The following is a 141,975-nucleotide window of genomic DNA, read 5'->3' on the forward strand; positions in this document are numbered from 1 at the left end:
CACCACAGACACCATCACCCTGAGTGGATTCACAGGCTACAGCTGCCGTACCCATTCAGATAGGGAACATTAGCATCAAACCCCCCCGTTGTTTTAGTTGACTTACCCCAAACCGCAGAGCACATTTTAGGCATTGACTTTATGAGCTCCCATAACCTCTCGTTCGACCCAGTGAACAGATGTGCCTGGCGAATGGCCAAAACAGCTCGGGCTCCCGCTACGCTCACAGTCGGGGATTATGAAAACAGGATTTGCTCAGTAGGGGACTATTGGTTTTAATCCGCAAACAATTAGTCAGACCAGACGATTAGAGAGGTCCTCATAAAACAAAACTTTGTTTGCACAACACAAACACGACGGGGGAAGGTCCAGGTATGGTAAAGGTTTCAGGTCCGTTCCAAAGCCGCAAATGTAATACGGTTTCCCACAGCAAGCGAGGGCGAGATTTTGAAGGTATAATAGTTTATTAGACCAAGGAGTATTGGACCCATAGCATCCACAAATAAATGCCCAGTAAAAAGGCCGATGGTTCATGACAACCAACAATCGACTATCGTGAACTAATAAGGTAAACCCCTTTAGCCAGCCCCCACTGTGCCACGAGTCCCACGACCAGGCTTCATCAGGGAGTACAGGCAAAGATTTCACCAGTGTGGACAGCACAATGGCTTTTGGTCCATCCCTTTAGACAGGTCTGCCAGTATAAATTTGCATTACGTTTCAAGGGCCAGCAGTACACGTGGACGGTGTCCCACAAGGATTCCATAACTCCCCCTCCATTTTCCACCCACAATTGGCCAACGGACTTTCTAAATTTTCCCGACCCGAATGCCTAATAAATATGTAGACGATCTGCTCTTGCAAACGGACACAAAAGAGGAACACATAGAGCTCTTATCTGAATTACTAGGCCTACTGCAATCAATCGGATGTAAGGTAAACACCAAAAAGGTCCAGATTTTAAAAGGAAAAGGTTCTTTATTTAGGCACCATAATCACCCACGGGAAGAGAGAAATTGAGCAAACACAGATCGAGTCGATTGTTAAATTGCCCCTGCCCCAAAATGTCACTGCACTCCAGTCATTCCTAGGTTTGGTCAGATATTGCAGAAATTATAGAGATGTACCAGCCCGTACCAGCCTCCCCGGACAGGCGCCGGAATGTGGCGACTAGGGGCTTTTCACAGTAACTTCATTGAAGCCTACTCGTGACAATAAGTGATTTTCATTTTCATTTTCAGATGGTTTTGCCACCAAAGCAGCCCCACTCTCACCGAGCTCCTTAAAAAGAACGCCCCATGGGAATGGCTTCCGCAGCACACAGACGCCATTGACGATTTAAAACGTACCCTAGGCAGAGGGCCCGCTTTACAAGTTCCAGACCCAGACTTGCCCTATGCCATAGAAGCAGCAACCACCAACCGAACCCTATCAGCGGTGCTGCAAGAACGACACCATCACTTAGGGCCCATAGCCTCGCGAGTATTAGACCCCGTAGAGCAAGGATTCTCAGCCAGCGAACAGCACTTGCTGGCAGTCTTTTGGGCAGTACAGGACTTTGCGGACAGCAACGGTCTTACCCCAGTCACGATCTTGACCGAGCAAATCCCCACGCAAACTAATTAACAGACGGTAGATTTAAAGGACAGTTCAGTCAGCCAAATCAGAGCAGCTCACTGGACACTACTGTTTCAAGGCAGGGACAGTACGGTTAAACGCACCAAAGCCACACATTGTCTGGGCCGATAATCTCCAATATGCAGGGATCCCACGAGTGCCAGATTATAGCAGCTCAACACCACACAGGACCCTTTATCCCAAAGTCACCACACCCACAAGCGGGCAGCAAGACACAGGGAACCCAAACCACAGGGGATACTTTAAAATTTTATGTAGACGGTTCTTCCACAATCGAAAATGGAGTTAGAATTACTGGTTGTGGAATGTCCGTGGAGGACGTGCAGGGACGCACACTAGAACAATAATAGAATAGAACATTACAGCGCAGTACAGGCCCTTCGGCCCTCGATGTTGTGCTGACCTGTGAAACCCCTCTAAAGCCCATCTACACTATTCCCTTATCGTCCATATGTTTATTCAATGACCATTTAAATGCCCTTAATGTTGGCGAGTCCACTACTGTTGCAGGCAGGGCATTCCACATCCTTACTACTCTGAGTAAAGGGCCTACCTCTGACATCTGTCCTGTATCTATCTCCCCTCAATTTAAAGCTATGTCCCCTCATGCTAGACATCACCATCCACGGGAGAAGGCTCTCGCTGTCCACCCTATCTAATCCTCAGATCATCTTGTATGCCTCAATTAAGTCACCTCTTAACCTTCTTCTCTCCAACGAAAACAGCCTCAAGTCCCTCAGCCTTTCCTCATAAAATCTTCCCTCCATACCAGGCAACATCCTGGTAAATCTCCTCTGCACCTTTTCCAATGCTTCCATATCCTTCCTATAATGCGGCGACCAGAATTGCACGCAATACTCCAAATGCGGCCGCACCAGTTTTGTACAGCTTGCAACATGGCCTCATGGCTCCGAAATTCAATCCCTCTACCAATAAAAGCTAACACACCGTACCCCTTCTTAACAACCTTGTCAACCTGGGTGGCAATGTTCAGGGATCTATGGACATGGACACCGAGATCTCTTTCAAATTGCCCGGACACCTAGGTTCACAAGCAGCAGAACCCGCAGCCATAGCCGATGTAATTCAGCACCCCGACTCTTTTCCAACTCCCGCAGACATACACACGTAACAGTTTAACAGAATTCCTGCCCCTGTGGGAATCTCGAGGTTTTGTTTCAGCCGATGGAAAACCCCTCCCCTCTGCCTCGTTGTTAAAGCACATTCTCAAGACAGCCTCAGATTGCACATACGGTACTATTAAAGTAAGAAGCTATCATCGCTCCTCCCCACTCGGTAATGTAAAGGCAGATGCCTTAGCCAAAGGCAGGATCACGCCATGGTCACTTCTGGCAGCCCCCTGAAAGCGAACTGATACACACTCAGTCCAGGTTTCCCAGACCAATATTGAGGAACTATCTCAAGCCCAAAAAGCGGACGACACCCTCGAACAGCTTTTAGATAGCACCTTCCCAGCCCCCTATGATAAATGGAAGGATGCACTGACTGTACAGGACGGCATAGTTTTAAATAAACGGTATTGGTCCCCACCCAGGACAGAAACCAGCTCATTTACCAATTCCATGACGAACACGGACATCAGGGGATAGACAATATCATTGCCCATTTAGGACCTTTGAGTTGGTGGCCTGATTTAAAAGGCGATGTATGTCGAGAATTGCCTTATCTGTGCTCAGAACAATCCTGAACGTTACTCAAAGAAAGGACAATTACGTCACACCCGACCTGTGAATGGCCCTCGGACAAATTTGCAATTCGATTACACTGCCCCCCCTTCCCCCTTTGCAGAAATTGTTTCAAGTCCGTGCTGGTTGTAATTGACACCTTTACTAAATGGGTAGAAGCATTTCCCTCACGGACAAACACAGCAAAGGCCACCGCTGAGATTTTGATCCAACCCAGATATTCACACGCTGGGGTCTCCCCCACAGCATTGAGTCAGACCAAGGCTCCCACTTCACCGGCAGTCATACAAAATGTTTAACAATTTTTGGGATCAGGCAGAAATTCCATAGAGCATATCACCCCCAATCCAGCGGCATTGTCGAGAGAATGGATCGAACTTTAAAAGCGACCATTAGGAAGATGGTACAACAGAATACAGTAGTCCCCCTTTATAACGCGGGTGTTGGGATCCAAGACAGCCACCCGCGTTGCATCCGAGCCGCGGATATCCACGATGGGGGTTTTAAATTTATTTAAAAATCTATTGCTAGCGCTTCCCATTGAGAGTCTACGGGGGGCGGGGGGGGGAGGTCAGACCCCCGTAGACTCTCAATGGGAAGCGCTAGCATAGATTTTTAAATAAATTTAAAACCCCCATCGTGGATCTAATTAAAACAGTGTCAATTTCAGCGGCCGGCTCACTTTGATCCGGAGAGGGAAGCTGCTCTCTCACTGAAACAATCAGCCGGCTGCTGAAATTGACACTGCCCGCTGCTCTCTCCCTCCAATCAGAAACATTAAACTTAAAGTTGGATTGGAGGGAGAGAGCAGCGGGCAGTGTCAATTTCAGCGGCCGGCTCCGGAGAAGGAAGCTGCTCTCACTGAAACAATCAGCCGGCCGCTGAAATTGACACTGCCCGCTGCTCTCTCCCTCCAATCCAACTTTTAAGTTTTAATGTTTCTGATTGGAGGGAGAGAGCAGCCGGCAGTGTCAATTTCAGCGGCCAGCTGATTGTTTCAGTGAGAGCAGCTTCCTTCTCCGGAGCCGGCCGCCGAAATTGACACTGCCGGCTGATTGGAGGGAGAGAGCAGAGAACACAGGAGGAGGTCATACGGGCCTCTGCAAGACCAGCATGGTCTCACATTGCCCCTCCCCTCTGTAGCTGGGATTCAGGCTGTGGCTGCTGGGGTACAGGCTGTGGCTGCTGGGGTACAGGCCGTGGCTGCTGGGGTACAGGCCGTGGCTGCTGGGGTACAGGCCGTGGCTGCTGGGGTACAGGCCGTGGCTGCTGGGGTACAGGCCGTGGCTGCTGGGGTACAGGCCGTGGCTGCTGGGTACAGGCCGTGGCTGCTGGGGTCCAGGCCGTGGCTGCTGGGGTACAGGCCGTGGCTGCTGGGGTACAGGCCGTGGCTGCTGGGGTACAGGCCGTGGCTGCTGGGGTACAGGCCGTGGCTGCTGGGGTACAGGCCGTGGCTGCTGGGGTACAGGCCGTGGCTGCTGGGGTACAGGCCGTGGCTGCTGGGGTACAGGCCGTGGCTCCTGGGGTACAGGCCGTGGCTCCTGGGGTACAGGCCGTGGCTCCTGGGGTACAGGCCGTGGCTCCTGGGGTACAGGCCGTGGCTCCTGGGGTACAGGCCGTGGCTCCTGGGGTACAGGCCGTGGCTCCTGGGGTACAGGCCGTGGCTCCTGGGGTACAGGCCGTGGCTCCTGGGGTACAGGCCGTGGCTGCTGGGCTACTGTGGCTGCTGGGGTTCAGGCTGTGGCTGCTGGGGTACAGGCCGTGGCTGCTGGGGTACTGATTGGAGGGAGAGAGCAGCGGGCAGTGTCAATTTCAGCGGCCGGCTGATTGCTTCAGTGAGAGAGCAGCTTCCCTCTCCGGATCAAAGTGAGCCGGCCGCTGAAATTGACACAACTGACAGTTGGGGTCCATAAGCCCCCCCGCGGTATATCGCGAACCGCGGTATTGCGGAGCGCGGTATAACGGGGGACTACTGTAATACCACGTGGGACACAGTCCACCCATTTGCTCTCATGATTATTCGGAACACCGTTTCCAGTTCCACAGGTTTCACACCCCCCCCCCCCCCCCCCCCCCATGACCAGGCAGCCCATGAAGGTATTGAATATTTATTAGGCCTCAATCTAGCAAGCCCCACAGTAACCGCCTTCACCCACAATAAAGCAGTCCAACAGGTATAGGCAGTTGTGGTATAAAGAATGTATTTTGCCACGTTCCATACACTTGCTCCTTCTTTCCTTTACCTCCCGCGACCCCCCCCCCCCCCCCCCCCCCCCCCCCCCCCCCCGTCGTTCCCCACCTGCTATTTACACGTCCGACACAATTGGTTGCTGATCACTGCTGCTATACACGCTGCTACACGCGAACTACCTCGGAGCCCATGGTAGTGGGCTGCCCTGAAATCCGGCTGGTTAAGGTAAGCCTCAACCACCACTGGTGGCAAGTAAAGAAAAGACTGGTCGAAGAAATCGTCCGACCCCTCCTCGCATCGACCACAAGCTGCGGGAGTCTCCGTAGTTTAAAATTTTGCATTTCTCGTCTCTCCAAAATGGTATTTAAAAAAAAAACAATGAGGGAGTCACACATGGTGACAATCATAACGGCTAATTGAAGTAAGGTGAGAAAGACTAATAAAACGAGATATTAGCCAAAGATAACAGATACTATGCTTGCACCCCCAGGATTACCCGGAAAACAGACAACACAGGATGAAGCAAGGACGGTTGACATGCGTTTGGAGCATCGCTGGACTTCTGCAACTGCGCGGGCAACGGACTCTTGTTACAAACCCCACACCAGCCCCGAACACTACTACACAACAGGCCACCCCCAGCCCGGACACTACACCACACATAAAGACAGACATCAAAACCCGGTGCGAAAACATTGCCAAATGGAACCCCCCTTTCATGCATAGTGGAGGCCCTTCTTGCAATTGCAAAAATCTAGTGTCATTCAGACACTCCGACTCTGTAAATAGCGAGCAAAAGCCTCCCCGCTCCCTGATATATACAGTCCGATCCCCCTCCTTTGTAATTCAACAAAATTAAACTCATGTACCAATCGCTGCTAAAAAATAAACCATCTACCTCTTTAACTTTATTAGGATTAAGTAGAAATGTGATGCTGTTGTTTTAAATTTCTATTGTATACAAGTAATTTGATATCCGCCAGCAGCATGAGAGTAGCTTAGATAGCGTTAGCTAGAGATCATCTGTGCGGATATATTAAATGTTATAGTGACCTAAATTATAGTAACTGTTAGAGATGAATTAATTTATGAATGTATTAATGGAATATTAGATAAATGTCCCAAAGTATAAGATAGAGTAGAGTAGAACCTTGCCTTGACCAAGGGTGACTGATCCACCAAGGATCGATAGTGTAATCCACCAGGCTTCGCGTTCATGATCACAAGGACGGAATGTAGCCATCTATGATGGCCACCTGCAAAGGACCATGGGAATTACGGCCAACCCAGGACTCAGACACACAGCCTGTGTGTATCTAAAACACAGGTAACCAGACCTGATCTAAACCCCCGCTCGTTTACATTTCAATGGCCCATTTTCCCAGGACAATAGAACTCCAATCAAGCAGCCACAGACTGATCGGCTCCACTCTCCTTACTCAGAAAGCACAACTGCCAAGGTCCATGACCACTAAGGACCCGCCCAGCGACCAAGGCACCCGCCCCTTTATTGGCCGAAATCGAAGAGAGTGATCAGAGCCCTGTCAAACTATTGGGTCCAAGGTTAAGGACCACCCCAAGGAGCGTGAAATTCCAGGGGGATAAAAGAGAGCACAGCCATGTGTTCTGTCTCTCTTGGATCCGGCCTGTGCCAACCCAATCGTAGCAGGAACAGCCAGCCAAGTTCAAGACCGACGATCGCTACCTGACGGATGAGCCCAGCAGAGACAGAGCCACTTTCTTCAAACCAGTCAAGTGAAATCCAGATAAAGGCCTTATCCATTTGCACAGTGCCGGTCACCCTGAAGTTAAGTCTAGGTTATTGTAGCTGATAGGTGTAGTTTAACACGTAGTAGATATTGTGTTTGCATGTTGAGATAACTTGTGTAAATAAACTATCTTTTGAACTAACTGGTTATGTGGTCATTTGATCGATAAGGGAAATGCTTGTGGTTCACCGAGATAAATAAATAGAGCAACAAGGTCACCCAAACATTTCAGTTGGATAAGATCGAATATCCACCCGTTGCTAGGTTGAGCACAGCCTTAACCTCCTCCACCCAGGTTCCCTCCTACTCCATTAGCGCTTTGTAACTATCCCAGACCCTCCTCCGACAGAAGATTATCTTGCAGCACTTTCCGTCCTCTGATCGATGCAGCAGGCTCACCAGAGGAGTATTACCTTCCCTGGGCACTGGCACACCGTCCACCCTCAAAAAAGACACCCCCCCCCCCAATACGGGTGGAGAAGGACCAACAAAATCCACCTCAAATCCTCCCAATGTGCAAACACCACTCGGGCAGTGACCTGGGGCCAGGCTTCAAACCCCACGTCCTCAGCGCCATTGGCAGCAGTGCTAACCACTGTGCCACAGTTATAACAAGGTAAGCCGCAGACAGTAATATTAGTTGGAGTCAGAAATATGCCGTTTTGCAACAACTAACTAGTTGGTAGACAGCAGTAGTTCAATTCCAGCTATCATTCAGTTAGAACTAGCTAATCACCAGTCTGCAATACTTTGGTAATAGTGATAATTACTGTTCTAACTAGCATACAGTAATATTTAATATGGTAGCATGGTGGTTAGCATAAATGCTTCACAGCTCCAGGGTCCCAGGTTCGATTCCCGGCTGGGTCACTGTCTGTGCGGAGTCTGCACGTCCTCCCCGTGTCTGCGTGGGTTTCCTCCGGGTGCTCCGGTTTCCTCCCACAGTCCAAAGATGTGCGGGTTAGGTGGATTGGCCGTGATAAATTGCCCGTAGTGTCCTAATAGTAAGGTTAAGGGGGGGGAGTTGTTGGGTTACGGGTATAGGGTGGATACGTGGGTTTAAGTCGGGTGATCATTGCTCGGCACAACATCGAGGGCCGAAGGGCCTGTTCTGTGCTGTACTGTTCTATGTTCTATTAGTCAGAACTAGCCAGTAATGTTTCCACCATCAGTATTAACTAGCCGGTAAAATTTCAGTGACAGCCTTAATTTTTTTTAAACTGGCTAGTTAGTAGACACTAATATTTCACTCACAGCTGTGATTGTCTGGTTATAACTAGTTAGCAGACAGTAGTATTAGTTAGTCATGGATATTGAGTTTTAACTGGCCATTTAGTCAGTAATGTTCCAGATGTTGCCATAATTATTAATTTATAACTAGCTAGTTAGCAGGTAGTAATACTTTAGTTATAGCTGTAGGGTGGCACAGTGGTTAGCACTGCTACCTCACAGCTCCAGGGTCCCAGGTTCGATTCCCCGCTGGGTCACTGTCTGTGCGGAGTCTGCACGTTCTCCCAGTGTCTGCGTGGGTTTCCTCCGGGTGCTCCGGTTTAGTCCCACAGTCCAAAGACGTGTGGTTTAGGCGGATTGGCCATGCTAAATTTTTAGTGGGGAGTAAGATTAGTTACAGTTCAAACCACTATAACCAGCAAGTTACTAGGGAGTAAGAATAGTTAGCTATAACCAGCTAGTTTGTGGAGTGTAAGGTTACAGTTATAACCAGCTAGTTAGTGGGGAATAAGATTAGTTATAACCAGATAGTTAGTCGGGAGAAAGAACACAGTTATAACCAACTAGAAGTGGGGAGTAAGATTACAGTTATAACCAGCTAGTTAGTGGGGAGTAAGATTACAGTTATAACCAGCTGGTTCGTGGGGAGTAAGAATACAGTTATAACCAGCTAGTTAGTGGGGAGTAAGATTACAGTTATAACCAGCTCGTAAGTGAGGAGTAAGATTAGTTATAATCAGCTAGTTAGTGGGAAGTAAGATTACAGTTCTAACCAGCTAGCTAGAGGGGAGTAACATTAGTTATAACCAGCTGGTTCGTGGGGAGTAAGAATACAGTTATAACCAGCTAGTTAGTGGAGAGTAGGATTACAGTTATAACCAGCTGGTAAATGGGGAGCAAGATTGCAGTTATAACCAGCTAGTTAGTGGGGAGTAAGCTTACAGTTATAACCAGCTGGTTAGTGAGGAGTAAAAACACAGTTATAACCAGCTGGTGAGTAGGGGTCAAGATTACAGTTGTAGGGCAGCACGGTGGCCAAGTGGTTAGCACAACCGCCTCACGGCGCTGAGGTCCCAGGTTCGATCCCGGCTCTGGGTCACTGTCCGTGTGGAGTTTGCACATTCACCCCGTGTCTGCGTGGGTTTCGCCCCCACAACCCAAAGATGTGCAGAGTAGGTGGATTGGCCGCGTTAAATTGCCCCTTAATTGAAAAAATAATTGGGTAATCTAAATTTAAAAAAAAAAGATTACAGTTGTAATCAGCTAGTTAGTGTGGAGCATGATTAAAGTTATAACCAGCTGGTTAGTGGGGAGTAAGGTTACAGTTACAACCAGTTAGTTAGTGGGGAGTAAGGTTACAGTTATAACCAGCTAGTTAGTGGGGAGCAAGATTACAGTTATAACCAGTTAGTTAGTGGGGAGTAAGATTACAGTTATAACCAGCTAGTTAATGGGGAGCAAGATTACAGTTATAACCAGTTAGTTAGTGGGGAGTAAGATTACAGTTATAACCAGCTAGTTAATGGGGAGCAAGGTTACAGTTATAACTGTAGTGATCTCTGTATGTACACAAGGGGTTAATGAGTAACCAGTAGCACCACATGATCACTAGAGGGCCGGACCTACAGGGGTATAAAAAGCAACCACGTTGGGTCTGGGGCAGTCTCTCTCTCTCTCGGGTACACTGTGATCAGGGCAATATCAGAATAGTTCAGATAGCTAGTGGAGTTACATACAGTCACTGTTGTTCGATCTTGTTAACCTTATCACTCGTAACAAAGTTAAAGTAAAGAACTCATGCACTTTTTGTTATAGTTCCTCAATAAACCTTTGTTACTGGACGAGTTTGAGTCTTCATCGAGATTCAGAAGACCCCACCATCAACCAAGAATTGAGTAGCACGAGTTACCGACGACACAGGTAACAAACCATGGTACCAGGTGTACTGGCTTTAAAATAACTAGTTAGATAAGGTTCGACAACAAGAGAAGAAAGATTCGGATAGATATTCGACCACGGAAGTCTTCGCAGCACTGAGAGCTCTCGGGCAAGAAAAGACGGTAGGATGGATTCACTTCCAGCACCACAGCAACTCAGAACCTCTGGTAATCTCCAGTATAACTGGAAAATATTCCTTCAACAATTTAATCTATTTATGGAAATTAAGGACATGATCGCTGTGTCAGATTCTAAAAAAAAACTGCCTGCCTCTTACCTGCGGCTGGGAAACAGGCCATTGATATATATTATTCATTCACTTACGCGGAAGGGGAGGACAAGGATAAGCTGGACATAATTTTTTAAAACTCGACAACCAAGACATTTGAACGCTTTGTGGGCGATTCTGCCAAGTGTTTGCGCCGTCGTGAAGAATCGATCAGCAGTTTTGTCATTGACTTAAAGCTGCAATCCTGCAATTATGAAAACCTCCGTGACTCCCTCATCGGGGACCAAATTGATGGGGGCCTCAGAAAGTCTCTCCTCAAACACAGAAACCTGACCCTTGAAAAGGCCACTCAAAAACGCTCTGCTCATGAAACTCCGCAGCGCAGCATGAACAGTTTACTCCCCGGGAACAAGGCCTCCCCCACGAGGTCGGATCCGTCAAAACGATGGCCCAGGCATCGAGAAGGTGTTCCTCCACCGACAATCCGGCGCGCGCGAACCTGGAACATGCGCAGTTCGCCCGAAGACTGGAACCGGAAGACAAAACTACTGTGCACGCGCAAGCGTGGCGGGGCAGCGTGATGACGCGTCTTCACTGCGGACACACCCATTTAAAAGGGCCTTTGACTACTCATACGGCGTGGACACGGTTGAATCAACTGAGGAACCTTTTCTAACAGTCACCACGCCTCATCTAAAATGGCCGAAAGTAAACAACAAGACTTTGAAAGTTACAAAACACAAAAGTTTTCCTCCAACGACAGAATGAAGCCCAAACCTCCACCCATAGTTAATATTACCCCCGCACCACCCTGGAACAAGCAGTTTGCAACTCACAATGGGGAGAGCCAGAAATCCAGAGCAAAAGATTTGTTCACTGACGATGTCGACGACGACTCAGGAGATGAGTTCCACAGCGTCAGCAGGAAGAGATGATCTGCTTGCTGACGAACGCTACTCAGCCATGGATGGGTTCACCGGATCTGATGATCATTGCAGCAGCAACATGGGCTCCGAGTTCAACACGCGTCTCCTGGTAGAGGAATCCAATACCGTGACGACAATGGACGACAGCCACACGTCACATATCTGAGAGGAAGGCAACGCCACACAGAGAGCACAGATCGACTGCATAGAGGGAGTGATACCAGCCTACACAGCGAGCACGTTGACAGATTCCAGAATGGACGCAATTAAAGACTCCGGAGCAACAGTCGTGCACGAGGAAGGCTATGACGGTCTATCTGTCTGATATGAGCAGCCAGCAGCACACTATGAAAGTCCACCCAGCTCACGTAACCAACAAGTTCTTCAAACTTATTTTCCGGGGACCCATTTTCCAACCGGCCAACCTTCGTGACCCACGCCGGCCGACCTGTGCGACCCACCATTTTCTCTTACCTTGTTTGCTGCTGACAGAAATGGAGGAAATGGGTTTTTTGGGAACGAGGACAGGTGCTCAGGGAGCCCAGCAAACCATGTCCACATGTTCTGGGCATGCCCAGCGCTGGGGGAATTTTGGAAGGGGGTAGCAAGGACGGTATCGAGGGTGGTAGGATCCAGGGTCAATCCAGGCTGGGGACTCGCAATATTTGGGGTTGCAGTGGAGCCGGGAGTGCAGGAGGGGAAAGAGGCCGGTGTTCTGGCCTTTGCGTCCCGAGTAGCCCGGCGGAGGATTCTTCTTCAGTGGAAGGATGCGAGGCCCCCAAGCGTGGAGGCCTGGATCAACGATATGGCGGGGTTTATTAAATTGGAGAGAGTGAAATTTGCCCTAAGGGGGTCAGTGCAGGGATTTTTCAGGAGATGGCAACCATTCCTAGATCTCCTGGCAGAACGGTAAAAACAAACGGTCAGCAGCAGCGGCAACCCGGGGGGGGGGGGTTTGTCTCTTTGTTTTTGTTTTGGGTTGAATATCTGTTTTTTGCCAATGACGGGCGTTAATTTATTGTTTCTCTTTTGTATTTACGGCTGGGGGGGGGGGGGGGGGTTCTGTTTTTTTTGTTCATAGAATTTTCTGTTATTGTTTTCTTTTTTGTGAAAATGTTAAAATGTGAATAAAAATTATTAAAAAAAAAAAAGAAATGGAGGAAATGGTTTTGGGTCCCTTTGGCCCTCGTACACGCCCCTCCAATGGAACCTGTTGGATGAAGGTGAAGCCTTCCGGTGTCGGAGAGTATGGAGTCTCCTTCTGTCCAAAGTTCTGAATTCTTTTCCTGTAAAATTGTTATCAAATAAACCCCCCCCCACCGAACTTGCAGAAAAAAATATAAATGAGTGAAATAAACAAAAAAAAAGAATAAACCCCCCATACCTTGTAAAAAAAATAATAAAATAAATGAAAAAAAATGAAATGAATAAAACAAATGAAATAAATGAATAAAAACCACTACAGAACTTGTAAAGCAAAAAGCTGCAACCATTTAAAAAAAATAGCGGCTGCGCATGCGTTCCGATCATCGTGCACGCACGTGCAATGCGGCTGAATTTTTTATATTTATTTTTTAAACACGTTCGCTGCCCCTTGCAGCCGGCGTTATTTGCGCAATCTGGAGCGCCGCAGACAACGGCTCCACGACCCACCCGCTGGTCGCCCCCCCGACTTTACACGGCACTGAATGTCTACCCACTGTATGTAAAAACAGTGGCAAAGTGCACACTCCACATACAGAGTGCGCAGGATCACAGCGAGACTGACAGATCCCAGCTCGTCTGTACAGAAGCGCAGATTAGGTCTACACTTGGGCCCAGTGAGACCACGTCATTTGAAATCTTGAAAATTTCAACTCCTGAAGAGGAGCATAAAGAGGTCACGGATGATTCCAATGCACTGGAAATGTCTCCAGAACAGGAGCACCAAGGAAGCAAAGGAGGACAAGCAAATCCACCACAAATGACTGATGTCACCAACATCAGATCATTCTCACAACTGTCAAGAAAAAAAATGCTCAACGAACCATCGGCTACCGAAAAGGACACTGACACAAACACCTTTGAGTATGACTCGAATAATACACATGGTACAGTCAGTGAGTAAAACTGCAACAATCAACAAGACCAAACAACGGTATCAACGACAGAAGCCACAAAAACAACAATAAAACAACAACCTGTACATCATGTCACAACTTCACACTGGATAATGTACCAGCACAGCTCAAAACAGTGGCAAGACTACAAACATTACATTCCATGACAACAATTCTCTCGATTTCATATCTGCACCACAGCAAGCAACCAACCCAGCTTTCAAGAACGAGGACGTACGGAGTCAATACCGCAAGCACAAAAACAATTCCAGGGCTGACAACAAACTGCTTTGACCATTCGAACACCTCACGATGACTTGCTGGTCACTTACAGACATGAACACTGACGATGTTCACAATGAAATGACAACATCAACATTTCCACCTCGACGACAGAAGAAAGCAACTCAACTGATCAAATTCATAACGTCTGGGCTCTCAAATTTTCTTGTTAAGATGGGATTCTTTAAACGATAATTGGCTTTGTACAGTCATCGTTACCATCGCAGCCCACAGAGCGGGCTGGTTTAGCGAGTGGGCTGGTTTAGCAAGTGGGCTAAATCGCTGGCTTTGAAAGCAGACCAAGGCAGGCCAGCAGCACGGTTCAATTCCCGTACCAGCCTCCCCGAACAGGCGCCGGAATGTGGCGACTAGGGGCTTTTCACAGTAACTTCGTTTGAAGCCGACTTGTGACAATAAGCGATTTTCATTTTCAGATTGTACACCGTTACTTGTCTTGCCCATCTCCAGTTAACTGCATGATGTTTGTTCAATTTTCTTTATAAAATACAGAAAATATGTATCACAAGAGGGGGGGGGGGGGGGCGGGATGTAGTGATCTCTATATGTGCATGTACACAAGGGGTTAATGAGTAACCAGTAGCACCACATGATCACTAGAGGGCCGGACCTACAGGGGTATAAAAAGCAACCACGTTGGGTCAGGGGCAGTCTCTCTCTCGGGTACACTGTGATCAGGGCAATATCAGAATAGTTCAGATAGCTAGTGGAGTTACATACAGTCACTGTTGTTCGATCTTGTTAACCTTATCACTCGTAACAAAGTTAAAGTAAAGAATTCATGCACTTTTTGTTATAGTTCCTCAATAAACCGTTGTTGTCACTGGACGAGTTCAAGTCTTCTTCATTGAGATTCAGACGACCTGACCATCAACCAAGGATTGAGTAGCACGAGTTACCGACCACACAGGTAACAAGACAATAACCAGCGAGTAATGGGGAGCACAATTACAGTTACAACCAGCTAGTTAGTGGGGAACAAAATTACAGTTACAGCCAGCTAATAAATGGGGAGCACAATCACAGTTATAACCAGCTAGTTAGTGGGGAGTAAGGTTACAGTTATAACCAGTTAATAAATGGGAAGCAAGATTACAATTATAACCAGCTAGTTAGTGGAGTGCAAGATTACAGTTATAACAAGCCAGTAAATGGGGAGTGCAATTATAGTCATAACCATCTAGTTAGTGGGGAGTAAGATTAGTTATAACCAGCTAGTCAGTGGGGAGTAAGATTAGTTATAACCAGCTAGTACATGGGGAGTAAGATTAGTTATAATCAGCTAGTTAGCGGGGAGCAAGATTACAGTTATAACCATCTAGTTAGTGGGGAGTAAGATTAGTTATAGCCAGCTAGTTAGTGGGGAGTAAGATTACAGTTATAACCAGCCAGTTAGTGGGGAGTAAGATTAGTTATAAACAGCTAGTTAGTGGGCAGTAAGGTTACAATTAAAACCAGCTAGTTAGTGGGGAGTAAGGTTACAGTTATAACCAGCTAGATAGTGGGCAGTAAGGTTACAATTAAACCCAGCTAGTTAGTGGGGAGTAAGGTTACAGTTATAACCAGCTAGTTAGTGGGGAGTAAGGTTACAGTTATAACCAGTTAGTAAATGGGGAGCAAGATTACAATTATAACCAGCTAGTCAGTGGAGTGCACGATTACAGTTATAACAAGCCAGTAAATGGGGAGTGCAATTATAGTTATAACCATCTAGTTAGTGGGGAGTAAGATTAGTTATAACCAGCTAGTACATGGGGAGTAAGATTATTTATAACCAGCTAGTTAGTGGGGAGTAAAATTAGTTATAAGCAGCTAGTTTGCGGGGAGCAAGATTAGTTATAACCAGCTAGTTAGTGGGGAGTAAGATTAGTTATAACCAGCTAGTTAGTGGGGAGTAAGATTGGTTATAACCAGCTAGTTAGTGGAGAATAAGGTTACAGTTATAACCAGCTTGTTAGTGGGGAGTTAGGTTACAGTTATAACCAGCTAGTTATTGGGGAGTAAGATTACAGTTATAACCAGCTAGTTAGTGGAGAGTAAGGTTACAGTTATAACCAGCTAGTTAGTGGGGAGTAAGATTACAGTTATAACCAGCTAGTTATTGGGGAGTAAGATTACAGTTATAACCAGCTAGTTAGTGGAGTGTAAGGTTACAGTTATAATCAGCTAGTTAGTGGGGAGTAAGGTTACAGTTATAATCAGCTAGTTAGTGGGGAGTAAGGTTACAGTTATAATGAGCTAGTTATTGGGGAGCAAGGTTACAGTTATAACCAGCTAGTTAGTGGGGAGTAAGGTTACAGTTAGAACCAGCTAGTTAGTGGAGAATAAGGTTACAGTTTATAACCAGCTAGTTAGTGGGGAGTTAGGTTACAGTTATAACCAGCTAGTTATTGGGGAGTAAGATTACAGTTATAACCAGCTAGTTAGTGAAGAGTAAGGTTACAGTTATAACCAGCTAGTTAGTGGGGAGTAAGGTTACAGTTATAATGAGCTAGTTAGTGGGAGTAAGATTACAGTTATAACCAGCTAGTTATTGGGGAGTAAGATTACAGTTATAACCAGCTAGTTAGTGGAGAATAAGGTTACAGTTATAATCAGCTAGTTAGTGGAGAGTAAGATTACAGTTATAACCAGCTAGTTAGTGGAGTAAGGTTACAGTTATAACCAGCTAGTTAGTGGGGAGTAAGGTTACAGTTATAACCAGCTAGTTAGTGGAGAGTAAGGTTACAGTCGTCAGCAGGTTGAGGTAGTTGCTGGTTAGTCATCCCCCTCCCCTCACTCACTGGGCAGCTCCGCCGGTGCGGCCAGTGCCGGCTCTGCAGCCTCTGTCCGCTCTGTCTGTCCGCTCTGTCTGCCCGCTCCCTCCGGCCGCTCTCTGCAGCCTCTATCCGCTCTGGCTGCCCGCTCCGGCCGCTCTCTACCCCCTGACCGCTCCCTCCGACCGCTCCCACCAACTGAGCGCCGGCGGATGTGGGCGACCCCCCCGGAGCCCCGCCCCTAACCCGCCGGCCCCGCCCCATTGGCTGGCCGCCGCTCCGGCACCGCCCCCGCTGCACCCCATTGGTCCGGGCGGCGCTGACCTCAGCGGCCTTGGCCCCGCCCACCACGTCCGGCCCCGCCCCTCGCCACCTGACTGGCGGGCGGGCTGGAGTTCACGGAGCCGCGTCATCCTGTCCTATTCCCCATTGGAGCGGGTGAGTGGACGGTGGGGGAGGGGGGGACGCGGCTGCCAATGCCGGACGACCGTTGGCGGGGCGGGGCGGTGTGACGGATTCAAAAGCAACGGACGCTGCGCGGGCAGCCAGCAGGGGAACGACCAGTAGGAATCATCCACAGGGACCCAATAGGAATCGGACTCGCTTCCCCGGGCAACCAATAGCAATGCGCCTTCTACCCGGCAACCAATAGGAATCCGCTTCTCATCCCCCAGGAACCAATAGGAATGCGCAGCTCATCCGCATAGAAGCAATAGGAATCTGCCTCTCATCCACAGGGAACCAATAGGATTCCGCCTCTTATCCACAGGGAACCAATAGAAATCCGCCTCCCAGCCACAGGGAACCAATAGGAATCCACCTCTCATCCCCGGGGAACCAATAGAAATCCGCCCCCATCCACAGGGAACCAATAGAATTCCACCTCTCATTCCCCCGGGGAACCAATAGGAATTCACCTCTCATCCACAGGGAACCAATAGAATTCCACCTCCCATCCCCGGGCAACCAATAGGAATGCGCAGCTCATCTGCATAGAACCAATAGGAATCTGCCTCTCATCCACAGGGAACCAATAGGAATCTGCCTCTCATCCCCGGGGAACCAATAGGAATCTGCCTCTCATCCCCGGGGAACCAATAGGAATCTGCCTCTCATCCCCGGGGAACCAATAGGAATCTGCCTCTCATCCCCGGGGAACCAATAGGAATCTGCCTCTCATCCACAGGGAACCAATAGAAATTTGCCTCTCATCCACAGGGAACCAATAGGAATCTGCCTCACATCCACAGGGAACCAATAGGAATCCGCCTCTCATCCACAGAAAACCAATAGGAATCTGCCTCTCATCCCAGGGGAACCAATTAGAATTTGCCTCTTATCCCCGGGAAACCAATAGGAATCCGCCTCCCATCCCCGGGGAACCAATGGGAATCCGCCTCCCATCCCCGGGGAACCAATGGGAATGCAAGTCTCCAGTGGCTCAGCAGAGAGATTCTGAGTAAATCTGTAGGGAGAAGGGTATAGATTACATACGTTACACAGGGTAGAGATGGGTGTATAGGTTATATACATTACACAGTGGAGGGAGTGTATAAATTACATACAGCGCACCGGGGAATGATATAGATTGTATACATTTCCACGGTGAGGGGAGAGCGTATTGATTATATACGTCACGCTGGGCGGAAGGGAGCATATAGATTGTGGGTGACAAGCGGCGGGAGTATAGAATTCTGCTGCCAGTGAACGGCGCACACACGAGAACCACCTGGCTGGGCGGAGGATAAACCAGCCCTATATACACAGCAAAGTGGGAGCATATAGATTCTCCACATTACACGGCGAGAGGGAGAATATACATTACATAGGTTACACAGGGGAGGGAGGCATATGGATTATACACCTTACGCCGGGGATATGGGCGACACAACAGCACAGTGGTTAGCACTATGGCTTCACAGCGCCAGGGTCCCAGATTCGATTCCCCGCTGGGTCACTGTCTGTGCGGAGTCTGCACGTTCTGCCCCCGTGTCTGCGTGGGTTTCCTCCGGGTGCTCCGGGTTCCTCCCACAAGCCCCGAAAGACGTGCTGTCAGGTGAATTGGACATTCTGAATTCCCCCTCCGTGTACCCGAACAGGCGCCGGAATGTGGCGACGAGGGGATTCTCACAGTGACTTCATTGCAGTGTTAATGTAAGCCTACTTGCTTCGGTCTCCACACTCACGGACGGACAGACAGACTCGCGTCGGAGGCAGTTCAGAGTCGGGTCCCCGGGCTGATTCATGTGAAGAAAGTGGGAGGTCTGCCTTACGAGGAGAGTTTAAGCAGGTTGAGGTCGATGGGGTGGGTGGGGAAGAGAGGAGAATGGAGTGGCGGTTACAATCAGATCAGGCAGGCTCTTATTGAATGGCGGGCTAGCAGGGCTCAAGGGGCCGAATGGCCCACTCTTGCTCTTAATTCCTCTGTTCTTGCAGCAGTAATGCAGAGGAAGTGACTGAGTGAAGATCCTCATCTGTCCCCTCACGCCACCCCTCCTCCCGACCCTCTCACAGTCACCCAGGGCAGGTGGACATGGCTGAGGAGGAAGCAGACCTTCTCTGCACCGAACGCTACAGCGCCCACCGCAACAGACGCTACTTCCAGCTGCACGATGGGCAGCTCCTCCAAAGGTCGGAGCGAGGGATGGAGGCGACCCAGTCCGTGGCCGACGTCTTCACGGTTAGCCCCCGGGTTTGAGCGTGCGGCAGGGAGGTTTCCGGGGGGTGGGGGGGGGGTGGCAAAGAGGGGTGGGCGGAAGGGACGGTGGAGGGGCAGAGGGTGGGTGTGCGGAACGATAGAACGTGGGATCGGAGAGGGGGACAGAGAGAGAGAGTGAGGGAGAGAGAGATATCGAGAGAGGGAGGAGATTGGGCTGGATGAAGAAGAGAGTGAGAAAGAGAGGGAGAGAGAGAGAGAGACATAGATGAAGGGGAAAGAGAGCAAGAGGCAGAGAGAAAAGGGAAGACAGAGAGAAAGAGAGCAGAGCGAGACAAAGACAGATAGACTGAATGAGCAACAGAGAGTGCGGGACAGAGGGAGAGAGAGAGAGACGGAGAGAGAGAGACAGAGATAGAGAGGGAGGGAGACAGAGCGAGTGACAGAGAGAGAGAAACAGAGGGAGAGAGAGAGACAGATGGAGAGACAGAGGGAGAGAGAGACAGGGAGAGAGAGAGACAGGGACAGAGGGAGAGAGAGAAACAGGGAGAGAGAGAGAGACAGAGGAAGAAAGAGAGACAGGGAGAGAGAGACAGGGAGGGAGACAGAGCGAGTGACAGAGGGAGATACTGAGAGATAGATGGAGAGAGACAGAGGGAGTGAGAGAGAGAGAGAGAGAGAGAGAGACAGATGGAGAGACAGAGGGAGAGAGAGGGAGAGAGAGAGAGACAGATGGAGAGACAGAGGGAGAGAGAGAGAGAGAGACGGGAGAGAGTCAAAGAGAGTGAGAGCGTGAGAGAGTGGGATGGAGAAAAAGAGATAGAGACAGAGAGACAGCGATGCAGAGAGAGAGAGAGAGGAAGAATGATAGATGGAGAGAGACAGAGGCAGAATGAGAGTGAGAGACAGACACACAGAGAGAGTTTGAGAGTGGGACAGAGAAAAGAGACAGAGAGAGACAGGCAGACACAGGGAGAGAGTGGGTCACAGAAAAAAAGACAGAGACAGACAGAGAGAGAGTGTGAGAAAGTGGTACGGAAAAAAAGAGACAGAGAAAGAGAGACAGACAGAGAGTGGGACAGAGAAAAAAGAGATGGGGAGAGAGAGAGAGAGAGGGGCATGAAGAAAAAGAGAGAGATGGCGAGAGAGACAGCGACGGAGCGAGGGGTAGCACCGTGAATAATGGGCCGAGTGGCTTTCTGCTGGAACTGATTGTGGGTATGTTGTGCTTTGTGAATGGTATTGTTGGAGGTCATTGCTCTTCATCGCCTTGGAATCGTCCCAGCTGCAAACCCTACACTGCAGAAGGAGGGCTTTCGAACCCCTCCACCCTCCATCCCTGCCCCAACCCCCTCCTCACCTTCCCATGCCAGGAACACCATCCTCCTCCAGGCTGTGTCCCTCTGGTTAACCCCAGCATTGTGCCGCCCGAAACCCTCCCTCCTCAGAGCCTCGATTCCCAACCCTCTTCCCGATTGCAAGGAAGCCTCGATTAAATCTTCCCCCTGACCCTTCTCCGCTGGCAGGACGATAGTGTCAGCTCCTCGAGTCCCCCCACGTGAAGCCTTCCCCTATCACCCCCTCCCCACGTCGGGGAGGTGTCCTGGATCAATCCTCCCCCCCCGGCTCCGCACCCTCTCCTGCCCTTTCCTAGCAGACTTTACTCACCTCGGCCAATCCCGCTGCCACCACGTTGCGTCGGCAGCGAATTCCCGATCATTGAAACCCGCCAGGGGAAAAAAGGTTATTCCTCGCATTGCCGCCCCTCCCCCAACATTCCCGAGACATCATGTGTCGCACCGGGTCATCGTACCGTCGACCAATGGGAAGAGATTTCCTATGCCCACCTTGCCAATCTTGTCTAAATATGGCACCTCTGCCCCCTTGATCTCCTTCGGTCCCAGGTGAATGACATCCCCCCCCCCCCCCCCCCCCCCCAGCTTTTCCAACGCTAACCTGCTGTGTCTGTCTTACAGTCAGTCTTCCTGCCACAAGGTTACCCGGACAGCGTGAGTGGCGACTATCTGTCCTACCAAACCTGGGACACTGTGCAGGTCAGTGAGCACAACGCGGCTCTAGTTAGAAAGTGTATCTAACACCCTGTCCCAGAGGGGGAAAGGACAGTGTATCTAACACACTGTGACACTGTCCCAGAGGGGGAAAGGACAGTGTATCTAACACACTGTGACACCCGGTCCCAGAGGGGGAAAGGACAGTGTATCTAACACACTGTAACACCCGGTCCCAGAGGGGGAAACGACAGTGTATCTAACACACTGTGACACTGTCCCAGAGGGGGAAAGGGCAGTGTATCTAACACACTGTGACACTGTCCCAGAGGGGGAAAGGACAGTGTATCTAACACACTGTGACACTGTCCCAGAGGGGGAAAGGACAGTGTATCTAACACACTGTAACACCCGGTCCCAGAGGGGGAAACGACAGTGTATCTAACACACTGTGACACTGTCCCAGAGGGGGAAAGGACAGTGTATCTAACACACTGTGACACCCTGTCCCAGAGGGGGAAAGGACAGTGTATCTAACACACTGTGACACCCGGTCCCAGAGGGGGAAAGGACAGTGTATCTAACACACTGTCACACTGACCCAGAGGGGGAAAGGACAGTGTATCTAACACACTGTAACACTGTCCCAGAGGGGGAAAGGACAGTGTATCTAACACACTGTGACACCCGGTCCCAGAGGGGGAAAGGACAGTGTACCTAACACACTGTGACACTGTCCCAGAGGGGGAAAGGACAGTGTATCTAACACACTGTGACACCCGGTCCCAGAGGGGAAAGGACAGTGTATCTAACACACTGTGACACCCGGTCCCAGAGGGGGAAAGGACAGTGTATCTAACACACTGTGACACTGTCCCAGAGAGGGAAAAGTCAGTGTATCTAACACATTGTGACACCCGGTCCCAGAGGGGGAAAGGACAGTGTATCTAACACACTGTGACACTGTCCCAGAGGGGGAAAGGACAGTGTATCTAACACACTGTGACACCCAGTTCCAGAGGGGGAAAGGACAGTGTATCTAACACACTGTGACACTGTCCCAGAGGGGGAAAGGACAGTGTATCTAACACACTGTAACACTGTCCCAGAGGGGGAAAGGACAGTGTATCTAACACACTGTGACACCCGGTCCCAGAGGGGGAAAGGACAGTGTATCTAACACACTGTGACACTGTCCCAGAGGGGGAAAGGACAGTGTATCTAACACACTGTGACACTGTCCCAGAGAGGGAAAGGTCAGTGTATCTAACACATTGTGACATTGTCCCAGAGGGGGAAAGGACAGTGTATCTAACACACTGTGACACTGTCCCAGAGGGGGAAAGGATAGTGTATCTAACACACTGTGACCCTGTCCCAGAGTGGGAAAGGATAGTGTATCTAACACACTGTGACCCTGTCCCAGAGAGGGAAAAGTCAGTGTATCTAACACATTGTGACACTGTCCCAGAGCGGGAAAGGACAGTGTATCTAACACACTGTGACACTGTCCCAGAGGGGGAAAGGACAGTGTATCTAACACACTGTGACACTGTCCCAGAGGGGGAAAGGACAGTGTATCTAACACACTGTGACACTGTCCCAGAGGGGGAAAGGACAGTGTATCTAACACACTGTGACACTGTCCCTGAGGGGAAAGGACAGTGTATCTAACACACTGTGACACCCGGTCCCAGAGGGGGAAAGGACAGTGTATCTAACACACTGTGACACTGTCCCAGAGGGGGAAAGGACAGTGTATCTAACACACTGTGACACCCTGTCCCAGAGGGGGAAAGGACAGTGTATCTAACACACTGTGACACTGTCCCAGAGGGGGAAAGGACAGTGTATCTAACACACTGTGACACTGTCCCAGAGGGGGAAAGGACAGTGTATCTAACACACTGTGACACCCGGTCCCAGAGAGGGAAAGGACAGTGTATCTAACACACTGTGACACTGTCCCAGAGGGGGAAAGGACAGTGTATCTAACACACTGTGACACTGCCCCAGAGGGGGAAAGGACAGTGTATCTAACACACTGTGACACTGTCCCAGAGTGGGAAGGGACAGTGTATCTAACACACTGTGACACTGTCCCAGAGGGGGAAAGGACAGTGTATCTAACACACTGTGACACCCAGTCCCAGAGGGGGAAAGGACAGTGTATCTAACACACTGTGACACCCGGTCCCAGAGGGGGAAAGGACAGTGTATCTAACACACTGTGACACTGTCCCAGAGGGGGAAAGGACAGTGTATCTAACACACTGTGACACTGTCCCAGAGGGGGAAAGGACAGTGTATCTAACACACTGTGACACTGTCCCAGAGGGGGAAAGGACAGTGTATCTAACACACTGTGACACTGTCCCAGAGGGGGAAAGGACAGTGTATCTGACACACTGTGACACCCGGTCCCAGAGGGGAAAGGACAGTGTATCTGACACACTGTGACACCCGGTCCCAGAGGGGGAAAGGACAGTGTATCTGACACACTGTGACTCTGTCCCAGAGGGGAAAGGACAGTGTATCTAACTCACTGTGACACTGTCCCAGAGGGGGAAAGGACAGTGTATCTAACACACTGTGACACCCGGTCCCAGAGGGGGAATGGGCAGTGTATCTGACACACTGTGACACTGTCCCAGAGGGGGAAAGGACAGTGTATCTAACACACTGTGACACTGTCCCAGAGGGGAAAGGACAGTGTATCTAACACACTGTGACACTGTCCCAGAGGGGGAAAGGACAGTGTATCTAACACACTGTGACACTGTCCCAGAGGGGAAAGGACAGTGTATCTGACACACTGTGACACCCGGTCCCAGAGGGGGAAAGGGCAGTGTATCTAACACACTGTGACACTGTCCCAGAGGGGGACAGTGTATCTAACACACTGTGACACCCGGTCCCAGAGGGGGAAAGGACAGTGTATCTAACAAACTGTGACACTGTCCCATAGGGGGAAAGGACAGTGTATCTAACACACTATGACACTGTCCCAGAGGGGGAAAGGACAGTGTATCTAACACACTGTGACACCCGGTCCCAGAGGGGGAAAGGACAGTGTATCTAACACACTGTGACACCCAGTCCCAGAGGGGGAAAGGACAGTGTATCTAACACACTGTGACACCCGGTCCCAGAGGGGGAAAGGACAGTGTATCTAACACACTGTGTCACCTGCATCCTGGTCTTAATTGACTCTGTTTTTGATGACAGGCGTTTGCCAGCAGTATAACCGGGACCCTCGCCACACAAGCCATACTGAAGGGTGTTGGGGTCGGGGACAACACGGCCACTGTCACTGCCGCCTCCATAACCTGGATACTGAAAGGTATGTTGTCAAACTGGGGATTAGCTCCTTCTCTCTCTCAGGGAGATATCTGTACACTGACTGGTGTCTCTCAGTCCCCCCTCTCTCTCTCAGGGAGATATCTGTACACTGACTGGTGTCTCTCAGTCCCCTCTCTCTCTCTCTCAGGGAGATATCTGTACACTGACTGGTGTCTCTCAGTCCCCTCTCTCTCAGGGAGATATCTGTACAGTGACTGGTGTCTCTCAGTCCCATCTCTCTCTCAGGGAGATATCTGTACACTGACTGGTGTCTCTCAGTCCCCTCTCTCTCTCTCAGGGAGAGATCTGTACACTGACTGGTGTCTCTCAGTCCCCCCTCTCTCTCTCAGGGAGATATCTGTACACTGACTGGTGTCTCTCAGTCCCCTCTCTCTCTCTCTCAGGGAGATATCTGTACACTGACTGGTGTCTCTCAGTCCCCTCTCTCTCAGGGAGATATCTGTACAGTGACTGGTGTCTCTCAGTCCCATCTCTCTCTCAGGGAGATATCTGTACACTGACTGGTGTCTCTCAGTCCCCCCTCTCTCTCTCAGGGAGATATCTGTACACTGACTGGTGTCTCTCAGTCCCCTCTCTCAGGGAGATATCTGTACACTGACTGGTGTCTCTCCGTCCCCTCTCTCTCAGGGAGATATCTGTACACTGACTGGTGTCTCTCAGTCCCCTCTCTCTCTCAGGGAGATATCTGTACACTGGCTGGTGTCTCTCAGTCCCCTCTCTCTCTCAGGGAGATATCTGTACACTGACTGGTGTCTCTCAGTCCCCTCTCTCTCTCAGGGAGATATCTGTACACTGACTGGTGTCTCTCAGTCCCCCCTCTCTCAGGGAGATATCTGTACACTGACTGGTGTCTCTCAGTCCCCCCCTCTCTCTCTCTCTCTCAGGGAGATATCTGTACACTGACTGGTGTCTCTCAGTCCCCTCTCTCTCTCTCAGGGAGAGATCTGTACACTGACTGGTGTCTCTCAGTCCCCCCTCTCTCTCTCAGGGAGATATCTGTACACTGACTGGTGTCTCTCAGTCCCCTCTCTCTCTCTCTCAGGGAGATATCTGTACACTGACTGGTGTCCCTCAGTCCCCTCTCTCTCAGGGAGATATCTGTACAGTGACTGGTGTCTCTCAGTCCCATCTCTCTCTCAGGGAGATATCTGTACACTGACTGGTGTCTCTCAGTCCCCCCTCTCTCTCTCAGGGAGATATCTGTACACTGACTGGTGTCTCTCAGTCCCCTCTCTCAGGGAGATATCTGTACACTGACTGGTGTCTCTCAGTCCCCCCTCTCTCAGGGAGATATCTGTACACTGACTGGTGTCTCTCAGTCCCCTCTCTCAGGGAGATATCTGTACACTGACTGGTGTCTCTCAGTCCCCTCTCTCTCAGGGAGATATCTGTACACTGACTGGTGTCTCTCAGTCCCCTCTCTCTCAGGTAGATATCTGTACACTGGCTGGTGTCTCTCAGTCCCCTCTCTCTCTCAAGGAGATATCTGTACACTGACTGGTGTCTCTCAGTCCCCCCTCTCTCTCAGGGAGATATCTGTACACTGACTGGTGTCTCTCAGTCCCACCCCTCTCTCTCTCAGGTAGATATCTGTACACTGACTGGTGTCTCTCAGTCCCCTCTCTCTCTCAGGGAGATATCTGTACACTGACTGGTGTCTCAGTCCCCCCTCTCTCTCAGGGAGATATCTGTACACTGACTGATGTCTCTCAGTCCCCTCTCTATCAGGGAGATATCTGTACACTGACTGGTGTCTCTCAGTCCCCTCTCTCTCTCTCAGGGAGATATCTGCACACTGACCGGTGTCTCTCAGTCCCCTCTCTCTCAGGGAGATATCTGCACACTGACTGGTGTCTCTCTGTCCCCTCTCTCTCTCTGGGAGATATCTGCACACTGACTGGTGTCTCAGTCCCCTCTCTCTCTCTCTCAGGGAGATATCTGTACACTGACTGGTGTCTCAGTCCCCTCTCTCTCTCTCTCAGGGAGATATCTGTACACTGACTCGTGTCTCTCAGTCCCCCCTCTCTCTCAGGGAGATATCTGTACACTGACTGGTGTCTCTCAGTCCCGTCTCTCTCAGGGAGATATCTGTACACTGACTGGTGTGCCTCAGTCCCCTCTCTCTCAGGGAGATATCTGCACACTGACTGGTGTCTCTCAGTCCCACCCCTCTCTCTCTCAGGTAGATATCTGTACACTGACATCAGATAAAAAGCAAATTATGCGGATGCTGGAATCTGAAACTATAACAGAGAATACGGAGCAATCTCAGCAGTATGTGTGGCGGGGGAATGGAGCGAACGTTTCAAGTCTGGATGAGTCTTTGTCAAAGCTTGAGGGAAGTGGGGATGGGGTCAGATTGATACTGTTGTGGGGGTGTGGATTGGTGCGACTTGATCGGGGGCCAGCGATAGGTGGAGATTGACAAATATGTCTTTCACAAACGGAATGTAAATATGGGTGATTTACGCTGAGGAGGGAACTGATAGAGGCTCAGAAGGAGATTAGAACGCGTGAGGGGCAGAATAACGGTGAAAAACGTGTCAAAGGGCAAGGGAGAAAATGGGTAGGTGGGTAGGTGGGGATTGAGGGATACAGGGAGAAGGTGGGTAGGTGGGGGATTGAGGGATACGGGGAGAAGGTGGGTAGGTGGGGGATTGAGGGATACAGGGAGAAGGTGGGTAGGTGGGGGATTGAGGGATATGGGGAGAAGGTGGGTAGGTGGGGGATTGAGGGATACGGGGAGAAGGTGGGTAGGTGGGGATTGAGGGATACGGTGAGAAGCTGGGTAGATGGGGATTGAGGGATATGGGGAGAAGGTGGGTAGGTGGGGGATTGAGGGATACGGGGAGAAGGTGGGTAGGTGGGGGATTGAGGGATACGGGGAGAAGGTGGGTAGGTGGGGGATTGAGGGATACGGGGAGAAGGTGGGTAGGGTGGGGGATTGAGGGATACGGGAGGTGGGTAGGTGGGGAGTGAGGGATACGGGGAGGAGGTGGGGTAGGTGGGGATTGAGGGATACTGGGAGAAGGTGGGTAGGTTGGGGATTGAGGGATACGGGGAGAAGGTGGGTTGGTGGGAGATTGAGGGATACAGGGAGAAGGTGGGTTGGTGGGAGATTGAGGGATACGGGGAGAAGGTGGGTAGGTGGGGGATTGAGGGGGAGAAGGTGGGTAGGTGGGGATTGAGGGATACGGGGAGAAGGTGGGTTGGTGGGAGATTGAGGGATACGGGGAGAAGGTGGGTAGGTGCGGGAATGAGGGATACGGGGAGAAGGTGGGTAGGTGGGGGATTGAGGGATACGGGGAGAAGGTGGGTAGGTGGGGGATTGAGGGATACGGGGAGAAGGTGGGTAGGTGGGGGATTGAGAGATACGGGGAGGTGGGTAGGTGGGGAGTGAGGGATATGGGGAGGAGGTGGGTATGTGGGGATTGAGGGATACTGGGAGAAGGTGGGTAGGTGGGGGATTGAGGGATACGGGGAGAAGGTGGGTAGTTGGGGGATTGAGGGATACGGGGAGAAGGTGGGTAGTGGCGGAGTGAGGGATAGGGGGAGAAGGTGGGTAGGTGGGGATTGAGGGATACGGGGAGAAGGTGGGTAGGTGGGGATTGAGGGATAAGGGGAGAAGGTGGGTAGGTGGGGGATTGAGGGATACGGGGAGAAGGTGGGTAGGTGGGGATTGAGGGATACGGGGAGAAGGTGGGTAGGTGGGGTTTGAGGGATACGGGGAGAAGGTGGGTAGGTGGGGGATTGAGTGATACGGGGAGAAGGTGGGTAGGTGGGGATTGAGGGATATGGGGAGTAGGTGGGGATTGAGGGATACGGGGAGAAGGTTCGTAGGTGGGGATTGAGGGATACGGGGAGAAGGTGGGTAGGTGAGGGATACGGGGAGAAGGTGGGTAGTTGGGGATTGAGGGATACGGGGAGAAGGTGGGTAGGTGGGGGATTGAGGGATACGGGGAGAAGGTGGGTAGGTGGATGATTGAGGGATACGGGGAGAAGGTGGGTAGGTGGGGATTGAGGGATACGGTGAGAAGGTGGGTAGGTGGGGATTGAGGGATACGGGGAGGATGTGGGTAGGTGGGGATTGAGGGGCTTGGGGAGGAGGTGGGTAGGTGGGGATTGAGGGATACGGGGAGGTGATGGGGATTGAGGGATACGGGGAGGAGGTGGGTAGGTGGGGGATTGAGGGATACGGGGAGAAGGTGGGTAGGTGGGGGATTGAGGGATACGGGGAGAAGGTGGGGAGGTGGGGATTGAAGGATCCGGAGAGAATGTGGGTAGGTGGGGATTGAGGGAAACGGGGAGAAGGTGGGTGGGTGGGGGATTGAGGGATACGGGGAGAAGGTGGGTAGGTGGGGGATTGAGGGATACGGGGAGAAGGTGGGTAGGTGGGGGATTGAGGGATACAGGGAGGAGGTGGGTAGGTGGGGTTTGAGGGATACGGGGAGGAGGTGGGTAGGTGGGGGATTGAGGGATACGGGTGGAGGTGGGTAGGTGGGCATTGAGGGATACGGGGAGAAGATGGGTAGGTGGGGGATTGAGGGATATGGGGAGGTGGGTAGGTGGGGGATTGAGGGATAGGGAAGGAGGTGGGGTTGAGGGATACGGGGAGGAGGTGGCTAGGTGGGGGATTGAGGGATACGGGGAGGAGGTGGGTAGGTGGGGGATTGAGGGATACGGGGAGGAGGTGGGTAGGTGGGGGACTGATGGATACGGGGAGGAGGTGGGTAGCTGGTGGATTGAGGGATACGGGGAGGAGATGGGGATTGAGGGATACAGGGAGGAGGTGGGTAGGTGGGGATTGAGGGATACGGGGAGAAGGTGGGTAGGTGGGAATTGAGGGATACGGGGAGAAGGTGGGTAGGTGGGAATTGAGGGATACGGGGAGAAGGTGGGTAGGTGGGGGATTGAGGGAGGTGGTAGGTGGGGATTGAGGGATACGGGGAGAAGGTGGGGGTTTGAGGGATACGGGGAGATGGTGGGTAGGTGGGGTTTGAGGGATAAGGGGAGAAGGTGGGTAGGTGAGGGATTGAGGGATACGGGGAGAAGGTGGGTAGGTGGGGGATTGAGGGATACAGGGAGGAGGTGGGTAGGTGGGGTTGAGGGATACGGGGAGGAGGTGGGTAGGTGGGGGATTGAGGGATACAGGGAGGAGGTGGGTAGGTGGGGGATTGAGGGATACGGGGAGGAGGTGGGTAGGTGGGGGATTGAGGGATACGGGGAGGAGGTGGGTAGGTGGGGATTGAGGGATACAGGGAGGAGATGGGTAGGTGGGGGATTGAGGGATATGGGGAGGTGGGTAGGTGGGGGATTGAGGGATAGGGGAGGAGGTGGGGTTGAGGGATACGGGGAGGAGGTGGGTAGGTGGGGGATTGAGGGATACGGGGAGAAGGTGGGTAGGTGGGGCATTGAGGGATGCGGGGAGAAGGTGGGTAGGTGGGGGATTGCGGGATACGGGGAGGAGGTGGGTAGGTGGGGGATTGCGGGATACGGGGAGGAGGTGGGTAGGTGGGGGATTGAGGGATACGGGGAGAAGGTGGGTAGGTGGGGGATTGAGGGATCTGGGGAGGAGGTGGGTAGGTAGGAGATTGAGGGATCTGGGGAGGAGGTGGGTAGGTGGGGATTGAGGGATCTGGGGAGGAGGTGGGTAGGTAGGAGATTGAGGGATCTGGGGAGGAGGTGGGGAGGTGGTGGTGGGGGGGAGGGGGGTTGAAATAGGTTGTGTGGTAAATTACGTTGACTGGCTGTAAACTTTCCCCAGATGGAACAGGAATGGTGGGCCGTATTCTCTTCGCCTGGTCGAAGGGGTATGTATCTCTCCTTTAACACTGACAATCATCACTGTGTCCAGGGCGAGCAGTCCATGTCCGAATGCAGAGTTAGTGTCCTCGGCCCCAACCATCTTCAGCTGCTTCATCAATCACCTCCCTTCCATCAGAAGGTCAGAAGTGGGGATGTTCGCTGCTGACTGAACAATGTTCAGCCCCATTCGCGACTCCTCAGATAATGAAGCCGTCCATGTCCGAATGCAGCCAGACCTGGACAATATCCAGGACAATATCCAAGGTACATTCACGCCACACAAGCCCCAGGCAATGACCATCTCGTACAAGAGAGGATCGATCCATCGCCCCTTGACATTCATTGGCATTCCCATCACTGAACAATAAACATCCTGGGGATGACCATTGATCAGAGGGCGGTGCGGTGGCGCAGTGGTTAGCACTGCTGCGTCACGGCACCGAGGTCCCAGGTTCTATCCCGGCTCTGGGTTACTGTCCGTGTGGAGTTTGCACATTCTCCCCGTGTCTGCGTGGGTCTCACCCCACAACCCAAAGATGTGCAGAGTAGGTGGATTGGCCATGCTAAATTGACCCTTGGAAAACAAAAATAATTGGTTACACTAAATTAAAAAAAAAACGATTGATCAGAAACTGAACTGGACCCAGCCATATAAACACTGCGGCTCCCAGAGCAGGTCAGAGGCTGGGAATCCTGCGGAGAGTAACTCACCTCCTGATTCCCCCCAAAGCCTGTCCACCATCTACAAGGACACAAGTCAGGAGTGTGATGGGACCCTCTCCACTTGCCTGGATGGGTGCGGCTCCCAACAACACTCGAGAAGCTCGACACCATCCAGGACAAAGCAGCTCCCGCTCGATCGACACGCTAACCCCCCACCTTCCACATCCGCTCCCTCCCCCACCGACGCACAGCGGCAGCCGTGTGTCCCGTCTACAAGATGCACGGCAGCCACTCGCCGAGGCTCCTTCGAGTCTTCCAAACCCACCACCTCTCCCACCGAGAGGGACAAGGGGCAGCAGAGGCACGGGGAACACTCACCGCCTGCAAGGCCCCCCTCCGAGCGCCCCCATCCCGTGCGCCTCAAGTTAAACGTGACTCACTTTCCCCATTATTCCTCTTCCCTGCTTTTTTTCCCACACAGGAGCACATTGGACTGCGACGCAAAGAAATGGAGGTGAGTTTAATGCACGTCCGTCACTCGGTGTTCCTGAGGAGGCCGAGTGACCACAAACTGGGAAAGCTGCTTTTACTCTGTATCTAACTCCGTGCTGTACCTGTCCTGGGAGTGTTTGATGGGGACAGTGTAGAGGTAGCTTTACTCTGTATCTAACCCCGTGCTGTCCCTGTCCTGGGAGTGTTTGATGGGGACAGTGTAGAGGGAGCTTTACTCTGTATCTAACCCTGTGCTGTACCTGTCCTGGGAGTGTTTGATGGGGACAGTGTAGAGGGAGCTTTATTCTGTATCTAACCCCGTGCTATACCTGTCCTGGGAGTGTGTGATAGGGACAGTGTAGAGGGAGCTTTACTCTGTATCTAACCCCGTGCTGTACCTGTCCTGGGAGTGTTTGATGGGGACAGTGTGGAGGGAGCTTTACTCTGTATCTAACCCCGTGCTGTACCTGTCCTGGGAGTGTTTGATGGGGACAGTGTAGAGGGAGCTTTACTCTGTATCTAACCCCGTGCTGTACCGGTCCTGGGAGTGTTTGATGGGGACAGTGTAGAGGGAGCTTTACTCTGTATCTAACCCCGTGCTGCACCTGTCCTGGGAGTGTTTGATGGGGACAGTGTAGAGGGAGCTTTACTCTGTATCTAACCCTGTGCTGTACCTGTCCTGGGAATGTTTGATGGGGATAGTGTAGAGGGAGCTTTACTCTGTATCTAACCCCGTGCTGTACCGGTCCTGGGAGTGTTTGATGGGGACAGTATAGAGGGAGCTTTACTCTGTATCTCACCCCGTGCTGTACCTGTCCTGGGAGTGTTTGATGGGGACAGTGTAGAGGGAGCTTTACTCTGTATCTAACCCCGTGCTATGCCTGTCCTGGGAGTGTTTGATGGGGACAGTGTAGAGGGAGCTTTACTCTGTATCTAACCCCGTGCTGCACCTGTCCTGGGAGTGTTTGATGGGGACAGTGTAGAGGGAGCTTTACTCTGTATCTAACCCCGTACTGTACCTGTCCTGGGAGTGTTTCATGGGGACAGTGTAGAGGGAGCTTTACTCTGTATCTAACCCCGTGCTGTACCTGTCCAGGGAGTGTTTGATGGGGACAGTGTAGAGGGAGCTTTACTCTGTATCTAACCCCGTGCTGTACCTGTCCTGGGAGTGTTTGATGGGGACAGTGTAGAGGGAGCTTTACTCTGTATCTAACCCCGTGCTGTACCTGTCCTGGGAGTGTTTGATGGGGACAGTGTAGAGGGAGCTTTACTCTGTATCTAACCCCGTGCTGTACCTGTCCTGGGAGTGTTTGATGGGGGCAGTGGAGAGGGAGCTTTACTCTGTATCTAACCCCGTGCTGTACCTGTCCTGGGAGTGTATGATGGGGACAGTGTAGAGGGAGCTTTACTCTGTATCTAACCCCGTGCTGTACCTGTCCTGGGAGTGTTTGAATGGGACAGTGTAGATGGAGCTTTACTCTGTATCTAACCCCGTGCTGTACCTGTCCTGGGGGTGTTTGATGGGGACAGTGTAGAGGGAGCTTTACTCTGTATCTAACCCCGTGCTGCACCTGTCCTGGGAGTGTTTGATGGGGACAGTGTAGAGGGAGCTTTACTCTGTATCTAACCCCGTGCTGTACCTGTCCTGGGAGTGTTTGATGGGGGCAGTGGAGAGGGAGCTTTACTCTGTATCTAACCCCATGCTGTACCTGCCCTGGGAGTGTTTGATGGGGACAGTGTAGAGGGAGCTTTACTCTGTATCTAACCCCGTGCTGTACCTGTCCTGGGAGTGTTTGATGGGGACAGTGTAGAGGGAGCTTTACTCTGTATCTAACCCCGTGCTGTCCCTGTCCTGGGAGTGTTTGATGGGGACAGTGTAGAGGGAGCTTTACTCTGTATCTAACCCCGTGCTGTACCTGTCACGGGCAGGGTGATATATCTGTTCCGAGCGGCTTGGTTGAATACTGTGTCTGATTGCAGGATGTTTGCTGATGTGTTGAACGATGTGGCGATCTTCATGGAGATTGTAGCCCCTGCCTTTCCGCCCGCCTTCACCCTTATTGTCTGTGTCTCGGGAGTGTTCAAGGTGGGTCCCTGTCGCCGAATGAGTTGAACGTCGCACACCGATGGGTCGATTTACATTCCCATTCCCTTTTGTTTGGACTGAAAGGACTTGTGGGTAAGGTGGACACTGCACAAATGACCCGACGCCAATCCTCTTGTCTGTCCGAGCAGCCCCACATGGGGCAACGATGGTCTGTAACTGAGTAACTCCACCTGCGGCTGTGGGCGGGCAGCAGCGATCCCCACCGAGAGAGGAAATGACGCGTGTTCAATGGTCCTCCCTATCTGGGTAATGCCACAGGATAATGATCTTCGCCCACTGGAGATCTGGGAGCCTTTGCGGGTGGACAGGGAGCGCCTTAAATCTCACGCTGAGCAATGGCAGGGGCGGTCGATTGGCCCTCCCGCCAGGAGCAATGACAATGGAGGTCTGCCAGGCCTTGCACTGTGAGCAGTGCCACAGCAGGACGCTGTGCCTCGGGGGGGGGGGGGTTGGGGTGGCATTGGCGGTGGGTGCGGTTGGCCACGTCCCGGAGTCCCTGAAGACAGGGAAGTTAAGTCACCGACTCTCCCGGTTCCTCCCAGTCACCCGGAGCCAACTGGGTTACCGTGCAGTGATTCCCTAACACTTCCCTGGTCCCACAGCACACAGCCGACTTTGACAGCCACCGGAGTTCCCGGCCTCCACTCACCGCCCCTCTTTCTCTCTTCCAGTCTATCGTCGGGGTGGCCGGTGGAGCGACGCGTGCCGCCCTCACCATGCACCAGGCCAGGCGCAACAACATGGCCGACGTCTCGGCCAAGGATGGCAGCCAGGTATTGCCCCTTTCCCCCCCCCCCCTCTCCTCTCATTCCCCCCACTCCGCTCCCCCAGCGTGATGGCGAGGTAGGTGCCCTCACACGGTGTGTGTGTGTGTGTGACAGAGTCATAGAGCACAGAAAAGGCCCTTCTGCCCATCGAGTCGGAAGCAGCCACCTAACCATTCTAGCCCCATTTCCCAGCACTTGTCCCATGGCCGTGTCTGCCCCGGGATCGCAAGTGCGCCTCTAAATCCTTCGGAAATGTTCTGAGGGTTCCTGCCTCCACCCCCCCCTTTCAGGCAGCGAGTTCCAGACTCCCACCCCCCTCAGAGTGAAAAGGTTTTCCCTCACATCCCCTCGAAACCTCCTGCACCTCACCTTCAATCTGGTCATTGATCCCTCCACCAAGGGGAAAAGTTTCTTCCTGTCGACTCTATCTATGCCCCTCATAATTTTATACATCTCAATCATATCCCCCCTCAGTCCCCTCTGCTCCAAGGCAAACAACCCCATTCTATCCAATCTCTCCTCATAACTAACACTCTCCAGCCCAGGCAACATCCTGGTAAATCCCCTCTGCACCCTTTCCAGTGGCTATCACATCCCTCCTATAATGTGGATTCCAGAACGGCCCACAATACTCTCGCTGTGGCCTAACCAACGTTTTATACAGTTCCAGCATAACCTCTCTGCTCTTAAACTCTATTCCTCAGCTAATAAAGGCAAGTGTACCATGTGCCTCTTAACCATTGTATCCACCTGTCCAGCTACCTTAAGGGACGGGTGTACATGCACACCAAGATCCCTCTGATCCTCGGTGCTTCCCAGGGTCCTGTCATTTATCCTCTATTCCTTTGCCTTGTTTGACCTTGTGGATGTGCTGTGATGGTGTGGGAATATCAGATATATTATATTATAGGTCTTTGGCGCAGGTTTGTGTGTTTGACTGCTGCAGTCGTGTTTGTAAAGAATCCTGCTTTGAAAGGTTTCAGGACCCAGAGGCGCAATTAAAGCATCGTAAAAGCTTAGGCGGATGCAGTTTTGTTTGGATTAACGGGGTTCCCTGTGGAGTAGTTAATTTGATACATTGTGTTTCAGCTTGGTAAGGTGAGGTAACTAATGGGAGTAGCTGGGGTATCAGGCACGTTAGCAGAGATTGGTCAGTGGGTTCCTGGAAGTCAAATCGTGAAGACAGCTTCTGAAGACTTTAGCTGGAGATCCTGCATTGTTCTGACAGGATTTAGGTCTGTCTCTGAAAACAGTCTCAAAGAACATCTCGGAGGGCAGCACGGTGGCACAGTAGATTAGCGCTGTTGCCTCACGGCACCGAGGTCCCACATTCGATCCCGGCTCTGGGTCACTGTCCGTGTGGAGTTTGCACATTCTCCCCGTGTCTGCGTGGGTTTCGCCCCCACAGCCCAAAGATGTGCAGAGTAGGTGAATTGGCCACACTAAATTGCCCCTCAATTGTAAAAAAAAATGAATTGGGTACTCTAAATTTTTTTTTTTTTAAAAAGAACATCTCTGAAGCAAGTTTGCCTGAGTGCTAACTGTATTTAAAAGTGGATTGAGAGCTGAGGTGATTTTGTTCTTTGATTGGGAATAAAGATAGCAGTTAAGCGTTGTTGTATTCACTGTATTGGGCAGTATTGTTTCAGGGGTAATTGTTAGTTATTTTCAAATGTGATATTAAAGATATTTTAATAATGTGTTAGTAATAAAGTTTGTTTGAATCTACCACATCCCTATTTGTTTGTGAAATCTCTCCTCGGACGAGGAATCCTCTCCTCACAGTCTGACAACATTAAAATAAAATATTGGGAATTCTGTCCAGTATCTTGGCTACTGCTGGGGTCTAGTCCGAGATTGTAATGGGGTGGGTGTGTGTGTGTGTGTATAGGGGCTGGTTTAGCACAGTGGGCTAAACAGCTAGCTTATAATGCAGAACAAGGCCAGCAGCGCGGGTTCAATTCCCGTACCGGCCTCCCCGAACAGGCGCCGGAATGTGGCGACTAGGGGCTTTTCACAGTAACTTCATTCGAAGCCGACTTGTGACAATAAGCCATTATTATTATTATTTGTGCGTGTGTGTCTGAATGTGTGTGTGCGTGTTTGAGTGTGTGTGTGCGCACGCGAGTGTGTGTCTGAGTGTGTGTGTGCATGTGTGTCCAGTGTGTGCGTGTGTGTTTCCGTGTGTGTGGTGGGGGTCTGGGCACGTGTGTGTCCGTACGTGATTGCACACCCATGCACGGAGAGGGGCGGTAATCGTACTCCCACCGCGTGTTGATGTGGTCTCCACACTCTGTGTTTGTGTCTCTCTCTCTCCGTCTCCCTCTCTCTCTCCGCAGGAGACCCTGGTGAATCTGGCCGGACTGCTGGTTAGCCTCATCCTCACCCCCCTGGTTGCTGCGAACATCACGTACGTAAACCCCGGGGGGGGGGGGGGGGGGGGGGGGGGGAATCCGACACTCGGAGCTGTGGAGCGGGATTGGGGGGGGGGGGGGGGGGGGGGGGGGGAGGGGGGGGGGGGAGAACAGGGCAGGAATCCAGTGTGAAGGGGGAAGACAATTTGGACACCTCGGGAAGGTAAATTGGCACCTCGGGTGGTGGGTGGGATTGAGAGGTGGCGATTCCCACGTTAGTCGGCATGTCGGAGTAGAATTCCCTCGGCCAAACTGGGTTGACTGCGAACGGGAAATGGGTCTGGGGGTGTTTGGGGGTGGGTGGGGAGGAGGGCCGTGTGGGGGAGACACACGGGAGATGGGACCTGGAAGGAGGAGATGAAAAGTCGGAACGCATCCAAATTGGGGGAGGGGGGTTTTGGGCGGGAGCTGAGGCTCGGGGTACGTCGGAATTCTCGATGTCTCATTTGAAGTGCTTGAGGGAGGAATGGGAACTTTCAAAGGGAGGCGAGGGAGACCCCCCTGAGGGAGGAGACGTGGGCGTCAAATGGGACTGGGATTTTCCCGGATATTCCCGAGGGGGCAGGAGGGAATTTTGCAGGGGTAACCGGCTGGGAAGGGACGTGCAGAAGGAGTCGACTGGACAGGTGTCCGATGCTACTGACCCCATTCTCACCACTCCTGCTCCCACAGCCTCACCTTCGTGCTGTACACCCTGTTCACTCTGCTTCATCTGTACGCCAACTTCCGAGCAGTGAGAGCTGTCGTCATGGACACTCTGAACCAGTCCCGCCTCAGGCTGATGGTGACCGACTTCTTCCGGAGAGGCCGGGTGCCTCCGCCCAGATCCATCAATCCCCGAGAGCCCATCCTTGCCGGTCAGTACTGAGGGAGCGCAGCACTGGCAGAGGGTCAGTACTGAGGGAGCCGCACTGTCAGAGGGTCAGTACTGAGGGAGTGCTGCACTGTCAGAGGGTCAGTACTGAGGGAGTGCCGCACTGTCAGTGGGTCAGTACTGAGGGAGTGCAGCACTGTCAGTGGGTCAGTACTGAGGGAGCCGCACTGTCAGAGGGTCAGTACTGAGGGAGTGCCGCACTGTCAGAGGGTCAGTACCGAGGGAGCGCAGCACTGTCAGAGGGTCAGTACTGAGGGAGTGCCGCACTGTCAGTGGGTCAGTAATGAGGGAGCTCCGCACTGTCAGAGGGTCAGTACTGAGGGAGTGCCGCACTGTCAGAGGGTCAGTACTGAGGGAGCGCCGCACTGTCAGTGGGTCAGTAATGAGGGAGTGCCGCACTGTCAGAGGGTCAGGACTGAGGGAGTGCTGCACTGTCAGTGGGTCAGTACTGAGGGAGTGCTGCACTGTCAGAGGGTCAGTACTGAGGGAGTGCTGCACTGTCAGAGGGTCAGTACCGAGGGAGCGCAGCACTGTCAGAGGGTCAGTACTGAGGGAGTGCCGCACTGTCAGTGGGTCAGTAATGAGGGAGCTCCGCACTGTCAGAGGGTCAGTACTGAGGGAGTGCCGCACTGTCAGAGGGTCAGTACTGAGGGAGTGCCGCACTGTCAGAGGGTCAGTACTGAGGGAGCTCCGCACTGTCAGAGGGTCAGTACTGAGGGAGTGCCGCACTGTCAGTGGGTCAGTAATGAGGGAGTGCCGCACTGTCAGAGGGTCAGTACTGAGGGAGTGCTGCACTGTCAGTGGGTCAGTACTGAGGGAGTGCTGCACTGTCAGAGGGTCAGTACTGAGGGAGTGCTGCACTGTCAGTGGGTCAGTACTGAGGGAGCGCCGCACTGTCAGAGGGTCAGTACTGAGGGAGCGCTGCACTGTCAGAGGGTCAGTACTGAGGGAGTGCCGCACTGTCAGAGGGTCAGTACTGAGGGAGTGCCGCACTGTCAGTGGGTCAGTACCGAGGGAGCGCCACACTGTCAGTGGGTCAGTACTGAGGGAGTGTCGCACTGTCAGTGGGTCAGTACTGAGGGAGTGCCGCACTGTCAGTGGGTCAGTACTGAGGGAGTGTCGCACTGTCAGTGGGTCAGTAATGAGGGAGTGCTGCACTGTCAGAGGGTCAGTGCTGAGGGAGTGCCGCACTGTCAGAGGGTCAGTACTGAGGGAGTGCCGCACTGTCAGAGGGTCAGTACTGAGGGAGTGCTGCACTGTCAGAGGGTCAGTACTGAGGGAGTGCTGCACTGTCAGTGGGTTAGTACTGAGGGAGTGCCGCACTGTCAGAGGGTCAGTACTGAGGGAGCGCTGCACTGTCAGAGGGTCAGTACTGAGGGAGCGCTGCACTGTTGATGTGCAGTGTTAAATCTGAGGGGCCTGTCTACACTCTCAGGGGGATCTAAATTTGCGTGTGGCTAGGATTGGTGCGGGAGGAACAATCCTGTGTTGTGGGTTAAGCACTGTATCAGACTGTGGATGCACAATTAACCCCTCGTCTCTGTCACAGAGTTCCAGCGGAGGCTGACCATCAGATTGGGAGCATCTCTCAACTCAGTCTTAAGCAGGTGATTACAACACAGTCATGTGCGCACTTTAAGACTGCATTTGTATATAACCCACCACCTCTTAACTCATTCTTTGATTCCAGTCCTTAGCTCACTTCCGAAAATCTGTTATTCTATATATAAACCACCCCGAACCCCTCGATTAGATTCCAGTCTGTAACTCACTCCCGGGTATCTGTTATTCTATATATAAACCACCCTGAACCCCTCGATTAGATTCCAGTCTGTAACTCACTCCCGGGTATCTGTTATTCTACATATAAACCACCCTGAACCCCTCGATTAGATTCCAGTCTGTAACTCCCTCCCAGGTTTCTGTTATTCTATATATAATCCACACCAAACCCCTCGATTAGATTCCAGTCTGTAACTCACTCCCGGGTATCTGTTATTCTATATATAAACCACCCTGAACCCCTCGATTAGATTCCAGTCTGTAACTCACTCCCGGGTATCTGTTATTCTACATATAAACCACCCTGAACCCCTCGATTAGATTCCAGTCTGTAACTCCCTCCCAGGTTTCTGTTATTCTATATATAATCCACCCCGAACCCCTCGATTAGATTCCAGTCTGTAACTCACTCCCGGGTTTCTGTTATTCTATATGCAAACCACCCTGAACCCCTCGATTAGATTCCAGTCTGTAACTCACTCTCGGGTATCTGTTATTCTATATATAAACCACCCTGAACCCCTCGATTAGATTCCAGTCTCAAACTCACTCCCGAGTATCTGTTATTCTACATATAAACCACCCTGAACCCCTCGATTAGATTCCAGTGTGTAACTCACTCCCGGGTATCTGTTATTCTATATATAAACCACCCCGAACCCATCGATTAAATTCCAGTCTGTAACTCACTCCCAGGTGTCTGTTATTCTATATATAAACCACCCCGAACACCTCGATTAGATTCCAGTCTGTAACTCACTCCCGGGTATCTGTTATTCTATATATAAACCACCACGAACCCTTCAATTAGATTCCAGTCTGTAACTCACTTCCGGGTATCTGTTATTCTATATATAATCCACCCCGAAACCCTCGATTAGATTCCAGTCTGTAACTCACTCCCGTGTATCTGTTATTCTATATATAAACCACCCCGAACCCCTCGATTAGATTCCAGTCTGTAACTCACTCCCGGGTATCTGTTATTCTATATATAAACCACCCCAAACCCCTCGATTAGATTCCAGTCTGTAACTCACTCCCTGGTATCTGTTATTCTATATATAAACCACCCCAAACCCCTCGATTAGATTCGAGTCTGTAATTCACTCCCCGGTATCTGTTATTCTATATATAAACCACCCCAAACCCCTTGATTAGATTGCAGTCTGTAACTCAATCCCAGTATCTGTTATTCTATATATAAACCACCCCGAACCCCTCGATTAGATTCCAGTCTGTAACTCACTACCGGGTATCTGTTATTCTATATATAATCCACCCCGAAACCCTCAATTAGATTCCAGTCTGTAACTCACTCCCGGGTATCTGTTATTCTATATATAAACCACCCCAAACCCCTTGATTAGATTGCAGTCTGTAACTCAATCCCGGGTATCTGTTATTCTATATATAAACCACCCCAAACCCCTTGATTAGATTCCAGTCTGTAACTCACTCCCGGGTATCTGTTATTCTATATATAATCCACCCCGAACCCCTTGATTAGATTCCAGTCTGTAACTCACTCCCGGGTATCTGTTATTCTATATATAAACCACCCCGAACCCCTCGATTAGATTCCAGTCTGTAACTCACTCCCGGGTATCTGTTATTCTATATATAAACCATCCCAAACCCCTCGATTAGATTCCAGTCTGTAACTCACTCCCGGGTATCTGTTATTCTATATATAAACCACCCCAAACCCCTCGATTAGATTCCAGTCTGTAACTCACTCCCGGGTATCTGTTATTCTATATATAATCCACCCCGAAACCCTCGATTAGATTCCAGTCTGTAACTCACTCCCGGGTATCTGTTATTCTATATATAATCCACCCCGAACCCCTTGATTAGATTCCAGTCTGTAACTCACTCCCGGGTATCTGTTATTCTATATATAATCCACCCCGAAACCCTCGATTAGATTCCAGTCTGTAACTCACTCCCGGGTATCTGTTATTCTATATATAAACCACCCCGAACCCCTCGATTAGATTCCAGTCTGTAACTCACTCCCGGGTATCTGTTATTCTATATATAAACCATCCCAAACCCCTCGATTAGATTCCAGTCTGTATCTCACTCCCGGGTATCTGTTATTCTATATATAAACCACCCCAAACCCCTCGATTAGATTCCAGTCTGTAACTCACTCCCGGGTATCTGTTATTCTATATATAATCCACCCCGAAACCCTCGATTAGATTCCAGTCTGTAACTCACTCCCGGGTATCTGTTATTCTATATATAATCCATCCTGAATCCCTCGATTAGATTCCAGTCTGTAACTCACTCCCGGGTATCGGTTATTCTATATATAATCCATCCTGAACCCCTCGATTAGATTCCAGTCTGTAACTCACTCCCGGGTATCTGTTATTCTATATATAATCCATCCTGAATCCCTCGATTAGATTCCATAGAGAGACGTAAAAAGATAGAAAACAGCAGCTGGGTGAGGCCATCTGGAACATCCTTCCTGCAGATCCCCTATCCAGTCCTGCTCTAGGTTTCTATGAGATTCTTCCTCATTCTTCGGAGCTCCAGTGAATACAATCCCTATCCGATTCAATCTCTCCTCATACATCAGTCCCGCCATCCCAGGAATCAGCCTGGTAAACCTTCGCTGCTCTCCCTCCAGAGCAAGAACATCCTTCCTCAGATAAGGAGATCAAAACTGCCCACAATACTCCAGGTGTGGCCTCTTGTTATGATGGCCAACACACTATGTGCCTTCTTTACCGCCTGCTGTACCTGCCTGCTTACCTTCAGCGACTGGTGTACGAGCACACCCATGTCTCGTGCATTTTCTTTTTTTAAATAATTTTAGATTTTGCCGATTATTTATCGTGGCCAATCCACGTACCCAGCACATCTTTGGGTTGTGGGGGTGAAACCCACGCAGGCAGGGGGTGAATGTGCAAACTCCACACGGCAGTGACCCAGGGCCGGGATTCGAACCCGGGTCCTCAGCGCCGCAGTCCCAATGCCAGCCATTGCCACATGAGGGTCACTCAAAGAGCTGAATGCCAGAGGGGAGGTGAGAGCGGCTGCCCTTTGACATCAAGGCAGCATTTGACTGAGTGTGGCATCAAGGATTCCTCGCTAAACTGGTCAATGGGAATCAGGGGGGAAACTCTCCGCTGGTTGGAGTCATTCCCGGCACAAAGGGAGATGGTTGTGGTGGTTGGAGATCAATCATCTCAGCTCCAGGACGTCACTGTAGGAGTTCCTCAGGGTCGTGTCCTCGGCCCCAACCATCTTCAGCTGCTTCATCAATGACCTTCCTTCCATCATAAGGTCAGAAGTGGGGATGTTCGCTGCTGACTGAACAATGTTCAGCCCCATTCACAACTCCTCAGATAATGAAGCCGTCCATGTCCAAATGCAGCCAGACCTGGACAATATCCAGGCTTGGGGCTGACAAGCGGCAAGTTACATTCACACCACACAAGTGCCAGGCAATGGCCATCTCCTACAAGAGAGGATCTAACCATTGCCCCTTGACATTCAATGTCATTCCCATCGCTGAATCCCCCACACTCAACATCCTGGGGGTTCCCATTGATCAGAAACTGAACTGGACCCAGCCATATAAACACTGCGGCTCCCAGAGCAGGTCAGAGGCTGGGAATCCTGCGGAGAGTAACTCACCTCCTGACTCCCCCCCAAAGCCTGTCCACCATCTACAAGGACACAAATCAGGAGTGTGATGGGACCCTCTCCACTTGCCTGGATGGGTGCGGCTCCCAACAACACTCGAGAAGCTCGACACCATCCAGGACAAAGCAGTCCGCTTAATTGCTCCCCCTCACAAACATTCAAACCCTCCCCCACCTGACGCACAGTGGCAGCCGTGTGTACCATCTACAAGATGCACTGCAGTAACTCACCAAGGTCCCTTAGACAGCACCTTCCAAACCCATGACCACCACCATCTAGAAGGACAAGAGCAGCAGATACCTGGGAACCCCACCACCTGGAGGTTCCCCTCCAAGTCACTCCCCACCCTGACTGGGAAATATATCGGCCATTGCTTCACTGTCGCTGGGGCAACATCCTGGAACTCCCTCCCTAACAGCACAGTGGGTGTACCTACACCTCAAGGACTGCAGCGGGTTCAAGATGGCAGCTCACCCACCACCTTCTGAAGGGAACTAGGGATGGGCAATAAATGCTGGGCCTGACCGGCGACTCACACATCCCAGAAAATAATTTTAAAAAATTCTCCGCTCCCAATCTATAGCCAGTCAGATACTAATCTGCCTTCCTGTTTTTGCTTCCAAAGTGGATAACCTCGCATTTATCCAGATTATACTGCATCTGCCATTCATTTGCCCACTCACTCAGCCTGTCCAAATCCCACTGCAGGATCTCTGCATCCTCCTCACAGCTCACCCTCCCACCCAACATGGGGCCATCTGCAAATTTCGAGATAATACATTTTGTTCCCTCATCTAAATCATGCATATATATATTGTGACTAGCTGGGGTCCCAGCACCAGTCCCTGTGGTACCTCACTCATCACTTCCATGTCAATTGGAACAAGACGCGTTAATTCCTACTCTGTGTTTGCTGTCTGCCAACCAGTTTTCTATCCATCTCAATACACTGCCCCCAATCCCATGCGCTTTAATTTTACACAATAATCTCTTATGTGGGACTTTGTGAAAATCCTTCTGAAAGTCCAAATATATCACATCGACTGGCTCCCCCTCATCTACTCTACTAGTTACATCCTCGAAGAATTTCAGTGGATTTCTCCAGCGTGATTTCCTCTTCATAAATCCATGTCCGACACTGCCACTGTTTTCGAAGTGCTCGGCTATAAAATCTTTGAGAATGGATTCCAGAACTTTCCCCACTACCGACATCAGGCTGACTGGTCTAGAATTCCCAGTTTTCTCTCACTCCCAGGTATCTGTTATTTGATACATAAAGCAGCTGAATCTCTCAAAGTGACCACGGTACCTTTGCCTGCATCATTCAAAAGATCTCTGTGTCTCGTTTCCTGAATCTGCTCTTCAAAAAGAGGTTAACCACCCCATCCTGTGATATTTTCAAGCGTTAATGAATAATTTGTCTCTCTCTCACTGTCTGTATCTCTCTGTCTGTCTGTCTCTGCGTGTCTCTCTGCCTTTCTCTCTCTCTCTGTATCTCTTTTTCTGTCTGTCTCACTCTTTCTCTCCCCCTTTCTCTATCTGTCTCTCTCTCTCCCTGTTTTCATCGACAGTACTTACGAATATCGGAGAGCAACAGAAAACAATAGGAAGAACTACCTCCTGGGAGTGAATCAAAATACTGGTGAGTGAAAAACTAACACCTGGGAAAGACCATTGTAACTAACACACTGTGACACCCGGTCCCAGAGGGGGAAAGGACAGTGTATCTAACACACTGTGACACTGTCCCAGAGGGGGAAAGGACAGTGTATCTAACACACTGTGACACTGTCCCAGAGGGGGAAAGGACAGTGAATCTAACACACTGTGACACTGTCCCAGAGGGGGAAAGGACAGGGTATCTAACACACTGTGACATTGTCCCAGAGGGGGAAAGGACAGTGTATCTAACACACTGTGACACTGTCCCAGAGGGGGAAAGGACAGTGTATCTAACACACTGTGACACCCGGTCCCAGAGGGGTAAAGGACAGTGTATCTAAAACACTGTGACACTGTCCCAGAGGGGGAAAGGACATTGTATCTAACACACTGTGACACTGTCCCAGAGGGGGAAAGGACAGTGTATCTAACACACTGTGACACCCGGTCCCAGAGGGGGAAAGGACAGTGTATCTAACACACTGTGACACCCGGTCCCAGAGGGGGAAAGGACAGTGTATCTAACACACTGTGACACTGTCCCAGAGGGGGAAAGGACAGTATATCTAACACACTATGACACTGTCCCAGAGGGGGAAAGGACAGTGTATCAAACACTGTGACACTGTCCCAGAGTGGGAAAGGACAGTGTATCTAACACACTGTGACACCCGGTCCCAGAGGGGGAAAGACCATTGTAACTAACACACTGTGACACTGACCCAGAGGGGGAAAGGACAGTGTATCTAACACACTGTGATACTGTCCCAGAGGGGGAAAGGACAGTGTATCTAACACACTGTGACACAGTCCCAGAGGGGGAAAGGACAGTGTATCTAACACACTGTGACACTGTCCCAGAGGGGGAAAGGACAGTGTATCTAACACACTGTGACACTGTCCCAGAGTGGGAAAGGACAGTGTATCTAACACACTGTGACACTGTCCCAGAGGGGGAAAGGACAGTGTATCTAACACACTGTGACACTGTCCCAGAGGGGGAAAGGACAGTGTATCTAACACACTGTGACACTGTCCCAGAGGGGGAAAGGACAGTGTACCTAACACACTGTGACACCCGGTCCCAGAGGGGGAAAGGACAGTGTATCTAACACACTGTGACACCCGGTCCCAGAGGGGGAAAGGACAGTGTATCTAACATACTGTGACACTGTCCCAGAGGGGGAAAGGACAGTGTATCTAACACACTGTGACACTGTCCCAGAGGGGGAAAGGAAAGTGTATCTAACACACTGTGACACTGTCCCAGAGGGGGAAAGGACAGTGTATCTAACACACTGTGACACTGTCCCAGAGGGGGAAAGGACAGTGTATCTAACACACTGTGACACTGTCCCAGAGGGGGAAAGGACAGTGTATTTAACACACTGTGACACTGTCCCAGAGGGGGAAAGGACAGTGTATCTAACACACTGTGACAACCGGTCCCAGAGGGGGAAAGGACAGTGTATCTAACACACTGTGACACCCAGTCCCAGAGGGGGAAAGGACAGTGTATCTAACACACTGTGACACTGACCCAGAGGGGGAAAGGACAGTGTATCTAACACACTGTGACACTGTCCCAGAGGGGGAAAGGACAGTGTATCTAACACACTGTGACACCCGGTCCCAGAGGGGTAAAGGACAGTGTATCTAAAACACTGTGACACTGTCCCAGAGGGGGAAAGGACATTGTATCTAACACACTGTGACACTGTCCCAGAGGGGGAAAGGACAGTGTATCTAACACACTGTGACACCCGGTCCCAGAGGGGGAAAGGACAGTGTATCTAACACACTGTGACACCCGGTCCCAGAGGGGGAAAGGACAGTGTATCTAACACACTGTGACACTGTCCCAGAGGGGGAAAGGACAGTATATCTAACACACTATGACACTGTCCCAGAGGGGGAAAGGACAGTGTATCAAACACTGTGACACTGTCCCAGAGTGGGAAAGGACAGTGTATCTAACACACTGTGACACCCGGTCCCAGAGGGGGAAAGACCATTGTAACTAACACACTGTGACACTGACCCAGAGGGGGAAAGGACAGTGTATCTAACACACTGTGACACTGTCCCAGAGGGCGAAGGGACAGTGTATCTAACACACTGTGACACTGTCCCAGAGGGGGAAAGGACAGTGTATCTAACACACTGTGACACTGTCCCAGAGGGGGAAAGGAAAGTGTATCTAACACACTGTGACACTGTCCCAGAGGGGGAAAGGAAAGTGTATCTAACACACTGTGACACTGTCCCAGAGGGGGAAAGGACAGTGTATCTAACACACTGTGACAACCGGTCCCAGAGGGGGAAAGGACAGTGTATCTAACACACTGTGACACCCAGTCCCAGAGGGGGAAAGGGACAGTGTATCTAACACACTGTGACACTGTCCCAGAGGGGGAAAGGACAGTGTATCTAACACACTGTGACACTGTCCCAGAGGGAGAAAGGACAGTGTATCTAACACACTGTGACACTGTCCCAGAGGGGGAAAGGACAGTGTATCTAACACACTGTGACACTGACCCAGAGGGGGAAAGGATAGTGTATCTAACACACTGTGACACTGTCCCAGAGGGGGAAAGGACAGTGTATCTAACACACTGTGACACTGTCCCAGAGGGGAAAGGACAGTGTATCTAACACACTGTGACACCCGGTCCCAGAGGGGGAAAGGACAGTGTGTTTAAAGTTTTTACAAATATTTAAAATATTTAAAACAAAAACGAGTGGCTAAGGTAAATATTGGTCCTTTAGAGGATGAGAAGGGAGTTTTAATAATGGGAAATGAGGAAATGGCTGAGGAACTGAACAGGTTTTTTGGGTCGGTCTTCACAGTGGAAGACACAAATAACATGCCAGCGACTGATAGAAATGAGGCTATGACAGGTGAGGACCTTGCGAGGATTGTTATCACTAAGGAGGGAGTGATGGGCAAGCTAATGAGGCTAAAGGTAGACAAGTCTCCTGGCCCTGATGGAATGCATCCCAGAGTGCTAAAAGAGATGGCTAGGGAAATTGCAGATGCACTAGTGATAATTTACCGAAATTCACTAGACTCTGGGGTGGTCCCAGTGGATTGGAAATTAGAAAACGTGACGCCACTGTTTAAAAAAGGAGGTAGGCAGAAAGCAGGAAATTATAGGCCAGTGAGTTTAACTTCGGTAATAGGGAAGATGCTGGAATCTATCATAAAGGAAGAAATTGCGAGGCATCTGGATAGAAATTGTCCCATTGGGCAGACGCAGCATGGATTCGTTAAAGGCAGGTCATGCCTAACTAATTTAGTGGAATTTTTTGAGGACATTACCAGTGCAGTAGATAACGGGGAGCCGATGGATGTGGTATATCTGGATTTCCAGAAAGCCTTTGACAAGGTGCCACACAAAAGGTTGCTGCATAAGATAAAGATGCATGGCATTAAGGGTAAAGTAGTAGCATGGATAGAGGATTGGTTAATTAATAGAAAGCAAAGAGTTGGGATAAATGGGTGTTTCTCTGGTTGGCAATCAGTAGCTAGTGGTGTCCCTCAGGGATCCGTGTTGGGCCCACAATTGTTCACAATTTACATTGATGATTTGGAGTTGGGGACCAAGGGCAATGTGTCCAAGTTTGCAGATGACACTAAGATGAGTGGTAAAGCGAAAAGTGCAGAGGATACTGGAAGTCTGCAGAGGGATTTGGATAGGTTAAGTGAATGGGCTCGGGTCTGGCAGATGGAATACAATGTTGACAAATGTGAGGTTATCCATTTTGGTAGGAATAACAGCAAACGGGATTATTATTTAAACAATAAAATATTAAAGCATGCCGCTGTTCAGAGAGACTTGGGTGTGCTAGTGCATGAGTCACAGAAGGTTGGTTTACAAGTGCAACAGGTGATTAAGAAGGCAAATGGAATTTTGTCCTTCATTGCTAGAGGGATGGAGTTTAAGACTAGGGAGGTTATGTTGCAATTGTATAAGGTGTTAGTGCGGCCACACCTGGAGTATTGTGTTCAGTTTTGGTCTCCTTACTTGAGAAAGGACGTACTGGCGCTGGAGGGTGTGCAGAGGAGATTCACTAGGTTAATCCCAGAGCTGAAGGGGTTGGATTATGAGGAGAGGTTGAGTAGACTGGGACTGTACTCGTTGGAATTTAGAAGGATGAGGGGGGATCTTATAGAAACATTTAAAATTATGAAGGGAATAGATAGGATAGATGCGGGCAGGTTGTTTCCACTGGCGGGTGACAGCAGAACTAGGGGGCATAGCCTCAAAATAAGGGGAAGTAGATTTAGGACTGAGTTTAGGAGGAACTTCTTCACCCAAAGGGTTGTGAATCTATGGAATTCCTTGCCCAGTGAAGCAGTTGAGGCTCCTTCATTACATGTTTTTAAGGTAAAGATAGATAGTTTTTTGAAGAATAAAGGGATTATGGGTTATGGTGTTCGGGCCGGAAAGTGGAGCTGAGTCCACAAAAGATCAGCCATGATCTAATTGAATGGCGGAGCAGGCTCGAGGGGCCAGATGGCCTACTCCTGCTCCTAGTTCTTATGTTCTTATGTATCTAACACACTGTGACACCCGGTCCCAGAGGGGGAATGGACAGTGTATCTAACACACTGTGACACTCGGTCCCAGAGGGGGAAAGGACAGTGTATCTAACACACTGTGACACTGTCCCAGAGGGGGAAAGGACAGCGTATCTAACACACTGTGACACTGTCCCAGAGGGGGAAAGGACAGTGTATCTAACACACTGTGACACTGTCCCAGAGGGGGAACGGACAGTGTATCTAACACACTGTGACACTGTCCCAGATGGGGAAAGGACAGTGTATCTAACACTGTGATGCCTGGGTCAGCAGTGTTATGGAAGAGTGTCTGCATGTGAATGCCGTTTGTTCAAAATTCTCCATTTTGTTTGTAGACGTGGTGTCCATTTCTTTGAGGGAAGGCGCTGAGAGCATTGATCTGATTGAAGCCTGCATTCACGCCGAGATCTTCCATCACCTCCTTCACCAGGATGTCAGCTCCTTCATGGTGGAGAGGGCCACCTTCATTGATCTACAGGAGAAAGTGAAGTCTGGTAAGATTATTCTCCTGCTGTCCCACCCTCCCCTCCCCCATTTCTCCCCTCTGCGCATTCACTTCTTCCTCTTCCAGAATCTCTCCTCTCCAACGGTGAGACCAGCAACGCATTTGGGAAGAACCCCTTTTCCATCCCGTATTGTCGGCTGAGAAAGGCGAATCTCTTGCTTTGTACGAAAGTAGCAGAATTCAAGAACCAATGGTGGACCGCGGAAGCTGAGGGGCTACAACTGCTCGCTGAAAATCCCAACAGCCGGGGTTTCTACCATGCCAGCAAGGTGACACGTGGACCCTTTGCCTGGGTCTCAGATAGGTGCAGAGTAAGGACGGAACTCTCTCTGAGAGACAGAGGTGATGAGTGTGGAAATGTCAGAGAGCTTGTATTCCATTAGTATTCTATTTAGTATTGACAATCAGAGAGATCTTAGTGTACAGAGCCACAGGTCACTGAAAGGGGCAACACAGGTGGAGAAGGAAGTGCAAGAAGGCATACGGCATGCTTGCCTTCATTGGCCAGGGCATTGAGCATAAGAATTGGCGAGTCATGTTGCAGCTGTGTAGAACCTTAGTTCGGCCACACTTGGAGTACAGTGTTCAGTTCTGGTCACCACACTACCAGAAGGATGTGGAGGCTTTAGAGAGGGTGCAGAAGAGATTTACCAGGATGTTGCCTGGTATGGAGGGCATTAGCTATGAGGAGAGGTTGAATAAACTCTTGTTCTCACTGGAACGACGGAGGTTGAGGGGTGACCTGATAGAGGTCTACAAAATTATGAGGGGCCTAGACAGAGTGGATAGTCAGAGGCTTTTTCCCAGGGTAGAGGGGTCAATTACTAGGGGGCATAGGTTTAAGGTGCGAGGGGCAAGGTTTAGAGGAGATGTACGAGGCAAGTTTTCTGACACAGAGGGTAGTGGATGCCTGGAACTCGCTGCCGGAGGAGGCGGTGGAAGAAGGGACGATAGTGACGTTTAAGGGGCATCTTGACAAATCCATGAATAGGATGGGAATAGAGGGATACGGACCCAGGAAGTGGAGAAGATTGTAGTTTAGACGGGCAGCATGGTCGGCACAGGCTTGGAGGGCCGAAGGGCCTGTTCCTGTGCTGTTCTTTTCTTTGTTCTATGTAGTTGGTGCAGCAAGCGTGTTCGAGCACGACCTGTTGTGGCCCAGGGTTTAGAAACTCCAAAGTATATGATGCAGTCCACCTGACCTACAACCTTTATGTTGAATTTGGCTGGGATGTGCACACAAGAGGCTTCACTTCAGGTGCGATTCATCGATCTTCCCACTTTAATCAAAACAAGGTTTATTCTAAGAACTGAGTTAACATTTATATAAACACACAGCAAGAATTTTTATTAAGAATTAAGATTTTTAAATTAATTACAAACATAAAGACACCCCACAGCCACAATAATCTATGTATAACACTTCATGAATTCCCCCTTAACTGTTCCAATTCAAAAACAAAATCCCAGAAACCAAAACCCCTTTTCAAGGAGAGGGCAGCAGAGCAGAGCTACTGATCAGCTGTTCTGGGGAAATTTGCATACGTGCAGTGCGGTCAGCCTAAGTTGAAGGTGAACCTGCGAAGAAGACCCAAGGAGTTTGAGTAAAGGCAAGCAACCAGCAGAGGGCAGCAGAGCAGAGCTACTGATCAGCTGTTCTGGGGAAATTTGCATACGTGCAGTGCGGTCAGCCTAAGTTGAAGGTGAACCTGCGAAGAAGACCCAAGGAGTTTGAGTAAAGGCAAGCAACCAGCAGAGGGCAGCAGAGCAGAGCTACTGATCAGCTGTTCTGGGGAAATTTGCATACGTGCAGTGCGGTCAGCCTAAGTTGAAGGTGAACCTGCGAAGAAGACCCAAGGAGTTTGAGTAAAGGCAAGCAACCAGCAGAGGGCAGCAGAGCAGAGCTACTGATCAGCTGTTCTGGGGAAATTTGCATACGTGCAGTGCGGTCAGCCTAAGTTGAAGGTGAACCTGCGAAGAAGACCCAAGGAGTTTGAGTAAAGGCAAGCAACCAGCAGAGGGCAGCAGAGCAGAGCTACTGATCAGCTGTTCTGGGGAAATTTGCATACGTGCAGTGCGGTCAGCCTAAGTTGAAGGTGGTTTGTGGAGGGGCTGTTGGCAAGTGACAGTTAAACCCAAAACACTTTGTGAGTGTTTCCCACCCTACCTCCTCCTCTAACCAACCCCCCCACCCCACGGTGGTTGGGAAGCGGGAGCAGGGGCCTGTCGTGAAGGTGAGTGAGTGCCTTTAAATTTGCTTACCTTTCAGCGGGATCAGGGTTTGAGGTAATATCAGGTAAGCTCTTCCTTTCTTTTTCTTTTTCTTGTTTTTTTTTGTAATCTAGAGGGGATGTCAGGGAAGGCAGTACAATGCTCCTCCTGCAGAATGTTTGAGGTGAGGGACGCCGTCAGTGTCCCTGCTGATTTCATCTGTGGGAAGTGCACCCAACTCCAGCTCCTCAAAAACCGTGTTAGGGACCTGGAGCTTGAGCTGGATGAACTTCGGATCATTCGGGAGGCAGAGGGGGTCATAGATAGGAGCTTCAGGGAAGTAGTTACACCAAAGACTGGAGATAGATGGGTAACTGTAAGAGGGACTGGGAAGAAGCAGTCAGTGCAGGGACCCCCTGCGGTCGTTCCCCTGAGTAACAAGTATACCGTTTTGGATACTTGTGGGGGGGACGACTTACCAGGGGTAAGCCATGGGGTACGGGCCTCTGGCACGGAGTCTGTCCCTGTTGCTCAGAAGGGAAGGGGGGAAAGGAGTAGAACATTAGTAATTGGGGACTCAATAGTCAGGGGCACAGATAGGAGATTTTGTGGGAGCGAGAGAGACTCACGTTTGGTATGTTGCCTCCCAGGTGCAAGGGTACGTGATGTCTCGGATCGTGTTTTCCGGGTCCTTAAGGGGGAGGGGGAGCAGCCCCAAGTCGTAGTCCACATTGGCACTAACGACATAGGTAGGAAAGGGGACAAGGATGTCAGGCAGGCCTTTAGGGAGCTAGGATGGAAGCTCAGAGCGAGAACAAACAGAGTTGTTATCTCTGGGTTGTTGCCCGTGCCACGTGATAGTGAGATGAGGAATAGGGAGAGAGAGCAATTAAACACGTGGCTACAGGGATGGTGCAGGCGGGAGGGATTCAGATTTCTGGATAACTGGGGCTCTTTCTGGGGAAGGTGGGACCTCTATAGACAGGATGGTCTACATCTGAACCTGAGGGGCACCAATATCCTGGGGGGGAGATTTGTTAGTACTCTTTGGGGGGGTTTAAACTAATTCAGCAGGGGCATGGGAACCTGGATTGTAGTTTTGGGGTGCGAGAGATTGAGAGTAGAGAGGTCAGGAGCACAGTTTTGACTTCGCAGGAGGGCGGCAGTGTTCAGGACTGTGGTTTGAAGTGTGTCTATTTCAATGCCAGGAGTATACGAAATAAGGTAGGGGAACTGGCAGCATGGGTTGGTACCTGGGACTTCGATGTTGTGGCCATTTCAGAGACATGGATAGAGCAGGGACAGGAATGGTTGTTGCAGGTTCCGGGGTTTAGGTGCTTTAGTAAGGTCAGAGAAGGGGGCAAAAGAGGGGGAGGTGTGGCGCTGCTAGTCAAGGACAGTATTACGGTGGTAGAAAGGATGCAAGATGGGGACTCTTCTTCCGAGGTAGTATGGGCTGAGGTTAAAAACAGGAAAGGAGAGGTCACCCTGTTGGGTGTTTTCTATAGGCCACCTAATAGTTCTAGAGATGTAGAGGAAAGGATGGCGAAGATGATTCTGGAAAAGAGCGAAAGTAACAGGGTAGTTGTTATGGGAGACTTTAACTTTCCTAATATTGACTGGAAAAGATATAGTTCGAGTACATTGGATGGGTCGTTCTTTGTACAATGTGTGCAGGAGGGTTTTCTGACACAATACGTTGACAGGCCAACAAGAGGTGAGGCCACTTTGGATTTGGTTTTGGGTAATGAACCAGGCCAGGTGTTAGATCTGGAGGTAGGTGAACACTTTGGAGACAGTGACCACAATTCGGTGACCTTTACGTTAGTGATGGAAAGGGATAAGTATACCCCGCAGAGCAAGAGTTATAGCTGGGGGAAGGGCAATTATGATGCCATTAGACATGACTTAGGATGTGTTGGTTGGAGAAGTAGGCTGCAAGGGTTGGGCACACTGGATATGTGGAGCTTGTTCAAGGAACAGCTATTGCATGTTCTTGATAAGTACGTACCAGTCAGGCAGGGAGGAAGGGGTCGAGCGAGGGAACCGTGGTTTACCAAAGAAGTGGAATCTCTTGTTAAGAGGAAGAAGGAGGCCTATGTGAAGATGAGGCGTGAAGTTTCAGTTGGGGCGCTTGATAGTTACAAGGAAGCGAGGAAGGATCTAAAGAGAGAGCTGAGACGAGCAAGGAGGGGACATGAGAAGTCTTTGGCAGGTAGGATCAAGGAAAACCCAAAAGCTTTCTATAGGTATGTCAGGAATAAAAGAATGACTAGGGTAAGAGTAGGGCCAGTCAAGGACAGTGGTGGGAAGTTGTGTGTGGAGGCTGAGGAGATAAGCGAGATACTAAATGAATACTTTTCGTCAGTATTCACTCAAGAAAAAGATAATATTGTGGAGGAGAATGCTGAGACCCAGGCTATTAGAATAGATGGCATTGAGGTGCGTAGGGAAGAAGTGTTGGCAATTCTGGACAAGGTGAAAATAGATAAGTCCCCGGGGCCGGATGGGATTTATCCTAGGATTCTCTGGGAAGCCAGGGAAGAGATTGCTGAGCCTTTGGCTTTGATTTTTAGGTCATCATTGGCTACAGGAATAGTGCCAGAGGACTGGAGGATAGCAAATGTGGTCCCTTTGTTCAAGAAGGGGAGTAGAGATAACCCCGGTAACTATAGGCCGGTGAGCCTAACGTCTGTGGTGGGTAAAGTCTTGGAGAGGATTATAAAAGATACGATTTATAATCATCTAGATAGGAATAATATGATTAGGGATAGTCAGCATGGTTTTGTGAAGGGTAGGTCATGCCTCACAAACCTTGTCGAGTTCTTTGAGAAGGTGACTGAACAGGTAGACGAGGGTAGAGCAGTTGATGTGGTGTATATGGATTTCAGTAAAGCGTTTGATAAGGTTCCCCACGGTCGGCTATTGCAGAAAATACGGAGGCTGGGGATTGAGGGTGATTTAGAGATGTGGATCAGAAATTGGCTAGTTGAAAGAAGACAGAGAGTGGTAGTTGATGGGAAATGTTCAGAATGGAGTTCAGTTACGAGTGGCGTACCACAAGGATCTGTTCTGGGGCCGTTGCTGTTTGTCATTTTTATAAATGACCTAGAGGAGGGCGCAGAAGGATGGGTGAGTAAATTTGCAGACGACACTAAAGTCGGTGGAGTTGTAGACAGTGCGGAAGGATGTTGCAGGTTACAGAGGGACATAGATAAGCTGCAGAGCTGGGCTGAGAGGTGGCAAATGGAGTTTAATGTGGAGAAGTGTGAGGTGATTCACTTTGGAAAGAATAACAGGAATGCGGAATATTTGGCTAATGGTAAAATTCTTGGTAGTGTGGATGAGCAGAGGGATCTCGGTGTCCATGTACATAGATCCCTGAAAGTTGCCACCCAGGTTGATAGGGTTGTGAAGAAGGCCTATGGTGTGTTGGCCTTTATTGGTAGAGGGATTGAGTTCCGGAGCCATGAGGTCATGATGCAGCTGTACCAAACTCTGGTACGGCCGCATTTGGAGTATTGCGTACAGTTCTGGTCGCCTCATTATAGGAAGGACGTGGAAGCTTTGGAACGGGTGCAGAGGAGATTTACCAGGATGTTGCCTGGTATGGAGGGAAAATCTTATGAGGAAAGGCTGATGGACTTGAGGTTGTTTTCGTTAGAGAGAAGAAGGTTAAGAGGTGACTTAATAGAGGCATACAAAATGATCAGAGGGTTAGATAGGGTGGACAGCGAGAGCCTTCTCCCGCGGATGGAGGTGGCTAGCACGAGGGGACATAGCCTGAAATTGAGGGGTAATAGATATAGGACAGATGTCAGAGGTGGGTTTTTTACGCAAAGAGTGGTGAGGCCGTGGAATGCCCTACCTGCAACAGTAGTGAACTCGCCAACATTGAGGGCATTTAAAAATTTATTGGATAAGCATATGGATGATAAGGGCATAGTGTAGGTTAGATGGCCTTTAGTTTTTTTTTCCATGTCGGTGCAACATCGAGGGCCGAAGGGCCTGTACTGCGCTGTATCGTTCTATGTTCTATGTTCTAAGGGCGTGGTCCATCACTCTACATTCTCACTTGAGCAAGACTGGCGGTCCCTGAGATTCTGACCCCGTCTCATTTTAAACCCTTTCGGCAAGCAAACTATATCTTTTAAGTAACAAAAACAGCAGGTAGCTATCATCAATGGTTTTTCTTTTCTTGGAAGACATATTTAAAATGAATATAGAGAGACAGGCCAAACAGTTCTGTTCTCTGCCTGAGTCCACTGCAGCCAGATGTTGAAAGCGAAACCAAAAACAGCTCACGGAGCCACAGCCCAGCTCCTCCCACACAATGACATCACTGAAGCCATGTGATAAGACAGAAACTTTTCTTAGAGGGACATTCCCAGGACAGGATTGATTACAAAATCCGGGAGGTTGTGCTTCAGCTGTACGGGGCGTTGGTGAGACCACATCTGGAGTATGGTGCACAGTCTCCTTATTGAAGGAAGGGTGTAAACGTGTTGGGAATGGATCCGTGAAGGTTCCCCAGACACAGACCAGGAATGGGCGGGTTTGTCCGATGAGGGAAGGTCGGAGAGGATCAGTTTGTATCCCCCGGAGTTTCGGAAAGTGAGAGGCGACTTGATCTAAATCTTTCAGATCCTGAGGGGGCTGTGGACAGGGGGGGCTGTGGACAGGGGGGGGCTGTGGACGGGGGGGGGGGGGCTGTGGACAGGGGGGCGCTGTGGACAGGGGGGGGCTGTGGACAGGGGGGGTTGTGGACAGGGGGGGGCTGTGGACAGGGGGGGAGGGGGGGCTGTGGACGGGGGGGCTGTGGACAGGGGGGGAGGGGGGGCTGTGGACAGGGGGGGCTGTGGACAGGGGGGGGGGGGCTGTGGACAGGGAGGGGGGCTGTGGACAGGGGGGCTGTGGACAGGGGGGGCTGTGGACAGGGGGGGCTGTGGACAGGGGGGGCTGTGGACAGGGGGGCTGTGGACAGGGGGGGCTGTGGACAGGGGGGGCTGTGGACAGGGGGGGCCGTGGACAGGGGGGGCTGTGGACAGGGGGGCTGTGGACAGGGGGGCTGTGGACAGGGGGGGGCTGTGGACAGGGGGGGGGGGCTGTGGAGAGGATGTTCCCTCCTGTGGGAGAATCTCCAAGGGGGTCGCTCGGGGATGTGGGGAATGGTTTCTCTCCGAGGACGTCGAGTCTGTGGAACCCTCGATCGCTGCCCGGCGGCGGAAGCAGATTGAACATGTTTAAGGCAGAGCTGGATAGATTCTAGATTAATGAGGGGGGGGGGGGGGGGGGGTTAGTGAGGAATGTGGTGTTGAAGCCACAATCAAATCAGCCATGGTCATATTGAGAGGGGGAGCAGAGCGGGATGGGCCGAATGGCGTCCGCCTTCTCCTAATTTGTACGTTTGTACAAACATCGAGGGCCGAAGGGCCTGTACTGCGCTGTAATGTTCTATGTTGGTGGTTGAAGACACAAAAAATAAATCAGTCGCAAAGACTGGGGAACCCATCGCAAGTTCAGAAACAATAGAAGAGAAAGTAGAGGGGCTAAAATCTGACCACTCCACTTGACCTGATGGCCTTATACCCTAGGGCTTCAACAGAGGCTAAACCTGCGCGATATTTTTGCGTATGTGACTAGTGGAAAGGATAAAGGGGAATGCGGGATGTGGCATGCTTGGATTTTCATGAAGCATTCGTCGAAGAGCCACGCGAGAGGTTCCTCATAATAAGGTTAAGCAGTGTCAGCTGGGGTTCATGAATGGGTAGCCGTGCTTCGTTTTGATTAGAATTTGTAACTGGGAGGGCCGATCTGGGTGAACCAGTGAATGCAATATATTTAGACTTTTGTGATGGGCCAGGGGTTTAGAGAACCCCAAAGTGTATCATGGAGTTCACCTGACCCACAACCTTTAATAGTTTGTGGTATGGGGAGCACACGGCCCACTCTACAGGTGTGGTACAGCAGAAATGGAAAAGTATTTTAAAAAGCAAAACAATGTTTATTCTATGAACTCAAGTTAACCTTTTTAAAAACATACAGTGAACATCTTAGCAACCAGCAATTCAAATACAACCCCCAAAGACTACAACACTAAGTAATCCTTTAAGCTTTCCTTTTAACATCCATAAGACTTAAAACACCTTTTACCAGAAGCACATCAGGTTAAAGTCACTACTGTTATTCGTTTTAAATCACCAGGATCGATTTACAGTCTGTAGATTACAGAGAGAGATTCATACACCTTCTGGCTGTGACTGCAGCTATCCAGGTCTGAAAACGAAACTAAAACACACCCTGCAGCAAACAGCCTAAAACGAAAGTAAAAAGCTGAGACAGCCCAGCTCCACCCACTCTCTGACATCACTGCATTTCTTAAAAGGTACTCTCACTACAGATATTTATATGCACACCCATTTATAAACACCCATTTCTTAAAGGTACTCTCACATGACACTCTCAAGAAGCAATGAGTCGGTGTGCTGCACAATTGGAGGTAATAGGTTAGCACGGATCGAGGATTGGTTAACAAATGGGAAAACAGAGTAGAAATGAATGGGGCTTTCTCGAGTTGGCAAGCTGTGAGGTGTGGGCTGGCACAGGAATCAGTGCTCAGCTGTTTGCAATCTATATTAGTTATTTAAATAAATTTAGAGTACCCAATTTGTTTTCCAATTAAGGGGCAATTTAGCGTGGCCGATCCACCTACATCTTTGGGTTGTGGGGGTGAAAGCCACGAAGACACGGGGCAATCGAGATTAGAGAGGGGACTGAGCGTAACGTGTCCAAACTTGCTGACGATACGAGGTGAGGCGGGAAAGGAAGCTGCGAGGAGGGGACAGCGAGGCTCCGGTGGGATATAGATGTGTTGAGTGAGTTCCCATGCAGGCGACAAGAAGTGAATGAGGCAGGCAAGTGCCCTGCTGGCTTGTATTACAGAGGAATTGGAGTACAAGAGTGAAGAAAGCGGACTGCAATTATGCAGGGCGTCGGTGAGGCTCCTCCTGGAAGATTGTGTCCAGTTTCTGGTCTCCTTACCCAAGGAAGGACCATCCTTACCCGAGAGGGGAAGTAACCGAACGGAGGTTCGCCAGGACAGGCTACTGGGATGTGAGGGATTGTTCTTTCCCCCGAGAGATTGAGGAGAACGGGTCTATATCCCCTGGGAAGGGCGAGAGACAATCACGTTGAAACAAACAGAATTCTGAAAGGGCTTTGACAGGGTCAATGCTGAGAGGCTATTTCCCCCACCCAGGGCAGATTTGAGGGGCTGAATGGCCAAGTCCTGCTCCTATTCGTGATTTCCTACTGACACACCCACCCCACCGTGTCAATACAGTCCCATCGATACAGCAATCCCCTAAATATCTGCCACGCGACCCCTCCCCTCCCTCAGTGCGCAGCCCCCACCAGTTTACTGTAGCTAAATTGTGTTTCCTCTCTCTCCCTTCCTTTCTCCCTCCCTCTCTCCAGCCCGGGACGAGCGTTTGTGGGATGCGGTGGCGGCGACGCACCTCCTGGTCGATCAGCTGTTCCCCCGGCTGCTGACCGAGGCCCGTGCGGCTGGCTGGGTGACAGAGCGGAACCACCTGGGGGCGGACGAGTGGAGAGCCCAGTGGTCCCCGCAGGGCAAGAAGAGTCAGTGACGGAGTGGCGGGGGAGGGCTGGTGTGGGGGTTGGGGTTCGACAGGCCCTTGTGTATGAAAGCGTGCCGACTTTGGGCTTCAAGGCAGCGTTGCGTTGCTCTCTTCGAGGGGCACGTGCGCAGGAGTGCGAGCCCCCGCAACACCGGCATGGGTTCTCAAGGTTTGAAAAGGAGGAGAGTAGCTAAAGTCCCTGTCGGTCCCTCAGAGAGGCAGAAGCGGGAGAAATTATGGTACGAGAATGAGGGAGAGGAGCACACACACATACACAATGGGTGTGAGGGCAAGGCTGTATGTGTGGGGGGGGTTGGGCTATGTCACTGGGATTTCTGCGATGGTCGTAAATCCAGTGTTCATGCATTCGGCGTGATGAGTCTGAGAGGAAAAACTTTGGCAGCATGTCTCTCTCTCTCTCGGCCGCCAGATGGGACTTGGGAAGCTCCCTTTCCTCTTTTGAAGTGTAGTCACTGTTGTAATGTAGGAAATGCCACGACCCATGGTGTTGGGAAGTGGGAGGCAGCGGTCTGGATTCGCCAGTGGGAGGGGGGAGGGAGGGAAGATGAAGGGATGGGTAGACCGACTCCTCTCCTCCCCGCCCCGAGCCTCATGGGAGGGGGGGGGGGAGAGGGCTCGGACTCCGGACTCCCCAACACCCGGGGGAGGGGTCAGCTGGGTGGTGGGGCAGCGTTGCGGAACGAACGGGGAACGGGAGCCAGGGTCGGAGGAGAGATCCAGGCGCTGGCACCCCAGCTTTGCCCGGGGGGGGGGGGGGGTCGCACCACTTTCCCCGCCACCCCCAAACGCTGTGACCCACCCCTCACCGCTACACCAATAAAAGCCACCAGGACTGGATCAGAATGGCCTGCCTGAGACTCTGTGATTACACAGCCCCTTGTGCGGAGGGAGAGGGAGTGCAGGGCGAGGAGGGGGAGGGGAGTGACGAGGGGGAGGGGAGGGGGAGGGGGTGAGGAGGGGAGGGGGTGAGGAGGGGGAGGGGGTGAGGAGGGGGAGGGGGTGAGGAGGGGGAGGGGGAGGGGGTGAGGAGGGGGTGGGGAGGGAGTGAGGAGGGGGAGGGGTGTGAGGAGGGGGAGGGGTGAGGAGGGGGAGGGGTGAGGAGGGGGAGGGGGTGAGGAGGGGGAGGGGAGTGAGGAGGGGGAGGGGAGGGGGAGGGGAGGGGAGGGGGAGGGGAGGGGAGGGGGAGGGGAGGGGAGGGGGAGGGGAGGGGAGGGGGAGGGAGGGGGAGGGGTGAGGAGGGGGAGGGGGTGAGGAGGGGGAAGGGGTGAGGAGGGGGAGGGGGTGGGGAGGGAGTGAGGGGGAGGGTGTGAGGAGGGGAGGGGTGAGGAGGGGGAGGGGAGGAGAGGGGAGGGGGTGAGGGGGAAGGGGTGAGGAGAGGGGGTGAGGAGGGGAGGGGGTGAGGAGGGGAGGGGATGAGGATGGGAGGGGGTAAGGAGGGGAGGGGTGAGGAGAGGGGGTGAGGAGGGGAGGGGGGTGAGGAGGGGAGGGGGGTGAGGAGGGGAGGGGGGAGGAGGGGAGGGGGTGAGGAGGGGAGGAGGGGAGGGGGTGAGGAGGGTGAGGGGAGGGGGTGAGGAGGGAGGGGATGAGGAGGGAGAGGGGGTGAGGAGGGAGGGGATGAGGAGGGGAGGGGATGAGGAGGGGAGGGGGTGAGGAGGGAGGGGTGAGGAGGGGAGGGGTGAGGATTGGGTGAGGAGGGGGAGGGGTGAGGAGGGGGAGGGGGTGAGGAGGGGGAGGAGAGGGGGTGAGGATGAGGAGGGAAGGGGGTGAGGAGGGGAGGGGGTGAGGGGGAGGGGGTGAGGGCAGGGGTGAGAGGGGAGGGGTGAGGAGGTGAGGAGGGGGAAGGGGTGAGGAGGGGGAGGGAGTGAGGAGGGGAGGGAGTGAGGGGAGGGGGGTGAGAAGGGGAGGGGGGTGAGGAGTGGAGGGGGTGTACAGAGGAGGGGGTGAGGAGGGGAGGGGGGTGAGGAGGCGGAGGGGGTGAGGAGGCAAAGGTGGTGAGGAGGGGGGTGAGGAGGGGAGGGGTGGTGAGGAGGGGGGTGAGGAGGGGAGGGGGTGAGGAGGGAGGGGGGTGAGGAGGGGGGGGTGAGCAGGGGAGGGGGTGAGGAGGGGGGTGAGGGGGGTGAGGAGGCGGAGGGTGTGAGGAGGGGAGGGGGTGAGAAGGGGAGGAGGTGAAGAGGGGAGGGGGTGAGAAGGGGAGGGGGTGAGGAGGGGGTTGGGGAGGCGGAGGGGGTGAGGAGGGGAGGGATGAGGAGGGGAGGGGGTGAGGAGGGGAGGGGTTGAGGGGGGGAGGGGGTGAGAGGGGAGGGGGTGAGGAGGGGAGGATGAGGGGGTGAGGAGGGTGAGGGGGTGAGGAGGGTGAGGGGGTGAGGAGGGGTTGAGGGGAGGGGGTGAGGAGGGGGAGGGGGTGAGGAGGGGGAGGGGGAAGGGGTGAGGAGGGGGAGGGGGTGGGGAGGGAGTGAGGAGGGGGAGGGTGTTAGGAGGGGAGGGGGTGAGGAGGGGAGGGGTGAGGAGGGGGAGGGGAGGAGAGGGGGTGAGGAGGGGAGGGGGTGAGGGGGAAGAGGAGGGGAGGGGGTGAGGGGGTAGAGGAGGGGAGGGGTGAGGGGGAAGAGGAGGGGAGGGGGTGAGGGGGAAGGGAGTTGGGAGGGAGTGAGGAGGGAAGGGGGTGAGGATGGGAGGGGGTGAGGATGGGAGGAGGGAGGGGTGAGGAGAGGGGATGAGGAGAGGGGGTGAGGAGGGGGAGGGGATGCGGATGGGACGGGGGTGAGGAGGGGAGGGGATGAGGATGGGCGGGGAGGAGGGGAGGGGTGAGGAGAGGGGGTGAGGAGGAGAGGGGTGAGGAGGGGAGGGGAGGGGAGGGGGGGAGGAGGGGAGGGGGGAGGAGGGGAGGGGGTGAGGAGGGTGAGGGGAGGGGTGAGGAGGGGAGGGGGATGAGGGGAGGGGATGAGGAGGGGAGGGGGTGAGGAGGGAAGGGTGTGAGGAGGGGAGGGGGTGGGAGAGGGAGGGGGTGATGAGGGGGAGGGGGTGAGGAGGGGGAGGAGAGGGTTGAGGATGAGGAGGGAAGGGGGGTGAGGAGGGGAGGGGGTGAGGAGGGGGCAGGGGTTGAGGAGGGGCAGGGGAGGGGGTGAGGAGGGAGGGTTGGGAGGTGGGAAGGAGTGAGGAGGGGAGGGGGGCAGTGAGGAGGGGAGGGGGGCAGTGAGGAGGGGAGGGGTGAGAAGGGAGGGGGGTGAGAAGGGGAGGGGGGTGAGAAGGGGAGGGGGTGTACAGAGGATGGGGTGAGGAGGGGAGGGGGTGAGGAGTCGAGGGGGTGAGGAGGGGAGGGGTGAGAAGGGGAGGGGGTTGGGGAGGCGGGAGGGGGTGAGGAGGTGGAGGGGGTGAGGAGGGGAGGGGGAGGAGGGAGGCTGAGGGGAGTGGGTGAGGAGGGGAGGGGGAGGGGAGGGGGGGAGGAGGGGAGGGGGGGAGGAGGGGAGGGGGTGAGGAGGGGAGGGGGTGAGGAGGGTGAGGGGAGGGGGTGAGGAGGGTGAGGGGAGGGGGTGAGGAGGGGAGGGGATGAGGAGGGGAGGGGATGAGGAGGGGAGGGGGTGAGGAGGGGAGGGGGTGAGGAGGGGAGGGGGTGAGGAGGGGGAGGGGGGTGATGAGGGGGAGGGGGGTGAGGAGGGGGAGGAGAGGGGTTGAGGATGAGGAGGGAAGGGGGTGAGGAGGGGAGGGGGTGAGGAGGAGGGGGAGGGGGGTGAGGAGGGGCAGGGGAGGGGGTGAGGAGGGGAGGGGTGAGGAGGGGGAGGGGAGGAGAGGGGGTGAGGAGGGGAGGGGGTGAGGGGGAAGAGGAGGGGGGGGGTGAGGGGGTAGAGGAGGGGAGGGTGTGAGGGGGAAGAGGAGGGGAGGGGGTGAGGGGGAAGGGGTGGGGAGGGAGTGAGGAGGGAAGGGGGTGAGGATGGGAGGGTGGTGAGGAGGGGAGGAGGGGAGGGGTGAGGAGAGGGGGTGAGGAGAGGGGGTGAGGAGGGGAGGGGATGCGGATGGGAGGGGGTGAGGAGGGGAGGGGATGAGGATGGGAGGGGAGGAGGGGAGGGGTGAGGAGAGGGGGTGAGGAGGGGAGGGGGTGAGGAGGGGAGGGGGAGGGGAGGAGGGGAGGGGGTGAGGAGGGGAGGGGGTGAGGAGGGTGAGGGGAGGGGGTGAGGAGGGGAGGGGATGAGGGGAGGGGATGAGGAGGGGAGGGGGTGAGGAGGGAAGGGGGTGAGGAGGGGAGGGGGTGAGGAGGGGGAGGGGTGGTGATGAGGGGGAGGGGGTGAGGAGGGGGAGGAGAGGGGTTGAGGATGAGGAGGGAAGGGGGTGAGGAGGGGAGGGGGTGAGGAGGAGGGGGAGGGGGTGAGGAGGGGCAGGGGAGGGGGTGAGGAGGGGAGGGGTGAGGAGGTGGAAGGAGTGAGGAGGGGAGGGAGTGAGGAGGGGAGGGGGGTGAGGAGGGGAGGGGGGTGAGAAGGGGAGGGGGGTGAGAAGGGGAGGGGGGTGAGAAGGGGAGGGGGTGAGAAGGGGAGGGGGTGTACAGAGGATGGGGTGAGGAGGGGAGGGGGTGAGGAGTCGAGGGGGTGAGGAGGGGAGGGGGTGAGAAGGGGAGGGGTTGGGGAGGCGGAGGGGGTGAGGAGGTGGAGGGGGTGAGGAGGGGAGGGGGAGGAGGGGAGGGGTGAGGGGAGTGGGTGAGGAGGGGAGGGGGAGGGGAGGGGGGGAGGAGGGGAGGGGGTGAGGAGGGGAGGGGGTGAGGAGGGTGAGGGGAGGGGGTGAGGAGGGTGAGGGGAGGGGGTGAGGAGGGGAGGGGATGAGGAGGGGAGGGGATGAGGAGGGGAGGGGGTGAGGAGGGAAGGGGGTGAGGAGGGGAGGGGGTGAGGAGGGGGAGGGGGTGATGAGGGGGAGGGGGTGAGGAGGGGGAGGAGAGGGGTTGAGGATGAGGAGGGAAGGGGGTGAGGAGGGGAGGGGGTGAGGAGGAGGGGGAGGGGGTGAGGAGGGGGTGAGGAGGGGCAGGGGAGGGGGTGAGGAGGGGAGGGGTGAGGAGGTGGAAGGAGTGAGGAGGGGAGGGAGTGAGGAGGGGAGGGGGGTGAGAAGGGGAGGGGGGTGAGAAGGGGAGGGGGGTGAGAAGGGGAGGGGGGTGAGAAGGGGAGGGGGGTGAGAAGGGGAGGGGGTGAGAAGGGGAGGGGGTGAGGAGGGGGTTGGGGAGGCGGAGGGGGTGAGGAGGTGGAGGGGGTGAGGAGGGGAGGGGGTGAGAAGGGGAGGGGGTGAGGAGGGGGTTGGGGAGGCGGAGGGGGGGAGGAGGTGGAGGGGGTGAGGGGGGGAGGGGGTGAGAAGGGGAGGGGGTGAGGAGGGGGTTGGGGAGGCGGAGGGGGTGAGGAGGTGGAGGGGGTGAGGAGGGGAGGGGGTGAGGGGAGGGGGAGGGGAGGGGGTGAGGGGGGGAGGAGGGGCAGGGGCTGGAGGGGGTGAGGGGGAGGGGCTGAGGAGGGGGAGGGGACGGGATGGGGGGGCGGGGCCGTGATGGGGGGCGTGGCCGGGATGTGGGTGGGGCGGGGCCGGGTTGGGGGCAGGGCGGGGCCGGGATGGGGGGCGGGGCCTGGATGTGGGTGGTTCGGGGCCGGGTTGGGGGTGGGGGCGGGGCCGGGAGTGGGGGCGGGACCGGGAAGGGGGTGGGGCGGGGCTGCTGACGTGAACAGAAGGGGCGGGGCGGGGCGGATGTTTTCGGCATTTCGATGTTCCGGAAGCGATCGTGAGACCGGAAGTTTATGCTGGGACCGGAAGGGTCTCTGTGGCGGAACCGGATGCCTAGTCAACCGTCGGAAGTGTGGTGCGGACAGACCGGAAACAGTACGAAATGGCACCGGAAGTTGCCTGGTGGACTCCTCAGTGAGGGCGGGAGGCGGGTTTTAAATTAAATATTTCAATAATGGAAGGAAATGAAATGGGGGCATCCCAGTCTCTACCTGGCGGAGCGGCTCAGTGTCCCCCTGGCGGAGCGGCTCAGTGTCCCCCTGGCGGAGCGGCTCAGTGTCCCCCTGGCGGAGCGGCTCAGTGTCCCCCTGGCGGAGCGGCTCAGTGTCCCCCTGGCGGAGCGGCTCAGTGTCCCCCTGGCGGAGCGGCTCAATGTCCCCCTGGCGGAGCGGCTCAGTGTCCCCCTGGCGGAGGGGCTCAGTGTCCCCCTGGCAGAGGTTCCCCTGATGGAGCGGCTCAGTGTCCCCCTAGCGGAGCAGCACCGTGTCCCCCTGGCGGAGATGCCACTGGATCGGCTGGCGGAGCGGCTCAGTGTCCCCCTGGTGGAGGTGCCACGACATGTGACCCTGGAGCTCCCCGGCCCGCCCCTCCTGGTTCCGCCGCCCCCCTGGGGCGACGTCGGCAGCGGCAGCAGCGACCCTTCGACTTCACCCTCCACGGTCGTCGCCACGTGGCGCTGAGGCTCGCCTACCTGGGCTGGGGCTACCAGGGCTTTGCCAGCCAGGAGAACACTGGCAACACGGTGGAGGAGAAGCTGTTTGAGGCCCTGGTCAAGACCCGGCTGGTAGAGAGCCGGCAGACGGCCAACTACCACCGCAGCGGCCGCACCGACAAGGGGGTCAGTGCTTTTGGACAGGTGAGAGTTAGCGGGGAGGGCGGTTGGAGGTTGGGCCTGCGGGCCTCTCCAAGCCTGGGGTCCTCCCATACTCAGTGTGCACAGGAACAGTTGACTCGGAAAGCGGCAGGACAGATTGTACGAGGCGTTTAGCACAGCCTCTGTGATCTGGGGCTCCGGGAACAGGGGGCATTGAGTTTTTGGGTTTACAGCGAACCCTTACGGAGTTCTGGGCAGGCTCCAACGAGATTATTGTGTCCTGCAGTGTTGCCCAACAGTGTGGGGGGCAGGGTTTCATTTATTAATCTTTATTGTCACAAGTAGGCTTACATTAACACTACAATGAAGTTACTGTGAAAATCCTCTCGTCGCCACATTCCGGCGCCTGTTTGGGTACACGGAGGGAGAAGTCAGAATGTCCAATTCACCTACAAAGCACGCCTTTCGGGACTTGTGGGAGGAAATTGGAGCACCCGGAGGAAACCCACGCAGACACGGGGAGAATGTGCAAACTCCGCACAGACAGTGACCCAAGCCGGGATTCGAACCTTGGACCCTGGATCTGTGAAGCAACAGTGCTTGCCACTGTGTTGCCCATAGCTACAAGACTTTGGAGAATCAGGAGTTGTTCAGCTCGGGGAGAAGGCGGGGGGGAGTGGGGGGTGGATTTGATAGAGGTGTACAACATGGTGACAGGTTTGGATGAGGTCGACAAAGAAAAGCTGTTCCCATTGGCTGACGGTCCAAGGGCACGGTGGAGGGGCGGTCTGGTGAAAATAGACCAAAGATTCAGGGTACGTGGTGGGTGAGGGGGGAATATGTGGAAATTTGTTTAACGCAGTGACTGGTAAGGATCCGGAATTCGCTGCCGATACAACGTGGTGGCAGTGGTGATGATGAAGGATTGGACGGGCCCATGGGGGAAATTGACTTAACAGTGCTACGAGAAGGGGAGGGGGACTGACGAGATTGCTTGGGCTCTGACCTTCCTGGTATTCTTCTCCACACCCCCCCCCCCCCCAAATCCAGGTGATCTCTTTGGACCTTCGATCGAAGCTGACAGGGGAGGCGGTGGACGAGGGGTGCCCAGCGGACGAGGGGTGCCCGGTGGACGAGGAGCTGCGCTACACCCACATCCTCAATCGGGTGCTGCCCCCAGACATCCGGGCGCTGGGCTGGGCCCCGGTGGGACGGGACTTCAGCGCCCGCTTCAACTGCCTGCACCGGACCTACCGTTACTACTTCCCGGGCGCGGGGCTGGACCTGGCGCGGATGGACGAGGCTGCCCGCCGCTTCGAGGGCGCGCACGACTTCCGCAACCTCTGCAAGATGGATGTGGCCAATGGCGTGCTGAACTTTCGCCGCACGGTGCTGCACGCCAGGGTGTGCCCAGTCCCTCCGCCAAGCCAGGAGGAGGGGGCGTGCCCGCAGATCCACCCCTCGCCTTATGGCATGTGCCAGTTCGAGGTGCGAGGCCAGGCCTTCCTCTACCACCAGGTGCGCTGCATGACTGCCGTCCTCCTCCTTATCGGCCAACACCTCGAGGAGCCCGACGTGGTGGATGAGCTGCTGGATGTTCAGAGGAATCCCCGGAAGCCGCAGTACAGGTTGGTGTACGCCCACTCTGCCCCATTACCCCCACCCTCTTCCTTCGCACCCCCCCCACCCCCTTCCAGGTCTGCCTGGAGTAGGCCATTCAGCCCCTTGAGCCTCGCTTTCTTTCCCCCCCATTCAATAAGACCCTGTCTGATCTGATTGTAACGTCAACTTCCCCCTCCTCCCGCCCCCCCCCCCCCACCCCCCCCCCCCCCCCCCCCCCCATTACCCTCGACTCCCCTCGTCAATCGGAAATCTGACTCACTCGGTCTCATATAGTCGACCAGCCATCTCCCCGCTGCTCCCCCGGGGTGGAGGGGGGAGAGTATTCCATGGACTGTACCCCCCCCCCCCTCCCTCCTGAATCGGGAGGTTTCAATAAGATCATCTCTTGTTCTTCTGAATTCCAATGGGTGCGGGGCCCCAACCTCATGAAACCTTTCCTCGTGACACAAACCCCCCCCCCCAGCAATCAGCCTCTGAACCGCCTCCGACTCGAGTCTCTCCCTCCGTGGGTAAAGTGACCAAAACTTTAGTTCTCCGGCTGTGGAAACGCCAATGACCCACAAGAGTTGCAGCAAGACTCCCGACTTTTGTACCCTAACCCCCCCCCCCCCCCCCCCCCCCCCGGGGGGGGGGGGGGGGGGGGGCTTCTGGATCTCTGAGCTGCTGCACCTATCACCCGGTTTCACTGCAACTTGCAAAAGTTTTGGAATTTCTCCAGCCACATTCACTATCTTGCGGCGACCCTCAGCGGCAGGCTTTGGCCACTTTGTACAGGAACACCCACCGCAGGTTCCTGCCCAATCCAGGGCTGCAGGGGCATTTGAGGGGCCAGGTTTACTGGCTCTTACTGACCCTCTGACAGTGCGGCACTCCCTCAGTACTGACCCTCCGACAGCGCGGCGCTCCCTCAGTACTGACCCTCTGACAGTGCGGCACTCCCTCAGTACTGACACTCTGACAGTGCGACACTCCCTCAGTACTGACCCTCTGACAGTGCGGCACTCCCTCAGTACTGACCCTCTGACAGTGCGGCACTCCCTCAGTACTGACCCTCTGACAGTGCGGCACTCCCTCAGTACTGACCCTCTGACAGTGCAGCACTCCCTCAGTACTGACCCTCTGACAGTGCGACACTCCCTCAGTACTGACCCTCTGACAGTGCGGCACTCCCTCAGTACTGACCCTCTGACAGTGCGGCACTCCCTCAGTACTGACCCTCTGACAGTGCAGCACTCCCTCAGTACTGACTCTCTGACAGTGCGGCACTCCCTCAGTACTGACCCTCTGACAGTGCGGCACTCCCTCAGTACTGACCCTTCTCTCGTTGCTATGTTGTTCAGACCTTGTCTCTCTCTCTCTCTCACACTCCCGTTCCTCCTGCCCACAGTATGGCTGTGGACTACCCCCTGGTGTTGTACGATTGTGCCTACGAGAACCTGGAGTGGGTGTTTGACGGGGACGACTACGCCTTCACCGTGGCTCACCTGCAGGCTCTGTGGACACAGCAGGCAGTGAGGAGCCGCATCCTGTACAGCATGTTGCAGGGCCTCGGGCAGGGCCCCAGCGAACAGAGAACAGGTACTGTCACCCCCAGGGAGAGTGGCTCCGGGGGGGGGGGGGGGGGGGGGGGACGGCGGTCTGGGGGCAGGGACCCGGGAAGCTGGGGTTATTTCCAGCGAGTGAGCAATGTTAAAGGGGAGATTTAATCGAGGCGTCCTCCGGAAGGGCATTCTGAATCGAGGCGGTGAGGAGAGTGGGGAACCTGGAGGGACACAGATTGGAGGTGATCTGTAAATGAAGGAGAGTTTGGGGGGGGGGGGGAGGAGACGAGCGGAATGGTTTGTTGAGTTCCGATTGGGAAGGAGCTTCCCTGAAAGCGATTGAATAGGGGCGCTCGGAATGGAAAATCCGATAAATATCGTGAAGGGGGGGAGGGAGGATGGAGAGGGGGGGGGGGAAGGTGGGGAGGTGGGGAGGTGGGGAGGGGGGAGGGGGGGATGGGGAGATGAGATGTTAATTGGATGTAGCCAGGGCAGTTCTGGATGGTCTCTATTTGTAGCTGTGCCTGAGCGGAGGGAGTGTTTGAGGGAGTTTTGGTTTGAGGAGAATTTGTGCTCACAAGTCTCTCGATGGAGGGGGAGGTGGGGCAGGGGCTGGTGGAGGTGGGGCGGGGAGGGGGTGGTGGAGGTGGGGCGAGGAGGGGGTGGTGGAGGGGGGGCGGGGAGGGGGTGGGGGGCTGGAGGTGGGGCAGGGGGTGGGTGGAGGTGGGGCAGGGGTGGTGGAGGTGGGGGAGGGGGTGGTGGAGGGGGTGCTGGAAGGGGAAGGGGGGTGGAGGTGGGGCAGAGGGGGGGTGGAGGTGGGGCAGGGGGTGGGTGGAGGGGGTGGTGGAGATGGGGCAGGGGGAGGGGGTGGGGGAGGGGGTGGTGGAGGGGAGGAGGTGGAGGTGGGGGAGGGTGGGGGTGGAGGAGGTGGAGGTGGGGGAGGGTGGAGGTGGGGCAGGGGGTGGAGGTGGGGGAGGGTGGAGGTGGGACAGGGGGTGGTGGAGGTGGGGCAGGGGGTGGGTGGAGGTGGGGCGGGGGGGTGGAGGTGGGGCGGGGGGGTGGAGGTGGGGCAGGGGGTGGGTGGAAGGGAAGGGGGTGGGTGGAGTGGGGGGGGGTGGGTGGAGTGGGGGGGGGTGGGTGGAGTGGGGGGGGTGGGTGGAGTGGGAGGGGGGGTGGGTGGAGGGGGAGGGGGGTGGGTGGAGGGGGAGGGGGGTGGGTGGAGGGGGAGGGGGAAGGGGGAGGGGGGTGGGTGGAGGGGGAGGGGGTGGTGGAGGGGTGTGGGTGGAGGGGAAGGGGTGGTGGAGGGGGTGGGTGGAGGGGGTGGAGCGGGAGGGGGGTGGAGGTGGGGCAGGGATTGGGGGGAGGCGAGTGGATAGAGAATGGCCCCTAACGCTGTTGCTCCCAATGCCTCCTGCAGAGGGTGACGCGGACCCCCTGACGGCCTGGAGCAGCACCCAGCCCACCGTGACGCGCCTGGCGGACTCTCTGCTGGAGGGGGTGGGGCCTCGCAAGTACAAGCGGCTGATGGAGCGCGAGCGGTGTGAGGGGCTGGAGTCCCGTATCCGGCACTACGCCAAGCGGGGGCGCATTGAGCTGCCTGAGTCTCTGCGGGAGGAGGAGGAGCTGGTGGATAGTGAGGAGTCCGCCCCGCCGGGGCGGCGTGGGACTGAGTTGGGCAGTGGTGGAGCGCCGGAGTCTGTGTGAACACCACGGAGAGACACAGCTGAGAGACGGCGTGAGCGAGCCCCCGGCAGCCAGGCACCCGACCCTCCTGCGGGGGACTGCGGCTGGAGCGGGGTGGGCTGCGAGCTCAGAGACAGGCTGTCAGAGGAGGAATTCTGTGTGATCCGGCCGCAGAACACTTTCCCGAAGACAGTCATCATTTTAATAAAGAACCATTTTTCTCATGAGGGCCTGATTGGTCTCTGGCTATGATTCTGGCTTTGCGTCTTTCCGTCTCGAAATTGGTGAGAGGTCCCGGGCCGGGTTCATATTCTGAACCAGCTTTTGATAGAGCTGGCATGGTAGCACAGTGGTTACCACTGTGGCTTCACAGCTCCAGGGCTCGGGGAGAGGGGGTGGGGTTAATGGCTGGGGCGGGGTTAGGAGAGAGGGGGTGGGGCTAGGATTGAGGGGTGGGGTTAATGGGTGGGGTGGGGCTAGGGGAGAGGGGGTGGGGTTAATGGCCGGGTGCAGTTAGGAGAGAGGAGGCAGGTTGAGGGGCGAGGGGTCGGGGTTAATGGCTGCAGGTGGGGTTTCTGGAGGGGAGGTGGGGAAAGGGGGCAGGGTTAATGACCGGGGGCGGGGTTAGGGGAAAGGGGGCAGGTTAATGGCCGGGGGCGGGATTCGGGAAAGGGGGCAGTGTTAATGGCCGGGGGCGGGATTCGGGAAAGGGGGCAGTGTTAATGGCTGGGGGAGGGGTTGGGGAAAGGGGGCAAGGTTAATGGCTGGGGGAGGTGTTGGGGAAAGGGGGCAGTGTTAATGGCTGGGGGGGTGGAGTTAATGGCTGGGGGCGGGGTTAATGGCTGGGGATGGGGTTAGGGAAAAGTGGGCAGGGTTAATGGCTGGGGGGTGGGGTTAATGGCTGGGGGTGGGGAAAGGGGGCAGGTTAATCGCTGGGGGGTGGGGTTAACGGCTGGGGGCGGGGTTAGGGGAAAGGGGGCAGGGTTAATGGCTGGGGGGGTGGAGTTAATGGCTGGGGGTGGGGTTAATGGCTGGGGATGGGGTTAGGGAAAAGTGGGCAGGGTTAATGGCTGGGGGTGGGGTTAGGGGAAAGGGGGCAGGGTTAATGGCTGGGGGGGGTGGAGTTAATGGCTGCGGGTGGGGTTAATGGCTGGGGATGGGGTTAGGGAAAAGTGGGCAAGGTTAATGGCTGGGGGTGGGGTTAATGGCTGGGGGCGGGGTTAGGGAAAAGTGGGCAGGGTTAATGGCTGGGGGCGGGGTTAGGGAAAAGGGGGCAGGGTTAATGGCTGGGGGTGGGGTTTTTGGCTGAGGGCGGGGTTAGGGAAAAGCGGGCATGGGCTAATGGCTGCGGGTGGGGTTAATGGCTGGGGGTGGCGTTAGGGAAAAGGGGGGCAGGGTTAATGGCTGGGGGCGGGGTTGGGGAAAAGGGGGCAGGGTTAATGGCTGGGGGCGGGGTTGGGGAAAAGGGGGCAGGGTTAATGGCTGGGGGCGGGGTTGGGGAAAAGGGGGCAGGGTTAATGGCTGGGGGCGGGGTTGGAGAAAGGGGGCAGTGTTAATGGCTGGGGGCGGGGTTAACGGCTGGGGATGGGGTTAGGGAAAAGCGGGCAGGGTTAATGGCTGCGGGTGGGGTTAATGGCTGGGGGTGGCATTAGGGAAAAGGGGGCAGGGTTAATGGCTGGGGGCGGGGTTGGGGAAAAGGGGGCAGGGTTAATGGCTGGGGGCGGGGTTGGGGAAAAGGGGGCAGGGTTAATGGCTGGGGGCAGGGTTGGGGAAAAGGGGGCAGGGTTAATGGCTGGGGGCAGGGTTGGGGAAAAGGGGGCAGGGTTAATGGCTGGGGGCGGGGTTGGGGAAAGGGGGCAGTGTTAATGGCTGGGGGAGGGGTTAGGGAAAAGCGGGAGGGGTTAGGGAAAAGGGGGCAGGGTTAATGGCTGGGGGGTGGGGTTAGGGGGCAGTGTTAATGGCTGGGGGTGGGGTTAGGGGAAAGGGGGCAGTGTTAATGGCTGAGGGCGGGGTTAGGGGAGGGGGTGGGTTTGGGGAAAGGGGGCAGGGTTAATGGCCGGGGCTGGGGTTAGGGGAAAGGGTTAATGGCTGGGGGGTGGGGATAGGGGAAAGGGTTAATGGCTGGGGGTGGGGTTAGGGGAAAGGCTTAATGGCTGGGGGGCAGGGTCAGGGGAAAGGGTTAATGGCTGGGGGGCAGGGTCAGGGAAAAGGGTTAATGGCCGGGGGGTGGGGTTAGGGGAAAGGGTTAATGGCTGGGGGAGGGGTTAGGGGGCAGGGTTAATGGCTGGGGGCAGGGTTAGGGGAGGGGGTGGGTTAGGGGCTGGGGGCAGGGTTAGGGGAGGGGGTGGGTTAGGGGGCAGGGTTAGTGGTTGGGGGCAGGGTTAGGGGAGGGGTTAGGGGGCAGGGTTAATGGCTGGGGGGTGGGGTTAATGGCTGGGGGCGGGGTTGGGGAAAGGGGGCAGTGTTAATGGCTGGGGAAGGGGTTAGGGGAAAGGGGGCAGTGTTAATGGCTGGGGAAGGGGTGAGGGAAAAGGGGGCAGGGTTAATGGCTGGGGAAGGGGTGAGGGAAAAGGGGGCAGGGTTAATGGCTGGGGGTGGGATTAGGGGGCAGGGTTAATGGCTGGGGTGGGATTAGGGGGCAGGGTTAATGGCTGGGGTGGGATTAGGGGGCAGGGTTAATGGCTGGGGGCGGGATTAGGGGGCAGGGTTAATGGCTGGGGTGGGATTAGGGGGCAGGGTTAATGGCTGGGGGCGGGATTAGGGGGCAGGGTTAATGGCCGGGGGCGGGTTTAGGGGAAAGGGTTAATGGCCGGGGGCGGGGTTAGGGGCAGGGTTAATGGCTGGGGGCGTGGTTAGGGGAAAGGGTTAATGGCTGGGGGCGTGGTTAGGGGAAAGGGTTAATGGCCGGGGGCGGGGTTAGGGGAAAGGGTTAATGGCCAGGGGCGGGGAAAGGGTTAATGGCTGGGGGCTGGGTTAGGGGAGGGGGTTAATGGCTGGGGGCGTGGTTAGGGGAAAGGGTTAATGGCTGGGGGCGGGGTTAGGGGAAAGGGGGCAGGGTTAATGGCTGGGGGCGGGGTTAGGGGGCAGGGTTAATGGCTGGGGGCGTGGTTAGGGGAAAGGGTTAATGGCTGGGGGCGTGGTTAGGGGAAAGGGGGCAGGGTTAATGGCTGGGGGCGTGGTTAGGGGAAAGGGTTAATGGCCGGGGGCGGGGTTCGGGGAAAGGGTTAATGGCTGGGGGCTGGGTTAGGGGAAAGGGGAAAGGGTTAATGGCTGGGGGTGGGGTTAGGGGAAAGGGTTAATGGCTGGGGGCGGGGTTAGGGGAAAGGGGGCAGGGTTAATGGCTGGGGGCTGGGTTAGGGGAAAGGGTTAATGGCTGGGGGTGGGGTTAGGGGAAAGGGTTAATGGCTGGGGGGCGGGGTTAGGGGAAAGGGTTAATGGCTGGGGGGCGGGGTTAGGGTTAATGGCCGGGGGCGGGGTTAGGGGAGGGGGCGGGGTTAGGAGGGAGAGGGGGCGGGGTTCAGAGGGAGCGGGTCTGGGACAGGACCGGTAGGGGGTGGGGTAAGGAGGGAGAGGGGGCGGGGTTAGGAGGGAGAGGGGGCGGGATTAAGGGAGACGGGGGCGGGGTTCGGAGGGAGCGGATTGGGGAAAGGGGGCAGGACCGGCAAGGGGCGGGGTGGGGAGAGGACCGGTAGCGGGCGGGGTTAGGAGTGAGAGGGGGCGGAGTTAATGGGAGGGGGCGGAGTTAATGGGAGGGGGCGGGGTTTGGAGGAAGCGGTTTGGGGACAGGGGCGGGACATGTGGCGGTTGCTGTTTGAAAAGCGGAAGTGGGCGGCGCGGACCGGAAGTGCGGCATGGCGCTGAATGGCTGCTGTCGGGGTGCGGGATGGCGCTTTCTGGCCGCCGCGGGAAGCCGCCGGCGCCGCTGTCTCTGTCTCGACTTCGGCTCAGACGCAGCCGACGTTCCCCGGGCTGCGGAGCGGCGGCCAGCGTGGGTGCATGGCGGAGCGCCGAAGGTAGGAGGAACCAGCCGATGACGGCGGGGCGTCGTGACCGTGACGTAATAGGGGGCGGGGCTACCCTGGTTGTGACGTCAGACGGGGCTGTGTATGACGTCAGGCGAACGTCACCTTGCGTCGTGACGTCAGAGGAGAGGGGTCATCCTTTTAAGACCATGAGCAGAATTAGGCCACTCGGCCCATTGAGTCTGCTCTGCTATTTAATCATGGCTGATATTTTCTCATCCCCATTCTCCCCATAACCCCTGACCCCCTTATTAATCAAGAACCTATCTATCTCTGTCTTAAAGACACTCAGTGATTTGGCCTCCACAGCCTTCCTGCGGCAAAGAGTTCCACTGATTCACCACCCTCTGGCTGAAGAAATTCCTCCTCCATCTCTGTTTTAAAGGATCGTCCCTTTAGTCTGAGATGGTGCCCTCTCCTTCCAGTTGTTCCGACAAGTGGAACCACGTCCACTCTCTCCAGGTCTCGCAGTATCCTGTAAGTTTCAATAAGGCCCCCCCCCAACCCTCAGCGTCCAACAATCTCGGTCTGGAACTCTCATCCAGGCAGCCAGTCCTGGTGAACCTCCGTTACTCCCTCTCTGGGGCAGTGTTTTTCAAACTTTTTCCTGGGATCCACTTCTGCCAATGGGCCAGACTTCGGGACCCACGCTGGCCGACCTTCGAAATGCACGTCACGTCTGCCTCACCAGTCCTCCCTGAATCTAGCCAATGTTTGAGATGCTTAAGCTTCCTTGCCCCAGACAAGGGAGAGAAAGAAAATCATCTCGTTTTCCTGCTCTTAATCACTATCTAGTAGCTCCTGATGTGTTGAACGTATGTCAACTTTGAGTGAGCACAGGATAATTGAGCTAACGGACCCGCAGAATGCGAAGTACCTGAATTTAATTCGGACAATACTGGAAATAGTCAGCAGCTCAGGCAGCACCTGATGGCTGTGATGAAAGGCCATTGATCTGAAAACTTAAGCCATTTCTTTTTGATCACTGACCTTGGAAATGCTGCTCAAACCTAAAATGAAGGGTAAGAGAAAGTAAAGGCACATCCTTATTCAGTCATCGTGTCTCCCAATTCTCAGCCACATGGTGATTTCCAAATTCAAAGTGTTGAAACTGCTGAGAGTCATGTAAGCTGGCTGAGTTGTGTGATTGAGTACATCCTCCTTCACAGACACGTGAAATCAGCACAAATGGGCCGGCGTGTAATTAAACTAGAGAGAGAGAGAAGGGGCTGAGTTTTCGTGGTCAATGGTGTCGAGGGATTAAAAACACAAATGTGCAGAGAGACAAAACAGCCTGAATCCCATTTGCAGATTCAGGTCCTGGGTTCGATTACTGCCTTGGGCCACTGTCTGTGCGGAGTCTTCGTATTCTCCCCGTGTCTGCGTGGGTTTCCTCCGGGTGCTCCGGTTTCTTCCCACAGACCAAAGATGTGCAGGTTAGGTGGATTGGCCGTGCTAAATTGTTGTTAGTGTCCAAAATTGCCCTTAGTGTTGGGTGGGGTTATGGGGATAGGGTGGGGCTTGTGGGCTTGGGTAGGGTGCACTTTCCAAGAGCCGGTGCAGACTCGATGGGCCGAATGACCTCCTTCTGCACTGTAAATTCTATGATCTTTCTAACCAATTCCAAATTGTACTGAGCAATTAGAACAGAATTTAGATCGGGCCATAGAGATCCGATTCAATGTGCAATTTCACCTCCACCATTTATTGAGAATTGGTGACTCCCTTAATCAATAGACAAAGAAATCGATTAACTACGATATTTATCACCTTGCCAATACTGCTCTTCAATACAGAAGTTGCCTCCCGTCCTTGGTAGGTTAATCAAATGCCACCTTCAACACCCTTCACTCCTCAGCGTCCGGCTTTATCACATTTCCGGAAAGGAATAATGAGCACAAATTAGGGAGGGATTTGTGTAATTTCCCTCTCTAGAAAGGAAATTAGCCCCCGTTCTGTTCTCCCCGACAGTGGTTCAACACAGTTGTCAAGTGAGAGCACCTTTAAGAAATGGGTGTTTATTACTGCAGTGATGTCAGAGAGGGGGGTGGAGCTGGACTGTCTGTCAGCTTTTTACTTTTGTTTTGAGCAGGCTGCAGGTTGTTTTAGTTTTGTTTTCAGTGTTGGAGCTGAAGCCAGACAGAGCAGGTGTCCTGCTGTTCTCTCTGCCATCAAAAGACTATCTCTTGATCATTTGGTGAATTCAGAATTATAAATGTTCTCTGCAGTGAATGTAAACCTGATGTGCTTCTGATATAGGTTTTGTTTTTAAGTCGTATGGGTGTTAAAAGGAAAGCTTAAAGGATTAAGTGTCGTATTCTTTGGGGGTTGTATTTGAATTGATGGTTGCCAAGATGTTCACGGTATATTTTAAAAAGGTTAACTTGAGTTCATGGAATAAACATTGTTTTGCTTTTAAAAATACTTTTCCATTTCTGCTGTACCACACCTGTAGAGTGGGCCGTGTGCTCCCCATACCGCAATCTATTAAACCTTGTGGGTCAGGTGAACTCCATGATACACTTTTTGGGGTTCTCTAAACCTTTTCAGTTGGATTTTCCCTGCTAATGTTGGGGGCCTCTGGGTTAGCGGCTGATGGGCGTAACGAGTAACGACTCGATCCTTCCTCTGCGACCCGTCTGACGCTTCCCCGCGGGTCGCGACCTGCACTTTGAAAACCCGTGTTCTCGGGCAAGGATGGTCCTTCCTTGGGTAAAGAGACCCGAAGCTGGACGCAAGGCTCCAGGAGCGGCCTCACCAACGGCCGGCTTGTTCTCACGCACATTCTCCCTCACTCTCTCCCCTCCCAGGAGGCAGCAGCCGGATCCCCCGTGTCACGTCGGGTTCAGGAGCTCAGGCGTCTGTCGCAGGGCCTGCAGCGGGTCCACCCCAACGTGCTGGCCAAGGTGCTGAAGAATGGCCTCCTCTTTCACAACGAGGACTGGGTGGTCGTCGACAAGCCTTATGGCGTGCCGATGGAAGGTACGGGGGGATGCCGAGGGGGTGGTTGGGGTGGGGGGGGGGGTCCGATTTAACCCTCACCCTTCCCTCTCTCTCTCCCTCTGCAGCTGCTCCTGGGAGGGGTATCGGGATGCAGGACGTGCTGCCGATCCTTCCCAAGATGCTGTACGGGATGACGGCGCAGCCCTTGCACATTTGCCACCGTCTGGACAAGGACAACACGGGCGCCATGATCCTGGCCAGGGACGGTAAATCTGCGCTGGCCCTCAACCATCGCTTCCGAATGCATGAAGTCATCAAGAAATACTGGTACGGGGCAAGCAGGGGAACTAACCGTGTTAGCCCCTGTCTCTCAGTTGCTATCACCTATTGCCCTCGAAGCTGGTGGTGAGCTGCCTTCTTGAACTGCTGCAGGCACTGTGGCTTGTGTGACGCAACTGCATTAATCTCTTATCTCTCGCGTTCTCTCAGGGTGGTTACTGTTGGCATTCCTGTCCCGTCTGAAGGCATCATCGACATTCCCATCATCGAGAGGGAGGTCAGCAACCCCAGGAAGCATTTTAAGGTTAGTGGGTGTGTTACTTTCCGAGAGATTGTTGTCATGGGAGCGTCCCTTTTAAGAAAGGTTTTTGTCTTATCACATGGCTTCAGTGATGTCATTGTGTGGGTGGAGCTGGGCTGTGGCCCTGTGAGTTTTTAAACTTTCGTTTTCACATGTAGCTGCTGTCGACTCAGACAGAGAAGTATTTTTGGCCTGTCTCTATTTTCAATTTTAAAGAGTTATTCCAACAAAAAAACCCAATAATTACAGTCACCTGCTGGTTTGGTAAAAAGGGGTTTCTGCTTTATGGGAACTTGTTATTGAATTGGAACAGTTAAGGGGGAATTCATTAAGGGTTATACATAGATTACTGTAGCTGTGTGGGGTCTTTATGTTCGTAATTGATAATTCTTTTATTGCGAGATTATACAAATGTTAACTAAATTCGTGGAATAAAACTTGTTTTTTGATTAAAAGCGGCGAGAATTCTGTTGAATAACACCTGAAATGCAGGCTCTTCTGCTCTTCATAACCAAAATCAAAAAGCAGTTATAGGTCAGGTGAACTCCATGATATACATTGAACTTTCTAAACCCTGGCACTGGGCCATTACACTGTCCCCATCAAACACTCCCAGGACAGGCACAGCACGGGGTTAGATACAGAGTAAAGCTCCCTCTACACTGTCCCCATCAAACACTCCCAGGACAGACACTGCACGGCGTTAGATACAGAGTAAAGCTCCCTCTACACTGTCCCCATCAAACACTCCCAGGACAGGTACAGCACGGGGTTAGATACAGAGTAAAGCTCCCTCTACACTGTCCCCATCAAACACTCCCAGGACAGGTACAGCACGGGGTTAGATACAGAGTAAAGCTCCCTCTACACTGTCCCCATCAAACACTCCCAGGACAGGTACAGCACGGGGTTAGATACAGAGTAAAGCTCCCTCTACACTGTCCCCATCCAACACTCCCAGGACAGGTACAGCACAGGGTTAGATACAGAGTAAAGCTCCCTCTACACTGTCCCCATCAAACACTCCCAGGACAGGTACAGCACAGGGTTAGATACAGAGTAAAGCTCCCTCTACACTGTCCCCATCAAACACTCCCAGGACAGATACAGCACGGGGTTAGATACAGAGTAAAGGTCTCTCTACACTGTCCCCATCAAACACTCTCGGGACAGGTACAGCACGGGGTTAGATACAGAGTAAAGCTCCCTCTACACTGTCCCCATCCAACACTCCCAGGACAGGTACAGCACGGGGTTAGATACAGAGTAAAGCTCCCTCTACACTGTCCCCATCAAACATTCTCGGGACAGATACAGCACGGGGTTAGATACAGAGTAAAGGTCCCTCTACACTGTCCCCATCAAACACTCCCAGGACAGGTACAGCACGGGGTTAGATACAGAGTAAATTTTCTCTCTCTTTCTTGTGCAGATGGCCCTGGCTCCCGTGTTCCGCGTTGGCGATATGGAAGGCACCATGTTGCGGGCGCGCCAGAATCGTGCCGCCCACAGTGCCGTGACACAGTACCGAGTTCTGGAAAGTTCTGGAGGCACGGCCCTGGTTGAGTTGCAGCCGCTCACAGGTGAGGAGCACCTCAAGGGCCCCAGAGCATGCCTGGGTCCGTATCCGAGGGTTCCCCGCTCCCAGCTGCTGCTTCCCAAGCATGTGGTGGGACGCCCTTCCGGAAAGGTACATCTCTCTGCAGGGTTCACTTGAACATGTTGTCACCTGCCAGATGTTGACCTTGTCCAGGAGCTTTCTAATTGTGAAGCGGAGGGGAATATATTGGTTCGAGCCTGTGGACTCGGTTGCTGTTCCCCGATTCATCTGTATGGATTCCCTCTGCTCTCCCTCCTCACAAGGATCAATCCTGCCCCCCAACTCCCCCCTCCATTTCACACCTACTCATTGACCCTCAGTGATGTGGTCACAAAGCACGGTGTTTTGTGTGTGTGTGCAGGTGAACCCAGCTCTAGCCTCCTCTCACTCTGTGTTGCTGAATGAAGCTGGGCGGTGGGGGCCGGACTGGGGTATCTGCCGTTCCAGCTCAATGACTGCCCCTCTCTCTCTCTCTGTCTCCCAGGCGTGAAGCATCAGGTCCGGGTACACCTCGCACTGGCACTTGGGTGCCCCATTCTTGGAGATCACAAATATTCAAAATGGAGCAGCCTTGAGCCACAGGTACGGACGGAGAGGAGGAGTGGGGGGGGGGGGGGGGGGAGCTGCTGGCTGGGGTGGGGGGAGAAGATGGTGGGGTGAGGGGACTTGGTGGGGAGGGTTATAGGAGGAATAGAGGGGGGGGGGGAGAGGAGACACAGGGAGGGGGGAAAGAGAGGAGGGAGGGGAGACGGAGAGGGGAATAGAGGGGGGGAGGGGGAGGGGAGAGACAGAAGAGGGGGGGAAAGAGGGGAATAGAGGGGGGAGTCAGAGAGGGGGAGGAGGGGGAAAGAGAGGGGGAGGGGAGACGGGAATAGAGGAGGGAGTCAAAGGGGAAATAGAGGGGGAAGGGGGAGACAGAGAGGGGGAGGAGGGGGGAAAGAGAGGGGGAGACAGAGGGGGAGAAAGAGAGAGGGGGAGGGATTGGGGGGGTCAGAGTGGGTGGAGGTGGAACAGAGAGGGGGAGGAGGGGGGGATAGAGGAAGGGAGGGGGAGAAGGATGGTGTGAGGAGGGTCAGTCAGCCTAACATTTCCCTGTCTCCTCTGTCTTGGTCCTTTATAGAAGTTACCGGAAGGTGTGCTGAGGCGTCTAGGCTTGACGCAGCCGAAGTCTCGACATGTCCCGCTGCATCTTCACAGCCGCCAGCTGAGGGTGCCAGCAGCCCGCAGTGAGGGGGAGGAGGGGGAGTCAGAGCGGGAGCCCATGCTCAATGTGATCTGCAGACCCCCTCGGTACTTCCTGCAAACCCTCAAACATCTGCGGATCCAGTGGCCAGAGGTGGCGCCGTGATCACTGTGTCCACCAGGGGAGGGCGACTGAGCCCCTGGGGAGGGCGAGGGTGACTGTGCCCCTGGGGAGGGCGACTGAGCCCCTGGGGAGGGCGAGGGCGACTGAGCCCCTGGGGAGGGCGAGGGCGACTGAGCCCCTGGGGAGGGCGAGGGCGACTGAGCCCCTGGGGAGGGTGAGGGCGACTGAGCCCCTGGGGAGGGCGACTGTGCCCCTGGGGAGGGCGACTGTGCCCCTGGGGAGGGCGACTGTGCCCCTGGGGAGGGCGACTGAGCCCCTGGGGGCGAGGGCGACTGAGCCCCTGGGGAGGGCGAGGGCGACTGCGCCCCTGGGGAGGGCGACTGTGCCCCTGGAGAGGGCGACTGTGCCCCTGGGGAGGGCGAGGGTGACTCTGTGCCCCTGGAGAGGGCGACTGTGCCCCTGGGGAGGGCGACTGTGCCCCTGGGGAGGGGGGGGGCGACTGCGCCCCTGGGGGGGGGGGGGGGGGCTGCGCCCCTGGGGAGGGTGGCTGCGCCCCTGGGGGGGGGCGACTGTGCCCCTGAGGAGGGAGGGGGGGCGACTGTGCCCCTGAGGAGCGTGACTGTGCCCCTGGGGGGGGGGGGCGACTGTGCCCCTGGGGAGGGTGAGGGCGGCTGTGCCCCTGGGAGGGGGACTGAGCCCCTGGGGGGGGGTGACTGTGCCCCTGGGGGGGGGGGAGGGTGACTGTGCCCCTGGGGGGGGGAGGGTGACTGCCCCTGGGGGGGGGAGGGTGACTGTGCCCCTGGGGGGGTGGGTGACTGTGCCCCTGGGGGGTGGGTGACTGCGCCCCTGGGGGGGGTGACTGTACCCCTGGGGGGGGTGACTGTGCCCCTGGGGAGGGTGACTGTGCACCTGGGGAGGGTGACTGTGCCCCTGGGGTGGGTAAGGGTGACTGTGCCCCTGGGGGGGGGGGGGGTGACTGTGCCCCTGGGGGGGGGGGTGAGGTTGACTGCGCCCCTGGGGTGGGCGAGGGTGACTGAGCCCCTGGGGTGGGCGAGGGTGACAGCCCCTGGGGTGGGCGAGGGTGACAGCCCCTGGGGAGGGTGAGGGTGACTGCACTCCTGGGGAGGGTGGTTGAGCCCCTGGGATGACTGACTGACCTCCCCACCCTTCATGTATCTCCGCGGTTGCCATGAATGGTTGTGAACTTCCTCAGCTATAATAAAGATGTGAGCTGGCGGAGATTCTGTTGTTAATCCGAGCCTGTTTTCACTGAACGTAAGATTCGCCTGATCTCTCGCTCATAAATAAGTCAGTCCAGTTGAATGAATGTAAGTAATGTTTATTTCTTTAAGAACGCATTTTGGTGTATTCACACAAAATTAACTGGAAAGACTTTTTCCTGTGTGTCTCGAAATGTCCTTGAGACACCAACGAATGAAAGCAATAACTTCAAGATAAAAGTGACTTCAGATTTACAAAATTAAAAGTCATTCCAACAAAAGGCCTTAATTTTTACCAATGCTTCCAAGGATTCTCCGACGGCTACAATTTCTCTGCTAATCAGTCAGACGGATCACATTCTGAAGGGAATCCTTATCTGTGTTTAGCCCTTTATTTAGTTTCAGAGGTTCTGATTCTCAGCTGAGACCCCCTTATTCATTCAGGAAAGTGTCAGTCACTTAACAGGCGATAGGTTAATTAGATATTAATCAATTATCCCAAATTTATTATCTTTCCCACGACTTTTATCCGACGTTCAAACTCCCTACGTCACGTCTGGTCTCAGTTACGAGATTGTTTCAAACTCGTTGAGTGTACCCTCATATCAGTAAGAATACTTGCAGTAACATTTGAGACAGTCATGGACAGTATTCAAAAGATGAGCTGATTTTATAACTTACTCATATTTGTACAAATTCAGTAATTTTCAAGAATCATCTTAGCTAATATTTTAAAGGACCTTCGCTATAACTGTTGAATCCACCATCTCCTCCCTTTTATTATTTTAAACTTAATAAAATAATAAATTAATAATATAATAATAGTAAAGCGAAAGGAATATAAGCTGAGGACAATGCATTCACAAGTGTCGTTGACGGATCCTGTCCTTCAATATTGGAATGGGTTACAAGCATTTAAAAGAGTTACAAGCCTTTACAGCAGTAGGTTTAGTAAATAATATCAGGAATAAGGAATCAATAAAAACAGCCTCCCACGCTCTGTAAAGATGTTGCTATTTCAGAGTTTCTTGTCATTCTCTTACAGACACATTGCATCACTGAGGCACCCAAGGATCCCAATCAGTCCGTAGCCCCCAACCCCAGAGAGTGTTAGACTCAGGTTGTCTTCATTTTTCCACTTTTTTGAATTTGGTTTGCCAAATCTGCGATTTCTTTGGAATAACCTGGAACGTTAAGCACAACATTCTGGTCCATGAAGGCACATGTTCCACCTTTTGCCGCCAGAATATAATCAAGAGCTGTTCTATTTTGTAAAGTTACCGTACGGATAGCTCGCATTTCAGCTGAAACTGTAACTAGGGCAGTCGAGGTCTCGTTAGCTACTTTTTCTATGATGGTTGTTATTTTATCCAATTCTTTGGCTACTTTTGCATCCCAATAAAAGGAACAAGTTGGACAAGGAATCTATCTCATACAGTGAGGGCACGTTGATTTATTTGAGCCGGTAGTCTTGATAAAGAAGGAAGATGATGGGTGACAGGCATTACGTATCCTGAATAGCAAGACCCCGACCAGAGTTTTGGAAGCCAAGGATATGCTTTGTTGCTACAGAAAAAATAAGTCCCATTATAAGAAGTAAAATGGGCAACTTCCTCCAAGCACCATCGATCTGAAAATATTATTACCAGTGAGATTCTGTCGGCCTGTTAATACGAGGAGCCGATAATTCTCTCTGACAGTGTTGGAGTACATTTGTAAGCTCTGCTTACGTTAATGAGTACAGTTACTATGTCCCATCTTCATCCCTTCAGGATGGTAAGTTATTAAACATATTGATTCTGCCTGATTAATAGCAGATGGGAGGTCAATATGGGGAGGATTTTGGTTTCTGTCTTAGTTGTACTGATACCATCCTAAAAATGTATTTAATGAATAACCTGCAGATTTCCATAAGTGGATTCTTTTCTTTAAATTAACTTGATACGTGGGGCGGAATTGCAATACATACCCAACATTTGGAGATGTTCAAATTTTCAGCATATACCCGAGACATATGAAGAAAAGTATTGATATGGGTCTGCCAGTAATTACTTCAAATGGACTCAGGCCTGTTGTCCTGTTTGGTGTTGCCCTGATGCTGCACAGGACCAATGGCAAAGCCTGGGGCCATGGCTTTCCCTCTTTGGTGATGCTTTGATAATCGTTCCTTCAGGGTTCGATTCATGTGTTCGACTTGTCCTGATGATTGTGGGTGGTAAGGACAATGTAGCGCCCCCTGGATGTTTAATAATCTATAAATTCTTTACAAACAGCTTCGGTGAAATGAGTTTCTTTCTGACTGGTACTTCCCATCGAGGGATATAGTCTTTACGTAAGCTGTGTGTCTAGCTTTAGCCTTTCTGGCTGGAATGGCTTCTAATAGATTCCGTACCTCATCTCCATTTCGAATAGGTGTCCCTACAGCTGTGAGGAACTGTCTTTTCTTCCATAATGAAAAATCATGAACTACTCCAAAGCCATATTTCAAGGCTGTATAAATGTTAGCTGTTTTATCCTTTGCCACCTGACATGCTTCAGCTAGGGCTTTCAACTCAGCTTGTTGGCCTGAGGTTCCTGAAGGTAGTTTTCCTTGTGACTGCCCATCCTGCCTTTCGAATACCCTTTTCCACGAAAGAGGACCCATCTGTAAATATTAGTTCTGGGTTCTGTAATGGTTCTTCCTCTACTAGATATGCCTCCTCCATTATCTCAATACAGTCACGCTCTTCTTCACCCCCCCCCCCCCCCCCCCCTTTTTGTTCCCCAGGGAGGGGGAGTAAGGATGATGGGTTTACTGGGCTTGCTTTTTGGAAATAAAGGTTGACGCCTTCCAAGATTGTTGTCCATTTTGCCCACCTGGCTGAGGTGACTTGTGTGGCTCTGTTAATTGCAAGTAGGGCATTTAATGATGCATTTTTGGTGCAGAACAGTGCCTACAGTTGCCGTTACAGCTTTACATGTGGCTTCTACAGCTCTCAGATAACTACCCCATCCAAGGGCTACTGGGTCCAGTCTTCCAATTGGTCTCTGCTGATCCCAATGATCCTGTCTTAAAATTGCTGTCATATATCCTTTTTCATGAATAGGGCGAATGGTTTTCCACTATTCAGAATGCCTAAGGCTGGTGCTGAACAGAAGGCCTGCTTTAAATCCTTAAAGGCTTTTTCCTGTTCTGTTGTAAGAGTGATTTTCTCTTCCAATTTTCTGCTTCCCTTCAATATATCAAAGAGAGGTTGTGCCAACTGGGTACATGAGTCAATCCAATTTCTATTGAAATTACATAACCCCCAAAATGATCTGAACTTTTCAATATTGGTGGGGCTTTTTTTTGCAATTTGAATTGCTTCTGGTTTATCTTGGGTCAGTTCTCTTTTTGCCTTTTGAAATTTTCTGACCGAAATAGATTACTTCATTCTGAGCAATGTGTGCTTTGGCCATATTGGCTTTATGATTCCTTTTTACTGAGATGGTTTAACAACATATGCAAATCCTTTTCATGATCCTCTTCCTGAATAGTGGCTAACAGAATGTCATCTACATGCTGGATAATGGTAGAGGGCATCTCGAGGGCATTCCCTCAAATGGTTTTGCAATGCCATATGGAATACAGTAGGACTGTTGTGAAAACCCTGTGGTAATCTTGCACAATCAATAACCGAGAACCATTCAGGTTCTGGTGTCAGAGCATAGAAAATATTCGAGGGGTCGGCTACCAAAGGAGCTATTTTATCAATACACTGATTTGCTTTTCGGTAATCAACAGTCAAACGCCATGTGTCATTTGCCTTTTTCACAGTCCAAACTGTTTGATGAACTGTGTATTTTGATCAATGCCCCTCTTCTAACTGTTTTACTATCGGCAAAATCCCTTCAATTGAGGACTGGTTGATAGGGTATTGTTTTGTGCATGGTGGAGCGCTAACAGTGAATGATGCTGGTTCTATATGTAATAATCCACAATTGTTCTTATCTTTGGCCCAGATTGGGTGTTCGGAAAGCCGATCTTTCCGGAATGTTCAAACTGCCCATGTTACTTTTCCATTTTTGAAGCTTAGGGAAGAATTCAGTTGGGATAGAATTTCCAAACCCAGAATGGCCTGATCCACTTTGCCTACCCAGACTGGAGAAATTAATTCATGACGACCGAATTCTATTGGCATAGGCTTAGTTCTTTTAAGTTACTGGATCTCCCCCGATTTCATGAGCCAAAGTCTGTTTGGAATCCAAAGGAAATATCCTTTCAAATTCCGACAGAAAACATGTCAGCTCTGCTCCTGTATCGAAGAGGTAGTCCACTTCCATACCGTCCATCCTCATTAATACATATAATCCATCTCTTTTATTTTCAAGCAAGGCGTGGAGAGGGGCAGGGACGGAGGGGCTGAGATTGGGCGTTTCTAGTTTTTTGACATCTCCAATAATGCAGCTCTACGTTGTGGTGATAATTTTTTTAACACTTCCCACTGAGCCCACTCCTCAGAGTGGGGTGGTGGAAAGTGTGGATGATCTGTAGGTGTGGAATTGGGAGCAGGAGCCGAGTTTGCAGGCACATCTTGTTCTTGCCGTTCTTGTAATCTAGCTCAGCATGACCTAGCCCAGTGTCCTTTCCCACAAAAATAACATCTCCCTCTTTTGATTCTTGAGAAGCATTTGAATTATACGTGGCATTTTTTCCTGTTTGAACTGCTTCTCCTTAAGGTTGCGTCTCTGTTTGAAAAACATGGATTTTAGAATCTAAATTGCTATCAATTTGAGCGCATCGAGTTACAAATGCCATATAAGTGGTTATCCCTTGACCCCAATCACGAAACACTAGTTTCAATACATTGGACACATCTATTTCTAAACCAGCAAGGAATGCAGACTTTAATGGTTCAAAAGTACTGTCATCCCACGCCTCCAGTTCCCCTGGCAACTCCATTCCTGAGTGTTCTGCCCACACTTTCATAAATCTCTGTTCGTATTCAGAAACGTCCTCAGATTTATTTTGTCGTCAATCAATAATTTTAGCCCAATCAGTTCTCGGTGGATTATATCTTAATAACCACTGTTTGATTACCAGCCATCCATCAAGCACTAATTGTTCAGCATTCCCGATGCTGTTTTGACTTCTCCAACAAGTTGGTCACTTTCTCGTTTGGGGTTTATTACAGTCAGAACTTGAACGCCATCTAATGGATGGAGATTGTGAATCTGTCTCAATCTCTCGAGCCCCTCCCATGTTGCCATACTCCCCCTTCTTTGGGTTCGGCAATTCTTTGGACCACCGGTCAATCCTATCTGGGTCAGCAGGTTTATGGACTGTTGATTATATTGGGCCCCGAGTTACACTTCTGTCCCCTCCTTCAGTGACTGCTTCTACTGTCCCAGTTTTATACCACTTTGATTTTCAGGGAGTTAGCCGAACATCTTAGCTTTGAATCTTTTGTCTCTCTTAAGCATTTCCCTCTTGAATTCTGCTTCATCGGACTCTGATGATTCCATTAAATTTTTAATTTAGTGTACCCAATTCATTTTTTCCAATTAAGGGAAAAATAAATTTATGGTGTCCAATCCCCCTAACCAGCACATCTTTGGGTTGTGGGGGCAAAACCCACGCAAACACGGGGAGAATTAGCAAACTCCATACGGACAGTGACCCAGAGCCAGGATCGAACCTGGGACCTCGGTGCTGTGAGGCAGCAGTGCTAACCACTGCGCCGCCCCGATGAGTCCATTAAAAGGGATTTGTAAACATGCTTGTTTTTTTTTCTTGGGACAGCTTGCCACCCCCACATTGATTCTATACACACTTTCCCACTGCCTCAGGATCTCATTATCAGGGACCTCTCCCACCCAGGCATTGCCTTCTTCCAGACCCTTCCATCAGGCAGAAGGTACAGAAGTCTGAAGACCCGCACATCCAAACTTAGAAACAGCTTCTTCCCCACAACTACTAGACTCCTCAACGACTCCCCCTCAGACTGATCTGTTCTCTGTAAGAACACTATTCACAACGCCCTATGCTGCTTTTGCTCATGTATTTGCTTTGTTTGGCCCCTTGTTCCCCACTGTAACCAATCACTGTTTGTTGATGTACCATTTGTCAATGTTCTGTGTTGATTATTCTTGTGTCTACTATGTACATACTGTGTATGTTCCCTCGGCCGCAGAAAAATACTTTTCACTGTACTTCAGTACAAGTGACAATAAATCAGATCAATCAGAATCAGGGGCAGTCCCAGTTATTTCATTGACACGTAGGGGCGTTGGTTCAGTGCAAGTGACATACTGTTGGTTTGTGGGTCTGAGAGATTTATCACAAAGATGTTCTCTTGCATTCAAACATTCTACTGATGTTCTATTTTTAAACTCTCGAATCGTATTCAAATTCAAGAGGTTTGCTATCAATAGTTTGAAGCCAGCATTTTCTTTGTCTAATATCTCCAAACGCTCAATCATTGGTCAATATCTGTTGAATTCTTCATAGATTTCTTGCATCTGCTCTTTCTGTTTTTTTAATCTCACAGTCATAATTCGTATTCTGAATGTTCTCATTCCTCCTCTGAATCTGCCTCATTATAATCAAGCACCATTTCATTTGCTCTTTATCTTTTCTTTTATTTCTGTTTCCAAGCCGTTCGAATATCATCAGACCATTGTCCCTCAGCATCATGTATTTTTAAAATTGTCCGTTCAATGTTCTTGTTGATCTTAGGCAAATCAAGGCATTGTTCTGTACAGTATAACATTTTGCTGTCTGGAATATGTCTTCGAAATAATCTCTGTTGGACCCTGCTTGCTACCAGAGTTCCCCATTTTTCAATCATCTTAGCTAATATTTTAAAGCCGCCCATAATTGTTGAATCCAATTCAGCACCACCCACGGAGTGGGGGAGGGGGAGCAAGGCAGGATCAGTGGAGGTGCAGTTTGGCTCCACGCGGAAGAATGGACGCAGTCCCTCACTGTCCTCAAAATCAAACCTGACCTTCCTTGTTCACCTGTCGCATTGTTGGGAGGGTCAGTACTGAGGGAGTGCCGCACTGTCAGAGGGTCAGTACTGAGGGAGTGCCGCACTGTCAGAGGGTCAGTACTGAGGGAGCGCTGCACTGTCAGAGGGTCAGTACTGAGGGAGTGCTGCACTGTCAGAGGGTCAGTACTGAGGGAGTGCCGCACTGTCAGAGGGTCAGTACTGAGGGAGTGCCGCACTGTCAGAGGGTCAGTACTGAGGGAGTGCCGCACTGTCAGAGGGTCAGTACTGAGGGAGTGCCGCACTGTCGGAGGGTCAGTACTGAGGGAGCGCCGCACTGTCAGAGGGTCAGTACTGAGGGAGTGCTGCACTGTCAGAGGGTCAGTACTGAGGGAGTGCCGCACTGTCAGAGAGTCAGTACTGAGGGAGGGCCGCACTGTCAGAGGGTCAGTACTGAGGGAGTGCTGCACTGTCAGAGGGTCAGTACTGAGGGAGCGCTGCACTGTCAGAGAGTCAGTACTGAGGGAGGGCCGCACTGTCAGTGCTGAGGGAGGAGGGTTGGCGCTGTGGCGCAGTGGTTAGCACTGCTGCTTCATGGCATTGAGGACCCGGGTTCAATCCCGGTTCTAGGTCACTGTCCGTGTGGAGTTTGCACATTCTCCCCATGTCTGTGGGTTTCAGCCCCACAACCCAAAGATATGCAAGTTCGGTCCATTGGCTCTCTCCCTTTGAGCCCTCGTTTGTGCGCCCTCTCTCTCTCTGAGCTGTCTCGCGCATGGGCCCTCTTTCTTTCTGAGCCCTCGTGCACACCCTCTCTCTTTCTCTGAGCCCTCGCGCGCGTGCTCTTGAGGAGGCCATTCGGCTCATCGAGTCTTGGAAAGAGCACCCCACTGAAGCCCACACCTCCACCTTATCCCCGTAACCCCAGGTAACCCAATGGCCAATCCACCTAACCTGCACATCTTTGGACTGTGGGTGGAAACTGGAGCGCCCGGAGGAAACCCACGCAGACATGGGGAGAACGAGCAGACTCCACACAGTGACCCAAGCCGGGAATCAAACCTGGGACCCCCTCTCTCTGACCCTTTTGCCCTGGACCTCACCCGGTCTCTCTCTCAGCCCTCGCTCTCTCTGACATGTCTATCTCTCGTTGTCTTTCTGACACCACCCTCTGAGTCCTCCCTCTCTTGCTCTCTCTCCCCCCCCGAGCCCTCCGTCTCTATCTCCCCTGTCCCTGACCCGTTGCCCCTGCTGATACCAGCTCCCCAGTGCGACGTACGTTCCTGAAGCTGCTCAGTGGCTGGGTGTGGGGCTCAGGACCTCCAGCAGCCTGTTACAGTGCCGAATCAGGGTATGGCTCGAGATCCTGGGGCTACTCAGGCTTCCCATTCCTGACAATGCTGCTTTTTGCTCAGTGTGCTGACACATCAGGGAGAGCTTGTCACACGATTTCATTGAGATCAGTACCTGCGAGGAAACATTTACAAACAGGACAATCAGTCACAGCACAACAGCAGCCCTCTTTCTCCCCCCCCCCCCCCCCCCCCCCCCCCTCCTATTGCTGGGGAGGTCTCTCTAACCCTCTCTCTCTCTCACACACACTCCTGTATCTGGGGAGGTCTCTCTAACCCTCTCTCTCTCTCACACACACACTCCTGTATCTGGGGAGGTCTCTCTAACCCTCTCTCTCTCTCTCACTCTCTCTCACTCCTGTGTCTGGGGAGGTCTCTCTAACCTTCTCTCTCTCTCTCTCTCACACTCCTGTGTCTGGGGAGGTCTCTCTAACCCTCTCTCTCTCTCTCACACACTCCTGTGTCTGGGGAGGTCTCTCTAACCCTCTCTCTCTCTCTCTCTCTCTCTCACACACTCCTGTATCTGGGGAGGTCTCTCTAACCCTCTCTCTCTCTCACACACACACTCCTGTATCTGGGGAGGTCTCTCTAACCCTCTCTCTCTCTCTCTCTCTCTCACACTCCTGTGTCTGGGGAGGTCTCTCTAACCCTCTCTCTCTCTCTCTCTCTCACACACTCCTGTGTCTGGGGAGGTCTCTCTAACCCTCTCTCTCTCTCTCTCTCTCACACACTCCTGTATCTGGGGAGGTCTCTCTAACCCTCTCTCTCTCTCTCTCTCTCTCACACACACTCCTGTATCTGGGGAGGTCTCTCTAACCCTCTCTCTCTCTCTCTCACACACACACTCCTGTATCTGGGGAGGTCTCTCTAACCCTCTCTCTCTCTCACACACACTCCTGTATCTGGGGAGGTCTCTCTAACCCTCTCTCACACACACACTCCTGTAGTTGGGGAGGTCTCTCTAACACACTCCTGTATCTGGGGAGATCTCTCTTGATGCAACCATCAATTCACTCAAAGACACGAGTAGAAGCAAACCAAGGTTTTAATCAGCTGAGAACAGAGCCTGCCTGTGACTAGTACTATACTGTGTACCACCTACAGGTTAACTGCTCTTTATACTTCCTTTCATAGAATTTACAGTGCAGAAGGAGGCCATTTGGCCCATCGAGTCTGCACCGGCTCTTGGAAAGAGCACCCCAGCCAAGGTCAACAACTCTACACTATCCCCATAACCCAGTAACCCCACCCAACACTAAGGGCAATTTTGGACACTAAGGGCAATTTATCATGGCCAATCCACCTAACCTGCACATCTTTGAACTGTGGGAGGAAACCGGAGCACCCGGAGGAAACCCACGCACACACGGGGAGGATGTGCAGACTCCGCACAGACAGTGACCCAAGCCGGAATCGAACCAGGGACCCTGGAGCTGTGAAGCGATTGTGCTATCCACAATGCTACCGTGCTGCCTTTCAAGGGGGAGGAGCCATGGGCGGAGCCCGTACATGCCCCACCACATCCCCCTGTGGGTGAAGCCGCACAATGGCCCATAGGTGGAGCCCACAAGGTCAACAACATAACATAGCTGTAACACAATGGCAGAACATGATACTAATACACTGGTGAATTACTAGTACTATACATTCACCACATTCACCCCCTGATTGTGCGCTGTGATCCCCGAAGCTCTGGCGTTGTTGCTGGTCCGGGTGTCGGGCTCATCCGTGCTGGCATCAGAAGTGGGGCCGGTGCGGGCACAGGCGTGGACTCCAGGAGCGTCTTTTCTGGAGCTTCATTCCTGTGGACCGGTGTGGCGGGCGGGAGGGAGCCCGGGAGCCATATCGGGGCGGGGGGTGCTGGACATGGTAGGTTGGGTGGGATATAGTGGGGGGCTGAGGTGGTGGCGGTGGAGCCTGCGGGCGCCAGGCCCCGGAGGGAGACGATATCTTGTTGGCTATCGGGGTGTTCGATATAAGCATACTGGGGGTTGGAGTGTAGGACATAACTGGGGAAACCAAACAGGGCGAAGACACCATGCCGGGCTCTAATGACAGTGGACGTGGTCATATCGGGGCAGGGGATTGCAAATGGGAAGCAGGAGAACTCATCTATGATGTTGAGGAAATATGTATTGCGGTTATTGGAGGGGAGGGGCCCTTTGAAATCGATACTGAGGCTTTCAAAGGGCCGGGATGCTTTTACCAGGTGGGCCTTATCCGGTTGATAGAAGTGCGGTTTACACTCCGCACAGATTTGGCAGTCCCTGTTCATAGCTCTGACCTCCTCGGTGGAGTAGGGCAGGTTGTGGGCCTTGATATAATGGACGAGCCAGGTGGCAGAGGTCATCATGGATAGCTAGTCGGTCATCTTGTGCACTGGCACATGTGCCGCAGGACAGGGCATCTGGGGGCTCGTTGAGCTTCCCAGGACGATATACTATATCGTAGTTATAGGTGGAGAGTTCGATCCTCCACCTCAAGATCTTATCGTTCTTGATTTTGCCCCGCTGCGTATTGTCGAACATGAAGTCTACCGATCGCTGGTCGGTGACGAGAGTAAACCTCCTACCCGCGAGGTATTGCCTCCAGTGCCGTCCGGCTTCCACGATGGCTTGGGCTTCTTTTTCGACCGTGTTGAATTTCAGAGGTGGTGAGGGTGCGCGAAAATAACGCTACCGGTCTGCCTACTTGGTTGAGCGTGGCGGCGAGAGCGACCTCTGATATGTTGCTCTCCACCTGGAAGGGGACGGACTCGTCCACTGTGCGCATCGCGGCTTTGGCGATGTCCGCCTTGATGCAGCTGAAGGCCTGGTGGGCCTCAGTTGCCAGTGGAAAGATGGGGGCCTTGATTAGTGGGCGGGCTTTGTCCGCATAATTGGGGACCCATTAGGCGTAATATGAAAAGAACCCAAGGCACCTCTTCAGGGCCTTGGGACAGTGGGGGAGGGGAAGTTGCAGGAAGGGGCGCATACGGTCAGGGTTGGGCCCTAGGACCCCGTTCTCCACGACGTAGCCGAGGATGGCTGTCTGGTTGTGCAGAAAACGCATTTCTCCTTGTAGGAGAGATTGAGGGTTTGGGCGGTTTGAAGAAATCGGTGGAGATTGGCGTCGTGGTCCTGCTGATCATGGCCACAGATGGTGACATTGTTCAAGTACGGAAATGTGGCCCTGTGGTAGTATGACTAGGGGTATTATGGTACCTCAGAGGTGAGCTGCCATTGGTGCAGAGGACTCGCTGCCCATCGGCCCGGGTAAATCATGTGCCTCTCAGCCGATTGGCGGAGAGGTAGGTAGCTCCGCCTACAGGGCGGGATATAAGAACCCGTGTTCCCCGGCAGTCAGCCATTCTTCTGTACGTGTGCTGCCGGGCACACATCTTGTGCATTAAAGCCTTTTGTTTGGATCACATCTTCGCCTCGTGTCCAATTGATGGTGCATCAGGCCCGCAGTCCTTACTGGCCCACCATTCGGTCCATTGTTCGTTGGAACACCGAGACCCCATTCGTGACGCCGAAAGGGACCCGGAGGAAATGGAAAAGGCGACCATCTGCCTCAAAAGCCGTGTAGTGGCGGTCCTCCGGACAGATTGGGAGCTGGTGGTATGCAGACTTCAGATCCACCGTGGAGAACACCCGGTACTGAGCGATCTGGTTTACCATGTCTGCAATCCGGGGGAGGGGGTACGCATCGAGTTGCGCATACCGGTTAATGGTTTGGCTGTAATCAACCACCATCCGCAACTATTCCCCGGTCTTGACGACCACCACCTGAGCTCTCCAGGGGCTATTGCTGGCCTCGATGACTCCCTCCCGCAAGAGACGCTGGACCTCGGACCTAATGAACGTCCTGTCCTGTATGCTATACCACCTGCTTCTGGTGGCAACTGGCTTGCAGTCGGTGGTGAGGTTTGCGAAGAGAGGGGAGGGTCGGCTTTTAGGGTCGCGAGGCTGCATATGGTGAGTGGGAGTAGGAGCCCCCGAACTTCAGGGTTAGGCCCCTGAGGTTACATTGGAAGTCGAGTCCCAATAGGAGAGGAGCGCAGAGATGTGGGAGCACATATAATTTAAAATTGGTGTACTCAGCGCCCTGTATTTCTAGGGTTGCGGTAGTGCACCCTCGGATTTGCATCGAGTGCGACCCGAGGCGAGGGAGATGGTTTGTTGTGCCGGGAAAATTGGGAGCGAGCAGCGTCTTACCATGTCCGGGTGAATGAAGCTCTCTGTGCTCTCGGAGTCGAAGAGGCAAGGCGACTCGTGCCCGTTTACCCGGACGGTCATCATAGAGCTCTGAAGGTGCTTGGGTCGTGACTGGTCCAGGGTGACCGCACTGAGCTGCGGGTAGCTGGCGGCGTGGTCGGAGGTGCTGGGGCGGCCCCCCGATGACTGTCCATATTGATCATACGCGTCGAGCGGCATAGCAGATGGCGGCCCCCGTTGGTCGAGCGTGGCGGGTGGTGAGGAAGATGGCATCCAAGATGGCGGCCCCCATGGATCGCACGTGGCTGGCCGCGTGGTGGAGGATGGCCAAGATGGCGACCCCCGTGCGTCACATGTGCCGTGAGGGCTGGAAGAGGGCTGTCCCCTCTCATAGCACGAGGCTGATGACTCGTCTGCAGGGGGCGGAGTCGGCAGACACGCTGTCACACTGCGGGGTCTGCGGGCCTGTGAGTCTGAGGATCGGGCCTGTGAATTCGAGTTCTTAGACCTGACCAGGCAAACTTTGGCGAAATGTCCTTTTTTTCCCGCAGCTGCTGCAGTTCGTGTTGCGGGCCGGGCAGTTCTGTCGGGGGTGTTGAGACTGGCCGCAAAAATAGCAGGGTAGCCCCCCATGATGGGCAGGCGGCCGTGCGGCACAGGCCTGGGGTAGTCTTTGGTCGGGGGCCCACGAGGGGGTCGCGTGGTCAGCCAGGAACGCAGTAAGGCTCTGAAACGCAACCTGCAGAGGGGTGGCTAACGTTAATGTGTCGTTCACGTCCTGGGCCCCTTTTTTGAGCAGGCGCTGTCTCACATAATTCAACTGGACCCCCGCCACGTAGACGTCTCGGACAGCGAGTTCCATGTGCTGAGTGGCCGTAACGGCCTGGTAATTACAGTTGCGTACGAGGGCTTTGAGGTCGCGTAGGTAGTCATTTAGCGACTCCCCGGGGCGCTGGCGGCGAGTGGTGAAGATGTGTCACGCATATACCTCGTTCACGGGCCGTACGTAGAGGCATTCGAGCGTCGCGAGGGCGTCTGCGTATGAGGAAGCCTTGTCGAGCTGAACAGAAATGCGATGGCTCACCCGTGCGTGGAGGGGGCTCAGCTTCTGTTCATCGGTGACGGAGGGCATGGAAGCGGCAGCGAGATAGGCCTTAAAGCATCAAAGCCAGTGCGAACAAATTTATTTTGCCTCCGCAGCCTGCGGATCGTGTTCCAGTCGATCAGGTTTGAGGGCTGATTCCATAGTTGTGTTTAAGCTGATTAAATTGATGCGACCATCAATTCACTCAAAGTCACGAGTAGAAGCAAACCGAGGTCTGCGACTAGTACAATACCGTGGACCGCCGACAGGTCAACTGCTCTTTCTACTTCCTTTCAAGGGAGAGGAGCCAAGGGCGGAGCCCATACATGCCCCAACATATCCCCCTGTGGGTGAAGCCACACAATGGCCCAAAGGTGGAGCCCACAAGGTCAACAACATAACATAGCTGTAACACAATGGCAGGACGTGATACTAATACACTGGTGAATTACTAGTACTATACATTCACCACATCTCTAACCCTCTCTCTCTCTCACACACACACTCCTGTATCTGGGGAGGTCTCTCTCACACACACACTCCTGTATCTGGGGAGGTCTCTCTCTCACACACACTCCCTGTATCTGGGGAGGTCTCTCTCTCTCTCACTCACTCCTGTATCTGGGGAGGTCTATCTAACCCTCTCCGCCACTTCTTGCCTCGCCCTATACCCCAGGTACTCACCTCCCGTATGTGGGGCCAGTGAGAGAGAGCTCGCAGAGCTGCCAGAGCTGCCTCCCTCACGCTGGCCTGGCTGTCCCGGCAGGCCAGTTCAAGGAGGCGCTGCGGAGCCCCAACCCTCAGGAGAGACCTGCCGAGCTGTGCCGAGCCTCCGCGGGCCAGGTTGTGGAGGGCTGAGGAGGCGTTGCGTCGGGTCCGGGGCCGCCGGTCACTCAGGAGCCCCACGAGGCTTGGGAGAGCTGCGGTTAGAGGCTGCACAGAGGAGCCTGCCTGGTAGGCTGCATTGCCGGCGGCGAAGCTGGCTGCCTCTCTTACACCTGGGTCCTGGTCCCTCAGCCTTTCCAGCACCTTGTCCAGCAGCAGTGTCCGCCACCGGCCCTCTTCACTCCCCCCCTCGGCTAGCAGTCTCCCTGCCAGGCTGCAGGCTTTGCGTCTGACGGCACCATCGGGGTGCTGGAGGGCCTGCAGTAGCGGCTGGCAGTCGTCGGAAGCCCCGAGCGCCTCCTTCAGGAACAGCAGGTGGCACGGTGGGGAGGTGCGGCCCACCTGGGCCAGGAGGGAGAGCAGCTCAGACAGGGAAGGGGTCATCTCCTGGGACTGCAGGAGGCAGCCCAAATACTCGGAGGCGGAGGGGGAGGGCGACCAGCCGGCCACAAACTGATCCACGAAGCTGGCACCGCTCAACACCAGGCGACACAGGAGACCGAGGGCAATCTCAGCTGAGAGCATCGGCAAACGGTGCAGAACCACCTGGGAGCAAGACAGGGAGGGGGGAGCGAGACAGCGGGAGGGAGGGAGCGAGACGGAGGGAGGGAGGGGGGTAGCGAGACAGAGGGAGGGAAGGAGTGAGAAAGGAAGGGAGGGTGAAGCGAGATGGGGGGGAGCGAGACAGAGGGAGGGGGGGGAGCGAGACGGAGGGAGGGAGGAGGAGAGCGAGACAGAGGGAGGGAAGGAGTGAGACAGGGAGGGAGGGGGGAGCGAAAGAGGGGGGAGCGAGACAGAGGGAGGGGGGAGCGAGACGGAGGGAGGGAGGAGGCGAGCGAGACAGAGGGAGGGAGGCGGGGAGCGAGACGGAGGGAGGGAAGGAGCGAGACAAGGAGGGGGGGCAAGACAGAAGGAGGGAGGGGGGGGGGCGAGACAGAGGGAGGGAGGGAGGAGCAAGACAGGAAGAGGGGGGAGTGTGACAGGGAGAGGGGGGAGCGAGACAGGGGGGAGCGAGACAGAGGGAGGGAGCGAGACAGAGGGAGGGAGCGAGACAGAGGGAGGGAGCGAGACAGAGGGAGGGAGCGAGACAGAGGGAGGGAGCGAGACAGAGGGAGGGAGCGAGACAGAGGGAGGGAGCGAGACAGAGGGAGGGAGCGAGACAGAGGGGGGAGCGAGACAGAGGGAGGGAGGGAGCGAGTGAAACAGAGGGAGGGGGAGCGAGTGAAACAGAGGGAGGGGGAATGAGATAGGGGAGGGGGGAGAGAGGCGGGGTGGAAGGACGGGGAATGGCGAGACATGGGTGGGGGGAGCAAGAGAGAGCAGGAAAGGAGATGAAAGAAAGAGATGGAATTAGAAGATGATAAAATAAAATATTGAAACCTTATTACATTACAAAACCTTAGCCCAAATCAATCTCTCCGTGAGAGTGCGCGGGAGGAACTGCGAGTGTGCGCTGTAGGGGCTGCGAGTGTGCGAGGGAAGGGCTGAGAGTGTGCGCGGGAGGGGCTGAGAGTGTGCGCGGGAGGGGCTGAGAGTGTGCGCGGAAGCGGCTGCGAGTGTGCGCTGGAGGGGCTGCGAGTGTGCGCGGAAGCGGCTGCGAGTGTGCGCGGGAGGGGCTGCAAGTGTGCGCGGGAGAGGCTGCGAGTGTGCGAGGGAGGGGCTGCAAGTGTGCGCGGGAGAGGCTGCGAGTGTGCGCGCGAGGGGCTGCGAGTGTACGCTGGAGGGGCTGCGAGTGTGCGCGGGAGGGGCTGCGAGTGTGCGCGGGAGGGGCTGCGAGTGTGCGCTGGAGGGGCTGCGAGTGTGCGTGAGAGAGGCTGCGAGTGTGCGCGGGAGGGGCTGCGAGTATGCGCGGGATGGGCTGCGAGTGTGCGCGGGAGGGGCTGCGAGTGTGCGCGGGAGCGGTTGCGAGTGTGCGTGGGAGGGGCTGCGAGTGTGCGAGGGAGGGGCTGCGAGTGTGCGAGGGAGGGGCTGCGAGTGTGCGCGGGAGGGGCTGCGAGTGTGCGAGGGAGGGGCTGCGAGTGTGCGAGGGAGGGGCTGCGAGTGTGCGCGGGAGGGGCTGCGAGTGTGCGCGGGAGGGGCTGCGAGTGTGCGCGGGAGGGGCTGCGAGTGTGCGCGGGATGGGCTGCGAGTGTGCGCGGGATGGGCTGCGAGTGTGCGCGGGAGGGGTTGCGAGTGTGCGCTGGAGGGGCTGCGAGTGTGCGTGGGAGAGGCTGCGAGTGTGCGCTGTAGGGGCAGCGAGTGTGCGCTGGAGGGGCTGCGAGTGTGCGCGGGAGGGGCTGCAAGTGTGCGCTGGAGGGGCTGCGAGTGTGCGCTGGAGGGGCTGCGAGTGTGCGCGGGAGGGGCTGCGAGTGTGCGCGGGAGGGGCTGCAAGTGTGCGCGGGAGGGGATGCGGGTGTGCGCGGGAGGGGCTGCGAGTGTGCGCGGGAGGGGCTGAGAGTGTGCGCGGGAGGGGCTGCGAGTGTGCGCGGGAGCGGCTGCGAGTGTGCGCGGGAGGGGCTGCGAGTGTGCGCGGGAGGGGCTGCGAGTGTGCGCGCGAGGGGCTGCGAGTATGCGCGCGAGGGGCTGCGAGTGTGCGTGGGAGGGGCTGCGAGTGTGCGCGGGAGAGGCTGCGAGTGTGCGTGGGAGAGGCTGCGAGTGTGCGCGGGAGGGGCTGCGAGTGTGCGCGGGAGGGGCTGCGAGTGTGCGCGGGAGCGGCTGCGAGTGTGTGCGGGAGGGGCTGCGAGTGTGTGCTGGAGGGGCTGAGAGTGTGCGCGGGAGGGGCTGCGAGTGTGCGAGGGAGGGGCTGCGAGTGTGCGAGGGAGGGGCTGCGAGTGTGCGCGGGAGGGGCTGCGAGTGTGCGCGGGAGAGGCTGCGAGTGTGCGCGTGAGGGGCTGCGATTGTGCGCGGGAGGGGCTGCGAGTGTGCGTGGGAGGGGCTGCGAGTGTGCGAGGGAGGGGCTGCGAGTGTGCGAGGGAGGGGCTGCGAGTGTGCGCGGGAGGGGCTGCGAGTGTGCGCGGGAGGCGCTGCGAGTGTGCGCGGGAGAGGCTGCGAGTGTGCGTGGGAGAGGCTGCGAGTGTGCGCGGGAGGGGCTGCGAGTGTGCGCGGGAGAGGCTGCGAGTGTGCGTGGGAGAGGCTGCGAGTGTGCGCGGGAGGGGCTGCGAGTGTGCGCGGGAGGGGCTGCGAGTGTGCGCGGGAGCGGCTGCGAGTGTGTGCGGGAGGGGCTGCGAGTGTGCGCGGGAGGGGCTGCGAGTGTGCGCGGGAGGGGCTGCGAGTGTGCGCGGGAGGGGCTGCGAGTTTGCGCGGGAGGAGCTGCGAGTGTGCGCTGGAGGGGCTGCGAGTGTGCGAGGGAGGGGATGCGAGTGTGCGCGGGAGGGGCTGCGAGTGTGCGAGGGAGGGGCTGCGAGTGTGCGCGGGAGGGGCTGCGAGTGTGCGCGTGAGGGGCTGCGAGTGTGCGCGGGAGGGGCTGCGAGTGTGTGCTGGAGGGGCTGCGAGTGTGCGTGGGAGAGGCTGCGAGTGTGCGCGGGAGGGGCTGCGAGTGTGCGCGGGAGGGGCTGCAAGTGTGTGCGGGAGCGGCTGCGAGTGTGCGCGGGAGGGGCTGCGAGTGTGCGCGGGAGGGGCTGCGAGTTTGCGCGGGAGGGGCTGCGAGTGTGCGCTGGAGGGGCTGCGAGTGTGCGCGGGAGGGGCTGCGAGTGTGCGCGGGAGGGGCTGCGAGTGTGCGCGGGAGGGGATGCGAGTGTGCGCGGGAGGGGCTGCGAGTGTGTGCGGGAGGGGCTGCGAGTGTGTGCGGGAGGGGCTGCGAGTGTGCGCGGGAGGGGCTGCGAGTGTGCGCGGGAGGGGCTGCGAGTGTGCGCGGGAGGGGCTGCGAGTGTGCGCGGGAGGGGCTGCGAGTGTTTGCGGGAGGGGCTGCGAGTGTGCGCGGGAGGGGCTGCGAGTGTGCGCGGGAGGGGCTGTGAGTTTGCGCGGGAGGGGCTGCGAGTGTGCTCTGGAGGGGCTGCGAGTGTGCGTGAGAGAGGCTGCGAGTGTGCGTGGGAGAGGCTGCGAGTGTGCGCGGGAGCGGCTGAGAGTGTGCGCTGTAGGGGCAGCGAGTGTGCGCTGGAGGGGCTGCGAGTGTGCGCGGGAGGGGCTGCAAGTGTGCGCTGGAGGGGCTGCGAGTGTGCGCTGGAGGGGCTGCGAGTGTGCGCGGGAGGGGCTGCGAGTGTGCGCGGGAGGGGCTGCAAGTGTGCGCGGGAGGGGATGCGGGTGTGCGCGGGAGGGGCTGCGAGTGTGCGCGGGAGGGGCTGAGAGTGTGCGCTGGAGGGGCTGCGAGTGTGCGCGGGAGGGGCTGCGAGTGTCCGCGGGAGCGGCTGCGAGTGTGCGCGGGAGGGGCTGCGAGTGTGCGCGGGAGGGGCTGCGAGTGTGCGCGCGAGGGGCTGCGAGTATGCGCGCGAGGGGCTGCGAGTGTGCGCGGGAGGGGCTGCGAGTGTGCGCGGGAGAGGCTGCGAGTGTGCGCGGGAGGGGCTGCGAGTGTGCGCGGGAGGGGCTGCGAGTGTGCGCGGGAGGGGCTGCGAGTGTGTGCGGGAGGGGCTGCGAGTGTGCGCGGGAGGGGCTGCGAGTGTGCGCGCGAGGGGCTGCGAGTATGCGCGCGAGGGGCTGCGAGTGTGCGCGGGAGGGGCTGCGAGTGTGCGCGGGAGAGGCTGCGAGTGTGCGCGGGAGAGGCTGCGAGTGTGCGCGGGAGGGGCTGCGAGTGTGCGCGTGAGGGGCTGCGAGTGTGCGCGGGAGGGGCTGCGAGTGTGCGTGGGAGGGGCTGCGAGTGTGCGAGGGAGGGGCTGCGAGTGTGCACGGGAGGGGCTGCGAGTGTGCGCGGGAGGGGCTGCGAGTGTGCGCGGGAGGCGCTGCGAGTGTGCGCGGGAGAGGCTGCGAGTGTGCGCGGGAGGGGCTGCGAGTGTGCGTGGGAGGGGCTGCGAGTGTGCGAGGGAGGGGCTGCGAGTGTGCACGGGAGGGGCTGCGAGTGTGCGCGGGAGGGGCTGCGAGTGTGCGCGGGAGGCGCTGCGAGTGTGCGTGGGAGAGGCTGCGAGTGTGCGCGGGAGGGGCTGCGAGTGTGCGCGGGAGAGGCTGCGAGTGTGCGTGGGAGAGGCTGCGAGTGTGCGCGGGAGGGGCTGCGAGTGTGCGTGGGAGGGGCTGCGAGTGTGCGCGGGAGCGGCTGCGAGTGTGTGCGGGAGGGGCTGGAGTGTGCGCGGGAGGGGCTGCGAGTGTGCGCGGGAGGGGCTGCGAGTGTGCGCGGGAGGGGCTGGGAGTTTGCGCGGGAGGGGCTGCGAGTGTGCGCTGGAGGGGCTGCGAGTGTGCGTGAGAGAGGCTGCGAGTGTGCGCGGGAGGGGATGCGAGTGTGCGCGGGAGGGGCTGCGAGTGTGCGAGGGAGGGGCTGCGAGTGTGCGCGGGAGGGGCTGCGAGTGTGCGCGTGAGGGGCTGCGAGTGTGCGCGGGAGGGGCTGCGAGTGTGCGCGGGAGGGGCTGCGAGTGTGCGAGGGAGGGGCTGCGAGTGTGCGTGGGAGAGGCTGCGAGTGTGCGCGGGAGGGGCTGCGAGTGTGCGCGGGAGGGGCTGCAAGTGTGCGCGGGAGGGGATGCGAGTGTGCGTGGGAGAGGCTGAGAGTGTATGTGGGAGAGGCTGCGAGTGTGCGCGGGAGGGGCTGCGAGTGTGCGCGGGAGGGGCTGCGAGTGTGCGCGGGAGGGGCTGCGAGTGTGCGCGGGAGGGGCTGCGAGTGTGCGTGGGAGGGGATGCGAGTGTGCGCGGGAGGGGCTGCGAGTGTGTGCGGGAGGGGCTGCGAGTGTGTGCGGGAGGGGCTGCGAGTGTGCGCGGGAGGGGCTGCGAGTGTGCGCGGGAGGGGCTGCGAGTGTGCGCGGGAGGGGCTGCGAGTGTGCGCGGGAGGGGCTGCGAGTGTGCGCGGGAGGGGCTGCGAGTGTTTGCGGGAGGGGCTGCGAGTGTGCGCGGGAGGGGCTGCGAGTGTGCGCGGGAGGGGCTGCGAGTGTGCGCGGGAGGGGCTGCGAGTTTGCGCGGGAGGGGCTGCGAGTGTGCGCTGGAGGGGCTGCGAGTGTGCGTGAGAGAGGCTGCGAGTGTGCGTGGGAGGGGCTGCGAGTGTGCGCGGGAGCGGCTGAGAGTGTGCGCGGGAGGGGCTGCGAGTGTGCGCGGGAGGGGCTGCGAGTTTGCACGGGAGGGGCTGCGAGTGTGCGCTGGAGGGGCTGCGAGTGTGCGTGAGAGAGGCTGCGAGTGTGCGTGGGAGGGGCTGCGAGTGTGCGCGGGAGCGGCTGAGAGTGTGCGCGGGAGGGGCTGCGAGTGTGCGCGGGGGTGGATGCGAGTGTGCGAGGGAAGGGCTGCGAGTGTGCGCGGGAGGGGATGCGAGTGTGCGCGGGAGGGGATGCGAGTGTGCGCGGGGGTGGATGCGAGTGTGCGAGGGAAGGGCTGCGAGTGTGCGCGGGAGGGGATGCGAGTGTGCGCGGGAGGGGATGCGAGTGTGCGCGGGAGGGGATGCGAGTGTGCGCGGGAGGGGATGCGAGTGTGCGCGGGAGGGGCTGCGAGTGTGCGCGGGAGGGGATGCGAGTGTGCGCGGGAGCGGCTGAGAGTGTGCGCTGGAGGGGATGCGAGTGTGCGCTGTAGGGGCTGCGAGTGTGCGCGGGAGGGGCTGCGAGTGTGCGCGGGAGGGGATGCGAGTGTGCGCGGGAGGGGATGCGAGTGTGCGGTGGAGCGGCTGCGAGTGTGCGCAGGAGGGGCTTCGAGTGTGCGCTGGAGGGGATGCGGGTGTGCGCGGGAGGGGCTGCGAGTGTGCGCGGGAGGGGCTTCGAGTGTGCGCTGGAGGGGCTGCGAGTGTGCGTCGAGTGGCTGTGAGTGTGCGCTGGAGGGGATGCGGGTGTGCGCTGGAGGGGATGCGAGTGTGCGCGGGAGGGGCTGCGAGTGTGCGCTGGAGGGGCTGCGAGTGGGCGCGGGAGGGACTGTGAGGTGGAGGGAGGGAAGGAGCGAGACAGAGGGAGGGAGGGGGGAGTGCGGACAGCCAGAGCACTGTCCCTGGCCGACAGCCAGAGCACTGTCCCTGGCCGACAGCCAGAGCACTGTCCCTGGCAGCCAGCCAGAGCACTGTCCCTGGCAGCCAGCCAGAGCACTGTCCCTGGCAGCCAGCCAGAGCACTGTCCCTGGCCGACAGCCAGAGCACTGTCCCTGGCCGACAGCCAGAGCACTGTCCCTGGCAGCCAGCCAGAGCACTGTCCCTGGCCGACAGCCAGAGCACTGTCCCTGGCCGACAGCCAGAGCACTGTCCCTGGCCGACAGCCAGAGCACTGTCCCTGGCCGACAGCCAGAGCACTGTCCCTGGCCGACAGCCAGAGCACTGTCCCTGGCCGACAGCCAGAGCACTGTCCCTGGCCGACAGTCAGAGCACTGTCCCTGGCCGACAGCCAGAGCACTGTCCCTGGCTGACAGCCAGAGCACTGTCCCTGGCAGCCAGCCAGAGCACTGTCCCTGGCAGCCAGCCAGAGCACTGTCCCTGGCCGACAGCCAGAGCACTGTCCCTGGCAGCCAGCCAGAGCACTGTCCCTGGCCGACAGCCAGAGCACTGTCCCTGGCCGACAGTCAGAACACTGTCCCTGGCCGACAGCCAGAGCACTGTCCCTGGCCGACAGCCAGAGCACTGTCCCTGGCCGACAGCCAGAGCACTGTCCCTGGCCGACAGTCAGAGCACTGTCCCTGGCAGCCAGCCAGAGCACTGTCCCTGGCCGACAGCCAGAGCACTGTCCCTGGCAGCCAGCCAGAGCACTGTCCCTGGCAGCCAGCCAGAGCACTGTCCCTGGCAGCCAGCCAGAGCTCTGTCCCTGGCCGACAGCCAGAGCACTGTCCCTGGCCGACAGCCAGAGCACTGTCCCTGGCCGACAGCCAGAGCACTGTCCCTGGCCGACAGCCAGAGCACTGTCCCTGGCCGACAGCCAGAGCACTGTCCCTGGCAGCCAGCCAGAGCACTGTCCCTGGCCGACAGCCAGAGCTCTGTCCCTGGCCGACAGCCAGAGCACTGTCCCTGGCCGACAGCCAGAGCACTGTCCCTGGCCGACAGCCAGAGCACTGTCCCTGGCAGCCAGCCAGAGCACTGTCCCTGGCAGCCAGCCAGAGCACTGTCCCTGGCCATCAATCTGAACACTGTTCCTGGGCAGGTTGTCAGCCAGCCAATTGAATCAACTTCCTCCAAAGCTCGTTCTTCAGATTCCCAGAAAGTCTGTATTCTCCTTTCCAAAGAAACATAACCTGGGAACACGCTGTCCTGACTAGCAGGCTGCGTCAGCTGAAGCTCACTGCTAAAGGTGCATTCCAATTATGAGTCCTTGGACTAAAAACAATAAAATAAGTGGGAACAAAGGAAATGAAAATGAAGGACTCTAACAGTGTGTGAGAAAATGTGAGCGTGTCACATGTGTTCACAGACTAACTGCCTATCTGTTTTGTGTATGTGTCTCTCTGCGAGAGGGCATGTGGGAGAGAGAGTGTGTGAGCAAGAGAGCTGGTGTGTGCCAACGCTGCAGACTCTACCTGTATGAGATGCCGTACAAACTCTCCCTCGAGCAGAGCGAGTAGAATATCACTGAACATCGCCTCCTCTACATCCATTGCAAATGGGAAGCACAGCAGCTGACAAACCCTCATGACTACATTGTGCACTGTCTGAACTCCAACATCAGCAGGATTAGCACCGAGACTGGCAGCAGAGAGATCCAACCTGGACATGGACACAGCAAAACACTGCTCAGAGAAAGACATCCACCCCCGTGCTGTGCCTGACCTGGGAGTGTTTGATGGGGACAGTGTAGAGGGAGCTTTACTCTGTATCTAACCCCGTGCTGTACCTGACCTGGGAGTGTTTGATGGGGACAGTGTAGAGGGAGCTTTACTCTGTATCTAACCCCGTGCTGTGCCTGTCCTGGGAGTGTTTGATGGGGACAGTGTAGAGGGAGCTTTACTCTGTATCTAACCCCGTGCTGTACCTGTCCTGGGAGTGTTTGATGGGGACAGTGTAGAGGGAGCTTTACTCCCGTGCCACGTGATAGTGAGATGAGGAATAGGGAGAGAGAGCAATTAAACACGTGGCTACAGGGATGGTGCAGGCGGGAGGGATTCAGATTTCTGGATAACTGGGGCTCTTTCTGGGGAAGGTGGGACCTCTATAGACAGGATGGTCTACATCTGAACCTGAGGGGCACCAATATCCTGGGGGGGAGATTTGTTAGTGCTCTTTGGGGGGGTTTTAAATTCAGCAGGGGCATGGGAACCTGGATTGTAGTTTTGGGGTACGGGAGATTGAGAGTAGAGAGGTCAGGAGCACAGATTTGACTTCGCAGGAGGGTGCCAGTGTTCAGGTAGGTGGTTTGAAGTGTGTCTACTTCAATGCCAGGAGTATACGAAATAAGGTAGGGGAACTGGCAGCATGGGTTGGTACCTGGGACTTCGATGTTGTGGCCATTTCAGAGACATGGATAGAGCAGGGACAGGAATGGTTGTTGCAGGTTCCGGGGTTTAGGTGTTTTAGTAAGGTCAGAGAAGGGGGCAAAAGAGGGGGAGGTGTGGCGCTGCTAGTATTACGGTGGTGGAGGGCAGCACGGTGGCCTAGTGGTTAGCACAACCGCCTCACGGCGCTGAGGTCCCAGGTTCGATCCCGGCTCTGGGTCACTGTCCGTGTGGAGTTTGCACATTCTCCCCGTGTCTGCGTGGGTTTCGCCCCCACAACCCAAAAATGTGCAGAGTAGGTGGATTGGCCACGCTAAATTGCCCCTTAATAGAAAAAATAATTGGGTAATCTAAATTTATAAAAAAAAAGAAAAAAAAAAGTATTACGGTGGCGGAAAGGATGCTAGATGGGGACTCTTCTTCCGAGGTAGTATGGGCTGAGGTTAGAAACAGGAAAGGAGAGGTCACCCTGTTGAGAGTTTTCTATAGGCCACCTAATAGTTCTAGGGATGTAGAGGAAAGGATGGCGAAGATGATTCTGGAAAAGAGCGAAAGTAACAGGGTAGTTGTTATGGGAGACTTTAACTTTCCAAATATTGACTGGAAAAGATATAGTTTGAGTACATTAGATGGGTCGTTCTTTGTACAATGTGTGCAGGAGGGTTTCCTGACACAATATGTTGACAGGCCAACAAGAGGCGAGGCCACATTGGATTTGGTTTTGGGTAATGAACCAGGCCAGGTGTTAGATGAAAATGAAAATCACTTATTGTCACGAGTAGGCTTCAATGAAGTTACTGTGAAAAGATCTGGAGGTAGGTGAGCACTTTGGAAACAGTGACCACAATTCGGTAACCTTTACGTGAGTGATGGAAAGGGATAAGTATACCCCGCAGGGCAAGAGTTATAGCTGGGGGAAGGGCAATTATGATGCCATTAGACATGACTTAGGATGTGTAGGTTGGAGAAGTAGGCTGCAAGGGTTGGGCACACTGGATATGTGGAGCTTGTTAAAGGAACAGCTATTGCGTGTTCTTGATAAGTACGTACCAGTCAGGCAGGGAGGAAGGGGTAGAGCGAGGGAACCGTGGTTTATCAAAGAAGTGGAATCTCTTGTTAAGAGGAAGAAGGAGGCCTATGTGAAGATGACGCGTGAAGTTTCAGTTGGGGCGCTTGATAGTTACAAGGAAGCGAGGAAGGATCTAAAGAGAGAACTAAGACGAGCAAGGAGGGGACATGAGAAGTCTTTGGCAGGTAGGATCAAGGAAAACCCAAAAGTTTTCTATAGGTATGTCAGGAATAAAAGAATGACTAGGGTAAGAGTAGGGCCAGTCAAGGACAGTGGTGGAAAGTTGTGTGTGGAGGCTGAGGAGATAAGCGAGATACTAAATGAATACTTTTCGTCAGTATTCACTCAGGAAAAAGAAAATGTTGTGGAGGAGAATGCTGAGACCCAGGCTATTAGAATAGATGGCATTGAGGTGCGTAGGGAAGAAGTATTGGCAATTCTGGACAAGGTGAAAATAGATAAGTCCTCGGGGCCTGATGGGATTTATCCTAGGATTCTCTGGGAAGCCAGGGAAGAGATTGCTGAGCCTTTTGCTTTGATTTTTATGTCATCATTGGCTACAGGAATAGTGCCAGAGGACTGGAGGGTAGCAAATGTGGTCCCTTTGTTCAAGAAGGGGAGTAGAGATAACCCCGGTAAACTATAGGCCGGTGAGCCTCACGTCTGTTGTGGGTAAAGTCTTGGAGAGGATTATAAGAGATACGATTTATAATCATCTAGATAGGAATAATATGATTAGGGATAGTCAGCATGGTTTTGTGAAGGGTAGGTCATGCCTCACAAACCTTATTGAGTTCTTTGAGAAGGTGACTGAACAGGTAGACGAGGGTAGAGCAGTTGATGTGGTGTATATGGATTTCAGTAAAGCGTTTGATAAGGTTCCCCATGGTCGGCTATTGCAGAAAATACGGAGGCTGGGGATTGAGGGTGATTTAGAGGTATGGATCAGAAATTGAAAGAAGACAGAGGGTGGTGGTTGATGGCAAATGTTCAGAATGGAGTTCAGTTACGAGTGGCGTACCACAAGGATCTGTTCTGGGGCCGTTGCTGTTTGTCATTTTTATAAATGACCTAGAGGAGGGCACAGAAGGTTGGGTGAGTAAATTTGCAGACGACACTAAAGTCGGTGGAGTTGTAGATAGTGTGGAAGGATGTTGCAGGTTACAGAGGGACATAGATAAGCTGCAGAGCTGGGCTGAGAGGTGGCAAATGGAGTTTAATGTAGAGAAGTGTGAGGTGATTCACTTTGGAAAGAATAACAGGAATGCGGAATATTTGGCTAATGGTAAAATTCTTGGCAGTGTGGATGAGCAGAGGGATCTCGGTGTCCATGTACATAGATCCCTGAAAGTTGCCACCCAGGTTGATAGGGTTGTGAAGAAGGCCTATGGTGTGTTGGCCTTTATTGGTAGAGGGATTGAGTTCCGGAGCCATGAGGTCAGGTTGCAGCTGTACAAAACTCTGGTACGGCCGCATTTGGAGTATTGCGTACAGTTCTGGTCGCCTCATTATAGGAAGGACGTGGAAGCTTTGGAACGGGTGCAGAGGAGATTTACCAGGATGTTGCCTGGTATGGAGGGAAAATCTTATGAGGAAAGGCTGATGGACTTGAGGTTGTTTTCGTTAGAGAGAAGAAGGTTAAGAGGTGACTTAATAGAGGCATACAAAATGTACAGAGGGTTAGATAGGGTGGACAGTGAGAGCCTTCTCCCGCGGATGGAGGTGGCTAGCACGAGGGAACATAGCCATAAATTGAGGGATAATAGATATAGGACAGAGGTCAGAGGTAGGTTTTTTACGCAAAGAGTGGTGAGGCCGTGGAATGCCCTACCTGCAACAGTAGTGAACTCGCCAACATTGAGGGCATTTAAAAGTTTATTGGATAAGCATATGGATGATAATGGTATAGTGTAGGTTAGATAGCCTTTAGTTTTTGACTTCCCATGTCGGTGCAACATCGTGGGCCGAAGGGCCTATACTGCGCTGTATCGTTCTATGTTCTACTCTGAATCTAACCCCGTGCTGTACCTGTCCTGGGAGTGTTTGAGGGAGCTTTACTCTGTATCTAACCCTGTGCTGTACCTGTGATACTAACCTTTGACCGAGATGATCGAGGAAGTCGTCAGAGAGCAGTTGGCGAAGTGTAGCTGTCACAACACTTGTTGGGCTGGCCAGCAGGGGTAGGCACTGATAAGGGACCGCAATGAAGACCAGAGTAGCCAGTCCAAGGAAGTCTAGAATACCTGCCAGAGAGAGAGAGAGAGAGAGTGAGAGAGACCACAGAATGTCTGGTGGGAATTACAAATGTAGACGCAAGGTACGAGGGGGGTCGAGGGAGGGTGGGGTGGGAGGTTTGAGAGAGGGGCTGGGGGGTCGAGAGTGGGGAGGTCGAGAGAGGGGGGTGAGGGGGTCGATCGAGTTGGGTGGGGGTAGAGAGAAGGGGGGTCGAGGAGGGGTGGGGGGGAGAGAGAGGGAGGGCAGTCGAGAGAGTGGGGGTCGAGAGGGGTGGTAGAGAAGGGGGGGTGAGTGGGTCGAGAGAGGGTGGGGGGATATCGGTGAATGCAGGGGTATGGCTCAAAGGGCTGAATGGGGAAGTTCCTTTGCGAAGGATGGAGACACAGAGGGAGGCGGGGGGGAGACAGCGGGAGGCGGGGGGAGTCAGCGGGAGGCGGGGGGGAGACAGCGGGAGGGAGTCAGCGGGAGGGAGGGGGAGACAGCGGGAGGCGGGGGAGACAGCGGGGGGGAGACAGCGGGAGGCGGGGGAGACAGCGGGAAGCGGGGGAGACAGCGGGAGGCGGGGGGAGACAGCGGGAGGCGGAGGGAGACAGCGGGAGGCGGGGGGAGACAGCGGGAGGCGGGGGGAGACAGCGGGAGGCGGGGGAGACAGCGGGAGGCGGGGGGAGACAGCGGGAGGCGGAGGGAGACAGCGGGAGGCGGGGGGAGACAGCGGGAGGCGGGGGGAGACAGCGGGAGGCGGGGGGAGACAGCGGGAGGCGGAGGGAGACAGCGGGAGGCGGGGGGAGACAGCGGGAGGCGGGGGAGACAGCGGGAGGCGGGGGGAGACAGCGGGAGGCGGGGGGAGACAGTGGGAGGCGGGGGGAGACAGCGGGAGGCGGGGGAGACAGCGGGAGGCGGGGGGAGACAGCGGGAGGCGAGGGGAGACAGCGGGAGGCGGGGGGAGACAGCGGGAGGCGGGGGGAGACAGCGGGAGGCGGGGGAGACAGCGGGAGGCGGGGGGAGACAACGGGAGGCGGGGGGAGACAGCGGGAGGCGGGGGAGACAGCGGGAGGCGGGGGAGACAGCGGGAGGCGGGGGGAGACAGCGGGAGGCGGGGGGAGACAGCGGGAGGCGGGGGTGACAGCGGGAGGCGGGGGGAGACAGCGGGAGGCGGGGGGAGACAGCGGGAGGCGGGGGGAGACAGCGGGAGGCGGGAGGGAGACAGCGGGAGGCGGGAGGGAGACAGCGGGAGGCGGGAGGGAGACAGCGGGAGGCGGGGGGGAGACAGCGGGGGGGGAGACAGCGGGAGGCGGGGGGGAGACAGCGGGAGGCGGGGGGGAGACAGCGGGAGGCGGGGGGAGACAGCGGGAGGCGGGGGGAGACAGCGGGAGGCGGGGGGGAGACAGCGGGAGGCGGGGGAGACAGCGGGAGGCGGGGGGAGACAGCGGGAGGCGGGGGGAGACAGCGGGAGGCGGGGGGAGACAGCGGGAGGCGGGGGGAGACAGCGGGAGGCGGGGGGAGACAGCGGGAGGCGGGAGGGAGACAGCGGGAGGCGGAGACAGCGGCGGGGGGGGGGGGGGGGTGTGTGACCGCGGGAGATATGCGAGATTGAGAAATGGAGAGAGATCAGGAGCTGAAGAGCAACGAAGACTGACCTGAGGGAGAGATGACGCTCCAATCTGGAACGGGGCTGGGCTGCCCTGGCCGTGGCGTCTCTCCTTCCATGACGGGCCTGTCCCCAGTCAGCTGCAGGACCCGGGCTAGGCGATGCCAGACACTGTTCCACAATTCAGAGTCAGCAAAGTCCGTCAGTGCCGCTGGCTCCCCCTGCGAGAGAGAGCGAGCGATAGAGATGAGATCTGCCGTCACACAGCGCAATAGATGGTGGGAGGGCGGAGGAGTCACAGCTAGCCCAGAGCTGAGGCATTCAGAGTGAGGGGCGGGACAGCAGAAAGGGGCTTAGTCAATTCAAGGGTGGGAGTGTCCATTAGGGGCGCCTCAGAGGTGTTGAGATCGAGAGTGCCCGAGCGGGAGTGCGTGCCTGCGTGTGTATGCATGCATACCGAGCGAGAATGCATGCGTACCGAATAAACAAGTGAATCCAGTACCTCATTTACATACTGCACCAAGAGAGTGAGCAAACCATCGAACATTCCCAGGTTCATCGGTGGTGAAACAGAAAGCTGCAGAGAGCAAAATAATCCTCATTACACAGCAATGATTAAAACTCCCTCTACACTGTCCCCATCAAACACTCCCAGGACAGGTACAGCACGGGGTTAGATACAGAGTAAAGCTCCCTCTACACTGTCCCCATCAAACACTCCCAGGACAGGTACAGCACAGGGTTAGATACAGAGTAAATCTCCCTCTACACTGTCCCCATCAAACACTCCCAGGGCAGGTACAGCACGGGGTTAGATACAGAGTAAAGCTCCCTCTACACTGTCCCCGTCAAACACTCCCAGGACAGGTACAGCACACGGTTAGATACAGAGTAAAGCTCCCTTTACACTGTCCCCATCAAACACTCCCAGGACAGGTAAAGCATGGGGTTAGATACAAGAGTAAAGCTCCCTCTACACTGTCCCCATCAAACACTCCCAGGGCAGGTAAAGCATGGAGTTAGATACAAGAGTAAAGCTCCCTTTACACTGTCCCCATCAAACACTCCCAGGACAGGTACAGCACGGGGTTAGATACAGTAAATCGTGCTGGACTTTTCTGATCCTCCCAGTCAGGTACCCACCTGTACAGAGGATAGCAGGGCTGAATGGACCGTCTGGAGGAAGTCTTCACTCTGAATCTCCACAGCGGAACCTCTGGTGGTGAGCTCGATCATCAGGAAGGCAGCAGCACACTGTGCGGAGAAGGAGCAGAGTAGGTGATGGTGGGGAGGGGGTAATGAAGGGAGAGAGAAAGGGGGAGGAGCGATGGAGGGCGGGAGAGGGGAATGGAGGGCGGGAGAGGGGGATGGAGGGCGGGAGAGGGGGATGGAGGGCGGGAGAGGGGGATGGAGGGCGGGAGAGGGGGATGGAGGGCGTGAGAGGAAAACGAAGGGCGGTAGAGGGGGATGGAGGGCAGGAGAGAGGGAGGGACGGAGGAACAGAGGGAGGGAAGGGATGAAAGGAGGGAGGGCAGGAGGGAGGGAGGGCAGGAGAGAGGGAGGGACAGAGGGAGGGAGTGAGGGATGGAGGGAAGGACAGAGGGAGGGAGGGAAGGAGGGACAGAGGGAAAGACCGAGGGAGGGACAGAGGGAGGTAGGGACAGAGGGAGGGAGGGACAGAGGGAGGGAGGGACAGAGGGAGGGGCAGAGGGAGGGACGGAGAGAGGAAGTAAGGGACAGAGGGAGGGAAAGAGGGAGGGAGGGAGAGAGAGAGACAGGAGGGAGGGAGGGACAGAGGGAGGGACGGAAGGAGGGACAGATGGAGGGAGGGACAGACGGAGGGAGGGACACAGGGAGGGATGGAGGGAGGGAGGGAGAGAGGGAGGGAGACCAGAGGGAGGACAGAGGGAGGGAGGGACAGAGGGAGGGAGGGACAGAGGGAGGGAGGGACAGAGGGAGGGAGGGACAGAGGGAGGGAGGGACAGAGGGAGGGAGGGACAGAGGGAGGGAGGGACAGAGGGAGGGAGGGACAGAGGGAGGGAGGGACAGAGGGAGGAGGGACAGAGGGAGGAGGGACAGAGGGAGGAGGGACAGAGGGAGGAGGGACAGAGGGAGGGAGGGACAGAGGGACGGATGGAGGGTGGGAGAGATGGAGGGAGGGACCCAGGGAGGGACGGAGAGAGGGAGGGACAGAGGGAGGGACAGAGGGAGGGATGGAGGGAGGGGCGGAGGGAGGGACGGAACCTACTGTTCCTTACCCGAAATCTACGCCCCTGGTTATTGACCCCTGCACTAAAGGGAAATTTCTTCCTATCCAGCCTGTGTCCCTCAATGTTACTCACTCAATCTGTCCCTCAATGTTACACTCAATCTGTCCCTCAATGTTACACTCAATCTGTCCCTCAATGTTACCCGCACTCAATCTGTCCCTCAATGTTACACACACTCAATCTGTCCCTCAATGTTACACACACTCAATCTGTCCCTCAATGTTACACACACTCAATCTGTCCCTCAATGTTCCACACACTCAATCTGTCCCTCAATGTTACACTCAATCTGTCCCTCAATGTTACACTCAATCTGTCCCTCAATGTTACACACACTCAATCTGTCCCTCAATGTTACACACACTCAATCTGTCCCTCAATGTTACACACACTCAATCTGTCCCTCAATGTTACACACACTCAATCTGTCCCTCAATGTTACACACACTCAATCTGTCCCTCAATGTTACACACTCAATCTGTCCCTCAATGTTACACACTCAATCTGTCCCTCAATGTTACACTCAATCTGTCCCTCAATGTTACACACACTCAATCTGTCCCTCAATGTTACACTCAATCTGTCCCTCAATGTTACACACTCAATCTGTCCCTCAATGTTACACACACTCAATCTGTCCCTCAATGTTACACTCAATCTGTCCCTCAATGTTACACTCAATCTGTCCCTCAATATTACACTCAATCTGTCCCTCAATGTTACACACACTCAATCTGTCCCTCAATGTTACACGCTCAATCTGTCCCTCAATGTTACACACACTCAATCTGTCCCTCAATGTTACACACACTCAATCTGTCCCTCAATGTTACACACACTCAATCTGTCCCTCAATGTTACACACTCAATCTGTCCCTCAATGTTACACACTCAATCTGTCCCTCAATGTTACACTCAATCTGTCCCTCAATGTTACACTCAATCTGTCCCTCAATGTTACACACACTCAATCTGTCCCTCAATGTTACACTCAATCTGTCCCTCAATGTTACACACTCAATCTGTCCTTCAATGTTACACACACTCAATCGGTCCCTCAATGTTACACACTCAATCTGTCCCTCAATGTTACACACACTCAATCTGTCCCTCAATGTTACACACACTCAATCTGTCCCTCAATGTTACACACTCAATCTGTCCCTCAATGTTACACACACTCAATCTGTCCCTCAATGTTACACACACTCAATCTGTCCCTCAATGTTACACACACTCAATCTGTCCCTCAATGTTACACACACTCAATCTGTCCCTCAATGTTACACTCAATCTGTTCCCTCAATGTTACACACTCAATCTGTCCTTCAATGTTACACACACTCAATCGGTCCCTCAATGTTACACACTCAATCTGTCCCTCAATGTTACACTCAATCTGTCCCTCAATGTTACACACACTCAATCTGTCCCTCAATGTTACACTCAATCTGTCCCTCAATGTTACACACTCAATCTGTCCCTCAATGTTACACTCAATCTGTCCCTCAATGTTACACACACTCAATCTGTCCCTCAATGTTACACACAATCTGTCCCTCAATGTTACACACTCAATCTGTCCCTCAATGTTACGCTCAATCTGTCCCTCAATGTTACACTCAATCTGTCCCTCAATGTTACACACACTCAATCTGTCCCTCAATGTTACGCTCAATCTGTCCCTCAATGTTACACACACTCAATCTGTCCCTCAATGTTACACTCAATCTGTCCCTCAATGTTACACACACTCAATCTGTCCCTCAATGTTACGCTCAATCTGTCCCTCAATGTTACACACACTCAATCGGTCCCTCAATGTTACACACTCAATCTGTCCCTCAATGTTACACTCAATCTGTCCCTCAATGTTACACACACTCAATCTGTCCCTCAATGTTACACTCAATCTGTCCCTCAATGTTACACACTCAATCTGTCCCTCAATGTTACGCTCAATCGGTCCCTCAATGTTACACACACTCAATCTGTCCCTCAATGTTACACACACTCAATCTGTCCCTCAATGTTATACACTCAATCTGTCCCTCAATGTTACACTCAATCTGTCCCTCAATGTTACACTCAATCTGTCCCTCAATGTTACACACACTCAATCTGTCCCTCAATGTTACACACTCAATCTATCCCTCAATGTTACACACTCAATCTGTCCCTCAATGTTACACTCAATCTGTCCCTCAATGTTACACACACTCAATCTGTCCCTCAATATTACACTCAATCTGTCCCTCAATGTTACACACTCAATCTGTCCCTCAATGTTACTCACACTCAATCTGTCCCTCAATATTACACTCAATCTGTCCCTCAATGTTACACACACTCAATCTGTCCCTCAATGTTACACTCAATCTGTCCCTCAATGTTACACACTCAATCTGTCCCTCAATGTTACACTCAATCTGTCCCTCAATGTTACACACACTCAATCTGTCCCTCAATGTTACACGCTCAATCTGTCCCTCAATGTTACACACACTCAATCGGTCCCTCAATGTTACACACTCAATCTCTCCCTCAATGTTACACTCAATCTGTCCCTCAATGTTACACTCAATCTGTCCCTCAATGTTACACTCAATCTGTCCCTCAATGTTACACACACTCAATCTGTCCCTCAATGTTACACACTCAATCTGTCCCTCAATGTTACACACACTCAATCTGTCCCTCAATGTTACACTCAATCTGTCCCTCAATGTTACACTCAATCTGTCCCTCAATGTTACACACACTCAATCTGTCCCTCAATGTTACACTCAATCTGTCCCTCAATGTTACACACACTCAATCTGTCCCTCAATGTTACACACACTCAATCTGTCCCTCAATGTTACACACTCAATCTGTCCCTCAATGTTACACACACTCAATCTGTCCCTCAATGTTACACACACTCAATCTGTCCCTCAATGTTACACACTCAATCTGTCCCTCAATGTTACACACTCAATCTGTCCCTCAATGTTACACACTCAATCTGTCCCTCAATGTTACACACACTCAATCTGTCCCTCAATGTTACACACTCAATCTGTCCCTCAATGTTACACACACTCAATCTGTCCCTCAATGTTACACTCAATCTGTCCCTCAATGTTACACACACTCAATCTGTCCCTCAATGCTACACACACTCAATCTGTCCCTCAATGTTACACACTCTCAATCTGTCCCTCAATGTTACACACACTCAATCTGTCCCTCAATGTTACACACACTCAATCTGTCCCTCAATGTTACACACTCAATCTGTCCCTCAATGTTACACACTCAATCTGTCCCTCAATGTTACACACTCAATCTGTCCCTCAATGTTACACACACTCAATCTGTCCCTCAATGTTACACACTCAATCTGTCCCTCAATGTTACACACACTCAATCTGTCCCTCAATGTTACACTCAATCTGTCCCTCAATGTTACACACACTCAATCTGTCCCTCAATGTTACACACACTCAATCTGTCCCTCAATGTTACACACACTCAATCTGTCCCTCAATGTTACACACACTCAATCTGTCCCTCAATGTTACACACACTCAATCGGTCCCTCAATGTTACACACACTCAATCGGTCCCTCAATGTTACACACACTCAATCTGTCCCTCAATGTTACACACACTCAATCTGTCCCTCAATGTTACACACACTCAATCTGTCCCTCAATGTTACACACTCAATCTGTCCCTCAATGTTACACACACTCAATCTGTCCCTCAATGTTACACTCAATCTGTCCCTCAATGTTACACACTCAATCTGTCCCTCAATGTTACACACACTCAATCTGTCCCTCAATGTTACACGCTCAATCTGTCCCTCAATGTTACACACACTCAATCTGTCCTTCAATGTTACACACACTCAATCGGTCCCTCAATGTTACACACTCAATCTGTCCCTCAATGTTACACTCAATCTGTCCCTCAATGTTACACACACTCAATCTGTCCCTCAATGTTACACACACTCAATCTGTCCCTCAATGTTACACTCAATCTGTCCCTCAATGTTACACACTCAATCTGTCCCTCAATGTTACACACACTCAATCTGTCCCTCAATGTTACACGCTCAATCTGTCCCTCAATGTTACACACACTCAATCTGTCCCTCAATGTTATACACTCAATCTGTCCCTCAATGTTACACTCAATCTGTCCCTCAATGTTACACTCAATCTGTCCCTCAATGTTACACACGCTCAATCTCTCCCTCAATGTTACACTCAATCTGTCCCTCAATGTTACACACACTCAATCTGTCCCTCAATGTTACACACTCAATCTATCCCTCAATGTTACACACTCAATCTGTCCCTCAATGTTACACTCAATCTGTCCCTCAATGTTACACACACTCAATCTGTCCCTCAATATTACACTCAATCTGTCCCTCAATGTTACACACACTCAATCTGTCCCTCAATGTTACACTCAATCTGTCCCTCAATGTTACACACTCAATCTGTCCCTCAATGTTACACACACTCAATCTGTCCCTCAATGTTACACGCTCAATCTGTCCCTCAATGTTACACACACTCAATCTGTCCCTCAATGTTACACACACTCAATCTGTCCCTCAATGTTATACACTCAATCTGTCCCTCAATGTTACACTCAATCTGTCCCTCAATGTTACACTCAATCTGTCCCTCAATGTTACACACACTCAATCTGTTCCCTCAATGTTACACACTCAATCTGTCCTTCAATGTTACACACACTCAATCGGTCCCTCAATGTTACACACTCAATCTCTCCCTCAATGTTACACTCAATCTGTCCCTCAATGTTACACACACTGAATCTGTCCCTCAATGTTACACACTCAATCTGTCCCTCAATGTTACACACACTCAATCTGTCCCTCAATGTTACACACTCAATCTGTCCCTCAATGTTACACACTCAATCTGTCCCTCAATGTTACACACTCAATCTGTCCCTCAATGTTACACACTCAATCTGTCCCTCAATGTTACACACACTCAATCTGTCCCTCAATGTTACACACTCAATCTGTCCCTCAATGTTACACACACTCAATCTGTCCCTCAATGTTACACACACTCAATCTGTCCCTCAATGTTACACACACTCAATCTGTCCCTCAATGTTACACACACTCAATCTGTCCCTCAATGTTACACACTCAATCTGTCCCTCAATGTTACACACTCAATCTGTCCCTCAATGTTACACACTCAATCTGTCCCTCAATGTTACACACTCAATCTGTCCCTCAATGTTACACACACTCAATCTGTCCCTCAATGTTACACACTCAATCTGTCCCTCAATGTTACACACACTCAATCTGTCCCTCAATGTTACACACACTCAATCTGTCCCTCAATGTTACACACTCAATCTGTCCCTCAATGTTACACACACTCAATCTGTCCCTCAATGTTACACTCAATCTGTCCCTCAATGTTACACACTCAATCTGTCCCTCAATGTTACACACACTCAATCTGTCCCTCAATGTTACACGCTCAATCTGTCCCTCAATGTTACACACACTCAATCTGTCCCTCAATGTTACACACACTCAATCTGTCCCTCAATGTTATACACTCAATCTGTCCCTCAATGTTACACTCAATCTGTCCCTCAATGTTACACTCAATCTGTCCCTCAATGTTACACACACTCAATCTGTCCCTCAATGTTACACTCAATCTGTCCCTCAATGTTACACACTCAATCTGTCCCTAAATGTTACACACTCAATCTGTCCCTCAATGTTACACTCAATCTGTCCCTCAATGTTACACACTCAATCTGTCCCTCAATGTTACACTCAATCTGTCCCTCAATGTTACACACACTCAATCTGTCCCTCAATGTTACACACTCAATCTGTCCCTCAATGTTACACACACTCAATCTGTCCCTCAATGTTACACACACTCAATCTGTCCCTCAATGTTACACACACTCAATCTGTCCCTCAATGTTACACACTCAATCTGTCCCTCAATGTTACACACACTCAATCTGTCCCTCAATGTTACACACACTCAATCTGTCCCTCAATGTTACACACTCAATCTGTCCCTCAATGTTACACACTCAATCTGTCCCTCAATGTTACACACACTCAATCTGTCCCTCAATGTTACACACTCAATCTGTCCCTCAATGTTACACTCAATCTGTCCCTCAATGTTACACACACTCAATCTGTCCCTCAATGTTACACTCAATCTGTCCCTCAATGTTACACACACTCAATCTGTCCCTCAATGTTACACACACTTAATCTGTCCCTCAATGTTACACACACTCAATCTGTCCCTCAATGTTACACACACTCAATCTGTCCCTCAATGTTACACACACTCAATCGGTCCCTCAATGTTACACACACTCAATCTGTCCCTCAATGTTGCACACACTCAATCTGTCCCTCAATGTTACACACACTCAATCTGTCCCTCAATGTTACACACACTCAATCTGTCCCTCAATGTTACACTCAATCTGTCCCTCAATGTTACACACTCAATCTGTCCCTCAATGTTACACACACTCAATCTGTCCCTCAATGTTACACGCTCAATCTGTCCCTCAATGTTACACACACTCAATCTGTCCCTCAATGTTACACACACTCAATCTGTCCCTCAATGTTATACACTCAATCTGTCCCTCAATGTTACACACACTCAATCTGTCCCTCAATGTTACACACTCAATCTGTCCCTCAATGTTACACTCAATCTGTCCCTCAATGTTACACACACTCAATCTGTCCCTCAATGTTACACACACTCAATCTGTCCCTCAATGTTACACACACTCAATCTGTCCCTCAATGTTACACACACTCAATCTGTCCCTCAATGTTACACTCAATCTGTCCCTCAATGTTACACTCAATCTGTCCCTCAATGTTACACACACTCAATCTGTCCCTCAATGTTACACACTCAATCTGTCCCTCAATGTTACACACTCAATCTGTCCCTCAATGTTACACACACTCAATCTGTCCCTCAATGTTACACACTCAATCTGTCCCTCAATGTTACACACACTCAATCTGTCCCTCAATGTTACACTCAATCTGTCCCTCAATGTTACACACACCCAATCTGTCCCTCAATGTTACACACTCAATCTGTCCCTCAATGTTACACACACTCAATCTGTCCCTCAATGTTACACACACTCAATCTGTCCCTCAATGTTACACACACTCAATCTGTCCCTCAATGTTACACACACTCAATCTGTCCCTCAATGTTACACACACTCAATCTGTCCCTCAATGTTACACACACTCAATCTGTCCCTCAATGTTACCCGCACTCAATCTGTCCCTCAATGTTACACACACTCAATCTGTCCCTCAATGTTACACACACTCAATCTGTCCCTCAATGTTACACACACTCAATCTGTCCCTCAATGTTACACACACTCAATCTGTCCCTCAATGTTACACACACTCAATCTGTCCCTCAATGTTACACTCAATCTGTCCCTCAATGTTACACACACTCAATCTGTCCCTCAATATTACACTCAATCTGTCCCTCAATGTTACACACTCAATCTGTCCCTCAATGTTACACACACTCAATCTGTCCCTCAATGTTACACGCTCAATCTGTCCCTCAATGTTACACACACTCAATCTGTCCCTCAATGTTACACACACTCAATCTGTCCCTCAATGTTATACACTCAATCTGTCCCTCAATGTTACACTCAATCTGTCCCTCAATGTTACACTCAATCTGTCCCTCAATGTTACACTCAATCTGTCCCTCAATGTTACACTCAATCTGTCCCTCAATGTTACACACACTCAATCTGTCCCTCAATGTTACACACTCAATCTGTCCCTCAATGTTACACACTCAATCTGTCCCTCAATGTTACACTCAATCTGTCCCTCAATGTTACACACACTCAATCTGTCCCTCAATGTTACACTCAATCTGTCCCTCAATGTTACACACTCAATCTGTCCCTCAATGTTACACACACTCAATCTGTCCCTCAATGTTACACACTCAATCTGTCCCTCAATGTTACACACGCTCAATCTGTCCCTCAATGTTACACACACTCAATCTGTCCCTCAATGTTACACACACTCAATCTGTCCCTCAATGTTATACACTCAATCAGTCCCTCAATGTTACACTCAATCTGTCCCTCAATGTTACACTCAATCTGTCCCTCAATGTTACACACACTCAATCTGTCCCTCAATGTTACACTCAATCTGTCCCTCAATGTTACACACACTCAATCTGTTCCCTCAATGTTACACACTCAATCTGTCCTTCAATGTTACACACACTCAATCGGTCCCTCAATGTTACACACTCAATCTCTCCCTCAATGTTACACTCAATCTGTCCCTCAATGTTACACACACTCAATCTGTCCCTCAATGTTACACTCAATCTGTCCCTCAATGTTACACACACTCAATCTGTCCCTCAATGTTACACACTCAATCTGTCCCTCAATGTTACACTCAATCTGTCCCTCAATGTTACACACACTCAATCTGTCCCTCAATGTTACACACACTCAATGTCTCCCTCAATGTTACACACTCAATCTGTCCCTCAATGTTACACACACTCAATCTGTCCCTCAATGTTACACACACTCAATCTGTCCCTCAATGTTACACACTCAATCTGTCCCTCAATGTTACACACTCAATCTGTCCCTCAATGTTACACACTCAATCTGTCCCTCAATGTTACACACACTCAATCTGTCCCTCAATGTTACACACTCAATCTGTCCCTCAATGTTACACACACTCAATCTGTCCCTCAATGTTACACTCAATCTGTCCCTCAATGTTACACACACTCAATCGGTCCCTCAATGTTACACACACTCAATCGGTCCCTCAATATTACACACACTCAATCTGTCCCTCAATGTTACACACACTCAATCTGTCCCTCAATGTTACACACACTCAATCTGTCCCTCAATGTTACACACACTCAATCTGTCCCTCAATGTTACACACACTCAATCTGTCCCTCAATATTACACTCAATCTGTCCCTCAATGTTACACACACTCAATCTGTCCCTCAATGTTACACTCAATCTGTCCCTCAATGTTACACACTCAATCTGTCCCTCAATGTTACACACACTCAATCTGTCCCTCAATGTTACACGCTCAATCTGTCCCTCAATGTTACACACACTCAATCTGTCCCTCAATGTTACACACACTCAATCTGTCCCTCAATGTTATACACTCAATCTGTCCCTCAATGTTACACTCAATCTGTCCCTCAATGTTACACTCAATCTGTCCCTCAATGTTACACACACTCAATCTGTCCCTCAATGTTACACTCAATCTGTCCCTCAATGTTACACACACTCAATCTGTTCCCTCAATGTTACACACACTCAATCTGTCCTTCAATGTTACACACACTCAATCGGTCCCTCAATGTTACACTCAATCTGTCCCTCAATGTTACACTCAATCTGTCCCTCAATGTTACACACACTCAATCTGTCCCTCAATGTTACACTCAATCTGTCCCTCAATGTTACACACACTCAATCTGTCCCTCAATGTTACACACTCAATCTGTCCCTCAATGTTACACTCAATCTGTCCCTCAATGTTACACACACTCAATCTGTCCCTCAATGTTACACACACTCAATCTGTCCCTCAATGTTACACACTCAATCTGTCCCTCAATGTTACACACACTCAATCTGTCCCTCAATGTTACACACTCAATCTGTCCCTCAATGTTACACACTCAATCTGTCCCTCAATGTTACACACTCAATCTGTCCCTCAATGTTACACACACTCAATCTGTCCCTCAATGTTACACACTCAATCTGTCCCTCAATGTTACACACACTCAATCTGTCCCTCAATGTTACACACACTCAATCTGTCCCTCAATGTTACACACACTCAATCTGTCCCTCAATGCTACACACTCTCAATCTGTCCCTCAATGTTACACACTCAATCTGTCCCTCAATGTTACACACACTCAATCTGTCCCTCAATGTTACACACTCAATCTGTCCCTCAATGTTACACTCAATCTGTCCCTCAATGTTACACACTCAATCTGTCCCTCAATGTTACACACTCAATCTGTCCCTCAATGTTACACACACTCAATCTGTCCCTCAATGTTACACACACTCAATCTGACCCTCAATGTTACACACTCAATCTGTCCCTCAATGTTACACACTCAATCTGTCCCTCAATGTTACACACTCAATCTGTCCCTCAATGTTACACACACTCAATCTGTCCCTCAATGTTACACGCTCAATCTGTCCCTCAATGTTACACACACTCAATCTGTCCCTCAATGTTACACACTCAATCTGTCCCTCAATATTACACTCAATCTGTCCCTCAATGTTACACACACTCAATCTGTCCCTCAATGTTACACACTCAATCTGTCCCTCAATGTTACACACACTCAATCTGTCCCTCAATGTTACACACACTCAATCTGACCCTCAATGTTACACACTCAATCTGTCCCTCAATGTTACACACTCAATCTGTCCCTCAATGTTACACACTCAATCTGTCCCTCAATGTTACACACACTCAATCTGTCCCTCAATGTTACACGCTCAATCTGTCCCTCAATGTTACACACACTCAATCTGTCCCTCAATGTTACACACTCAATCTGTCCCTCAATGTTACACTCAATCTGTCCCTCAATGTTATACACTCAATCTGTCTCTCAATGTTACACTCAATCTGTCCCTCAATGTTACACTCAATCTGTCCCTCAATGTTACACACACTCAATCTGTCCCTCAATGTTACACTCAATCTGTCCCTCAATGTTACACACACTCAATCTGTCCCTCAATGTTACACACACTCAATCTGTCCCTCAATGTTACACTCAATCTGTTCCCTCAATGTTACACACTCAATCTCTCCCTCAATGTTACACACACTCAATCTGTCCTTCAATGTTACACACACTCAATCTGTCCCTCAATGTTACACACACTCAATCTGTTCCCTCAATGTTACACACTCAATCTCTCCCTCAATGTTACACACACTCAATCTGTCCTTCAATGTTACACACACTCAATCGGTCCCTCAATGTTACACACTCAATCTGTCCCTCAATGTTACACTCAATCTGTCCCTCAATGTTACACTCAATCTGTCCCTCAATGTTACACACACTCAATCTGTCCCTCAATGTTACACTCAATCTGTCCCTCAATGTTACACACACTCAATCTGTCCCTCAATGTTACACTCACTCAATCTGTCCCTCAATGTTACACACTCAATCTGTCCCTCAATGTTACACTCAATCTGTCCCTCAATGTTACACACACTCAATCTGTCCCTCAATGTTACACACTCAATCTGTCCCTCAATGTTACACACTCAATCTGTCCTTCAATGTTACACACACTCAATCTGTCCCTCAATGTTACACACACTCAATCTGTCCCTCAATGTTACACACACTCAATCTGTCCCTCAATGTTACACACACTCAATCTGTCCCTCAATGTTACACACTCAATCTGTCCCTCAATGTTACACACTCAATCTGTCCCTCAATGTTACACTCAATCTGTCCCTCAATGTTACACACACTCAATCTGTCCCTCAATGTTACACTCAATCTGTCCCTCAATGTTACACACTCAATCTGTCCCTCAATGTTACACACTCAATCTGTCCCTCAATGTTACACACTCAATCTGTCCCTCAATGTTACACACACTCAATCTGTCCCTCAATGTTACACACGCAATCTGTCCCTCAATGTTACACACACTCAATCTGTCCCTCAATGTTACACACACTCAATCTGTCCCTCAATGTTACACACACTCAATCTGTCCCTCAATGCTACACACTCTCAATCTGTCCCTCAATGTTACACACTCAATCTGTCCCTCAATGTTACACACACTCAATCTGTCCCTCAATGTTACACACTCAATCTGTCCCTCAATGTTACACTCAATCTGTCCCTCAATGTTACACACACTCAATCTGTCCCTCAATGTTACACACACTCAATCTGTCCCTCAATGTTACACACTCAATCTGTCCCTCAATGTTACACACACTCAATCTGTCCCTCAATGTTACACACACTCAATCTGTCCCTCAATGTTACACACTCAATCTGTCCCTCAATGTTACACACTCAATCTGTCCCTCAATGTTACACACTCAATCTGTCCCTCAATGTTACACACACTCAATCTGTCCCTCAATGTTACACACTCAATCTGTCCCTCAATGTTACACTCAATCTGTCCCTCAATGTTACACACACTCAATCTGTCCCTCAATGTTACACACACTCAATCGGTCCCTCAATGTTACACACTCAATCTGTTCCCCAACCCCACCTCTCATCCTTCTCTGCTCCAGGGAAAACAATCCCAGTCTCTCCAATCTCTCTTCATTGCTGTAACACTCCAGCCCAGGCAGCATCCTGGTGAATCTCCTCTGCACCCTCTCCAGTGCAATCACATCCTTCCTGTAGTGAGGTGACCAGATCTGTGCACAGTACTCCAGCTGGGGCCTAACCAGTGTGTATACACCTCCATCGTAATCTCCCCGCGCTTATATTCTCAGCCTTGGTTAATAAAGGCAAGAATTCCATTGGCCTTCTTGATCACCTTATCCACCTGTCCTGGTGCCTTCAGGGATCTGTGAAGCTGCACAGCAAGGTCCCTCTGATCCTCTGTACTTCCTCGCATTCATTGTATCTTCCCTTGCCTTGTTAGCCCTCCCAAAATGCACAACCTCACACTTTTCATTGGCAAATTCCTCTGCCCATCTGACTAGGCCCGTCTATACCGTCCTGTAATCCAGGCATTGTCAAACTCGGGGGCGCGACCCACCCCCGGTTGTCGGGAGAGTCGCGGAGCCGTCCGTCACGGCGCTCCTGACCGCGCAAATCCGCGTGTAACAGCCGCAGCAGTCGGCTTTTAATAATGCCGGCTACGAGCGGACTTAAAAATGGCCAGGAACAGATAAAGAAAATTTGGCCGCACTGCGCATGCGTGCCCGATCATCGGTGCGCATGAGCAATGCGGCCGCACTTGTTTTTATCTGGTCGCAGCCTTTTTTTTCCAAGTTCGGGGGGCCAAAGAGACCCGAAACCATTTCCTCCATTTTTGTCAGCAACAAACAAGGTCAGAGAAAATGGTGGGTCGCGCAGGTCGGCCGGCGTGGGTCGCGCAGGTCGGCCGGCGTGGGTCGCGCAGGTCGGCTGGCGTGGGTCGCGCAGGTCGGCCGGCGTGGGTCGCGCAGGTCGGCCGGCGTGGGTCGCGCAGGTCGGCCGACGTGGGTCGCGCAGGTCGGCCGGCGTGGGTCGCGCAGGTCGGCCGGTTGGTAAAAATGGGTCCCCAGAAAAGTTTGAAAAACACTGCTGTAATCTGTGGCCTTGTTCCTCACTATTTACCACACCGCCAATTTTTGTGCCACCTGCAAACTTACTTACCATACCTCCTATGTTCACATCCATGCCATTAATGTACACTACAAGCAAAGGGCCCAGCATCGATCCCTGCGGAATGTCACTGGACACAGGCTTCCAGTCACCAAAACAACCTTCGACCTTCACCCTCTGCCTCCCATCAGTGAATCAGTTTGGATCCTATTTGCCAAATTGCCCTTGTTCCCAAGGGGGCTCTCACCTTCTCAGGCTCCCAGGCGGGACCTTGGCAAAAGCCTTGCTGGAGTCCATGTAGACTACATCAACCGCACTACCCTCAGCTACGAACCTAGTCACCAACTCGAGAAATTCAATCAGATTTGTAAGACATGATCTCCCGTTGACAAAACCATGCTGACTATCCTTGATTAACCCTTGCCTCTGCAAGTGGAGATTAATTCTGTCCCTCAGAATTTTTTCCAGTAGTTTCTTTACCACATAAGTTAGACTTACAGGCCTGTAATTTCCTGGTTCGCCCCTACTCTCCTTCTTGAATAATGGCACCACATTAGCTGTCCTCCAGTCCTCTGGCACCTCTCCTTTGGCCAGAGAAGATTTGAAAGTTGTCAGATCCACTGCAATCTCCTCCCTTGCCTCCCATAGCAGCCTGGGTTACATCTCATCTGGCCCTGGGGACTTATCCACTTTTAGGCCCACTAAAACTGTTAATACCTCCTCCCTCTCAATGTTAAATCGTTCAAGTAAATCATAATGCACCTCCCTGATTTCTATACCTACACTATCCGTCTGCTTAGTGAACACAGATGTAAGTACTCATTTCAAACTTAAACTATATCTTCCAACTCCACACACAAATTGCCATGTTGGTCCTTAGTGGGCCCGACTCTTACCCTGGTTAACTTCTCACCCTTAATATACTTATAAAACACCTTTGGATTTTCCTTTAGTTTACCCGCCACTGCTTTTTTATGTCCCCTCTTCACCCTCCTAATTTCTTTCTTAAGTAACCCACTGCACTTTCTGAATTCCTCTGGTGCTTCTGCTATTTTGAGCCCTCGGTATCTGCCTCCCTTTTCTTCCTTATCCATCCCTGGATATCCCTTGACATCTAGTGTTCTCTGGACATATTGCTCCCACATGTTGGCCCTGTACTCCCGCTATTTCCTTGAGTACAGAATGAATCCCACTGCTCCGATATGTACATCTTCCTACAAGTAGCTGCTCCCAGTTAACTTTGGACAGATCTGGTCTTATTTTATTAAAATTGGCTCTCCCCCAATTAAGAACCTCGATTTCCAATCTCTCTTTATCCCTTTCCATAAAACTACCTTAGATTCTAGTGAGTTATGATCACTGTTTCCAAAATGCTCCCTCATTGAAACTTCAACCGCTTGCCTGGCTTCATTCCCTAAAACTAGACCCAGCGGTGTCTCCTCCCTTGTCGCACTTGCTGTGGACTGGCATTAAAAAGCTCTTCTGGGTGTATTTTAAGAATTCCTCCTCTTTAAGAATGCCCTGTAGCCGCTCTGTGACATCCTTGACCCTGGCATTAAGGAGGCAGCAGGGGCGGCAAGGTGGCACAGTGGTTAGCACTGCTGTTTCATGGCGCCGGGGTCCCAGGGTCGATCTCGGACCCGGGTCACTGTCCGTGTGGAGTATGCACATTCTCCCCGTGTCTGCATGAGTCTCACCCCCACAAGCCAAGGATGTGCAAGGTAGGTGGACTGGCCACGCCCAAATTGCCCCTTAATTGGAAAAATTCAAAACACATGTTTTTTTTAAAATCAAGGAGGCAGCGTACCATTTTGGAGTTCAGATTGCGGCCACACTAACGCCTGTCAGTTCCCCTCACTATTGAATCCCCCACCACTATAGCTTGCTTTGTCCTTTTCCTCCCCTGCTGTCCAGCCGAGCCAAATGTGGTGGCACAGACTTGGCTTCAGCTGCTCCCTTTCCCTGAGAGGCTATTACTCCCCCCCACAACAATATCCTAATTGGTATATCTATTTTGCAGGGGTATATCTCCCTGCACAGCCTGCCTACACCTCTTGGACTGCCTGGTGGTCATCTATTCCCTTCCTGCCTTGTGCTGTGACCACCTCACTCTATGTGCTATCCACAATACACTCCGATGTTCCACAGCGTTTCCAGGTGCTGCTCCAGCTCTGAAACTCGGGCTTCAAGGAGCTGCAGCTGGAGACACTTCCTGCACGCATGGTGGTCCTTGGAACTGAAATGTTCCTGATCTCCCACATGGAGCAAGAAGAGCAGTTCATGGTTTGGAGCACTGCTGCCATGCCTTACCCCTTGAAGTTAAGCTAATGCTTTGATATCAAATAATAGTAACTAGTATTAACTATTAACTAGGGCCCTTGTTATTATAGTAAAAATAATATATATACCTGCACTCACCCAGCTGTTTTGCTTTCATAGGAGATATAAACCTGCAGTAACTGTTCCTGAACTGTTGTCTTATTCAGTTATTTAAGTTTCAGTTATTTAAAGACGGTCCCTAATTTCAGTTACACACCAACCAATCAGCTGCTTACCAGTTTCCTGTGACGCCAGTCTGGACTAGTTTTTTCAAACACAGTGGGCTGCCTTGTAGGAATTCCAGATGTAAATTAGTGCACAGAAAGCTCCTACAGAGCGTGATGTGATATCGGGTGAGGGATAAACATTGACCCAGAACACTCGGGGAGGGGGATCTCAACCCCCTCCTCTCTGGGACCTTTCACAGTCACTTGAGGGATCCCAAGGTTTAACCTCTTAGCTCCCTCAGTACTGACCCTCTGACAGTGCGGCACTCCCTCAGTACTGACCCTCTGACAGTGCGGCACTCCCTCAGTACTGACCCTCTGACAGTGCAGCATTCCCTCAGTACTGACCCTCTGACAGTGCGGCACTCCCTCAGTACTGACCCTCTGACAGTGCGGCGCTCCCTCAGTACTGACCCTCTCAGTGCGGCACTCCCTCAGTACTGACTCTCCGACAGTGCAGCACTCCCTCAGTACTGACCCTCTGACAGTGCAGCACTCCCTCAGTACTGACCCTCTGACAGTGCGGCACTCCCTCAGTACTGACTCTCTAACAGTGTGGCGCTCCCTCAGTACTGACCCTCTGACAGTGCGGCGCTCCCTCAGTACTGACCCTCTGACAGTGCGGCGCTCCTTCAGTACTGACCCTCTGACAGTGCGGCACTCCCTCAGTACTGACCCTCTGACAGTGCGGCACTCCCTCAGTACTGACCCTCTGACAGTGCGGTGCTCCCTCAGCACTGACCCTCTGACAGTGCGGCACTCCCTCAGTACTGACTCTCTAACAGTGTGGCGCTCCCTCAGTACTGACTCTCCGACAGTGCAACGCTGCCTCAGTAGGGAAAGAGTATGAAGCTCACACAGAATAGTGTTACGGGGCTGGAGTAGGTATTTTCTCATGACCAGGAGCCTCCTGTGCTACATGGGTTTCCCTGCCCTCTTGCCATTGATTCTCCCTCCTTTCAACAGGAACAGTAATAAAAGTTTAACTCACCGTGTGAGGTGTGCAAGATTGCAGGAAGATTGATGTAATGATGCCAACTGACTGCTCCAATCTGCAACAAGGAGAGAGAGAGAGAGAGAGAGAGAGAGAGTGAGGGAGCCTGAAAGGGGGTGGCTGACATTTAACCAATGCACCTGTTCATCGAAAGCAGAGACTCGTCTGGCCTCTCACCTCAGGCTCCTGAAATCACTGTTCCCACCCAGAGGGGCTGTCAACAATTGCGGTGTGGGCCCTCCGACAGTGCGGTGCTCCCTCAGTACACAGTCGCACTGGACACCACAGGGACAAGCAGCCCCAGACACACGCATGGACACACAAACACCTGCGTCTACACACGTGTGGCCACACACAAACACACAAGGCCACACACAAATGCGCGCGCCCAAATGCAAACACATGTGTACGCATGTACACACTGGGAGGGGCGCACACTCAGGGCCATGCATGTATGTGCTTGCACAGTGGCACACGCACACACAGGCGGCCAGGCATTCTGGCACACATGGGAGCCCGTGCGTGCAGGGAGACGTGAATGCACACACAACAATATACAGTGACACTCACGCACACACAAACATGGTTGCAGGCCCGAGGGAAAGCTCTCACAAACACACATGCTGGTCTGATGATGTTGGCATGCCCGCTCTCCCACTTTCACACACACCCCTCCTCGAAGCCCTGATGCATCTTTCCAGAGTAAGATGTGAGAGGCTTTGTCCAGTTGCTGCGGCACAGAGAGAGCAGCAGGGGGACAACACGCAGACTGTTCAGGGACTGTCACAGGAGGAACTCACGGTTCAGGCACATGATCCAACTGAATGGCCAGGATCGACAAGAGGTAGAGAGTCACTTCCACGGTCTGAGACAGAATGGCATCTTCAGGACACAACTACAGACGACAGAAAGAGAGAACAAGCACATCAGACAGGGAAAGGACAATATATCTAACAGAGTGTGAAGCCAGTATTCCAGACAGAGTATCTTCAGTAATACGAACCTTGCACTGAAGGAGCAGTAACAAGCTGTTCAGGGCCTGGTCCACCAGAAGCTGACAGGGAGCTTTACTCACTTGACAGCAGGAGTACAGAACCTGAAGAAACAAAACCCCAAGTCTCAGATAAACTGAATCAAATGGTGTCTCTCAGTCCCCCCTCTCTCTCAGGGAGATATCTGTACACTGACTGGTGTCTCTCAGTCCCCTCTCTCTCTCAGGGAGATATCTGTACACTGACTGGTGTCTCTCAGTCCCCTCTCTTTCTCAGGGAGATATCTGTACACTGACTGGTGTCTCTCAGTCCCCTCTCTCTCAGGGAGATATCTGTACACTGACTTGTGTCTCTCAGTCCCCTCTCTCTCAGGGAGATATCTGTACACTGACTGGTGTCTCAGTCCCCTCTCTTTCTCAGGGAGATATCTGTACACTGACTGGAGTCTCTCAGTCCCCCCTCTCTCTCTTAGGGAGATATCTGTACACTGACTGGTGTCTCTCAGTCCCCTCTCTCTCTCTCAGGGAGATATCTGTACACTGACTGGTGTCTCTCAGTCCCCTCTCTCTCAGGGAGATATCTGTACACTGACTGGTGTCTCTCAGTCCCCTCTCTCTCTCTCAGGGAGATATCTGTACACTGACTGGTGTCTCTCAGTCCCCTCTCTCTCAGGGAGATATCTGTACACTGACTGGAGTCTCTCAGTCCCCTCTCTCTCAGGGAGATATCTGTACACTGACTGGAGTCTCTCAGTCCCCCCTCTCTCTCTTAGGGAGATATCTGTACACTGACTGGAGTCTCTCAGTCCCCCCTCTCTCTCTTAGGGAGATATCTGTACACTGACTGGTGTATCTCAGTCCCATCTCTCTCTCAGGGAGATATCTGTATACTGACTGGTGTCTCTCAGTCCCCTCTCTCTCAGGGAGATATCTGTACATTGACTGGTGTCTCCCAGTCCCCTCTCTCTCAGGGAGATATCTGTATACTGACTGGTGTCTCTCAGTCCCCTCTCTCTCTCAGGGAGATATCTGTATACTGACTGGTGTCTCTCAGTCCCCTCTCTCTCTCAGGGAGATATCTGTACACTGACTGGTGTCTCTCAGTCCCCTCTCTCTCTCAGGGAGATATCTGTACACTGTCTGGTGTCTCTCAGTCCCCCCTCTCTCACAGGGAGATATCTGTACACTGACTGGTGTCTCTCAGTCCCCCCTCTCTCTCAGGGAGATATCTGTACACTGACTGGTGTCTCTCAGTCCCCCCCCCCCTCTCTCTCTCAGGGAGGTATCTGTCCACTGACTGGTGTCTCTCAGTCCTCTCTCTCTCTCAGGGAGATATCTGTACACTGACTGGTGTCTCTCAGTCCCCCCTCTCTCACAGGGAGATATCTGTACACTGTCTGGTGTCTCTCAGTCCCCCCTCTCTCACAGGGAGATATCTGTACACTGACTGGTGTCTCTCAGTCCCCTCTCTCTCAGGGAGATATCTGTACACTGACTGGTGTCTCTCAGTCCCCTCTCTCTCAGGGAGATATCTGTACACTGACTGGTGTCTCTCAGTCCCCTCACTCTCTCAGGGAGATATCTGTACACTGACTGGTGTCTCTCTATCCCCTCTCTTTCTTAGGATGATATCTGAACACTTCCTGGTGATGCTACTGCTGCTTTATACCTTGAGTGTGTTGAGACATAGTGTGGGCTGTTCGATTCCTTTGATGAATCTTGTCCTGGCTGATGTGTTCTCTGCTGTGAAGAGTATGTCACTGATGTACTGAGCTATCTGCATCGAGACAACAAAACAACCTACGGTTTTAAAGTAGATACACCTCCAAAATATCACAAGAAATAGATGCAATATGCCATTCCGTACCTTGAACCATGCTCTTCTCCTTATTTAATATGATCTGAATCTTGGCTGCAGGTTTTAACCTTACGCTAAATCATTCCTAATGGGCGAGCCTCTGCCCGCTGAATAAGGGACTCATATATGTGTGATGGTGTGGGAATATCAGATATATTATACTATAGGTATTTGGTACAGGGAGCCTGGATTAGTGTGTTTGACTGCTGCAGTCGTGTTTGTAAAGAATCCTGCTTCGAAAGGTTTCGGGACCCAGAGGTGCAATTAAAGCATCATAAAAGTTTGGACTGATGCAGTTTTGTTTGGATTAACGGGGTTCCCTTTGGAGTAGTTAATTTGATACATTGTGTTTCAGCTTGGTAATGTGAGGTAACTAATGGGAGGAGCTGGGGTATCAGGCACGTTAGCAGAGATTGTTCAGTGGGTTCCTGGAAGTCAAATCGTGAAGACAGCTTCTGAAGACTTTAACTGGAGATCCTGCATTGTTGTGACAGGATTCAGCTCTGTCTCTGAAAACAGTCTTAAAGAACATCGCTGAAGCAAGTGTTATGGGCCAGGGCTTCGAAACTCCAAAGTGTGTTCTGAAGTCCACCTGACCAACCACCTTTCTGCTGAATTTGGCTAGGATGGGCACAAGAGTTTGCCGATGACACGGAGGTTAATGGAGTTGTAGATAGTGTTGAGGGTTGTTGCAGGTTACAACAGGACATTGATAGGATGCAGAGCTGGGCGGAGAAGTGGCAGAAGGAGTTCAACATTGATAAATGTGAAGTGATTCATTTTGGAATTTGAATGCTGAATAGAGGGTTAAAGGCAGGATTCTTGGAAGTGTGTTGGAACAGAGGGATCTTGGGGTCCAGGTACATAGGTCCCTCAAAGTTGCCACCCAGGTTGATAGGGTTGTGAAGAAGGCCTATGGTGTGTTGGCTTTCATTAACAGGGGGATTGAGTTTAAGAGCCCGAAGGTTTTGCTGCAGCTTTATAAAACTCTAGTTAGACCACACTTGGAATATTATGTCCAGTTCTAGTCGCCTCATTATAGGAAGGATGTGGATGCTTTGGAGAGGTACAGAGAAGATTTACCAGGATGCTGCCTGGACTGGAGGGCATGTCTTATGGAGAAAGGTTGAGGGAACTCGAACGTTTCTCACTGGAACGAAGAAGGGAGGTGACTCGATAGAGGTGTACAAGGTGATGAGAGGCATGGACAGAGTGGATAGCCAGAGACTTTTCCCCTGGGCGGAAATGGCTGTCATGAGGGGACATAATTTGAAGGTGATTGGAGGAAGGTATAGGGGAGATGTCAGAGGCAGGTTCTTTACAGAGAGAGTGGTGGGTGTGTGGAATGCACTGCCAGCAGAGGTGGTGGAGTCAGAATCATTAGGGACATTTAAGTGACTCTTAGACAGGCACATGGACAGCAGTAAATTGAACGGGTGTAGGTTAGGTTGATCTTAGATTAGGATAAATGGTCAGCACAACATCGTGGCTGATGGGCCTGTACTGTGCTATCTATGTTCTATGGTTTTGTTTTAAAAGTACTTTAGATACTTTTATAGTACTGTTGCATCACACCTGTAAAGTAGGCCCTTGTGCTCTCCATAACCACAATCTATTAAAAGTCATGGGTCAGGTGAACTCCATGGTACACTTTGGTGTTCTGTAAACCCTGGCCCATAACAAGTAACTGTGAGCTATTTTCTTGTGTGATGTTAAAGATATTTTAATACTGTGTCAGTGATGAAGTTATTTTAATCTGCCACATCCCTATTTTGTCTGAAATCTCTCCTGGAGCGAGGAATCCTCTCCTCACAGTCTGACAAAATTAAAATAAAATTAAAGTAAAATAATGGGGTTTCTGTCCAATATCCTGGCAACTGTTGGGGTCTGGTCCAGGATTGTAATATATTCCACAAACCCGACAGGGATATCTAACAGTAATCCCTTGTGTCCCTTGCGCTGGTCATAAACACCCTCATTCTGAAACTGTGCCCCCCTCCGTCTAGATTTCCCCCCCCACGCCAGGATGGGGGACACATCCTCTCAGCATCCATTTTGTCGAGCTCCTCTGCACCCTCAGAATCTGCGACAATCAACTTGATACATACTTTGGTTCTGTCTTCACCGAGGACACAAATAACGTACCAAAAATGTTGGGGAACACGGGGTTTAGCGAGAGGGAGGAACTAAAGGAAATTATTATTAGTCAGGAAATGGTGTTAAGGATATCGAAACTTCGTAAAAATATGAGGAGGAGGCCATTCGGCCCTTCAAGCCCGCTCTGCCATTCATTATGATCATGGCTTATCATCCAACACACTTATCCCACTTTTCCCCATATCCTTCGACCTCCTTCGCTCTGGTGCTTTATCTATCTGCTTCTTGAAACCATACAATGTTTTGGACTCAAATACTTCCTGTGGTAACGAATTCCACAGGCCGACCACTCTCCGGGTGAAGACATTTCTCCTGATCTTTGTCCTAAATGGTCTACCCCGTATCCTCAGACTGTGACCACTGGTTCTGGACAACCCCCACCATCAGGAACATCCTTTCTGCATCTACCCTGTCCAGTCCTGTTAGAATTTTATTGGTTTCTATGAGATCCCCTCCTCCAGTCTTAACTCCAGCGAATACAATCCTAACCGATTCAATCTCCTCTCATACATCAGTCCCGCCATCCCAGGAATCAGTCTGGTAAATCTTGCAAAACTGCACACAATATTTCAGATGTGGCCTCACCCTGTATAACTGCAGCAAAACATCCCTGCTCCTGTAATCGAATCCTCAATTGGGATTGAAGGTGATAAATCCACAGGGCCTGATGATCGACATTCCAGAGCACTTAAGGAATTGGCCCGAGAAATAGTGGATGCATTGGTGGCCATCTTCCAAGATTCAGCTACCCTGCAGATTGGAGGGTAGCTAATGTCACTCCGCTATTTAAAAAGGGAGGTAGAGAGAAAACAGGGAATTGCAGACCAGTCAGCCTACATCGGTAGTGGGGAAAGGGCTAGAGTCCAGCAAAAAATATTTTCTAGCAGAGCACTTAGAAAACAGTGGCAGGATCGGACAGAGTCAGCATTGATTTATAAAGGGGAAATCACGCTTGACAAATCGACTGGAATTCTTTGAGGATGTAACTAGTACAGTGACAAGTGGGGAGCCAGTGGATGTGATATATTTGGACTTTCAGAAGGCTTTTGACAAAGTCCCACATAAGATACTATTGTGCAAAATTAAAGCGCATGGGATTGGGGGCAGTGTATTGAGATGGATAGAAAACTGGTTGGCAGACAGGAAACAAAGAGTCGGAATAAACAGTCTTTTCCCAATTGACAGGCAGTGACTAGTGGGGTGCCGCAGGGATCGGTGCTGGGACCCCAGTTATTCACAATATATATCAATGATTTAGATGAGGGAACTAAATGTAATATCTCCAAATTTGCTTTTTGACACAAAGTTGGGTGGGAGGGTGAGCTGTGAGGAGGATGCAGAGATCCTTCAGTGGGATTTGGACAGGCTGAGTGAGTGGGAAAATGAATGGCAGATGCAGCATAATGTGGGTAAATGTGAAGTTATCCACTCTGGAGCAAAAACAGGAAGGCAGATTATTAACTGACTGGCTATAGATTGGGAAAGAGGAATGTGCAATGAGACCTGGGTGTCTTTGTACACCAGTCGCTGAAGGTAAGCATGCAGGTACAGCTGGCGGCAAATAGTGTGACGGCCTTCATAGTGAGAGGATTCAAGTACAGGAGCAGGGATGTCTTGCTGCAATTATACAGGGCCTTGGCGAGGCCACACCTGGAGTATTGAGTGCAATTTTGGTCTTGTTATCTGAGGAAGGATGTTGTTGCTCTAGAGGGAGTGCAATGAAGATTTACCAGACTGATTTCTGGGATGGCGGGATTGACGTATGATGAGAGATTGAGCTGTGGTGAATGTGGTACTTTCGGGTGTATGGTATGTACTTGGTGCAGTAACTTCACTGCAGTGTGAATGTAAGCCTACTTGTGACGTGAATAAAGATTATTATTATTTGGTGCAGCAAGGGTTTAAAACCTGGGTGAGTGTGTACCACTGCTGCAGTCACGTATTTACACATTCCTGGTTTGCAAGACAGCTTGGCTTTTTGGGAGCCAGAGGTGCAATTAAAGCATCATAAAAGCTTGGGGAAAGGCATTTTCCGTTGGGATTAATAGGGTTCCCCTGTGGAGTATTTAATTAAAGACATTGTGTTCAGTTAGTGAGACAGTGCAGTTAATTCGAGGAGCCAAGGGCTGAAGTAGTCAGATGTTGAGGGTTCAGTTTGGGCTCTAGATTAGGATGTGAACAGAAGTGAAGCCGCTGCTCTGGATACAGTTCAGTTAAAGACCTCCCGTAGACCGAAGAGCAGTTGCTTTCCAAGAAGTTCAGTTAGTTGGGAGCTGGGAGTCTAGCTATGAAGGCAGTTTCTGATCAGTTCAGCCAGAGACCCTCCATTGTTCTGATGGGGGTTAGGTATCTTTTTTAAAGCAGTGACAAAGATCTCTCTTGTCCAAAGTGAAGTGTCCAAGACATCTCTTTACAACTGGTATGCCTGAGTGCTCACTGTATTTACAAGTGGATTGAGAGCCGAGATGGTTTTGTTGTTTATTGGGAATAAAGATAGCAGTTAAGGGTTATTGTTAACTAGCATTGATTAGCATTGTTTAAGGGGTAATTGTAAACTATTTTCTTGTATTATATCTAAGCATCCTTCCTGTTTGTTCTTGTTTATTTCTTTATTTCCATTTAATTTTATTTTTGCTTTACGTTGTGATCCATGGATGTTTAATGGACCTAATACTTTAAGGCAAGGCAGCCTGTACCTTTACTTCAAACAGGAGGATCCAAAAGGCTGATCTGATTTCGATTGGCTTCATCAGTGATGACTCAGTTTGATTAATTCTGTTGGCGTCAAATTAATTGGCTCTGCCCGGTAACAGGTGGCGATTGGACCTGATCCCACTGGAATGCTTCAGAGCTTCAAGAATTGAGTTTTGGCTTTCAGTTTGACTCCTGGCAGACCCGATGAAAGATCGCGGTCTTCTCTCCGCTGCTTTTCTCCAGAACGACTGTGTTTCTGAACTGCCAGGGAGCCTGAATTTAGATTACCCAATTATTCTTTCCAATTAAGGGGGCAATTTAGCGTGGCCAATCCACCTACTCTGCACATTTTTTTGGGTTGTGGGGGCGAACCCCACGCAGACACGGGGAGAATGTGCAAACTCCGCACGGACAGTGACCCAGAGCCGGGATCGAACCTGGGACCTCAGCGCCGTGAGGCAGTTGTGCTAACCACTAGGCCACCGTGCTGCCCTGCCTGGATGAATCTATGTCCAGGAGAACCATTACGGGCTGTGAAAGCAAAGGCAGAACCGACCTGCAGAAAAGGTAGAGGCCTGGAAATAAACCATGAACTGAACGCAAAGTTTGATGTGAAGCAAAGGGGCCTCTCCAGGAAAAGTAATAAATCTCTGAGGTACAGAGAAGATCGTTACAGGTTGCAAACCAAAGACTTTAACCAGCCAGCACACTGTGAGGAAAGCATACTGAAGAACCACCATTGGAAACAAAGACTATCTTTGAACCTTCAACCGTATTATTTTCACCCTTCTGACCCCCCCCCCCGACCGTATTTGTCTGTCTTGCATGTGTGGGTAGAGGGTGGGACAATTAAAGGGGGTAGTAACGTTAGCTTGCGATGATCCAGCTGTATTTATTGCATATTTCATCATTATTCCTGTTGTGAATAAACAGTAATTGTGTTTCAAGTTACAAACCCGATCAGTGCAATTATTGGATGGCCAAGGGAATTTTAATAAGAATCATCAGTTAATTCACTTGTGTTGGGACTCCGGAGCCTGAGGGGCTGGAATTGACCGCACACTCGCCCAGGGTGTTGTAACAAATAGAACAGTACAGCACAGAACAGGCCCTTCGGCCCTCAATGTTGTGCCAAGCCATGATCACCCTACTCAAACCCACATATCCACCCTATACCCGTAACCCAACAACCCCCCCCCCTTAACCTTACTTTTATTAAGACACTACGGGCAATTTAGCATGGCCAATCCACCTAACCCGCACATCTTTGGACTGTGGGAGGAAACCGGAGCACCCGGAGGAAACCCACGCACACAGGGGGAGGACGTGCAGACTCCACACAGACAGTGACCCAGCCGGGAATCGAACCTGGGACCCTGGAGCTGTGAAGCATTTATGCTAACCACCATGCTACCCTGCTGCCCCGTGTCAAGGATATTTTAATACTGTTAGTAATAAAGTCTGTTTTGATCTACCACACTCCTATTTCTTTGTGTAATCACTCAGGAATCCTTTCCTCACAGTCTGACAAAATTAAAGTAAAATTTTGGGGTTTCTGTCCAGTATCCTAGCAACCATTGGGGTCTGGTCCAGGATCGTAATAGTTAGGATCATATTCGCTGGAGTTCAGAAGAACGAAGGGGGATCTTATAGAAATCTATACAATTCAAACAAGACTAGACAGTGTAGATGCAGGAAGGATGTTCCCGATGGTAGGGGTGTCCAGAACCAGGGGTCACAGTCTGAGGATACGGGGTAGACCATTTCGTTCAGCGATGAGGAGAAATTTCATCAGCGAGAGAGTGGTTGGCCTGTAGTTGTGATAAAATATTGTATGTTTTCAAGAATCACTTAGATGCAGCACTTTGGATGAAAGGGCTCAAGGGATATGGGGAAAGCAGGATTCGGCTATTGAGTTGGATGATCAGCTATGATCACAATGAATGGCGGAGCAGGCTTGAAGGGCTGAATGGCCTCCTCCTGCTCCTATTTCAATAAGATCGCCTCTCATTCTTCAAAACTCCAATGAATTTGGAGGATTCATTCTTAAAATATAAATCCTCAGCTTTGGATAGACACCTGCCTACTCAGACTCCCCCCTTGCCATCCGACAAACCACCTTTCCCTGCTCACCCCCGCAACACTGACAGCCCCCCCTCAACACCGACAGCCCCCCTCAACACCGACAGCCCCCCCTCAACACCGAGACCCCCTCAACACCGACAGTCCCCTCATCAACACCGACAGCCCCGCCCCCATCACCGACAGCCCCGCCCCCAACACCGACAGACCGCCCCCAACACCGACAGACCCGCCCCCAACACCGACAGACCCGCCCCCAACACCGACAGACCCGCCCCCAACACCGACAGACCCGCCCCCAACACCGACAGCCCCGCCCCCATCACTGACAGCCCCGCCCCCACCACCGACAGCCCCTCCCCCACCACCGACAGCCCCGCCCCCACCACCGACAGCCCCGCCCACAACACCGACAGCCCCGCCCACAACACCGACAGCCCCGCCCACAACACCGACAGCCCCGCCCACAACACCGACAGCCCCGCCCACAACACCGACAGCCCCGCCCCCAACACCGACAGCCCCGCCCCCAACACCGGCAGCCCCGCCCAGCACCGACAGCCCCGCCCCCAGCACCGACAGCCCCGCCCCCAGCACCGACAGCCCCGCCCCCAGCACCGACAGCCCCGCCCCCAACACCGACAGCCCCGCCCCCAACACCGACAGCCCCGCCCCAACACCGACAGCCCCGCCCCCAACACCGACAGCCCCGCCCCAACACCGACAGCCCCGCCCCCAACACCGACAGCCCCGCCCCCAACACCGACAGCCCCGCCCCCAACACCGACAGACCAGTCCCCAACACCGACAGACCCGCCCCCCAACACCGACAGACCCGCCACCCAACACCGACAGACCCGCCCCCCAACACCGACAGCCCCGCCCCCAACACCGACAGCACAGCCCCCAACACCGACAGACCCGCCCCCCAACACCGACAGACCCGCCCCCAACACCGACAGACCCCCCTCAACACCGACAGACCCCCCTCAACACCGACAGA

At 53.1% G+C, this 141,975-nt stretch overlaps 4 protein-coding genes across 5 annotated transcripts in view; 3 read left to right on the plus strand and 1 right to left on the minus strand.

Annotated features, from left to right (window-relative positions):
- The first annotated feature begins 17,127 nt into the window (after nt 1-17,127).
- On the plus strand, nt 17,128-60,856 carry rusf1 (RUS family member 1). 2 transcript variants are annotated; one of them, XM_038781004.1, is made up of 14 exons: nt 17,128-17,220; nt 19,219-19,462; nt 21,415-21,492; nt 24,676-24,790; nt 30,575-30,620; nt 31,760-31,792; nt 33,751-33,856; nt 34,549-34,650; nt 36,984-37,054; nt 37,731-37,915; nt 39,482-39,539; nt 44,955-45,025; nt 49,972-50,130; nt 59,829-60,856. In XM_038781004.1, the coding sequence occupies exons 2-14, from the start codon at nt 19,316-19,318 to the stop codon at nt 59,999-60,001; spliced, it is 1,344 nt and encodes a 447-aa protein (XP_038636932.1). In that variant the 5' UTR covers nt 17,128-17,220; nt 19,219-19,315; the 3' UTR covers nt 60,002-60,856. The 2 variants fall into 2 exon arrangements, with proteins under 2 accessions (XP_038636932.1, XP_038636931.1); XM_038781003.1 differs by having other exon boundaries at nt 17,130-17,220; nt 19,222-19,462.
- Nucleotides 60,857-65,733: 4,877 nt separating this feature from the next.
- Nucleotides 65,734-71,640, plus strand: pus3 (pseudouridylate synthase 3). The gene is made up of 4 exons (XM_038780820.1): nt 65,734-66,608; nt 67,617-68,194; nt 69,577-69,767; nt 71,148-71,640. Exons 1-4 carry the CDS (start codon nt 65,928-65,930, stop codon nt 71,432-71,434), a joined length of 1,737 nt encoding a protein of 578 aa, XP_038636748.1. The 5' UTR covers nt 65,734-65,927; the 3' UTR covers nt 71,435-71,640.
- A 3,565-nt stretch (nt 71,641-75,205) lies between these two features.
- LOC119955016 (mitochondrial RNA pseudouridine synthase RPUSD4-like) lies at nt 75,206-82,024 on the plus strand. The gene is made up of 7 exons (XM_038780821.1): nt 75,206-75,426; nt 78,246-78,417; nt 78,504-78,705; nt 78,868-78,961; nt 80,391-80,541; nt 81,043-81,140; nt 81,679-82,024. Exons 1-7 carry the CDS (start codon nt 75,265-75,267, stop codon nt 81,904-81,906), a joined length of 1,107 nt encoding a protein of 368 aa, XP_038636749.1. The 5' UTR covers nt 75,206-75,264; the 3' UTR covers nt 81,907-82,024.
- An 8,597-nt stretch (nt 82,025-90,621) lies between these two features.
- stk36 (serine/threonine kinase 36 (fused homolog, Drosophila)) overlaps nt 90,622-141,975 on the minus strand; it is a 62,650-nt gene continuing 11,296 nt past the window's right edge. Inside the window, exons 6-16 of the mRNA XM_038780352.1 lie at nt 133,851-133,958; nt 132,194-132,286; nt 131,991-132,085; nt 131,188-131,248; nt 113,019-113,129; nt 112,378-112,452; nt 111,925-112,096; nt 110,148-110,295; nt 106,072-106,258; nt 97,354-98,100; nt 90,622-91,501 (exon numbers count right to left, since the gene is read on the minus strand). Coding sequence (XP_038636280.1) covers nt 91,328-91,501; nt 97,354-98,100; nt 106,072-106,258; nt 110,148-110,295; nt 111,925-112,096; nt 112,378-112,452; nt 113,019-113,129; nt 131,188-131,248; nt 131,991-132,085; nt 132,194-132,286; nt 133,851-133,958 — 1,971 coding nt within the window. The 3' untranslated portion in view covers nt 90,622-91,327. The remainder of the gene's footprint in view (nt 91,502-97,353; nt 98,101-106,071; nt 106,259-110,147; nt 110,296-111,924; nt 112,097-112,377; nt 112,453-113,018; nt 113,130-131,187; nt 131,249-131,990; nt 132,086-132,193; nt 132,287-133,850; nt 133,959-141,975) is intronic.

This window comes from Scyliorhinus canicula, chromosome 20, assembly GCF_902713615.1.
Source record: "Scyliorhinus canicula chromosome 20, sScyCan1.1, whole genome shotgun sequence".
In the NCBI taxonomy this organism is placed as follows: domain Eukaryota; kingdom Metazoa; phylum Chordata; class Chondrichthyes; order Carcharhiniformes; family Scyliorhinidae; genus Scyliorhinus; species Scyliorhinus canicula.

Excerpts from the sequence above, each read along its gene's own strand:
- rusf1 (XM_038781004.1), top strand. The coding sequence starts at position 19,316 with ATGGCTGAGGAGGAAGCAGACCTTCTCTGCACCGAACGCTACAGCGCC. Across the intron at positions 37,055-37,730 it reads CTGGTTGCTGCGAACATCAC|CCTCACCTTCGTGCTGTACA; the intron begins GTACGTAAACCC and ends CTGCTCCCACAG. Across the intron at positions 45,026-49,971 it reads GGGAGTGAATCAAAATACTG|ACGTGGTGTCCATTTCTTTG; the intron begins GTGAGTGAAAAA and ends TTTTGTTTGTAG.
- pus3 (XM_038780820.1), top strand. The coding sequence starts at position 65,928 with ATGGAAGGAAATGAAATGGGGGCATCCCAGTCTCTACCTGGCGGAGCG. Across the intron at positions 66,609-67,616 it reads GGGTCAGTGCTTTTGGACAG|GTGATCTCTTTGGACCTTCG; the intron begins GTGAGAGTTAGC and ends CCCCAAATCCAG. Across the intron at positions 69,768-71,147 it reads CCCCAGCGAACAGAGAACAG|AGGGTGACGCGGACCCCCTG; the intron begins GTACTGTCACCC and ends TGCCTCCTGCAG.
- LOC119955016 (XM_038780821.1), top strand. The coding sequence starts at position 75,265 with ATGGCGCTGAATGGCTGCTGTCGGGGTGCGGGATGGCGCTTTCTGGCC. Across the intron at positions 75,427-78,245 it reads TGCATGGCGGAGCGCCGAAG|GAGGCAGCAGCCGGATCCCC; the intron begins GTAGGAGGAACC and ends CTCCCCTCCCAG. Across the intron at positions 80,542-81,042 it reads TGAGTTGCAGCCGCTCACAG|GCGTGAAGCATCAGGTCCGG; the intron begins GTGAGGAGCACC and ends TCTGTCTCCCAG.